Consider the following 101,925-nt stretch of genomic DNA (forward strand, 5'->3'; position numbering starts at 1 on the left):
TAGGAGCTTGTGTGAGGGCTTCTTTCAAAGCTATAAAAGATTTATCTTGATGCTTAGTCCATAAGAAATGCTTAGCTTTCCTAAGAAGGTCTGTCAATGGATGTGCAATGTATGCGAAATTCTTGATGGACTTTCTATAAAAGCTACACAATCCCAAGAATGATCTTAATTCATGTATATCTCAGAGTTTAGGCCATGTGATTATGCACTCAATCTTCTTTGGATCTACTCGAATCCCATCGGTGGATAGAATGTGACCTAAATACTGTATCTGATCTTGGAAGAAACTGCTCTTTTGAAGGTTTATGTACAATTGATTTTTTTTCAAGAGTGAAAAGACTAGCTTCAGATGTTCCTTATGCTCCTCAACATCTTTGCTAAACACCAAAATATCATCAAAAGATACTACCACACAATCTTGGTGTTTAAGAAAGATTCGATTCATCATTCTACTAAAAGTAGCTGGAGCATTAGTTAGCCCAAAATGCATAACTAAGAACTCATAATGTCTCGTTTGAGTTCTAAAAGTAGTCTTGTATATATCCTCTTCTACCATACGAACTTGATGATAGCCAGATTTGAGATCTATCTTATGGAAGACCTTGGCCCCTTTCAATTTGTCTAAAAGATCATCAATCCTAGGGATTGGATATCTATTCTTCACTGTGATTTTGTTTAGTGCACGATAGTCTATGCACATTCAGTAGGTTCCATTTTTCTTTTTGACTAATAAGACAGGTGCTCCATAAGGAGAACTGTTGGGTCTTATCAATCCTCTCTCTATCAGTTCCTCCACTTGCTTTTGAATTTCCTTTTGTTCTAACTGATTGACTCTATAAGGAGCTTTGCAAGGTGGAGTATTTCCTGGTAAGATTTCTACCCTATGATCTTTAGGTCGATAACATGGTAGTCTAGGTGGTAAATCCTCTAAGAAATAATCAAAAAATTGAGAAAGAAACTTTTGGTATGTAGGCTTAGTGTTTGGCTGAGTAGCCATTACCATATTCACCAAAATTAGATATGTCCTCACGTTTTTTGATTGCTCTTTTGGCTTGTGTGTGGTTGAGTAAAGGACTGACCTTAGATTTCATTGAGCTTTTCAGACATATTTCTTGTCTGTCCTCAATCCACATCTCATGTGAATCGTAATCTATCTTAGGATTGTATTGATGCCTCCATGGCATTCCTAAGATGATGTCTACTCCCTGTAGGGGTGCCACTAGAAAGTCTCGTGTATCCTTGTAAGGTTTGATTGAGATTTCAAGATTCTTGACTTCTCTAGTGCAATTGTATTTTGTTTTGGTAAAAGCAGCTTTAACCTTATAGTTAGATGGGAAAGACTCTAGGTTTAGCTTTGCTAAGGTTCTTTCCGAGATGAAATCATGTGTACTACCATCATCATGCAAAATAACCTCTTTGCCATTAATGAAACCTTTCATTTTTTATTCAATGCAAGAGAAATTGCAGAGCTCAGTGAGCGGGGATGAAACATGTTAATCTCAGCTCTCAACTTAGACTTTAGACCTACCACATACTTCCTGTGTTGATCTCGCTTATTAATTTTCTCTAAGGACTGTAGTGGGATCAACGTCTGCCAAAACCTATCAGTATATGTGGAGATCGTTTCCTTATGGAACTGCCTGAAAGTATCCCACTGTTGTCTAGCTTTTTCTTTGAAATGTGAGGGAAGGAAATCTCTCTTGATGAGCTTTTGAAAAGACTTCCAAGATTTTGGTCACCTTTACTGTGCACCAAAGTGCAGCACTCTCTACTAAATGATTTGCAATATATTTAATCTTATCTTTTTCAGAGAATTTCTCCCCCGAAAAATAATCATCTAGCTAACTGCAAGATAGTGTGTGCTTCTTTCTTTCCATCAAAATTCTGAAATGAGAAAGCTTTTCTACTTATGTTACTCTTCTTCCTCGAATTTTGTGCTCTCAATGTGGCTTTGACTATCCTGATAATAGTATCATCGTCAGAGTCATCGTCGGATGACTCATCATCAGATGAATGTCTCTTTCTTTTCTTACCATTGATTTTCTTTTCCAATCTCTCCCTATGCTCACGCTCATCAGCCAACTGTGCCTGAAGTGCATCTAACTGCTCTTGAAGCATGGGTGGTAGTGGTTGATGCACCATGAAAATGCAATAAGTACAAATAAAGCAGAGCGGAGAAAAATAAAGATACTAAGTGTCTGAGAATTAAACGGATGAAAAAGTGTGTTTCGAGTGTATGGTAAGAAATGGATGGCAGAAGATACTAAGTGTATGAAATATAAAGCAAAAGAAATCACTTATCTCGCTCTCTGATCGAAGGTGGAAAGGACTACTAGCGACATCAGTATTAACATGGAATCGCCCACAATACCGATCATCTAGCATGGCAAAACACAAGCTAGTCAGGCATCCCCAACTAACCACACAAAGTATCCACTAGGACCCCTGCCGCATCCGGTGCGCTCCTATGGAGTACTTTGCCATAGTCACACTCAACTAAAAATAATAATATCCAAAGCAAGATATATCATAAGTATAATTTCCATAACACAATAGGACAAGACAATGAAGTCACGCCCGACCCCAAGAGCAAAGGGAAGTTTGAGAAGATGATGACAAGCCTTCACAGAAGCTTGAGCAATAGGGGGTGGCTCATCACTAGCCCAACTTACTCTGCCTCCAACTCCTTGGCCTCTTTAGAGTCTCACCCATGTGGAGACATTTCCCCTGGACCCCCGCCTCACAAAGAATGATCACCAAGATCGGGCTACCATTAAGAGTAAGTAGTAAGGGAGAGAACATGGTACATGTGCCCTAAACTTTTTAGCCAATCATTGGACCCCTCCCCAAGTACTCGAGCACAACTACTCTTACAAACAAAGTAATGTTAGGAGGAGGTAACTAGATTTTTTGAGTACACTGAGTTGAGGAGGACCTATGAGTGGAGTGCAAGTCAGTATAGGAGTAGCTTGAGGGCAAAATCATGGTATAGGCTGAGTGATTCAATCCCACCCGCAATTGCAGCAGGCTCACATTGAGTTGATGGACTTTGGTAACCTATGGTGTGAAGTGGACAGGCTGAAGGCAATCTCAAGAAAAGCCCAAGCAAATGTCATAACCATTGACGAGAAGGACGTGAAGCTCAAGCATGCTCTGCAGAAGCAAATCATAAAGAATTGAAAGCAACAGGTACCTTGAGCTCAACTTGAGGTTCTCAAGTTGGAGAATGCATTCCTATGGAGGCTTCCATAGAGATCCAAGCACTGAAGGAGGAGAATGCATGACTATAGGCTAGGCTAGAGAGGTCCAGTCAGCTCCATCCTTCAAGTACCTGCTGATGAGCACCTAGACAACCTACCTTGTCGATTACCACTAGACAACAATGGTGCACATGGCTAGACTAGTGTGCATGACTTACACTTTGAGTGAGTAGATGGGAACCTCGAGACAGCATCAACTGAAGGAGGAGGTGCCTCACAAATAAGAGCAACAAAATGAATCTTAGCACAAGTACTCTTGATGCTACAATCGACAAGCCGAGAAGAAAGGAGTGAGTGTGGCTACCCAGATTGACTACAGTTTTGAAGATGCAGTAGTCCAAGTCCAATTTTGGTAGAGACAACAAAAATAGGGGTGCAAACGGAGCAAAAATTTGAGACCAAGCCTAATTTTCCATCTGAGGGTCCTCCTCATAGTAGTCCCAACCATTGAAGTTTTGCATCATGTTCTGGGCCAAGAGGAGATGCCCATTCACTATCGGGTGTATTGGTAAACTGAAGAAATAGAGATGTTTGCTCTACCCCATTCTATGCATCAAGGTGTTTTGGAGCCTGTGTAGTCGACAGTCTTAATATGCAATATCTACCGCATTTGAATTTTTTTTACTTTGAATTTTGTGAGAATTGTCTTTATGGGAAGCAGACTAAATCAGCCCATAAAATAAAGGGGAAAGAAAGAGCTTGAAAAGCTTGATTTGGTGCATTCAAACATATGTGGCCCCATGCCTACACTATTAGGCATGGTCTCATTAGGCGGGGCTGAATACTATGTGACAGTCATTGATGGTGCAATTAGGAAAGTGTGGGCTTATGCTATGGCTTAGAAGAGCGATGTGTTCTAGGTATTTCAAACATGGCTAGCCTTGGTTGAAAATTAGTCAAGTAGAATGCTTAAATTCCTACGAACTAATAATGGTGGAGAGTATCTCTCTAGTGACTTTTAGCATTCTATGATACACGTGGGATCAAGAGGGAGCTCACGTCCCCTCACATTCCAGAGCAAAATCTAGTTGCAAAAAAGATGAGCCACATGATTTGGGAAAGATTGCAATGTATGCTTTCCAATGCAAGTCTTTCTGGTGGTTTTTGGGTGGAGGCAATGAAGACTACAATGCATGTGATCAATAGATTACCTAGTAAGAGTTTGGATGGTGGTATTCTTGAAAAGGCATGGAGTGGCAAGAAGCCCTCTCACTCTCATTTGCATATATTTGGGTGTGAGGCATATGCACATGTGCCAAAAGAGCTTCAAAAGAAGCTAGATCCTAAGCCTAGGAAATGCATCTTTCTAGGTTATGGTGAAAGTGGAGAGATGGCCTATCATATCTAGGATCCAGAAGCAAAGAAGATCATACAAATCCATGATGTGGTCTTCAATGAGAAGAAGATGCATAAGACAGCCATGAGGGATGTGGGAATGAGGAGAATCACTTTCCAGGATGTGAATCCACCCATATAAGTTGATAAACACTCGTGCATTGAGAAATGGTGCCACCAGGTACTCCCATAGGTACACAATCAAGGGAAGATGATGATCATTTATTCGTGGAAACGATGAGCCAAATGTGGCTGATATACAAGTGGGATAGCAAGCTGAAATGCCCTTGAGAAGATCAGTTAGAGTATCTAGGCTGCCTAATAGGTTTGTTCTAGCCTCCAGGGGTAGACTATGTGATGCTTACTGATTGTGGGGAGCCTTCTTGCTACAGAGAGGCTATGATGCGTGAGGATCAGCACAAGTGGGAGTATGCTATGCAATCAGAGATGAGTTCACACCACATGCAAAGAAAGCATTGCCATGTAAATGGGTCTAGAAGATGAAGGTCACAGGTGATGATGTGCCCAAGTACAAAGCCCATTTGGTTGCTAAAGGGTTCAAGCAAGAGAAGGGTGTGGACTTTGATGAGATCTTCTCTCCAAATGTGAAGATGACCACACTTAGATGCATACTTGGACTTGTGGTAGTAGAGGATATGCAGCATATGCAGATGGATGTCCAAACAACTTTCTTGCATGGGGATCTACATGAGGAAATTTACATGGTGCAGCCAGAAGGATTTGAAGAAGAGGGCAAAGAATATTTGGTTTGCAAGCTGAAAGGGAGTCTCTATGGCTGCACCTAGAGAATGGTATCAGAATTTGGATGCATTCATTCAGTCCCAAGGTTTCTTTAGGAGTGAAATTGATCTCTGCCTCTACACTAAAAGGGCTAAGGAAAATATTCTAATACTCCTAGCACTTTATGTGGATGATATGCTATAAGCTAGCAAGAACATTTATGAGCTAGATGCATTAAAGGCCAAGTTGTAAGAGGCCTTTAACATGAAGGATTTGAGACCTACAGGTCATATTCTTGGCATGCACATCACACGTGATTGGAGTAAAAAACTCCTTTGGCTTTCACAAAAGGAGTATGTTATAAAAGTATTGCAACATTGATGTCCATGATAACTTGTCATATCATTTTGGTATGCATAACTCCTTTTGTTGAGCACACATGAAGTAGGGGTTGTTTTTTTACATATTGAATGCCTTTACACCCTAGGTGACTACCATCTATCAACAATATGATTAGCATCTTACATGCCACATGTCAAATTGCTTGTATTATGAACATGGTGATGACTATATACACCCTTAATACCCTTGGATAAGGGTAGGGATTGTCCCTATGCCCTTATGGCTCGGTCTAGAATAGTGCAATTTATGCTATTCTTATCAAATAGCAATGCAAGAATAAATGGATGCTTTGCATGAGAAAACAACTTTGGGAACTGCCATTGGGAAAGAAAGCAATTGCAAACAAATGGTTGCAAAAGGTTAAATATAGTCTAGATGGTAAACATCAAAAGATGCAAAGCTTGGCTTGTTCCAAAAAGATTTACACAATGATAAGAACGAGACTATTACAAAACATACGCTCTAACAACCAAGATAAATTCCATGAGACTTTTGGTCTTGATATCAATATCCTTGTCAAAAGACAAGTCATTACAAGACCAACCTGTAGTTGTATACATAACAGCTCTACTTTAGCACTAATCGCTACATTATTGCATGGGATAATAGTGCCAAACTGGTACATAGTGCTATGTAGCAACATTAATTGCCTCTTAGTAGTGCTATTTTGTAGTCTACCTATGCATACTAGTACATGTAGCATTGCTTTCTCATGGTCTAGCAATGTAACTGTGACATGGTGGTGCTCTTTCATAGTGTAGCAATGCTAGCTGATAGTATAGCAGTTTTAGCTAACGATAGGATAGCAGCGATAAGTGCTACATAGTGGTGCTCTTTTATAGTGGAGCAGTTCTAGTTGATAGGATCACAAGTTTAGCTGAGGGTATAATGCTGCCCATCAGTGTTATAACAACACTAACTTACATTGCAGCGGTGTGAGCTACCACTACTAGCTTACATTTAGTAGTGTTAGCTTATATTATACTAGTATTAACTAATGCTAACTAAGTTTATAGTACAATAGAACAATCTAATATAATTGGTAATAGCCTAGGTCCAAAAACTAACACACCCAACACTCATCCTTAAGAAGTATGGGATGTGTAATGTATGACTTTCTACCTATTTGTGACCTACACACATCCCTTTTGTTAGTCAAAACCCAAGTCTACTCAGAATAAAATGCAACAACTATATCTTGCAACTTCTTGCTAATCACAGCTACCTTTTGCACGTTTGCAAAGGAAATTTATTGTCCTCCTCAATTTGCAAATGAACTCTAGCCACATATAAATTCCCCAGTAAGCCTGAGGCTATAGCAACATTAATTTCTCCTTCATTTCCACCATTCATCATTACTAAGACTCCTTTTCAAAAACAATTTCTCTGAAGATTTTGGAACCTTGACCATTTGTTGTGAATTATGAACACTAGAAATTTATTCTAATTAGCTTTGGGAATCCTTCTCAAGACTTTCTAGAGGTCCTTCACTTGTGGATGCCTTAGAGGAAGGTTGAAAATGCCCTTCCTAGAATATGATCCATTTACAATCTTCCTTTCTCAGTGGCATTGCAACCAATGCTATTAAGATTCCTCTCATTCTCATTTTTGTGTCACTCTCGCCACTTTGAAGCTTTGTAATCTCTTATGATGGCTGTAGCATTATGAGAACTAACATGGAACTCAAGGCATCATGTAGTGCATCACAAGACTCTAGTGGACTTTGATGGCATACACCTTTTCCTTCGACACAATATTTCAGGAATGGCTCTTCTTTATGAAACTCCTCAAAGCATGCCTTGACTCTGATAACACCTTGCATTCTGTTTGTATATAATGTTGAGAGTACACAAAGGAATTTCTTTAAAATGAGAGAGAGAGAGAGAGAGAGATGTATTAACATCCATTAGAGGCTATGGGACAAAAGTGCAAAGTACACCAGAAGGAAAAATGCATACAAGCCTCAATGGGCTAGAGTAAAGGGTGCGTTAAGGGCCTTGTTTGAGTGATATGCTGAAATAAAGAGCTCAAAAGCCCAAGGAAAGTAAAGTACAAAACATATGCTATCTAAAATAGACTGAGAGCCGGGACTTAGAAACCAAATTCCAACATTGTGTTGGATCATCTATGAGCACTGAAAATGTCTTGGATATGCATCTGTCGTGTTGTCTCATGCTGTGAAGGTGAAGGGGGATGTGGTATTTTTTATCTCTGAGCCAGCTGAGCTATCTGACTAGAGATGGGAGAGCATCTAAATCATATGTGCTCAATTCTCTGACAATTGATAGACCTCAGTGTTTGAGTGGAGTATGATGTATAAAGGCCATAATGCTCTCAAGTCTTCCTTCTTATTACGATGATATTATCAAAATTTTGAGGGTGAATAATTCAAATGAAGTTAGTCTTGCATAGATGACTTCCACACTTTTCGATGAAGAACGACAAATGGTGGCAACCATTAGTAAAAAGCATGCTTATACAAGCCAAGCTTCTATAACAAAGGGTAAGAAAGGTAATCAAAAGTGCACTTACTACAATAAACAAGGACATAAGGAAGAGTACTACTTCAAGAAGCATGATGAGATGACTTGAAAGAGCAAGGAGAATGCACATGTAGTCGAGGAGGTTGTTGGGCTCTGCATGGTAGACACTAGCGATGATGAGGGTTGGGCATTTTGAGCTCACAATGTTTGCACGTGATCAACTAGTAGATTGGCTTTTTAATATCATTCAAATAATACCAAAATGTCATGTTCAAAAGCATATAAGCAGTTATTTCATGAGTGAAAATCTTCTTTAGAAAGATCTTCTCTTGCTGTGGGAAGAAAATACGGTTTCTTCTTCTTGTTTTGGGGAAGAAATGCTTTGAAGGTTTAGCTAGTGTTCTCTACATGCTGTGTTAGAGAGAAATCTTGCTCAAGCAGTTTGTGTACAACCCTCTCTTCAATTTGAAGGGGGTGTTGGTGAACTAAGCAAACTCAAGATTGGGCTTGGTGATGAAGTTGTAATTGTTTCATATTACTATCAGCTCGTGTACATACAAAAGTGCAATGCTAATGCCTTACCCTAGAACTTTGTAATAGAGGGTATGCTTTGCATTGGATATTTTGTATCCTAGAACATACAAATATCTCTCACTATAGTACCAACCTTAGCTTAGGACCTCAGGTCATATATCAATGAGAGATGTAGGCTTTAGTGTGGTAAGCACACATAGTGCATGCATGTGTGAAAGAGATGTGCATCATCATGATTGGGGTAATGAAGTCTTTCTTTTTCATTGGGGGTGGAAGGGTTTAGGAGGATTTTGAGGGTTAGAGGAAGATTAGGGTTTAGAAGGAGGTTCCAAGGTTTAAAAAAGTTTCAGGGTTCAGATGGAGGATCCAAGGTTCAGGGTAGAGTACATGCAGAGAACTCATCTCCCTCATAGATCATGGAGGTTAAGGGTTGAGGGACTAAGGGTTTAGGGGGAGCATAGGAGTGGGAGACGAAGAAGGTGTAAGAGTAGAAGGGAGGAGGAGAGGGTGGAGAAGCGAGGAGGAGGAGGGAGGAGAAGGGAGGAGGAGAGGGTGGAGAAGAGAGGAGGAGGGAGGAGGAGGGAGGAGGAGAGTGGAGAAGGGAGAAGGAGGAAGAGGGAGGAGGAGAGGGCAGAGAAGGGATGGGGATGAGGGAGGAGAAGAGTGGAGGAGGAGGGAGGAGACAGTGGAGAAGGGAGGAGGAGTGGAGAAGGGAGGAGGAGGAGAGAGGGTGGAGAAGGGAGGAGGAGGGAGGAGGAGGGAGGAGGAGGAGGAGGAGGAGAGGGAGAGGATGGGTTGCAAGGCTGGAGGAGAGGGGAGGAGGAGTTGCAAGGTTAGGACATGCTTTTGGACGTGGAGAGCAAGGAAGCATGGACACTTGGAGACAATCTTAGGGGATTCACTCACAAATATGTAAGCATAACATGTGGGTTCAATAGAAGAGATTTTCAAAAGCAATTTATATGTCTAGTTTCTTCACAACGTCCATTCATGGCAGTATGCTACTTCCCCCTAGATACATCATCCTATGCACATGAGGTCATCATTGAGGTCACAACCCTTTTAAATGATATATGATGATCTCATAGAGTTCTCTAGGCAGGGGGATATCATCCTCTTTTGATTTCAATATATGTATAAGCAAAGGATAGATGGGTCTACTTGACTTTGTACTGAATCCCCTCAGAGCACCAAAGATATACCCAATTGAGATCAGGATAGTGAGACATTATGAGGATGCACCATAGGTGACAGGGTTTGGGCAAAACTTGTTCAAGATGGGAGTAGTACATGACTTGAATATTCAATGGTCTCTAGAGCTAGCCTTTGTCAGTAGGGCTTATGTGTGCCAATATAGGTCCGAACCAAAAATTTGCTGGACAGAAGTAAAGGAGCAAAGGAGGAGGGGACAAAAGTGCAATAGGCCAAAGCAAGATTAGACCATAGACAATTTTACACATAGGGACCCACCACAACATTAATGCAGATTTGGTGCAGGTGCAAGTGGAAAGTGGATTAGGGAGGGTCGAGCATGGGTTAAGTGGGGGCAGAGAGGGGAGAGATGGGTGGGTATCCCCCTATGTAAGAGGTAGACCCCATGGGAACTTTCAATCATAAATGCCTATATGCCACCCACCTCAATAATGCATTACCCTATAGAAAGGAGCACTCCTATTGGTCCACTCAAATATCTCCCTTATCCCTAAAGATTAGAAAATGATAACTTGGGGCCCTTTGGAGCCCCCCAATTCCCAAAATCTATAAATTAGCTTCATAGTCCTAAGTCCATGGAGACTTATCACATGTTCAACATTCACTCAACTGGATATCTGTAGCATGCAGTTGTACATGTAGTCATTTCACACTATCATTGATTGTTGATTGAACCTTCTTTGATCTAGGAGGACTCCATTCTACATATTTCCCTTTTTCCTTAGGCCTATTTCAAGATTTTGTACCCAAAGGTGAAGGATGATCTACATCTTAAAATGGGGAATGCACATCAATGTACATTATCTAAGTTGTATTCATTGTACAAACTTCCATTGCATAATCATTGTGCTCACACATGCACATACTACTTTGGTATTTTTAGATTTCTTCATATGCACCAAAAAATCCAAAGGAGATCTTGTACTTACACCCTCTACTTATCAGTGCAATTTAAGAGGAGGGTTGTTAAAAATAGTGTAAATTGCATCGTAGATATAAGGCATACAATCAAACCCTCACCCCAAGGGGTAAAGATGTATATATTTGTTCATACATCATAGTGTACAATAAGCTATCTTGTGCACTCCACTCTCTCCTCCTGATCCTCCAATAGTCTAGTGGATCATCATCACCTCTTTATCATCAGTTGGGATTTTTCTTGCCTTGGTAAATCCAAATTGTTCAAGATCTCAATGAAGCTCTTTTGGATCTATCTTTATTGGGTATCATATCAACTTAGTGGTTAGCACCAATTGATCCATTAATGCTTCAATTGCAACTACGATTCTTTTGAGCATGAATACTACACTTAGCAGATGATAGGGATTGTCAAATTCTAAATCAAACTATCGTTCTTTTGATTGATGGCCTCATATTTGTCTTATATGCATTGCAAATTCCCATAAATTTCCTGGATGTTGATGTTTACAATGCATGTTATCAAGTCATTGAGAGTAGTTGGCATAATTTATTATTTTTGGGCTCTCTATCCTTTAAGAAGGGTGCTACAATTTGGGCCTAGACTTTGATTGATAGATTCTCGAATGAAGTTTAAAATCTTGAAAATCTTAGATTTGAAATTCACTACACAGGGATTCTAGAGTGAAGAGGCTTTCAACTTGATGAGGAGATTGAGATCTATCCATTTCAATGCTTTCTTTGCCAACATTACCGAGCATTTAATAGGTCCGCCAAGTAATTTGGTCTATGGTACAGACATCAAGTATGAATTGGTAGCCTTTGTATACTTGTATAATATACTTTTTCATTAGCATACTACTGTCATTTGAGGCTTGTATTTGGGTGTTTGACCTTTCAATGCTTTTCCATGATACTGTTAGCTCTGAAATTATGACTCCAATCTCCTATTGCATTGCATTCATTATTGAAGTTACTACTTCTCTTGCTTTAAATCTATCAATAACTTGAGCTAAGAAGTTACTAGATCTATAGTTTAACAATCCTAGATTGTCCTTGTGTTTTTATTAAGGAGTTTCATTTAGTCCTCTAGTGTAGCCTTTTTATCTTCTAGCTCCTTTTGAAGCATTTCTTCAATTTCTTTCAACTTGGTTACTTAACTCTAGGGAGATAGCCTACTTGTAGCTTTGACATAGGTGCATTGAGATATCTAATTTCAATCTTTTTGAGACTTTGGTTGTGCATTGAGGAGGTCAAAAACTAGGCAAAGGAGGTAATTTCACATGGTTGTGGGTTTGGCTCTAGGATGAGTTGTCGATGTTTTAATGTTGTGTGAGGGATAGACAAGCCTTTCCATTCTAAATCATCCCCTCCTCCAAGCTAATGCAAGATATGATTTGTAGTTTTATATAATGAAGAAAACAAATTCCAAGAAGGATGCTCTTCTTGGAGTGAGGTGCCTTGGGAGAGTTGCATGCACCTCCTAGAAGCCCACCCAAGAGACATTGTCAAAGGAATTCATGGCTAGCAAGGATCTCATTCTTTTGTTGGGATTTTTTAGGGTGGTTGGAGGCATTAAGGGTTGGACTTATTGTAAGCAAGCACTTGTTGTGCTTTCAGGGGGTTTAGTTTGCTTATTACTGCCTTTCTCAAAGGAGGCACACTATTGAAGGGAATTCCCTCCCTAGGTTAGAGACTATAACTATGCAAAACACCTTCATGAGACTTGCTTCATTGTGTTGATGGGATCTCAACTTGGAGGCACACTTTCTCATTCTTTTGTTGGGATTTTTTAGGATGGTTGGAGGCATTAAGAGTTGGACTTATTGTAAGCAAGCACTTGTTGTGCTTTTAGGGGGTTTAGTTTGCTTATTGCTGCCTTTCTCAAAGGAGGCACACTATTGAAGGGAATTCCCTCCCTAGGTTGGAGACTCTAGTTGTGTAAAGCACCTTCATGAGACTTGCTTCATTGTGTTGATGGTAATGCCCTTCACGGTGTGGCGAGAGGGCAATATATGCTACGGCATGGGGCAAATCCCTTGGTGACATTATTTTTTTAGTTCGAGGCCATTTCGAGGCCCGTTTTGGTGGTACTAAAGTTTTCTGCAGGCACTCAGAAATGCACCTTGTTTTTGTTGTGCGACCACTGTTCTGCAGGTCAGTGAAAAGTTGCCACAAAAATTGCATTGTATGCCTGTGCGCAGAGATATTAGGAGTGATAGAATCATTCTTATTGCCTATTGATGCAAAATCGTCACTAGGAAGTGACTGTGTGGTCAAATACCACTTTCGTCAGCTTCGCAGATTTGTCCTTGTGAGGCAGAAGTTGTGTTTTTTGCAGTGACAATATATTTTTGCAGTGTTTTGTAATGGCATCTGATGCTCTTTCACAGATTGTCACTAAAAATCTTCACAAGAATAACTTCCAAGCATGCAAGTTTAGAATGACGAATTTCCTTAAGGAAAAAAGCTATTGGGAGTTCATTACTGGAGCTAAACAAGAACCAGTTATTCCTAATGTTCCCAATCAACATGAGTTACAGGCATTTAAAGGCTGGCATGAGAGAGCCAGAAAAGTTATGTACAGGCTATCTATTAGTATTTTAGATTCTATAATCGTGCATATTTAGGATGCAAGCACGTCAAAGGAGGCGTGGGATACTTTGACAAAAATGTATAGCACAAATATGCAAGCCAGGAAAATGCAGCTCAAGCAGGAGTTGCATAATGTGCAGAAAGAAAATATGAGCATCAATGACTACCACATGAAGGTGAAGAAGATTGCAGATGCACTTGCTTCCCTTGGGTCACCAGTGGAAGATGATGATTTAGTTTCTGTGACCTTGAATGGTCTAGGAAAGGATTATGCATAGTTCTTGACATCCATTGTCATCCGTGAGAATTTTCCTGACTTTGGGGAGTTGATTGCTCTTTCAATTTCTAAAGAGCAGAGAAATGGTGGTGCATCTTCTTTAGGAGGAACTTCAAAAGAAACTATCTTCTACTCAAATGCTGGAAGAGGTAGAGGCAAAGGTAGAGTAAGCCGATCTGGAGCCGTGGCAAAAATCAGAATATGCAGCAAATTCAAGAAAACAAGTCAAGCTATGGAGGAGGACGTGGTAACTTTAGAGGCAGGGGGAGCCAAAGAGGTCGTGGTGGATGGCAGAGAGGCCAAAATGCAAACAGCAATGTTGAATGCTACTACTGTGGTAAAATGGGTCATATGGTTAAAGACTGCTATAAAAAGCAGAATGACATCATGATAGGAAAATTGTAGCAATGCAATTATGCATCCTCTAGTAGACAGGGTGATGATAGAAATGAGCATTTGTTTATGGTGCAACACATGACCAATTCTGTGTGACAAGTATAGAAGAAAGCAATGATGTGTGGTACGTTGACTCAGGTGCATCAAACCACATGACAGGTCATGCAGAATGGATGCAGGATGCAAGGAAAGTGAAAAGACCAGGATTTGTGGAGACTGGTAATGATACTACACATCCTATTGTGCAGATTGGTAAAATTCCTTTGTCTATGCAGGATGGGAAAAAGAAATACCTGTCTGATGTATTTCATGTCCCGAATATCACCAAGAACCTAGTTTCTGTTGGTCAAATGGTTGAGCAGGGCTTCAGGTCAGATTTAATCCTCATGGATGCTTTGTTGAGGATATGAAAAATAAAGGTCACTTGATAGCAAAAGGGAAGAAGAAGGGTAGGATGTTTAGTTGGATGTGGACATGCCTCAATTGAGTGCAGCAATGTTTGCATATGGGACCGGTGTAGTTGCAGATATTCATATCTGGCATAAACGCATTGGTCATGTTAATGTACAGCGACTTAAATTAATGCAGGCCCAAAATATTGTTGAAGGATTGCCTAAGTTCAAGGTTACAAAAATGCATGAGTTATGTGAAGCCTATCAATTTGAAAAATAGGCAAGGAAACCATTTCCTAGACATGTTCAAGAGAGTAAGAGGCCATTGGAATTAATCCACTCTGATGTGTGGACTACTAAAGCTGCATCTATTGGAGGCTATCATTATTTTGTCACTTTTATTAATGACTACAGTAGAAAAGTTTGGGTGTATTTTATGAAAAAGAAAAGTGAAGTGTTTGGGCATTTCAAAGCTTTTAAAGCTATGGTTGAAAAAGAAACAGGCCTGCAAATAAAATGCCTAAGGTCAGATGAAGGGGGAGAGTACCTCTCAAATGAGTTTGCAAATTTCCTGCAAGAGCATGGCATAAAGTAGCAATATTCATGCAGTCATACTCCACAACAAAATGGAATTGTAGAAAGGAAAAACAGGCGTATTGGACAGGTATCTCGTGCCATGCTCAACGAAAAAATTCTACCAAATTATTATTGGGCTAAAGCAGTTGCTACAGCAGTCTACATAATGAACAGGACTCCCACTACAGCAATACATGGCATGATGCCAGAGGAGAGGTATACTAGTAGGAAACCAGATATTTTTCATCTGAAAGTTTTTGGTTGCATTGCCTATGTTCATGTGCCATATGAGTTGAGATCCAAGTTGGATTCAAAAGCTGAGAAGTGCATCTTTATTGGTTATTCTCTGCAGCGGAAAGGGTATAGATGCTATAACCCTTCTACTCGTAAGTTTACAGTGAGCAGAGATGTTGTTTTTGATGAGATAAGCAGCTGGTATAAACCAGCAAATGTGATTGATGATGTAGATGCACAAAATGGTAATGATGCACAAAATTTACAGCAGCAATCACAAAATATTAGTGGACCTATACTGTCCTCTAGTAGTGGTTCACATACTTCACCATGGACAGGCAGATTGAGATCAAGAGGATCTCCTCAAAGCAATGCAGATAGTTGTATGCAAGTATCACAAAAAGGAAAAGAGAAAGTAGATCAGCCCATGGTTGATGTGAATGCAGGTCACTCTTATGTGGATGGTGAATCCAGTGGCTCAGAACAGAGCCTTGATGATGAGTTGGGTATTCCTTCTATTGTTACACCTGGAGTAAGGAAGACAAGGGATGTTTTGAGAGCACCTAGTAGTGAGCCTATTTTGCACAGGTCTACCAGAGCTAGTTATTATGTGGATAGGCTGAAATATGATAAATTTATAGCCATTCACTATGCCTATATGGTCAAAGTGATACATGAACTAGAACCCACTTCTTTTGAGCAAGCCATGGGAAAAGAAAATGGGAGAAAGTCATAAATGAAGAAATGGATGCCTTGGAAGCAAATGCTACATGGGAATTGGTGCCTTTGCCTAAAGACAAGAATGCAATTGGCTGCAAGTGGGTTTATAAGGTGAAGCACAATGCAGATGGTTCTATGAACATATACAAGCTAAGATTAGTTGTTAAGGGGTATGCAAAGATATATGGCATTAATTATGAAGAAACATTCAGTCCGGTTGCAAGGATGGCAACCGTAAGAGCAGTCACTGCTATGGCTCCATCAAAGGGATGGTCTTTACATCAGATGGATGTAAAGAATGCTTTCTTGCATGATGATTTGCAAGAAGAGGTCTATATGGAGCAGCCACTAGGTTATGTTCATGCTGTTCATCCTGAGTTTGTTTGCAGGTTGAAGAAAGCCTTATATGGCTTGAAGCAAGCACCCAGAGCCTGGTCTGACAAGATAGGACAATATCTTGTTACTATTGGCTTTCAAATTTCCAAGGCAGATTTCTCACTTTATGTGAGAAAAACAGAGAAAGGCATTATGCTGCTTGTCATTTATGTTGATGATTTGATCCTCACAGGTGATAGTGATAAAGATATCCTTCATGTGAAAATGCTATTGAAGCAGAAGTTTAAGATGAAGGATTTGGGAGAGCTGCATTACTTCTTGGGCATTGAGGTGATTAGATCCACAAGTGGGATATGGCTCTTGCAGAGGCAGTATGGATTGGACATGCTGTCCAAATATGGGATGACAAGCTGTAAGCCTATTTCAATTTCTTTAGAGCAGAATGTGAAGTTGAGCGCAGATGCAGGTGAGCTTTTAGAAGACCCTACTATGTACAGACACATAGTAGGAAGTTTGATTTATATGACTATTACCAGGCGAGATTTGAGCTATGCTGTTGTTTTGGTAAGTCAGTTTATGCAGGCTCTAAGGAAACCGCATTTGGATGCGGCTAAACGCATACTGAGGTATGTGAAGTCCACATTGTAGTATGGACTATTTTATGAGACTGGGGTTCAAATATAGTTGCATGGATACACTAATGCTAATTGGGATGGTAGTATTTCTGATAGACGATCTACCAATGGATATGTGTTCTTTTTTGGAAGTGTTGTAGTCACTTGGAGAAGCAAGAAACAGCCCATAGTTGCCTTGTCGAGCACAGAGGCTGAGTACAGGGGTGCAGCAATGGCTACATGTGAGGTAGCTTGGTTGCATAAGCTACTTTACATCAGTCTATAAATGGGCCAGTTGTCATTTATTATGACAACATGAGCAGTATACACTTGGCAAATAACCCAATCTATCATGCTAGAACAAAGCACATTGAGGTGCATTATCACTATGTGTGGGAGAAGGTTCTTGAAGGTCTTATTGATCTAGTTTATGTCAGCACAGAGGATCAAGTAGCTGACATATTCACAAAGGCATTGGGTGCAGAGAAGCTATGCAAGTTCAAAGACCTGCTTGGTGTGTAGGAATTGGGATTGAGCTCAAGGGGGAGTGTTGAGATATCGAGCTCCACTCGTGATATGCCAGGGTGACCGTTGTGCATTTATGTCACTGACTTGTTAGCTATAGATGCGATTGGTACATCGCCCATGAATAATAGCTGGATGGTAGCTATCTTTATATACTCTAGTTAGTGGCTCAGTTAGTATGCCACCTAGGTTAGCTGAGTTTGGTTTGAGACCCACATATATGGTTCACCTATTCTTTTTGTACTTAGAGAGTTCTTTTGGCTTTCACAACTAAGAAGAGGAAAACTGTTTTCAGCCTCCACCTTTGTGTGTATTCCCCCATCGTGTATGTGAGAAAGCCGCAAGTGAGACTCCTTCCTTCTCTCCCACTCTCTTCACATGCCCATGGCATTTTCTATGCTGGCAAGTGGCCGTCAAATAAAGGCATTAACTATGAGGGTGTCTCATAATCTAGAATGGAGTCAAAGTGGGTCATTGCATCTTGTGTTTCAAATCTAGTTTTGTAACTTTGTAAAAATCTTGATTTTAGAAACCTAGTTTGTAAGATAGGTCATCGCTTACAAGAATATGAAGATATTATCCATTTTCCTCAAAGTGTAAGGTTCATGTCATAAAATATAGACTTGATGCTCAAATATTTTTCAATTTATCCATAAATAGTATAGGCTGTGAGTGTAATACCAAGAATGGAGTCTTACGATTGCCCTTATTGAGTTGTAATGTAGTAGCATGGTGCTAATTTGAAATGAAGTTAAGGCATCGAGATGGAGCATTTTATGTGTCAATGTATCTTTATAAGTTCCCCATTCCTAATTCATTTGTGGAGGCAAAGAATGTGAGTGCTTATGCTAAACTAAAGATCAAAGATGCTATATGAGGAGCTACCTTGCTCCATGCTTGTGCACACATGCCCGCAAAAAAGTAGAAGAAAGATTAGATCATAAATGGCATCTTGGAAGGATGGGAATGGGTGATGGGAGAGTTGCACTCTAGGTGTATATTGGCTTTCCCTTTAGGGAATGTCTTAGTGAAGGCTCGACTATTGAAAAGAAAAATAATTTTGGGGTATTCTTTTGGTGCCTTTTTTTCGTGCCGTTGAACTATTGGTCCAACTATGCTGTCGAGAGGGCGGCATTGAAGTATTGTCTCATATTCATTCCATTAAATGTTATGTGCATTGAAGGCACTGACTTGAGGCTTACAATGAATCCGTATTTGATTGAGCTCTGTTTGAAGATTTTGTTATGGGGAGGTTAAGCAAGATGAGAAAGAGATTGTCTGAATTTTCTTTGGGCATGCCGTGCTAGCAAGCGTGTAATGTTTCTCAGAGTCTAAAGCCCAGATCTGTGAGTGCTCCAAAATTTTTATCATTACTTACCTTCATGTCTTCTTGTCCACATTGTGTCTTCAATTCTTTGGCTAATCTTGCTCAACGTGTCGTTCTTTCTTTATAGGCTTCTCCTTAACGAGAGTCTTGAGATGATGTGATTCTAAGCAAAGCGGATAGCGAGGTGAGGGAGGATACGAGTGGGAGTGGGAGTGGGATGAGGTAGTGGGGGGTGATGAATGAAGACACATATATTAGGGGGAAGTGGGTGGGGGGGACATGTGACGTTCAATTAAGCAAAGCATAATAAATGCGTTGACATGTGCATGCATGCAACGTAACACTCTATCAACTCTCAGAACTCGACTCTCGCCTGGTCTTTAGGTTATAACTTATACCCTTCTTCCTCCTCCGCCGCCGCCGCCTCCTCCTCCTCCTCCTCCTCCTCCTCCTCCTCCTGCCCCTGCACCTCTCGCACAATCTCCTTCACGCATCTCCCTCCATCCCGTCACTGTTGCGAGAACGACCCTCACGCACCGAGTTCCGCATCGTGCCACGTTACCCTGCCCCCGACCTCGCGTGGGCCACTTGGGGAGTTCGCATGTCAGGTTGAAGTCAATCCGTTGGTTTAAACAATCGTGCAGACAACAGGACTCTTCTTCGGTTCGGTTTCAAGCTAGCTGGATGGCCTAGCCTACTCGGGAATAGAGCTCTTACATTGGGCTCGCTGCAGCAGTTCATTCTAGAGTCTATTCGACGATTCAATATACCGAAACATAAACCTTGAATATTGCATCCAGAGATCCGGAAGTACCCAGACAACAAAACCCGTCCCGATTGCTAGTTAGTGGATCTTGCCGGAGAAGAAGAGCTACTTTTTGAAGCCATTAACCCGATCGGACTTGTCAGTCCCACGCATTCTGTTAATTTCTTTCGTTCCGGGGGCATATCGATCTTTTGATGATTTGTTGTGAAGTGAATACACTCGAGTGACAGGCCTCGGCGAAAATCTTGAAAGGGAAAAGCCGATGCATCGATGTCCCCCCAAAGGTATGAATCTAGTAACCTCGTTCTCCCCCCAAAGGTATGAATCTAGTAACCTCGTTCTGCTCTCGTACTCACATGATGGTATACTCTCGAATACACGGTTTAGTCGAACGAGCTGGTGTGTCCCCAATCTCTTCTTCCAGGTCGAATGAAATGGCTGGAGGTGCCTACGACGCCGTTCCCAGGAAAATTAAGCATGCTGAGGTCGAGTATATGGGTCGCCGAACTGCCCTGGGCTCGCTGCAAGGACAAATTAACACGACCACGCCTTGCGCGGCTTGCAAGCTGTTGAGAAGGCGCTGTGCTCAGGAGTGCCCCTTTTCTCCTTACTTCCCGCCTGATGAGCCCCAGAAATTTGCTGCAGTACACAAAGTCTTCGGTGCAAGCAATGTATCCAAGATGCTCATGGTGTGTTCTTTCAAGCTGCGCTTTTCGACCTAAGATCCTTCACAGAAATATTGATTTTTGTTATTGATTGTGCTTTTTCTGTTCCGGCTATCCATGCAGGAAATTCCAGAAAACCAACGGGCAGATACAGCCAGCAGTTTGGTTTATGAGGCCAACGCGCGTCTACGGGATCCAGTCTATGGCTGCTTGGGCACGGTCTCTGCGCTGCAGCAGCATGTCAGGATATTGCAATCGGAGCTTGATGCAGTCCGTGCAGAGCTGATTAGGTTGCGACTTCAACAGAGTGGTTTGATAGCAGCGCCCAATTCACCGGCTACGTCCATGCATCTACCCAGTTTCTCCGTCACAAATTCCGAAAGAACTATGTCGAGTCTTTCGACTCCTCAAAGCACAGCATCCACGGATCGGTATACTGTAAGCTCCCCTACAAGCACCTTAGCTTCAGCTGACACGAAGGAGCGATATTGGCCTTTGTTAAATCATCATCTTTAATTTTTCCTAATGTTCATTGAAGAACGCCTTTGTGCCTCCCCCATCCGAGCTCATTCCAGTTCCCTAGTTTCGATGATGGTTTGAGGATCTCCCATAATCTGTTCACGTAATGTCATACGAGCTATAATTCGAGAGACGATGCAGCATGCTCTCCTTTTAGCCTAATCCTCCTCCACAGCATTAGTTAATCCGAAAATCTGGTTTGACATGACAGGGGATTGCATAACGATGAGCAAGATAGCCTTTGAAGGGCGCGAACGGGGATTCATAGTACTGGCTGTCAATTTGTTTCGTTGCATATAATAAAACGTATAATTTACCGTTTTCTTCGCGCAATCTATCTTTCTGTCTTTCTGTGGGGGCCCTCTCTCTCTCTCTCTCTCTCACACACACACACACAGCTTACCTCTTCTCCCATATTATATTAAAAGGAAGCGGTTTGTGTAGGAGCTTGCCATGTCCTAGTTCGAAGAAAGGAATGAGAATTCGACACCTAAGTTCTTAGAGAGAAAGAGCCTTGACTTGAAATGAAAATCTATGAGATTTGTGAAGCTGAATCTTAGAGGACTTTTCAGATAAAACGTAAAGAGATTTTGGAAGCGGAGAGCCAAGAGATCTTGCACATGGAGAACGTCCTCGCTCATTATTATAACGTCCTCCAGCTTCCTTGATTCTTCTAGCTCGAGCGGTTTTGTCTTGCACAGCTTAGACTCTCAACAAGACAACGAAGACTTCGTGAAGCTCGATTGCCTAAAGTCCAGCCATATTGGCCGCTTGCAAACGCTGCAGCTCACTCACCTCGGCGCTGCGAAGCATACAAACTCGAAGCCGTGAGCTTGTGGGCGGTCGTATAAGATCGATCAATCCAGGAGTGTACTTCTATTCCCATTGCTCACTGCTCCACGAACTTGGCAATTTAGTGCTCAGTTACGCCGTGCAGCTAATTCCACAACGTGGAAGGAAGAGAAGGCAGGTCTGGTGGAAAATTCGGTTAGTAATCTCAGGGTGGAGCTTATGGCTTATTCTTGCATTGGTGATGAGGAAGTACGAGGCTTGTCTGGAGGAGGGCAAACTATCATGGTCGCAATCGAGCGCCATCAGCCCACTAGATTCGTATCCTTCAGGTCATCAACTTCGTTTTGCTCCTTACAATGGATGTATGGTTCATCGCAACTCCTTTGAAGAGCTCCAATGCCGTCTGGAAGGGCTTAGGCATGTCATGTCATAGCAGTGTGAACATCTGTAGAGTAGACGCTTTGCAAAAAGTTAAAACAACCCAAAGAGATCAGCTAGAGTTTGGCATCCCAATTGCTAGTCAATTAGCTGGATCTTATCATCAAAATGTCATCTAAATAAACAAGATGAATTACATTCATTGGGAGCATTGCCCCGAACCCAAGTTTGGTTAGGGGCCCGGGGGATTCACAAGGGGAAACTTATGATATCACGTGAGTGTACAATAGGGGGTTTTTTTGAAATGAGGCATAAGCTTATACATTAGGGGTGGGGGCCCTTTTTTTTTCCCCAATATTGAATTTAAGCTAGGGGGACTATGTCATATTTAAGAAGGGGGGACATAATATAGGTTACCTTGGGTAACTAGTCCAAATAAGTTTGATTTTGTGTATGGTTTTAAATAGTCATAGGGAAAGTAATGTAAATTTGCTTATTGTGTAAGATTTAAGGAAAGGGGGGGACATAATGGAATTTTGGTGGTATCTTATAAGCTTAAATAGGGGTGTTTTATCATCCTATGTGGATCTTAAATAGGGGGTTTTCTTGAAGTTCATGCACGCAGGTGACGTCCCCCTTTAATGAAGAGTGAATCCCCTGGGGTTAGGGGTAAACCCATTAATTGGTGTGGGCTGAGAGATTAGCTGGTGCATGTTATGTGTGTGCAAGAAATGATGTAGTGCAGTAGGTTGTGTAGTGTGGTGAGGTTGTAGCTAGGCTTACAGTAGTCATCATTGAAGTCACCCACAACTTATGCGGTGGCGCGTTGTTTTGCATTGGCCATAAGGTGCTAAAGGCAATGCATCAGGGCATTGATGTTGGCTCTAGGCAATTTGTAAACATTGATGATTGCTACACCATTTGGCATGGATGTTGGAGAAAGTGGTCAACAGACACTCGACACCTTGCTCATGGAATAATTCCTTTGTTGCAAGGGTGATGTGTTCTTTGTAGTATGTGGCAATGTCAAGGCCTTCTGTTCTAGTGACATGTGAATACCTTGCAATGGAAGTTGCATCTGCTTGTTTTGTATATAGCTTTTGCAGGTACATGATATTGGCTACGAGGAGCTTTTGGAGGACATGATGTATACCTTGCGTGCCATGAAGGACCTTGTGTTCAATGATTGCAAGAACCATATGGCTGCATGGGAGTTGAAGTCCAATTGTTGGACACGCCATGCGCGTGTGGCCCGCAAGCGTTCGAGCTCATGAAGGACGGAATGATCGACTTTGATGCAGTGTTTTCAAGATGTGGAGGTTTGATGTGGGTCTCGGATGCACGAGAGCGCCGTGTAGACTAGACCACGTGCCTTTATTCTTGAACAGTCAAATGCGATCAAATCCATTGAAATGCCTTGTGCACAATGGATCTTTCTTGCAACATTTGGTTGTATTGGAAATTGGTGCCTACAAACGGTGCTGAGGTGATTCTTTCCAACTTGAAATTTGCATGCAATTTGTAAGAATATAGGGGTCCATGACTGGGATTCCTTGCCTATATGGAAAATGGTGAGTTGTGCATGTACGCTTGCCTATGTTTGGGTTCATGAACTCAACCCAGACCATTGGCAGTTTTTTATCCATCAATGCATCTCTGACAAACAGCTCCATTGACGAGGCCATCTAAATGTCGAGGTTCTCTGCATAGATCTCTAAAATGATGCCAAGTTTTAGTTGCAGGTCTCTATGCAACCCCTAATGGATTTTGCATCTAATAGAAGTCTTATTGTATAGTTGCATGTCTTTTGCTTGATGTCTTTTGCTTGTCTGAAGTGGGAATTTCTTGGTAAGTTTTGGAAGTCGGCATGGTTGTGTACATCCTTTGTTGTGTTTGTGTAGACAAGGCAAGGCACTTATTCTTTGTTAGGTAATTGTCGATAGTAGAGCTCATTGATTTTCTCGATGTCATCGAGAGAATACGAAAGCGGTTCAACTAACTAAGGAACTCAGTGTTTTGTTGCTGCATGGGCATGTCAAGTTTGCAGTATAGTTGCACGTTGTCCTTTCAAATAGAAGGTGGCATTGCTAACGCCGAAGGTTTGGATGAGAATATCCAGCTATCCTTTTATAGGGCTTGCTTGGCACAAGTCACCACACATGAGGACGTTAGCTCCCCCAAACGACTGCAAGTGATTGTGTTTGATTTTGAACATTCACATGTCTTCTGCAATGAAAGTGTTTTGGCCTACTGATGAAATCTCATCGAACACAATTACTACACATCCTTATACATTTCGGAGAGCATCTGAAGCTTGTCTATGGAGAGGCTTTTGTAAGTTGATGTGAGCAAAGGCAAATGAAGAGTAGAGTGTATGGTTATCCCTCCTGTGTATGCACATTTTCCAGTGTAGGCTAAAAGCAAAACCTTTGGCAACTCGGTGTTGGTGACTTGCAGGTGTTAGTAATGATGAAGCAAGGCTTGCACCAACAACATCAGCAACATAAATGTTTTTCTTATGCCAACGTTGCTTGACACAAACGAACAAAAACATTTTGCAGTGTCTAGGCATTTAATTAGAAGGACATCTTCAAGGAGCTAGTGCAGCATGATGTTGAGTTTGTGCAACTCGTGGTGGTACTCGTGATTAGGCATGAATACAAGTTTGAAGGTGCTTGCTTTGATGTATGGATTTGTTGCACGTAGGCCATCCAACTTAAGCCACAAGTCAAGTTCATTGACATGATTTGATTCAGTCTTCGGCATGCTTATTGACATTGAGAGTGACATTTTGCTATAGGCACAAATTTGAGGAATGTATCCTTGGTGAATTTCTTCTTGTTGGTGTCAATTCATGATGGTACAAGTCATGCCATGTGGGAAAATTATCGTTTGCGCATGGTTCCCACTAAATGACATGTACAGTAGGCAAGCTCTCTATAGTGATTTTCAGGGTCTTTGCTTTTATTGTAATTGTTGAAGAGTTGTTGAAGCACACAATATTTGCCCAATTTTGTTTCTTTGTTGCTTGATCAATTGCAATGTATGCACTTGCATGCTTTGCTAGGCACAAGCTACTGAGCTCTCAACTCGTTCGATCTATTTCTGTACTTGGTGATTATGTCGAGGAAGAAAACATCGGTGCTTTGTGGATCCATCTTCTCAAGTTGGAAGTGACATTTAAGGAGCATGGTGCACTCCTCAAGGGGGCTTGTGTTGATGTAGCAAAATTCTTTCATGGTGCTTATCAATGGCAAGGACAATGACAAGTATGCAGCCTATTGCGAGCTAATGTATTGTGTGTTCAAGATCGTGTTGCCAATTTTTTGAATCCACTCATTTGATGGTGCAATTGCAAGCATTGATGCAAAGCTTTCTTGACTGCATCAGATGTGGCCCCATCAATCTTTGTCATGTATGAAGTGCAATAGGAAGTATCTTTGTGCGGGTTCATGACAAACTGCACATCAGTATTTGCATTCCATAGTTCGGAGATACCTACATTCAAATTGTTTTTGTACATATCCTTCGGGTGCCTTCGCAAGTAGAGCCTTGGATGGGTGATGCCATACAAGCGCTAAAATATACTCCTTTCTGATAGTGCGAGGGAATTCAACTGATCATGTTGACTCCCTCTATTTGGAACTTAGTCACAAAAAGGAAGTCAATAATTTTTTCCCATGATCATTGTGCTATCTTGTCTGAGGACATGTTTCATTGCTTGGAATTTGTGCAGGTGGTATCTTGCACTTGTGTCATTGGATCACACCACATAAGGTGCACAAGTTGCATCCAATGGTGGCATGCTTACTGCAAATGTTGTTCTAACCTTCCATAAACAACATAGCAAGGGCTCTCAGTTTTTCTCTATAGCTGAAAAGGTCAATAAAAATGTCAGAGGGCCTAGTTGTCGCACCATTGCAAAAAGGCTTTTCTTTAATTTGTGCTTGTAGTCCACCAAAGTGCACAAGCATGCAAAGTCATGGAAGCCAATGTGCAATTAAAGGAGCCTCTCAGTGTTCGTGTCTTGTGGAACGTCCCTTGCATGCATTCTTTGGCTGCGCAATTGTCCCTGCCACGTGCGGATCCATGATGAGGACAGCATGCGTGTGACTAGACTTTCATTGTCTTGAAAAACAAGTTCTCTATTGACATTTTAAATCGTATGTCTTTGTTGGAGAGCTCCTAGTGAGCGATGGTAGAAAGTGGATCAAGCAAATTGTATTTTCTAGGGTGCCCATAGAAAAGCACTAGAAAGGCAAGCTCTTCGCAGTATTTGTCTTTGAAAATGCTCAAAGGTGTGAATCCTTCAGAAGGCACAACATTGATCCTCAAAGTCAACCACTTGCCATGCTATGTAAATACCATGGTCCAGGGTGTCCGTTGGAACGTCATCGTCAAGTTGCTGAGGTTGATGTTGCTCTAGTTGTATTGGGACATGTTCATTTCTTGTTGTCCTAATGTATTCATCCCACAAGATGTTTAGCATCACATTGCACTCTTTGTACAGAGGTGTGGTTAAGAGCTCTTCAAGTTCTTGAGACTGAGCATGGGCCGTACAAGCCCACTCATGCAATTGTGAGCATACTTTAGTTTTTGCTTCAATGCAACCATGCCCGTTGAATTGTCACTCCAAAAGCATGGAAGAGCATTTTGTGCTCTATCTACATCGGTGAAAACATTAATGATTGTACCATGCTGTCCAAATTGACATTTGGATTATTATAGCTCATGTATTTGGGTAAAGGGTAATTTGATTGCGATCAATCATACTTCCAAGGTATTTAACATACTCACATACCATGTGTGTGGTTGCAACAGCATGTTTTTAGATGCATACTTTGGAATTTTTCCCTTTCGCAAAGCAAGTGTGGCATAACATACACTAAAGACTAGGTGGTTTGTATTAGGAAAAAAGGGAGGTCATTTTGGGGCCTTTTGGCCAAAATGAAAAATAGGTCTCTACCAATGGCCATAGGGCCAATGTAACGTGGGGAAATTCTAAAAATTTCAAATTTTTTTGGCTTGTCAGAGCAATAAATAAAATTTTATGCATGTACAATTATTAATAACAAATAAAACTTTTGGTTGAGGTATTAACACGATTCTACTATTTGACAATGTCTTATTCAAAAAACATCACCAACTGAAATGTCCTTTCCCTCCCAAGCTACTCTCCCCTCCCAAAGTACTCTTCTCTCTCTCTCTCTCTCTCTCTCTCTCTCTCTCTCTCTCTCTCTCTCTCTCTCTCTCTCTCTCTCTCTCTCGCCACTTACACACTCGCACCACGCACTATCCCTCAAACACTCCAAATGCACTTTGATGCACTCCATGCACAAAACCTTATATTCCACCTAGATCTCGCAAGCCCACTCCCTCCTAACACCCTCCAAACAATCCTCCACCATAACCCTGATCACACTGCCACCCCATTCTCTCCATGTAATATTTTTCCTTAAATCTTCAGCTCTCTAGTCTCTCTCTTCTCCACCCCTCTGACCTCCAAATTCTCGGTGCCCATCCCACTCTGCTAAATTTCCAAGCCTAGTGCCGCATCATCACAGAGTCCACTAATTATCCAATGGACAATGAGGTGATGCAAAATCACAAAACTTGAGCAACTCAGACCGTGGGTCTACACCCCCAAAAGTCTACAAGCAAACATTAATTGGATGCAAACCTATGGCCGACCCTCCGCAATCCAATCTCAAGGGCATCTTGCGGCATACTAGTCCACCACCTACAACCCCCTCGGCATTATAATCCTCTTCAACCAGGTGCTACAAGCTCTCCAAGACTCACTTGAGTCCTTGGTGAGCAATTTTGAAACAATAAATGTAGCATATCCCGAGGACCTAGTGGAGGAGGAAGGCCAAGAAGCCATCGCCATATTTAATTCTACCTTCCCTCTCTCTCTCTCTCTCTCTCTCTCTCTCTCCTATTGCTTCCTTGTATGCATTCCTTCAACCTCTAGATTGGGTTGCCTTCTTCAAGTTTTCAATGGCGATGACAAACCAGTAACTCGAAGTACCTCTAGGAGCAAGGTACAAGAGTGAGCTCTTTGCTTTGTATTGCAATCTCTCTCTTTAAATTTCAGAAGTTTGTGATGAACAAGACTATGCTATAGTGAAATGGTGTGTTTATCAGAATGATGCAAACTAGAATGTAACTTTTGCAAGTTTTTCATGGGTACGGCAAACTAGTAACTAGATCTCGCTCTTTGAGAAGCTTTCTTTATCAAAATATCACGAAGCAAGGTACTAGAGAGAGCTCTTTTCTTATTCAATCTCTCTCTTTGAGTTTTCACAAGTGAAAGTGTTAGGTTGGATAATATTCTTTTAGTTTTTGATTAACAAGAGTGTGCTTTTGTGAATAGTTTATTTATGAAGATGCTGTAGAATAGAATCTAACTTCTGAAAGTTTTTCATGGGGATAATAACCTAGTAACTAGTCCTGGTTCTACAAGAAGCTGTGTTGATCATAATATTGAAGAGTAAGGTTTTAGAGCGATCTCATTGCTTTGTCAATCTCTCTTTGATAATATTCTTAAAGTTTGGATAAGAATATCATGCTTATGCAAGACTAGAATATAATGTGTGCTCCTTGATATGTCCATTAAGTTTTCAGGTACTCCAGTATAAGTTCAGATACTAGTCTCAATGGCATGCATCGATAATCAGAACCGTTCTTGTGCAAAATGTTGTGTTGAACAAACTGTCGAGGACGAAGCTTTAGATGTGAGCTCCCTCCCTCATTGACCTCTTTCATCTATATCCTCTATCGAAGTTGCCAACAAGGTTACTATGGATGGCTGCTAGCAAAGATTGACTATATCAAAAAGAAGTTTGGTGCTCATGCAACCAAACAGAAGGAAGAAGCCACATTCAAGTAATCTCTTTTTGGCATCTTGGAAGGGTAGGCTAAAAGATTTTAGAACCAAGGAGGGGGAAATCAGTAAAGAAATTATTGGTTCAACATGTATACATGCATAGAGAGCTTGTGTTGCAAGAGAATTATCCAAATTATCTTCCACAACACAGACCAAATCGTAAGTGTCTTCATTGAGAATTCATATTTCATACTCAGAGAATTTATCGAGCCTCAATGTATTGATTAAACCAGAGAATTTCTTGAACCTCAATGTCTTGATTTTTATTTTCAGATGTATATCCTTCTGATATGAGTAGTGGCAGCCTACCAAATGCATCTTAGGATTCATGGATGTGCTACATGGGTCCATAGGAGAATTGCAACATCAAGGTAGATCAGCAACACAGTTAGCTCAGTCAGGAGTCTTTTTCTATGATCATTTTTACCAACTATTGGATAAAGCCAACACACATGATGTGTTGAAGAAACTAGCTCTCCCAACACGGAACACCTTTGATTGGCCAATTCCTCATGAACCTATAATAGAGTCATATAGAGCCAGGTTTTTTATAGAAGTACAACAATCCTTATGGCCAGGGATTGCTAGTAGAATTAACAAAATAAATATTTGCATGCTAATAACGGTATTTGTATATATATTCAATAAAATTTCTATTAAGATTTGCAAGGCGATGCTCACTTATAATGCAAATGGTGCTGAAAGAATCCCTAACTTCTTGCGTTTCTTCTTGTCCATGCGAGAATCTCATCTGCTATTGGTACTATCTATTGTGCTGCATTGGCCGGATTCGGTCTCAGAACCAGCTTCATGTCCACCCCAGTAGCAGTATCCCAAAGCTCTTATGCACTTAGGATGGTCTTCATCTTGAACTTCCAGAGTGGATAGTTAGAGCCGTCCAACTTTCTGCTTTTGCTGAACAGTGGGATTCGCAGTCTTGCAGGCTGGGCCATCTCTCACAATCTGCTCGCAAACAGAAACACACTACCAAATCTTCTTACTAGAGCCCAAGCTCTGATACCATGTAAGAAAATAATACAACGTCTGTGCTCAACAGATAACAGGATCTCGTATGCAAGAGAGAAAAGCAGATAGTATGGAGAATAAAAAATTTAATTACTGTAAAATTAATACAATAGATGGCGCTGCCTCCTAGCCGTGCGCTCTTGTGTGAGAAGCTTCAATGGCATGCTGAAAATAGTAGAGGATGGAGGCTAGATGCTAAAGAATCAGAATTGCTGTAGCCAGTGACGAATATGGGCTTCACGGGCTTGCTCTTATATAGCCACCAGTCGTAGTCGGTTAGACCCAATTGGGTAACCGACCCAGTTCGCCCAAAATGGCTAACTGGGGGTCGGTCCCGAAATAGGCCACTGACCACACGATAGAACCGTGTCACAAAATAGAGCAACTAACCTAGTATTATCGTTCGGCCCAGAGCCATCCGAGATCATCTAGGGCTCCAAATAGGCCCCGAAACCTGAGAGTGGACTGCCTCGGGAAATGCTTCATCTACCCTCAATGTGGTCAGTCATGGGATGCCTTCCTGCACTTGCATGTAGCCTAGTTGGCAATGTGCCAACTCTATCTGAAGCCGTCCAGCCATCAGGCCACACATGGCCCCCATCTGGTGTCCAAACCAAGACCTATCGGATAATCGAGCTACTCAAATGTCTTCTCCTCATATGGGGGGCTTACAAGTAGAGTTAGCTAGTTCCCACATAGTTACACGAGAGTGGAGCATTGATATCTATCACCCCCCCTCAATGTCCACCTGCAAGTGGACTTACTTTTTCGGCCCAATGCCAAGTCGATGAAGATGCCTCTCCAGCAAGTCTCTTCCAAGAGCCTTTGTGAAGATGTCTGCAGCATTCTCTGTAGTCGGACCATGATGAGCTCGCATACAAAGTGATATTGAATTTCAATGTGTTTTGTGCGAGCGTGGAACACAGGGTTCCTTGCAATTGCCATGCAACTCTGATTGTCGCATGATAACTGCGTAGGCTTGTTCTGCACTGCACCCATGTCCCCTAAAATCCTCCTCCCATGACACAACTCCAGATCCAAGTGAGAAACAGTAACATGTCACTGATCTCCTGCTGTCCACGTCTCCTGCCCAATTCGAGTCATAGAATCTAGTCAAGGTTTTGCCCTTGGTATAGGTGATGCCATAATCAAGTGTGCCTTTGATGTATTTCAGCACTCACATCCCTGCCCTCCAATGGTTCTCCCGGGGCTTATTGGAAAACCTGCTTAGTACACCAGTCGCAAAACTGATGCCCGACCACGTGTTCCACAAGTAAATTAAACTGCCCACAAGCCTTATGTACTTCGCTTCGTCCACCAGTGGTGATGAATCCTCGTTTGAGAGCTTCATGTCAACCTCCATAGGGGTGCCAACTGTCTTGCACTCAGCCATGCCAAATGCCTTCAGTATCTCTCTAGCATACTTCAGCTATGAAATGAAGATCTGTTTTGGCTCTTGCCAAACTTCAATCCCCAAACAGAAATGCATAAGTCCGAGGTCTGTCATTTCAAACTATCTTCCTAGCAATTGCTTTGTCTGCAAGATCTTTTCTTCATGGTTCCCTATTATGACAAGGTCATCCACATAAAGAACCACGATCATACACCTGCCTCCTTCTCTGTAGATATACAAATTTGCATCAGATGGGCTCCTCCTGAACCCGTTTTGTAAAAAGTAGGCATCAATCCACTAGTACCATGCTCGTGGGGCCTGTTTCAGCCTGTAAAGTGCCTTCTTCAATTTATAGACTTTACCTTCTAAATTGGGGATCACAAAACCTAGTGGTTGTTCCACATATACATCCTCCTTGAGATCGCCATTCAGAAAGGTGGATTTTACATCCATCTGAAACACGGGCCAACTTCCCTGTGCTGCTAAAGCCAAAACACTATGAATTATGGTTAGTCGAGCTGTGGGACCAAAGGTATCCTGATAATCAAAACCATGTACCTGTGCAAATCCTTTTGCCACGAGTCAAGCCTTGTACTTATCCAACGTGTCGTCGAACTTGTACTTGGTCTTGTATACACACTTGGTGCCGATTACCTTGTGTTTTGGTGGTCGATCCACAAGGTCCCAAGTGTTGTTCTTCATTATGGAGCCATACTCCAACTGCATAGCCTCCATCCACCTATCATCACCCTGTGCCTCTTCAAGACACTTGGGTTCTTCAGCACGGATCACCTCTGTCATCAAAGCGTAGTTGACCAGGTGTTCCTGTGCCCTTCTTTGCTCCTCTAATCTCTTGGACCAGCGGTGTTCGGATGGTTCCTCCTCAATGGCTGGAGGTTCTCTGCCATCCAAAAGCTACTTTACCAACTTTGGAAATGGCTGTTGCCATTGTGGTTCTACAGGCTCTTCTTTCTCTTCTTTATCTTGAATCCTCCCAAGCACTGTTGGGGGAGTTCGGTCTATTGTTGGTGGTTGTACTGGATAGATATCCTGATCCTGGTTGTCTGGGAAGGAAGCATCCTCCTCCAATTGATGTGGCTGTTCTAAGAAGACCACATCGTGACTTACTATTACCTTCTTGGTAATAGGGTTATAGAGACGGTAACCCTTTGCCTCTTCACTGAGCCCAAGAAAATACATTTCTGGCTCTTCGGTTCCCATTTGGTCCTGTTAGCATCAGGGACATGCACAAAACAGTCACATCCAAAAACTCTGAAATGTGCAGCTGAAGGTTTCTTACCAGAACAGGCCTACAGTGGAGTCATCCCATTCACAGGCTTCATGTAGCTACGATTCAGAATGTAAACTGCTGTGTTACATGGTTCAGCCCAAAAAGACTTTGGCAAATCTTTCCCTTTCATCATACTCCTGCCCATTTCACAGATGACGCGCATCTTGCGCTCTGCTACTCTATTTTGCTATGGTGTATGTGGCAAGGGTTTCTACCTCTTGATCCCGTGACTTTTGCAGTAACTTTCGAATTCACTTGATGTGAGCTCACCTCCTCTGTCTGATCTCAACTTCTTCACCTTCCTCCCCATTTCTTTCTCAACCATTACATGCCATTCTTTGAACTACCTAAAAGCCTCATCTTTAGTCTTCAGGAAGTATATCCATATCCTTCTACTGTAATCGTCGATCAGCGTCATGAAGTAGTAGGAACCACCCAAAGCTTCTATCTCCAACTTTCTGTAGCTCTAGGTCCATGTGAACGAGCTCTAGAGGAGCCTTTGCCCTGCTGGCCTCTTTAGGAAAGGGCTGCCGATGCTGCTTGCTCATCATGCAAGCTTCACATACATCGGGCAGATCTGTAATTTCTGGTAGGTCTGCAATCATTCCACTTTTATGCATCTCCTTTAAAGGACTAAGGTTTAGATGACCAAACCTCTCATGCCACAGCTTAGTGTTGCTCACATCAGCTCGAGCACTGAAAGCTGAGAGTTCGTAGATGTTGTTGTGCCGTGTACCTTTACCAATGACCTTCCCTTGAAGATCCAAAATCTGTGCGCCATTCTTATCGAATTGAACTTTGAGGTCTGGATTCGTGATCGCAGAAATGAACAACAAGTTCCTCTTGAATCTGGCACATAAAGAACATCAGACAACTATTTTACAACTCCATCTTACTTGAGAGCAATTGTACCTTTTCCTTTTGCTGGACATTTTGCATCTTGCCGGCTACTACTAGGATGTCATTCCCTATCAGATGTAGAGAGGTATATCAATCCTTCCAACTGGTCATGTGGCACGATGCAGCACTGTCAATAATCCAAGGTTCATCCACAGGTACATGAACTGCCTCCGTGCAAATCTCCTCAATTGCTACGAACAGCTCTACTGGTACTACCTGCGCGCTATTTTTGGACTCTTTCTTTACTCCGTTCTTCTCATCTGCAATCTTCTTCTGGCACTCATTTTGCTTGTGCCCTGCATTGTTGCAATAGAAGCACTTGATCTTCTTCTTTCTCTTTTTATCATCAAAAGAAGATGGGTTATTAGAGTCCTTACCCTTACCTTTCTTTGATCCAACCCAGAAAGCCGAATCTTCTCCAGTCCTCATCTTTTGGCGCATCTCCTCCTCCAAAAGCATTGTGCTCAAATCCTCAAAGTTGAGAGGCAGATTTTTGTTCTACGTATTCAGCACCATAACAAGACCATCGTACTTTGGTGGGAGAATCCGTATGGACCTTCGTGCTAGATTCTCACTGGTGATGGTGATGCCAATCACAGTCATCTGATCGTGTAGATTCTTCACCCTGGTGATGAACTTCTCTGCCATTTCAGACTCATACAGTTTCTTGTTTGCGAGTTGAGTCTCCAGATTCTGAATCCGTGTCTGATTCATGGTCTCGCACTAATTTTTCAAGACCGTCCATGCCTCCTCCACTATGGTGACATGTTGAATTGATGCCATGACAAAATCACTTACACTTCAGACAATAGAACATAGCGCATCTGCATTTCTTCTTGTCCACATGAGAATCTCATCCACAGTTGGTACTATCTGTTGTGCTGCATTGGTCGGATTTGCTGGCTTCATGTCCACCCCAGTAGCAGTATTCCAAAGCTCATATGTTCTTAGGATGGCCTTCATCTTGAACTTCCAGAGTGGGTAGTTAGAGCCGTCCAACTTTCCACTTTCGTCGAATGGTAGGATTCGCAGTCTTGCAGGCTGGGCCATCTCTCACAATCTGCTCGCAAACAAAAACACACTACCAAATCTTCTTGCTAGATCCCAAGCTCTGATACCATGTAAGAAAATAATACGTCGTCTGTACTCAACAGATAACAGGATCTCGTATGCAAGAGAGAAAAGCAGATAGTATGGAGAATCAAAAATTTGATTACTGTAAAACTGATACAATAGAGGCCGCTGCCTCCCAGCCGTGCGCTCCTGTGTGAGAAGCTTCGATGGCATGCTGGAAACGGTAGAGGACAGAGGCTGGATGCTAAGGAATCAGGGTTGCTGTAGCCAGTGATGAATGTGGGCTTCATGGGCTTGCTCTTATATAGCCACCAGCCATAGTCGGTTAGACCCAATTGGGTGACCGACCCAGTCTTCCCAAATGGCCGACTGGGGGCCGGTCCTAGCCACCGACCACACAATAAATCCTTGGCGCAAAATAGAGCAACTCACCTATGGTTGCTGTTCACATCTGGGATCATTTGGGGCTCCAAACGGGCCCCACAACCTGAGAGTGGGCTGTCCTGGGAAATGCTCCATCTACCCTCAATGCGATCAGTCATGGGATGTCTTCCCACACTTGCATGTAGCCTAGTTGGCAGTGTGCCAACTCTATCTAAAGCCGTCCAGCCATCAGGCCACACATGGCCGCCATTTGGTGTCCAAACTAGGACCTACCGGATAACCGAGCTACTCAAATTCCTTCTCCTCAGGGGGGCTTACAAGTAGAGTTAGCTAGTTCCTGCATAGTTACACGAGAGTGGAGGATTGATATCTAACAATAATATCCAACCAAGTATATTGTGCACAACTCCATTAAACTTAAGTACATGATTGCCACTCACAATTTTATATTATCCTTTTACTATAGATGCAGTAGCATGATTGGGAACCAATTGGTTCCAATGGATCACGATTTGAGCTCTTTTGGTCCTGAGAATAAAGCACTTGATACCACTATTAATAAGAATGAAATTTTATTGGGAATTATATCACTCAAACAATGCTACACACTCACCCAATTATGACAAGACATTCAAGTGGACACTAGAGACAGAGGGTAGTGTTGCAAAAGGATTCTCATTCATTCTAAATAACAAGAAGGTAAACCAAGATTTTAATATAATTCGATGTTTTTTCTTTATTATTGAATGAATTAGAGAAAGACTAGATGTTTATGCTTTTTAATGGACACCATTTATTAACACTACATGTTGACAGGTATTGCAACAAAGGGAAAGGATAATTCTGTGCAGAGACATCCCAAATGGGATTATTGATATAATTCAAAACTCATGATTACTGATACTGTATTAATAGAACACACAAGTACATAATGATTATTACATAATATATAAATGTGATGCAACGGATGAAAAGTATACGTTATAATGTTAAACAAATGGATGATTCTTAGGCAATCGTTGTTGTTCAGGTGATGGCTGATGCTATGAAGGTTTGGCATCCAATGCCTAGGATGATCCTATGAAGAACATTGATCACGGAGCTTATCTTGTGCCTTATCCTCATCCACCACCTCCTCTACCATGTTCTCATCCAACATCTCTGCCAGAATAGAATCTGCTCTAGTTGTTGAGCTTTTCTCCTACACTCTTCAGTGTTGGTGTAGAAGAGGTGTAGAAAGAGCAAGTCAGAGAACCTCTACAATAGTTGTGGCTCTAAAGTTGCAGCCATAAGCTACATTGTAACTATATTCTTTCATCATTTACAAACAACAATGGAAACTCAGTTTTTCTCGTATTGTAATAGTTTGTCATGAAAAGTTTGTAATAGATACACCTCTATTCATGAGTCAACTCTCTCTCTATATATATATATATGTATTACAAACCAAAGTCTCATACATAGATGAATTTCATTAGACATCATTATGTATAACAAAATTCCAAGAGTACAATGCATCTCAACTCACATAGGTGGCTTTGAAGTTATTAAAGGATTCTCCGATCCAGGCTCAGTATATGGATGTGTAAAGGGATCAGGATCCTCACTCCAGACTCGGTATTTGGATGGGGATGGGCTCATAATTCTCAGTATGTGGATGGGGAAGGGGCTCATGATCCTCAGGTCCAGGCTCAATAGTTTGAGAGGCTAGACAAGCGTCCTCATGTCCAAAATCAGTGGTTAGAGAAGGAAGTTTAATGGATGGTGGAGGCATCTGAGGTTGGGCCTCAGGGTCCTTGAGTCCCATCAAAGAGTCCTCATCCTACTCTCGAGTGATGTCCTCCATCAATTTTAAGCTTTGTCCCCGATCTAATTTCTTAGAGCTTTTCTCCTCCGCTCTTTTTGCTTGTGGTAACGAGGAGGCATATTAAAGGAGATCTACTATCATCCTAGCTCTAAAGTTGAACACATATTGATCATCATAGCTTTCCTCTGTCATCTACAAAAACATAAACAAAACTTTAGTTTCAAGTTCAGTATTAAGATTAATGTTATATATAAATTTTAAATAGATCAATAATGGCACTTACAGAGGTCGATCCCTCCCTTGTAAAAAAAGTCTTAATAATGTACTTGGTGTTTCTAAGGACCCTGCATCCACAAGAGTAGGCATGATATTGTTGAGGTGTCTATGAATCATCCAGTAGATTGTAATTTAAAAAGTATTCATAGCGCAAAGGATTTTCTATCTTACCTCCAAAGTATTAAACTATTTTGATTAGTTTAAAAAAAGTATTGATAGCACAAAGGATTTTCTATCTTACCTCCAAAGGATTAAACTATTTTGAATAATTTAAAAAAACTATTGATAGCGAAAAGGATTTTATGTCTTACCTCCAAGTGCAGCGGCTCAATTGCACCCAACTTAGATGTATTTTGTGGGTAGTGATCAATTGTAAAAGCTAGTCTCTTGAGAGCACTATAAGTTAGGGTCAATAGCTTTCTACAAAATAAGGGCAATGCAAGTTCACTTACAGATCGATCTCTTGATGAGTATGTTGTTTTGTCATTGCAAGTTGGCATTTTCTTTTGGGCCAAATTTGCTCATATGGATGCATAGTATATGCACATGAGTCAGATGCATTTTGATGCTTTGAGCCTTTGAGGTTTGGTGATACTTCCTTCCATTTTGGCATATACATTTGGGTGCACCTGGTATTTGGTGTGATTTTTCTCTTAGAGGTACTAGCATTCGGGATTTTGTTCCATTTCATCATGGCATCCTCTTCCATGTCTGAAAAGGATTTTTTCAGCATTAAAAAGTTTGATGGGACAAACTTTTCTTTGTGGTGGAAAGAATAGATAAGGGATGTGCTTATTCAAAAGAAGAAGATTAAACCCTTGGTAGGGATTGGAGCTAATGCAGGAATGATTGGAATGAGTTGGATGCATTAGCAAAGTCTACTGTTAGACTTCATCTTGCAAAGTCAGTTTATTTCACAGGAGTAAATGAGTAGACTACAGAAGATTTGTGGAAGAATTATGTGCCACTTATGAGAAGGAAACTGCCTCTAATAAAGTTTACCTCATGAAGAGGTTGTTTGAGTTGCAAATGAAGGAAGGGGTCTCCATTTCTTCTCACTTGAATGAATTCAATATTATTTTCAACTAGCTTCAAGCTCAAAAGATGAATTTTGATGCAAAGACTAAGGCAATATTCCTCTTGTGTTCATTGCCATCCTCATGGGATACCTTTTGTATAGCTGTCAGTAACTCTGCACATGGTGGAGTACTGAAGTTTGATGATGTTGTGGGTGTCTTGTTGGCCAAGGAAATTAGATGGACGTCGATGGATGGCAACAAGGATGCAGCTTTAAATGTGCAAAGGGGAAGATCACAGTTCAGGGAGAAATCCCAAGAAAGAGGGAAGTCTCGTAGCAAATCCAAGGCATGGAACATCGAGTGTTACCTTTGTGGCAAGAAGGGCCACATGAAAAAGGATTGCTACAAGCTAAAAAGATAGCAAAAGCATAAGAAAAATAATGCAAATTGGGGTGCAATATAAGAAGGAAGAGAGTCCCAAGGAGGACAAAGAAAAAATGAAGATCGAGGAGATTTATACAGTCACTAATAATACTGACAATGGATTTTAGTGCTTCATTCCATGTTACTCATTAGGAAAAAAGGGAGCTCATTTTAGGGCCCTATAAGAAATTCACTATTTTCTCTTTTCTCTCTCTACAAAAGCAAGAAAATATGGATACTTGCATGAGAAATGTCAGTGTGAAAAGGAATAAATATATTCTTTCACATGCTTTACATTCAATATTCATATAAGAGCAACACTTTTTTGTGCAGAATTTGGTGATTCTGACACCGCAGACGCTTCCGGAACGGCCCAAAACCCCAAGAACGGCACAAGAAATGTTAGAATCGGACATCCGGAGGCCCGGAAACGGCCAAAAAAGGCCGAAAAACGTGATTTGCAGCAAATCGCGTTTTTGCAATTGGCCGTTTCCGAGCCTCCGGATGTCCGATTCCAGTGTTTTCAGTGCCGTTCTTGGGGTTTTGGGCCGTTCCAGACGCGTTTGCGGTGTCAAAATCACCAAATTCTGTACAGAAAAAAAATTTTTTAAAGATTCAAATTAGATCACCTCATTAATGTGACATGCTTCTACAAACATATAGTACTATTTCTTTTTCTTATTTTCATCTTCTTTTGTTGAATTTTCAACGTTACATTAGCCCACTCCTGATTGGTTGAGAGCCTATTTTCTCTCTCTTCTAAAAGGCCCCAAAATGAGCTCCCTTTTTTCCTAATGCCCCATAGGGAATGGTTCTTCACTTATGACAGTTGAAATATAAGTTGTGTGCATCTTGGAAATAACTATGCATGTGACATAGTGGGAGCAGGTGACATAAAGTTTGCTTTTGCAAATGTGTCTACATTTGTTTTGAAAAATGTGAGACATGTTCCTAAGCTGACGAAGAGTCTTATTTCAATGGGTCAGCTAGATGATGCTGGTTTTCAGACCACCTTTAGTTTTCAAAGTTGAAAGTGGTTTTGGCAAGAGGTGCCAAGTGTGGGACTTTGTATCCCTTACATGTAACAGGGGTGTCTAATCATGTCATTGCAATAACCAAACAACCAAGTACTTCTTTGTGGCATTACAGATTGGGGCACATGAGCCAGAATGAAATGAAACTCTTATGCCGTTTGGGTTATGTACTTCAGCACAAGTCAGAGTGTGCTATGTAATCAAAGATGAATTCACTTATCAAAAATAAGACTTGGTACTTGGTTTCTTTGCCACATGGAAAGAAAGCACTGCCATGTAAAAGGGTCTATAAGATGAAGGTCACAGGTGATGATGTGCCTAATTACAAGGCCTGTTTGGTTGCTAAAGGGTTCAAGCAAGAGAGATGATATCATCTCTCTTGTTGTGAAGATGACCATACTTAGATGTGTGCTTGGACTTGTGGCAGCAGAGGATATGGAGCTTATGCATATGGATGTCAAGACAGCTTTCTTGCATGGGGATTTGCATGAGGAAATTTACATGGTACAGCAGGAAGGCTTTGAAGAAAAGGGCAAAGAGCATTTGGTTTGCAAGCTGAAAAAGAGTATGTATGGCCTTAAGCAGGTGCCTAGAGAATGGTATCAAAAGTATGATGCTTTCATTCGGTCCCAGGGATTCAGAAGAAGTGAGATTGATCACTGCCTCTACATTAAAAGGGCTAAGGATCATAGCCTGATACTCCTGGCACTTTATGTGGATGATATGCTATTGACTAGCAAGAACACTTATGAGCTAGATGCATTGAAGGCCAAGTTGCATGATGCCTTTGACATGAAGGATTTAGGACCTGTAGGTCATATTCTTAGTATGCGCATCATGCATGACCAGAGTAGGAAACTCCTTTAGCTTTCACAAAAGGAGTATGTTACAAAAGTGTTACAACATTTCAATATGGAGGGGAGGAAGGAAGTAAGTACACTATGGCCTCCTAAGTGAAATTGAGTCAGGAAGATAGTCCCAAATTAGATGAGGAGAGGGCCATGATGGCCAAGGTTCCTTATGCATCAGTGGTTGGGAGTCTTATGTATGCTATGATAGCTACTAGACTGGACATTGCATTTGTAGTGGGAGTTGTTAGCTGATATATGGCTAATCCAGGAAAGAGGCATTGGGAGGGAGTTAAGTGCATAATGAGGTACATGAAGGGTATTAAGGAGATGTGTATCTGGTTTGGCAGAGGAGAGATCCATGTACTTGGGTACACAAATTCAAACTATGCAGGGCATGCGGCTAGTAGGAGATCCACTTATGTGGTAATGTGTTCACCTTTGTAGGTGGTGCAGTGTCGTGGATGTCTCGCTCACAAAAGTGTGTTGCTTTGTCTACCACAGAAGCCAAGTATGTTGCAGCCATGGAGGGTTGCAAGGAGGCTATATGGCTTGATCGGCTAGTGGGAGATTTGGGGATTCATACAGGCGTACCGACATTGCATAGTGATTCCATGAGTGCTATTCAGCTAGTACAAAATTCGGTCTCTCATGCGAAGACCAAACACATTGCGGTCAGGTACCATTTTATCAGGGAGGTACTTGAGGACAAGCGCATAGAGCTTGTCAAGGTTCATACGGATGATAACCCTACAGATATGCTAACTAAGAGTCTACCTAGTCAGCGGTTTGAGTATTGTAATGTATTGATGTGGGAATTGGATAGTATGTCCACTGCTTGTTCTCCCTTAAAGGCACATTGGCCTTTAAGTGGGAGGTTGTGGGGGTTAAAGTCCATTGAACTGAGACTATACCTTAACCCCGATTATGTACAATAATCAAGCTATATATATATGGATGACATAGAAGATTAGGGTGTTCTGCACCCACCAAAACTTGTGTGGCTCTCTCTTCTAGCTCTCCCTCTCTCTCACCTTCTTTCGTTTTGCTTTTGTTGTTGAGATCTCTCATGCTCTTGGGTGAGATTTTGAATTTTGTGCAAACCTAGACTCTCGTCAAAAATTTTCTCGGTGCCATGATGCCACACTGGCATAATAATGAGACACAATCTATTTATTCTAAACACCACAGAGCTTAACACATGGCAACTCTGCACTACATTGTGCATCTTTGCACTGCTTCACATAGTGTAGTCTGTGGTCCTGACCAGCACCACCTATCATTGCACAGCCTTTTGCTGTAGCTTTGTCACTAGGTAGAGCGCCCATGTAGATCATGAAAATTCAAGGTTGGCTTGAAGAGACCATTGCATTGGTTCTTGGTGTGATGATGAGATGCAATCTATCATTCTGAACACCGACGCAGTGCAGCAGTCTCTGGCTTTACCACCCATCATCCCATAGCCTTTTGTTGCAGCTTTGCCACCTGTAATGGGTAGCGCATCCATGCAAATCATGAAAATTCAAGGTTCGCTTGGAGAGACTGCTAGTTCTTGGCATAATAATGAGATACAATCTATCATTCTGAACATCGACGCCGCAGTGCAGCTGACCCACAGTCATGATCACCCAGAATTCAAGGTTGGATTAGAGCAACCACTGCACTGGTTCTTGGAGTTATGGATCTATCACCTATTTTTATGTATTATAGGTCTGAGGAGATCTATGATGACCACTGCACTAGCAAATAGAAGGAGATCTATGACCACCACCGCACTGGTTCTTCGAGCTAAATATTTGTGTACCAAGAAAAGTGTATTTTCTTATGCAACTAAGGAAAGTGCAATTGATGATATGGCCCTTGATGGGTCTCCTTTAGTGGCCCAACAAGGGCCATATCGACATGCCATATCTATCCAGTGCATATCTGTCTAGTGGGATCCTAGATATTGTATAATGCATGTCGATATGGTTCTTGCCCAGAGGGGACCCCTCAAGGGCCATATCATCAATTGCATTTTCTAAAAGTTTAATTCTAGATGTATCTCCATGCTAAAGCCTAATCACCTCTAATCACTCATTACATGCACTCTAGTACTCTATTGAGCATGTAAGCCTGGTGACCTAGTAATTTACTCAACTCATAGTAATCATGCATGCAAGCCGGTGGTGGTAATTGGTAGGTGAGCAATTGTAGACCACTGCGGTCATTGGTAATTAACTACCAGCCTGTTGGAAGCTTAATCGCCATCACAGACGTGGTTGGTAATCTTAGACACCACCACTGATGGAAGATGCCAATAATTATCACATACATATATCATGAAGCCAAATCACCTCTAATCACTCAATACTATGTAAGGTAGTACTGTCAACTTGAATTAACCAAAATTTGAGCTAACCACCACCACGGTGGATCTCACCTTGATAGTTCCTTGTAGTCAGGCTACAAACTTAAGCCTTCACTATTCCATTCCCTTCACTATTTCTTCTTCTATCCCTCTTGACCATTTATTTCTCCCTTGCACTCAAACTGCAAACTTAAGCCTCCACTATTCCATTTCCTTCACTGTTTCATCTTCTATCCCTCTCGACCATTTCTTTCTCCCTTGCACTATTCCTGCAACTTCTATCCCCTCTTGTAATGGATTCCCCTAGATACGCCGAGCTCCAAAACTTGTCTGCACACTTTGAAATCTCCTCACATGATCTTTCCTCCCCCTTGCATAGTCCGGGAGCTCCTAATGCAATCTTTCCTCCGCCTCTATAGCACAGTGCGAGAGCTACTCCTCCCCTGATCTTGAAATCATGACATCTGGAAGCTCCTCATCACTCACTCTTCAAAAGCCCAATTTGGATGCTCTCAGAAACTTCACTAAGTTGGTACAGGAGGTGAACATGAAGGAGGGACAAATAGTCTGTCAAGGTCAAAAGATTGACATCACTAAAAGCATGATTGAAAATGCGCTAGGCATTCCTAGAGGCAATTTGCAAGCACACTTCTTCAAGAAGAAGTGGAAGAGAGAGGATATTCTAGATGTATAGCCTAACACTCAGATTAGTAAAGATGGTGGAGTCAAGCTTCATAGCTTGCAAACAGACCTATTGGATCTCCCAACACTCGAGGGAAGCATTGCTCTACTATCAAATTTACAGCTGAACTTAACATTTGGCCACATCGCTCAATCCTACGTACCTGAGGGTCAAGCATTTGAACCTCAGCCTTCAGTTGGGCTATCCATTCTCTTATGTTGCCATGAAGGATGGGTGTGTAGTGCACTATCTAAGGCACGCAACAATAATTTTGTAAGCTCTAAAACTACTTGAAACTAAAGAAACACAAGAATTACATATGCAATGCTAATGTCAATTAAGCCACTATCAAATGATTTGCAACAAAATTGACTAGAAGTTCTGAACTATAGAATAACAAAATACTAAATATGTTTTGGTGTCTAAAACAATGGAGGGTTAATGGCAAGTAAGACGTATCCCACTACACAATCCACTTTCATAATGCAACATATTTGTTTAAACGTATTAGAAATCTTTGTAAAGTCGCTATCTAGTATCAACTTATCAGGGTGGTAGAGGCTAGAACAGGAAACATGTAACATCACATAACCAAAATAATCTAGATCAGCTTTGCTAATCACACATCTGGTTAGGGAAGGTTATAATTGGGATGAATTGACCCGCAAAAGAAGGCCATCATTTGGATAAAACCTAGCTTTATTTACACCTATACATATAAATAAAAAATAAATAAATGGTATATCACTAAATCAAGTGCGAGAAACTAACTGACAAATGCGAGCCATCATCCGGCTTTGATCTTTATTATCACAAGTGAACACATTAGTCAAGGTGAGACGATCGAACCGTCCGAAGTGGGCCATCTCCTGGCCCGACTGACACACAAGCATGCAGTCTCTCTCTCCCTCTCTCTTTCTCTCTCTCTCTCTCACACACACACACACACAAGTGAACATGACAGACAAGGCGAGGTGATTCCGACCAGCTAAAGTGGGTCATCTCCTACTGGCCCAACTAACACACAGACATGCAACTCTCACTCAATCACTCACTCTCCCTCTCTCTCTCTCTCTCTCTCATCCTATAGTCAGCCAAGGTAAAGTGATCCTAATTGACCGAAGTGGGCCATCACCTAGCCCAATCAACACACACAAAAAGAGCAAGAAAATCTGAAAGCAAGAAAGCAAAAACCCCAAAACACCAAAAACAACAACACAGTGGGATTTTTGCAACAAATGAGGGGAGACGAGCTTTTTATAACCTTCACACAAAAATACTACATGGTATCTCAACGGCCCTGGTTGTGACACATTTGTGACATGGTGCCCTAAAATCTCTCATGCAATATAATTATTTACCACACAATGTTTAAAATATTGTGTTGTATCTTTATTTACCATGTAGTAAGCTTAGATATATACCACATGGTGTTTGTGTATACTACGCCATAGTTGGCCAGTCAACAAATCACATGAAAGCAAAGAAGCCAACGCATTCTTGAATACTTTGAGGAAGATTTTGTTGATGGAGAAACTTGTGATCAAGGCATGAAGATGTGAGCTATGAAGAGTTGCTTGATCAGGATAAATTTTTAGAGAATCGAGGCAGTAAGAGGTTTACAACATATCAACATATGGTGTGATGGGAAGATTTATCCAAAATGTCTACTCCAAAACTCTACTTTGCCATTCTCAAATCCAACAACATTGTTGAAGTTTATGGGCGATGGATATGCATGGATATATAACAGCTTAGTCTCAAGTTGTGAACATGTATAAGTCTTTATACGAGCAAGAGGTGAACACAAAAATGCAGCAGATAGCTGAAAGCTTCAGATTGAAAGAGCAGTTACATAATGAAATTGAAGATCATACAAAGATGAGGGAGAAGTTACGTAAAGCAAGATCAAAAGCAACCCCATTGGGAGATAAGCTTATAAGAAGAAAAAATTACAACTTTGCAAAATTGAAAGCGGGAAGTGGAGGGTGCAAGCATCGAGTTCAAGAAGCACAGTAAGATTTTTTAAAGTGTTTGCTATTTGCAATGTGGCTATGATAAATCTTCCTATGTTAACTCTTATTTACACATCCGGTTTATAGGAAAGTTTGGATCCCCAAAATAAAAATGTTGATCCGAATGCTCTTCCTATAAAACAAATGAAAGGTCTATTTTAAACTACTATTGCAAAATGGAAAATTGAGGAAAAGAAGTTTAAATCCATCAAATGCAATGTTGTGCAACAGTTTGTGGAAAGCAACAAAGTTGATGTAAACTTAATCTAGGAGGCTCTTGATGAGATTAGAGTTAGCAGGAAAGGTTATTCTTCTATTTTCAAAGCAATGTAATGTAATGTTTAAGGATCAAAGGATCAAACGTGTGCTTCTTCCAAATTTAAGAGCTTCACTCAATGAACAAGTAGATGATTTTACTGGACAATGGTTGCACATTGAGGATGTATTTGAAGGTAGTAAGGGGAGCACTATTTATAATCATTGGAATAATATTTTTGTTGATCTTTAATAATTACAAAAAAGAATAGTTGAATTCTACAGAATCACATTTGAAGAGTGTTAGGGACGGCTTATATTTGTCCTAAAGTTGGAAGAATGTGAAATTCTTAAAGAGAAAAAGATTAAAAGAGTGACCATCACACTTATCAATAGGGCACTTGATACATCAATAACAAAAGCAAACTCAAAGCATTTCAGTGTACAATTAGAGAAGCACATTTGGAGGTTGGGAGCATTTGAGATAAGTGTGAACTTTCTCTTAAAATCATTTTTCATTTTTCAAATATGTTGCTGTTTGATTTCATTTATTATATCTTGATGCTTCAATAGAGTTTCATTTCTCAATGATGGTAGGTAAAGATAGAGGATCACCATGTGGGAGAGGAGAGCACACACAAAGGGATGGGGAGACACCAAAAGTGGTGGAGCAAAAGCAACTCCAGCTTATTCCTCTATCATATATATATGAGTATACATGGGCACTGTACAAGTGGGTGGGCACACTGCACTTTACCCCAACAACCTCCCACTTAAAGGCAGTGTGCCTTTAAGGGAGTATAGTACACATATAATACAATCAGCCATAGGCTGAAAAACAAGATGACCACACCGTCATCCTATTCCCATCGGCACTTTACAATGTGCAAAGTGCATAGAGGATAAGCTGCTAGCAGACATCAGGTTTGCAGGATAGAAAATGACAAGCTGTAGATGCCTATCAACCAAGATCCCATGCCAGATCTCACTGGGAGAGTCAACTCTCACCACCACGTGCTCCTATGCTAAGTCCATAGCACCCGAACTATCACTGTGCAGAGAAAATGTCTCTGTACCACCTATGACCATAAGCACATAACCTACAATAGACCTCTGCTGGTCTACCCAACCTGCATCACTTGCATGCTGCTCCTGGAAGCATAAGGAGCCGATGTCCACAATCGCTTCCCTACTGCCAAAATCTGCCATAATCATGCTACCAACTCCCACTGCAACGGAAGCAAGAACTGGAAGTGTAGCCCTAATGGCAAACATGTGAGAACCAAGTCTCAACACAGTCATGGATGCATGAAGTACTATGGCTGCCATATCAACCATAACTTGCTGCTCAACTAATCTGTGATCGTCAAACCTGCTGTGTTTCAAGTATGAAGCCAATACAGGCAATGGAGTACTCAGTAACTTCCCCCTCTCCATACTGAAACAACCAAGTATCTGACAAACATCATCAAGACCATGCAGCTCCCACTGCAAAGCATCCCTGTCCATAAGGAACCATATGGCAAGTAACCTCAGAAGGATAGCCACCTCCTGAATACTGAGACCATAACCTGTCTCACTGCGCATCACATCCTGAGCTCTCATAACGATATCAAACCTATGAAGCCAAGCTCGAGGGGATTGCTTCTGGCCATGGAGGCACTTACGAAGCAAACACATCAATGATTTCTGCCCATGCGCAATATGACCCGAGTCAATAACTGCAGAAACCACATCTGTCCTGGCATAACCAGCCAATGGATCATACCGGGCATCATTAGCCAAGGTATCCTCCTCACCATGCATAGCCTCATCCTCATCTGCAAGAGGCACTCTACATCCTGAGAGTAAACTGTAACTGTCCATAGAAGATGCATCAACAATCTCCATAGAGTATAAACCTGTGGAATACTTGAGACATCTGATTGTCTCTGACCAAAATCAGGAAGTAATCGTTGTTGTCCCAATTTTATAACCTGCTCACCGTGGGAAAAACCTCCCACTTCAAGGGATATGGGCTGCCCCTGCAAAGAATTCGGAGGTATCAGTGCACTTACACCCTCCTGGAACACCACTCTCCTGCTATCCACAGTCCTGGGCTGCTGTCTAAACATAGCATCCTCTCTGAAATAGACATTATGGCTGCGTATCAACTCTCTAGTTGAAGAATCCCATAACCTGTAGTCCTCACTGGACTCACTGTATCCAAGGAAGATACACCTCCTTGATCGGGAACCATGAGCATAAGCCTCGCAGCCAAACACACGTAAATGCTCATAACATGGTGCCTTGCCTGTCAAGAAGTCAAATGGCACTCTACCATTCAGAGATCTCCTGGGTGACCTGTTAAGCAAGTATGCAGCTGTCTTACATGCCTCAGCCCAATAGCATTCGGTAAGACCTGCATACCGTAGCATGCTACCAATCCTGTCCAATAGAATCCGATTTATGCCTTCTGCCAAGGCATCATGAGCAGAAAGAGAAGGAGTGGTCAACACCCTCCTGATACCAAGTGTATCACATAGATGCTGAAATCTAGAAGAGGTAAACTCTGCATCGCCATCAGTCATCAAGCTCAATAGCTTCTTTCCTGACTGATTTTCAGCATTACCCAAGAAGCGCTGAAATGTATCATATACATTATGCTTCTGCCGAATCAGATATACCCATATGTACTTGTAGCAGCATCAATAAATGTCACAAAGTAAGAGGCGCCACCCAGTGAAACGATAGGCATAGGCCCACAAACTGCACTATGAACCAACTGCAATGGCTCAAGATACCTCTCACTGATTGTCTTCCTCACAAAGGAGGATCCTGACTGCTGGCCATCATCACAATCATGACATAAAATTTGAGAGACATCCATAACAGGAATGTATCTCAATATTGTAAGGGCTTCCATACCTGCAGTAGACATATGTCCAAGTCTGGCATACCATAAACTAGCTGATGGCTGCTTACTAAATATAAGCATCTTATCCTGGACACCTAATACATGCAATGCATAAGAGAATCCAACCCGTGATCCCCTAGCCATAACCAAATTGCCTCTAGCAATCTTCCATGCATGATCACCCAAAGAAACATGATAACCTGCCTCAACCAACTGTCCAGTACTGATCTTGCTTGTAGCAAGACCTGGTATATGTCTAACCCTCTGTAGAACAAGAATAGAGCCACTAGGCATAACAAGGTGGATATCCCCATAACCATAGACATCCATAGAATGATCAATGCCCATCAAACCACTCTCCACAATACATTCTTGATATGCACTGAACCATGACCTATGAGGGGTCATATGACATGAAGCACATGGATCTAACATCCAATCACCAAGAATGGGTACATCAGTGGCCAAGAAGGAGGTGTGAGACATAGACAAAAGAATGCCTTCATCACTGCTACTATCAGTGGAAACCCTGGCATCCACGCCTTGAAGCTCAACATGCTTCTTCTCCTTCTTCCTGTCATTCTTAACCTTGCTCTTCTTCTTGTATTTTCTCAGCCATTTCCAGCAATACTTTTTCATGTGGCCATACTTTCCACAATAGAAACATCTAACACAAGTCCGAGAGCTAGACTTGCTCCTGGAATTCCCCCTTGAACATGACCTGTTTCTACCAATTGATCGACCTTTGGAGTGCATATCAAGGCTGTATTTCAGCCCATCAGGACATTTCAGCCCATCATGCTGTAACATAACACTATCATGGTCATACATCCGGCATATACGAGTATAAAACTCATATGCATGGTAGTGTACACCCTGTACACCATCCTGTACCTACAAGTAGACTGACTTCGAGAGTGATGCCTGAATGATAGAGCATGCTTGCTCATCCATGTCATCCCAATCACTTTGTTTAATGCTATTAGGCTTGATACCTTTGCATTGAATGGGCTTATGCTGCCTCTTCTGCACTAACACATCATAAATCTGCTCTTTCCAATACTGAAAGTTTGATCCATCCAACCTCTCAATATCAAAGAGGGCACTACCAACTATAGTTGCCATATCTGTGGCACAATAGCTCACAACCAAAGAGCAGTATAGTGCAATAGGCAACCCAAATGACCAAAAATATAGTGTTGTCCAGACCAATCAGGTCCCCAAATAAACTAGCTGATCCAATGTTCAAAAGCACTCAGCCATAAAGAGGAATAAACAAGAATATATGCAGCCCAGTAACCTACCAATGCCTAGCAATCCAAGTAAGAAATGCACTGAACCAAATGAGCAATGCCTGCTCAACCAATGGCAATAGGAGCCCAGCTCAACTATCCATAAACATCAGTGCAGCATCCACCAATGCAAATCCATAATGCATCGAAATGGCATTTACTCCAACACCAATGCATCACCTCAAGCGCGATATTGTTTGGCAATAAAATCAAGCATTCACCACTTGCCAAATGTGCCAAAGTGACTTGCCAAAATGCCAATAATGCCCTTGGACTGAAGTGAGATGTTGCGAGCGCTACACTCGCTTTTTCAAACACCACTTTACAAATCCAACAATGTAGAATGTATTTGCAATGAACATTGTATTCGAAACAAAATACAAAGGAAGAAGAGAACGACCAACAATCTGGTACTTGAAAATGTACTTGATTACTTCTTCATCACAGAATTCCAAAGTAGAGGAAGAAGTAATCATGTGGATGCAAGATGTGCCAACGTATGGTATTCATGAGACTAGTGACATCACATCTTTCGTTGTGACAAGTGCTTAATAACTGGCAAGAACCTACTAGCACCAAATATTAAGGGCATTCAAGCACATATACATACGTCTATATGCAATAATAATAAAAACAACATCTGCAGATTCCACTACCCTAAACCTCCACTACATGAAACCATGATTCTAACACCTCTGTAAGACAATAACCTTTACATTTACAAAGAAATATAGCATAGAAATCAAAACAAGTATGGCATTTGTCAAATGAATCAACAATATTGGAGTAGACATATTAACATGCATACTATCACAAATCACATATAGCAAAACCAACCCTATTCTTAAAAAGAGAACCAAATGATTTTTTTACAAATGCTTTTAATCCAAAGATGAGCTTCTTATGGTGGCAATCGAATATGGACATACAGTACATTATGGACCCATACTCAACCACAACATACTGCACATCATACCACAAAAATGGACAGCACAATAACAAGCAGTCTCCAACAAACAGTTAAAACTTGTATACAGGATAATAGTACTACATACGATAGACTACAAAGAATGGAATATATGTTTTTACATGCACAACAGGTGAGTGCACAATTAGCATCTTTCATTACTCTGTCTATGCCATTACATAGAACAACAAGAAACGTCTACTTTATAAACATAAACACACAAGAAAACAGAGCACTCAAACGACAACAACTACAACACCTCCCCATTGAATCCACCAACATAATATGTGAAACAATCATCAAATACACAAAAAGAAAAGACATGGACAACATTTGCAGTAGAATATAACTAACAATAAGAAGAGACGAAGACCAAGAATTATAAGATTTGTGAAGTTCAACATCACAAAGGACCAAGAGAATTACTATTGTGAACAGGTGTTGCTATAGTACCCTTTCAAAGATGACGAAGATCATGATCTATCAATACATGGATCTTGGAAAGAAGCTTACAATTCTTGTCACAAGATTATACTACAAAATAGAGCTTTATATACACAAGATGACAACAACGAGCGAAAAACTCAAGAACATGATATCCAACACATGAATAGCAACAACACTGAGATAGCTGAAAACCATGACTTTGAAAAAAATAACTTCCCTATCCGACAGAAAAAATACACTAATTTCTCACAGGTGGAGCTGGCACAAGAAAAACATACCTTCTTTTGCTTATAGTGTAAGGCTTATTACGGTTTTACAATCGAACTCTTTCACGTACATATTATGAACTATTACATGTATTAATGTTAGCTTACACAGGAAAAGCAGCTTACAACATAAACGAACTCACTATACACTCTGCATTACATTTTGCCATTACAAACCAAAAACTTAACCTCCCTCTCTAGGAAAAAGCTAGACACACTCATTGGTCTGTATGAACAATTACAACTAATCATGTTTGACGAGATTTCATTAGTGGAAAGACGAACTTTAGATTTCGCAAACCTCAGTATGAGAACCTTCAAAAGAAATCACGCGAATTACTTTGGAAATGTTGATGTCATCTGCTGTGGAGATTTATATCAAGCCAAACCAGTGAAAGAGAATTGGGTATTCAAACCAGAGAAAGACTCATTGCAAACAGTTTCGAACACGTATTGGCTCACAAAACCATGATGTGATGAGCTCCAAAAAACAATGTGACAAAACAACCACCAATTCATACAAACGCTAAACTCTTTTAGAAAGTGTACGCATAGCACCGAACAAATACAATACATCAACCAATGTTGCTTCTGTGACCCACGCCAATACTTTCCCCCACCTTTACTATACCAACCTTGAAACAATAGTTGAACTATGTGCAAGAAACATTAATCAACAAGATGGATAAGTAAACGGTGCAGATGGTATTTTCATGGGCATATCCACATATGAGAATAATGACATTATGTGGATTCAATTTCAGAACCCACGAATAGGAAATGAAACTAGACAAAACAACTTCCATGCATACACAACCACCATCGACTGCATAGCACAAGAACAAAATAAAAATTGTAGTCCACAACTCATACACCTACAAATACAACTTCAGCACATGTAAAACAATACAAAACCCACCCTTTTTTAAATTGAAACATGAACGCTTTGCAGTGGGAACTATACATATACACAAACAAATCATAACACTAAAAAAGAATTCCCAACATATAATCACGAAAAAGTACAGGGATTTAAACATTCACTCGAGACAAACGGTACGCATAAATTCGAAGGAAAACGAAAGAGAAAAACCAAGTGATCGTGAAGGAAATGGACAAAAGTACATGAATGAAAGAAAAAAGAGAACAAAGGTGCATGGACCATTGATTACAAAAAAAACATACCCACTTTGGCAAAATCAAACTAAATTAATGTCATACAAAAAACAAGGATAACCTCCATGTTTAGAGACACAAACCTATCAACTTCCAAACAAACGAGGCAAGGCCTCAATGGATTCTCCACCTTGTTTATTTTAAGAATTAGTCATTGCTTCTTGTTCCTAAAGATAGTTAAAGATTTAGAATCAAAAATTGACATGTGCTAGTGGTAGGATAAATTTTATCGAGTATGTTGTACAAGATCTTGGTTTTGAATTAGGAGACTTACAAATGGAATCCAAGTTTTAGTCTTCAAATTTAGTTACCTATGTTTGGGATGGAATTTCTTATTCTAATCAATAACAATGTAGCTTAAAAAAGCGCAATTGTATGTTATTAGAAACACAAAGTAGACCCCTTTGAAAAAGAGAAACCAAAATTAAATATATGAAGGCCCTTTGGAAGAATATGTAGATGTGCTCAAATGTTTATTAGAGACACAAAGGAGACCGTCTTTTGAAAAAGAGAAACCCAAACTAAATATACTAAGGCCTTTCCACATTCTCTCTCCTAGCCTCCTAAATCTTGTGTAAGTCTGTGTATTTGTTCTCTAAATCTCAACTCACACATTTGTAAAGTAACCCGTATGTTGCCTACCATTTTCCATTTCATTCATATTAAAGCCTTAACAGAGTCTCAACAACAAATAACGAACAAAATAATAATCTGCTGTCCAACTAACTGATACACTTGAAAGAGAGTTATGTTAGTCCATCATTTGCAACATCCTCTGGAAGGGTAGTTGAGTCACCAAATGTGATTTATGATGACTAATTGCTCTAATGCTTCGCCCTTATGGACCCCAAAATTGCCGAGTCACGACTTCTATGCCGTAAAAAGGCTAGACCAAGAGAGAGAGAGAGAATATATTAACATCTTCAGGAGACCTCACGGGCCTATGAGACAAATTTCAAACCAAAATGATTAAGACACTACCTTCGAATAATCGGAGGGTCGAGCAAATGCACACGGCAAAAACCCCCCTGGACCGAGTTGGGCTGTGGGTCCAGCCCCAACTGAGGGTGGGAGGAAAGGTAAGGAAAACCTAAACAGACCTGGAACAGAAACCGACTGCCTTCGCACTGGGAGCTGTCGTCAAAGGAGCCTACAAGCTGGACACTTGGAGCTGTTTGTCTGCATGCGGCACAGCCTGGAGCTGCTGCAAATTGCAGCTACCTGTATGCATGCCGCTGACCTGGAATTGAGACAAGACTACCTGTCTGCGCACAGCGCAAGAAAGAGAGAGATGCTTCTTTTCTGTCCAAGTTAAGCATTTAACCAACGGCACAAGAGAGAGAGAGAGATGCTTCTTTATGTCCAAGTTGAGCATTCCTCCATGCCCTTTTATCTCAAGCCTATTTGCAACTATGTTGTGTCAAATGGACCACAATGCCCATGATAAATCACTTCTGGTAAAAAGTATGCAAATGAATGAGACTACACCCCTGGTATAACATTTTCAATCAGAATATAGTATCCACACAAAAAACCAAGATTGCCTAATGCACTTAATCCCCACCCCCAAAGAAAAAAGAAAAGAAAAAGAAAAACCATGCATGGCCTCTTCCCACTCCAACAAAAATCAAAAAGAGGGGGCGAGCGATCTTATTCAACAAAAGTTGACAATGCTCATTGACAGCAACAAGCAATTGCAAATAGAGGTATCGATATCCAAAGAGCTAACCAATCACCAAAAGGTGATCAGCTTAAAAGGGAGGCCACAACATCAAAGAGCAGTCGGGCGTCTTGTGTGGCCGTCGTCCTCAAAACAACACCAACCAACCATAGAGCAAGCCTTGAAATAGGTGGAAGAGTCTTATCCAAGCAAGGATATTTAAATAATTGGCCACACAATTGGGAAGCCCAGTCCAGAGGGCCATGAGACACCAAGATTTTTTACGACCCTCTGGACTGGGCCACAAGCTGGGGACATTAACCTTAATAGGCTGCTACACAAAATACAGGTAGTTTGGAACCAGCCTCAAGAAATTGGTGATACTATTGTTATTGGAGCTCTTCATATGAGGCCAAGTAATTAGATCTGTAATGCTAAAACTGGGCCCAATGATGGTGGCAGGGAATATTCTCGGTGCTGCATCATGGCACACGATGAGAGCAAGCAAGCAGCTCCCTTGAAAAACAGGCTGACACTAGAGAGGGAGAAAGAGATAGGCGGGCACGGGCACTGTTCCGTTCATCCAAGATTGCATAATGTGGGACACATAAATTCCACAGACTATCCACCACTTAAAACTTAAAGCTCAATTTCAGTAAGAACTAGGCCATCAAAAGAGCTTTTCTATTGCTTTGAAACTTAGCTTTACATTGGTATACAGCCACAAGCTGAAAAAGGGAGTGATAACTGCCGCTCATGCTGCTTTACTTACGAAAATCAGAATCCTTCCCAAACTGCATACAACACAGCAAGTGCTGCGAATAATGTTCTTGTGTGCTTTCATAAGTATTCTTAGTGTGATTATTTGAGAATCACAAAAACATACTACCATTGGTCAATTGCTCAATTAGAGTCACCTTTGTATTTCTACCTCTAGGCGTTGATATTAACCTCTCAAGTTGGCAGAAGCAGACAGCACAAGTACTAAGCATAGAATTGGAGGTGGAGGCCAAGTATAGAGCATGGGAAAAAGCAAAACAAGGGATGGGCAATTAGGAAATATGGAACCTGACAAAAAACACTACCAACAAGACAGCATCTTTTGTTCTGTCAACACAAACAATAAAACCTTGCGGGCAGGTGAACACTTCACAATTACGTGCATATATGTCTCCTGTTTTTCAGTATCTAACCAAGCTTTCAGTTTCAATGCCATTTAAAGCTTGAAGCTGCTCAACCTACCCCACGGACAAAAGAAAGCTTCTGAATTTAATGCCAGATACTGCTTATCACAAAGTTCAATCCTGCTCTCCTCATTGAGCTTTCAAAGTCACTCTGTGAACCATTGTTTCCCTGTGAATTTGATGACAACTTTTCTCAACAAGGTCCAACAGCCTCTCAATATTTATAGCCCAAGAATTCAACATTTCATTGCTATCTTTTACAGTTTGGAAGGACACAATTCCAGCTGGTCTATCTACTTTCGCCACAAGAGCCTTTGACACCACCATGTCCGAAAGGTGTTTCTCAGTTTCCTGCAAAATCATCCCCCTCAGTTTTTAAGAATCACTGTGGTCTCACAGCTCACCTTCAGATTGAAAGTAAAGAGAGAACAATCATTTATTTTACATTAACTCCCACCCTAATGCATAAATACCTGGAGGCTCAGATTTAACAGTTCTGCAAATCGATGTAGCCTTATTCTCGAGTAATATTTGGACACAACCAATACATTCTGTGACCATCCATCGAAATAAACGGTTAGGATACAGCCACAACTAAACAAACAAAAATCCAAATTCCAGATATGACAGGAAGGGCCATGTCAATTTTATTTTTTGAAATGAAGTGTGTTCAGGCTTTGTTTAGCAAGCCTCTACCGAGAGAAGTCTCAAAAATGCACACATATACATTCACAGACACGATAAGTGCATAGGAGTCTCTGTCAAGTTTATTGCAAAGGGCAGACAAGCCACATGGAAGACTATAGCATTTGGGGATACTGTCAATCAAAAATTAGTGATTGCAATCTCTTCATCCAGGTTTCAAGAGGAGAGTATTCCATTTTGGTCGCACCCCAACTATAACAGCCCCAACGCCTAAGATACGAGACTCTTATGGCAGTCAGTATCTTTCAGAAAGTTTATATTATTGCAATTCTTTCAGAAAGTTTATATTATTGCAATTGCAGGCCATAACTTGCACAAGAATCCCAAAAGGTGAAATATATAAGTCTACTGATACTGCAGAAACATAAACCTGAATTTGTGAAGAACATGACCAAACTCACCACATCAAGGAACAATGAAAGTGCAATTCCATGACAGTTATCAACAGGGTTACAAACTATCAACTCCATTGTGTATATTGCAAATAATTAGTATGGCATCCCCATACACCTCAGATCCCACATCTGGCTGTTAAAACTAGATCATTATATTTAGGTATTATATAAAGATTCATTGTATTTAGCTGTCTCACACACAAACAGATATCCCACATGTTCTCATTATACAAATGTCTTTTACACTTCCTATCAAGCCTTTGAAAATGTGAGGCCATATTTGTGCATGACCTACAATTCAACTTAGCAAGGTTCTGGTCAGTTTTGTGAAGGCAATGATCCAGCCAAAAAAAACAATTAATGCTTCGTTCCTCGATAGCAGCCTATAAGAGACCAACAAGATGAGCAATGAGACTGGCTGCAACTGGCAGGTTCACAGAAATTCCATGATTTTTATGGCAATTTTGAGCCAATTAAAATATGGAAAACGTTTTCATAAAACTCACATGTTCGATAACACGCTGCCGAAGATCCTCATAAGCCTTCTCACCCAAAGAACCCCCAGGAAGACTGCTTTCCATGTCAAACTCGCTTCGATAAACTTCCCAGAAAGTGTCCCATTGTATAACTTCCATGGCAACAAAATGCTTCAGAAGTGCACTGCAATTCCAAAACACAATACAAACAAGGGAGAATTAGCCACAAGATGACAAGCAAAGAATAAACTTCCCAATCACACACACAAGAACATTTCCCAATGGCTGTGATTAAACTTTGATTATTATCAAACCCAGTTCCTATTGCTGTGACTTCAAGAGACTTGCATTATTTTCATAAAATTATTGATAATTTTCAGAACATGAAGGCAAGCAAGAAAGAAAAACAGGTACATAAGAGGGAGAAAGAAAGAAAGAAAGAAAGAGACCAAAGGTCTGTGGGACAATAGAAAAGCCATCCAATACATCAGTTTAGGGAGGGCACATGACAGCTCCCTAAGAGTGCATAAAGCAACTCCACTTATTTAGAGTACCTAGATTATGTCCTGGAAAAACATATAGTCAGCCATACATCATTTTAGACTGAGAATCTTTTGGTTTTGATTTAAACTCCTTAATGATTGCTATTCCTCCGCGATACACTGCCCATTTACCATCCTTCTTGGCAGCCCTAACTTTGGCTAATTCCGTTGCTTTATCTTTCAGCTGCGCCTTTGTGAGTTCCTTGGCTATCCATAGCTTAGTACCTTTCAGCTTATAGGATTGTCGTAAAATTTTGAGACATAAATCTTGTGAATTAAACTTAAGGATAGTATGACTTTTACTATGGTCGATAAAGACTATTCTAGCTTCACCATCATCATCAGAATTATCAGGCTTGTCATCCTCGTCAGCTATCCAATCGATGTTGTCGGGCATGGCTGCTTTGACATCTGCTAGGGTATCACCGAATGAGTCCGACATTTGCTAGGGTATCACCGAATGAGGAGTCCTCCCATCCTTTTGGGAGTCTCCCAATTCCGGTTCGGTGCATTATCCCGTCTAGCTTCATGTTCCTTGATCTCTTGCTGAATATCAACTTTGTTGACCTTTGCTTCAAACTCCACAATGACCTCCTGTTTGGACGTCCGTATTTCATTATGAACTAAATCCTTGACTGTGGAGACTAACTAGGGGGTAGGGGAGGAAGCCTTACAAGACTTCACAACCTCATCAATCACTACCTATTTGCCAGGCCCTTCTAGAACCTGAAGTTGAGCCTTAAATTCAGCCAGCTCCAGCCTTAACTCTCTAACTGTTTGCTGCAAATAACAAAACTGTTCATGTTGCCCAATGATGGGTCACTTTGAACCTCCTTCTTGGTAGTTGCGTGCAAACGGAGAGGGCTTCATGGCTGTCACTGTCGCATATTGTGCCTTGGTTGAGGTTGTTGGTGTTAAGGGGGATTTTGAGGCAAGAGTTGGCCATTCCATGCTTGGCCATATCTGAGTACCCCAAAGCTGAAGTTAACCCCCAGAATGGGCCTGGGGTTCAACCCAGCCTAAGGTGTCATGGAGATGACGGGCTGGCTGAGGGCTGACTAACGCTAGGGTGACGGCTAGGGTTGACGGCTAGGATGCTGCTGGTGGCAGCTAGGGTTGAGTCTTGACGACACTGGCGGCTGCTTGGATTGATGGCGCTGGCGGGGGCTAGGGCAACGACTAGGGCTAAGGGTTGGCAACGCTGGTGGCGGCTAAGGCTAGAGCTAGAGCTAGGGTTGGCAGTGGCTAGGGCTAGGGCTAGGATCGGCGCACAGGCAAACGGAAGGCTAGGGCTAGGGTTGGCGCAGAGGGTAGAGGAGAGTAGAGGGTAGTGGAGGGGGAGAGAGGCAGTGGGGGGAGAGAGGCACAAAACAAAACTCAAAATCTGCCCCACTCAAAACACACACGCATGCGAGTGCGTGTGCCCACGTCCCCACACAGCAAAGCAGTACTTGAATACGTAAACATAAGCTATAGTTCGACATTTATGAAATCTCTTGAATGAACCTACTTTAAAAAGTAAAAGCGGGGTTGGAAGGGGGGCCACCGGGGGGGGGGGGGAGGAAAAAGAGAGAGAGAGAGAGAGAGAGAGAGGGGCCAGCACAAGAGCTAGCCCCTCTCTCTCTCTCTCTCTCTCTCTCTCTCTCGTGTGTGTGTGTGTGTGTACACACTCACACAGAGTTTTGTCTCAAACCATGGCTCACACCCAGTATCTTTCACCTTTTCTCCTTGTTGATTCAGCTAATATTAAGCAAGACATGAGAGTAAAAAAGATCACACAAAGCTGAGAGCACACAGAGGGTTGAGTGACAAATGATAGGACACAAAATATAACCCCTATACAAGGAGGCATCACCCTACCGCTAACCCTGGGAGGTGGAGACGACTCTCATGATTAGGATCTCATGGCCCCTCATAAATATTACCCCATGGAACCCATAAAGCTAACCATCTCAAAAGAAGACTGGAACCTTTTATAACCTTAACCCTAAGGAGTACCACATGTCTAAGATTTTAAGATCCCCTTTAAAAATGCGCCCCATAACCATCAAGATGACCAGAGATCCACTTGACTCCTTCAACTTCTAAGTAATAAACATGTTTACTTTACCTCTTAAATCCAAAGACGACAAACCAAACGAAAATTTAGAAACTGTACAAGAAGTTTGAATAGCAAGTCTTATACCGGAATTTCGGTAGATCCATGAGCCTCTTATCATCCAAAGTACTATTTAGAAGACTAGCTTGCATGGGGTCATGAGGAGACAAAACAAGATACCAGCAGATTTTCCTAAGCATCTGCAGGGACAAAGTACACAAGGGTTAGTTCTAAGCTCTTGACACACAAATTTCATTGGTTGCAAACTCCATTTCTTGCACAACACATAACCACTTACAGGTACACTCTGCAATGGGTCTTCCTTTACGACTGGAATATCATAAATGGCTTGATAACTCCGACAGATCTCCAAATAGTCATGGTTATGATTGTAATATCTGAAACCAATAAATTTAAAAGGGTTAGTTAACTAAAAAATGAGTGTGTTTACATGCTTTTGCCTCTCATTATCTAAACTTATTTATATGGGCAAAGGGTGGACATTAAAAAATGCTAAATGGCAAGAACCTTATCATCAATTCATAATAGATGCGCTTCAACTCCAACAACGAAGGGATTTCTGGGGGTGCTTCTTCAACAATAGCTTCACCCTCCTTAGGCTTCTTTTTTGCCTTACTAGTGTCTGCTACAAAGACCTTGGGATTTATCTTTCGTGAAAGAATCTGTGCACGCATGTAATCCTTCCGATCCAAACATAACCGCACCTAACATCCAAGAGAAACCAAGTGACCAAAGTAAGAAAGTAACAAAACATCTTCTTGAAGATCTAGCTTAACAACGTATTTCCTCTTGAATATTTCAAGAAACTCATACTTGTTCAAGAATAAAGGCAATTTTCTCTGTTTTTGCCATAGCTCCAAATGTTTCAACCTGCAATAACCCTCAAAGATTTGTTAACGTCTCTCTCTCTCTCTCTCTCTCTCTCTCTCTCTCTCTCTCTCTTTGTGTGTGTGCGTGCGTGCGTGCGTGCATATTGTTTGGATGTAGGAGATGCATATTCCGACTTCCTTACTTTGCATTAAATGTAGGCGGCCTTCATATCTACGGTTGAACCAACAACCCTAGCAAAATGAATCCTTTATTGTGCATTTTAGCTTTGTGAAACCAACATCAATCCCATCATCACATCACATAAGGCCAAATCTGAAAGCAAGTTTTTTAAAGCCCTAGTTTATATCTAACATCCAACACAGGAATTGTGCCATGTCCTTTGATATTTAGCTTATAAGCATTTGCGACATCCACAACACCGCTTGTGTGTGAACTTTGGAGATGGAGAAAGCTCGAAAACATGGAGCTAAGCTAAATTGAGATTGCAAGAATAGGATGCAAGAGGGCTATCAACATGATGAAACCCTAGGATGAGTCTACTAACTCAAGCACAAACTGTAGTTGTGAGGAAAACCTTACAAGGAAAAAGTGCCCCTAACTCTCCTACTTAACTTATACTACCTTAAATATTACAATATTTCCAACACCCCCTATTGTGGTAATGACCTGATGTACAAGGACTGATCTCAATCACCAAATGGAAGCAGGCCCAAAGCTTGCGGAAAGCTTTAAAATTTTCTCTAGAGTGGGCCCAAGAGGGCCTTGGTGAAAAGATCTACAATGTTCTCATGTGTAGGACAATAGATCAAACTGACACAAATTGATAATGGATCTCAATGTGTTTCATACGTAATAAACACAGCACCACAATAACACTCTAACTGTCAATGAGTATAGGGGTAGATGGTTGCAAACCACCACGAAGATCTGCCATCAATCTCTTGGGCCATACACATTCAACTGAAGCAGTGAAAGCTGCCTTGTACTGAGCTTTACGAGATGAAGTTGCCACAATGGATTGTTTTACGCTGCCAATAAAGAAATAGATTTTCACTAGTAGAATGTCTAGTGTCATAACCACCCGCCCAATCCGAATTACCGAAGGCATGCAAGTCAAAGTGGTACAGCCCCTTAGCATAGAACAAACAAAGAAACTAAGTACCCTGCAAAATACATGGGAACGCGCTTTACAGCACACTGTTGCTGTGTCTTTGCCTACTCCACTAGGATACGCTGAACTGAATATCTGAACGGGTATTGCTTAGGCATCCAACAGCTTGATTGTACACAACAGCATCAAAAGGTTCACCTGCATATTGCATGGACAATCTCAAGCCTGGCTCCATGGGAGTTGAAATAGGCCTGCAGTCCTGAAAATTAAACCTCTGCAACAGCCTCTAAATATTTTTTGATTGTTCGAGCACACGTCTTCACCTATCTGCATAAACTGAATACCCAAATCAAACATCTCAAATGAAACTTCAATATCATTCTTTAATTCTGCAAATTTCTCTTCTTTTGTGCCTGTGAGCAACATATCATCCACTATAACAGCAAATCCTTTTTGTCTTTCTTGACATAAAGGGTACTCTAAGTTGGACTATTCTGATGTTGGCCAAAGAGTGTGGTGATGTGATGTGTTGGTGTGTAGTACTAGGAGTTCTAGTACTAGTTCATGTGTGTGTCATGTGTGAGTGCCACGTGTCACTATGGGACTATGCACTTTGGTGCTAGTGTGTGTGTGTGTAGCAAAAATAAGGCTTTTACTTCACTTGTCATGTCATACTTGATGAATGAATGAAAGCCTTCATGGATTCTACATTTGTGTACCACTTATTCAATCCCTAACCTATCTGTCTCTCTCAATCACACCATGTTTCTAACATGGTATCAGAGCAGGTTAACCTTGCCATAGCTGCCACGTCATCTCTGACCTAAACCTAATCCTAAAACCTAATTTTGCGCAAGCCCTTCTTCTCTCAGCCGCCTCAACTGGAGCTTTCCCTCTACTCATTTCAGCCTCAGTTCACCCTCATTTCCATCTCTTTTCAGCTGCCTTCTACCCGTTTAGGGTTTCTGCACAGCTGCCATCTTTGCTGCACCCTTTTCGCCTCTGTTTTGCAGCTTCTTGCGTTCATTTCTGCCCTTTAGCCTCTCCACAGCCTGCAGGTCGACACGCCTTCCAAAAGAAGGCCGGCACCTGTGGATTTTCCTATGGAGGCATTTCGACCTACATTGGAGCTGCTCTTGCTTTTTCGTAGTGTTTGGGAATAGCTGAGCTGTTTTCGGGGCTGCTTCTAGCCATAACTCCTCTAGAGTAGCCGATCTTTGGCATGGTGACCTGCTGGTGCATTTTGGTCCACCTATACCTCTACTACAGCATCTCAGTATAGCTTAGAGCTGGCCTACTGAAGCGCTTCACTCATTTCGAGATATATCTTGCATTTGGCGCCTTTTCCAGCTATCTTCTTGAGGATTTCAGAGATGGGAAATGCTTTAAGTGTGGGAAAGAGGGGCATGTGGCTGCCCAGTGCCTAGAAAAGCCTTCAACTTCGTAGGGAAAAGAGGCAGAGAAGCCACGGGGACCACAAAAGCCAATGGCAAGAGGAATTCCTGACATATTGGGTCATGTTTCAAACCCAGAAGAACAAGAATTGCTGCTATCATGGAGCAAAGTCAGAGACCAACAAGCGCTAATTTTATTTGATCCACGGGCTACTGATAACTTCATATCAGAGGACCTAGCCCTGAGGCTAGGAATAAAGACGGAGGAGTTGGGCAGGGCTTTTGATGTCAATCAGATGTTCTGTGGAACCCTGTGCCAGTCACTCCCTTGATAGGGAAGCTCCGTCTTCATATACACAGTTATGTGGATCAGGAAGACTTCTTCATTTCTCCGCTGAAACATCATGATGTAGTCTTGGGTATGCCTTGGTTTCATCGCAAGGCAGTGAAGTTGACTCTTCCTGAAAGAGTGCTGGAGTTTGTACACAGGGGCAAGGAATATCGTGTGGTTGCTAGGAATAGAGGGGAAACTATTCCCATTGTATCAAATAGTTCTGTTGGAAAAGAAATAAAGTCTGCAGTTTCAGCTTACATGATTTTTGTAAAAGAGAGATGTGTGGAAATGTATGCTGAAACAAATGAGGCAGATCAGAATAAATTTGAGTTTATTGAAAATGTAAAAGATTGTCTTTCTGACGCTTTGCCACGGGAGCTACCCCCTGAGAGACCTGAAAATCATGGCATAGAACTCATTCCTGGAAGCGAGCCACCCAATAGGCCCCCATACAGAGTTAGTGCAACTCAGCAAGAAGAGATTATGACTCAGGTGCAAGACTTGTTGTCCAAGGGGTTGATTCAGCCCAGTTCTTCTCCTTTTTGTTCCTCTGTACTGCTAGTACAGAAGAAAGATGGCTCATTCCGTATGTGCGTCGATTACCACACACTGAACAAAATGACCATCAAGAATAGATTCCCTATTCCACGCATTGATGATGTGCTGCATCAGTTAAATGGAGCTTCAATTTTCAGCAGGATAGACTTAAAAAGTGGCTATCACCAAGTGAGGATACAGCCTCAGGATGTGCACAAGACAACGTTCCGCACTACTTTTGGGTTGTATGAATATCTGGTGATGCCTTTTGGATTGACCAATGCCCCAGCTACCTTCAATAGGATGATAAATCGTATCTTCCGACCCTATAGACAGTTCACTTTAAAGAGTTTTATATGTGTTAATTATGGTCAAAGAGTTCTTTTAACGGTCAAAGAATTGACTACAGTCAAAGATACTTGACTCTGGTCAAGTAAACTTGATCTCGATCGGGGAGACTTGGTTTATTACCAAGAGGGTTAACTACGGTTAACCAGAGACAGAGCTGACTACGGTCAGAGAGTGTTGACTTCGGTCAACGAGACTTCGCATGCGCCAAGAGGGTGGGTTAACACCACGGTTAACCAAGATGTGCCAACTTCGGTTGGAGAGACTTGGCTATAATTAAGGCGCATCAACCCTTGGTCAAAGCTCCTTAATTATGATCAAGAGTGTTGACTCCGGTCAACCAGAGAATAAATATATATTTTTATATTTGTTATGTGTGCACATGTATTCAATGGGGACGCCCACCGTGACTAGAACTAGTCCACAATGTGTTGTTTGCATGCAAAGCGCTAACAATTAATGGGTGCCATGGTGGTGCGCTTTAATTAATTGTTGCAAGTACTAGGAAGAGTTATTTTCCTAAACGCTACGGGAGCCTAATCAGAGTCTAGGAGGCGGTTCGCGTGACCAAGTGCTTCGAAGACTCCAGAGTTGCCCTTAGTGACATGTAATTAGGAAAGTAATGTAGAAATTGACAAGTGGCTTGTTGCCAAAAAAGGTAGCCTGAGAGCTCATGTAATGCTTCATTCATTCACGTTTTGGATTTTTCATGTATCAGGCAGCTCTACGCTGAACTCTTGTAACAGATTCTCTCTTCAAGACATAAAATACCTTCAGGGGGGTCCATCCCAACATGTTGTCCTGGGCCCTAGCTCTGTGTAGAGAGAGAGAGAGAGAGAGAGAGCTCTTATGAGTGTTTCTGCAGTAAATTATGAGCGTAAGGTTCCACGAGAGAGCTAGCGATTGCATAAAGAAATGAGAGTGTCTCTGCTGTATTTTACGACTGAGGTTGCACATGTGCAGGCTGAATATTCTGATTTTCTATTCGCTGCTCTAAAGTGCCTTCAACCGCCAATGGAAGCAGCCCTTCAAACACATTCTAACTGCATGTATGCAGCTATATATCAAACTCTATCATGGATTGATCTGAGTTTTCTGCAAAAATCACATCTCTACTAACAAAAATCCTTCTTGTTTGAGGATTGAGGAGATGGTAAGCCTTGCTCCCACTGCTGTTGCCAATAAAAATGCATTTAATTGTAATATCATCCAGCTTGCTTCTCAACTGACTAGGCAGACATCCATACGCTACACAGCCAAACACTCTAAAGTAGTCCACCTTGGCTTTTGTCACACAATGTAAATATCCTAAGTCAAAGTACAGTTGACCATTTATCTGATCATAATTAAAGAGTTTTCATATGTGTTAATTATGGTCAAAGAGTTCTTTTAATGGTCAAAGAATTGACTACGGTCAAAGATACTTGACTCTAGTCAAGTAAGCCAGACTTTGGTCAGGGAGACTTGGTTTATTACCAAGAGGGTTAACTGCGGTTAACCAGAGAACCACAGAGCTGACTACGGTCAGAGAGTGTTGACTTCGGTCAACGACACTTGGCATGCACCAAGAGGGTTAACTACAGTAGTGCCAACTTCGGTTGGAGAGATGTGCCAGTTCGGTTGGAGAGACTTGGCCATAATTAAGGTGCCACGACCATTGGTCAAAGCTCCTTAATTACGACCAAGAGGGTTGACTTCGATCGACCAAGAATTGTGTGCTATGTTTTATTCACATGTTTGTTCAGCGGGGACACCCACCTGTGACTAGGATTAGTCCACAGTCTATTATTTGCATGCAAAAGCGCTAACAATTAATGGGTGCCATGGTGGTGCGCTTTAATTAATTGTTGCAAGTACTAGGAAGGGTTATTTTCCTAAGCGCTACGGAGCCTAACAAGCATTTCGCGTGACCAAGTGCTTCGAAGACTCCAGAGTTGCCCTAAGTGGCATGTAATAGGACTTGGTCTAGATTTTAGACAAGTGGCATGTTGACAATTTGAAATGAGCTTGAAGCTCTTGTAATATGGATTTTTCACGTGGGATTTTTGTAACACACAGCTCTACGCCGAAGTCTTGTAACAGTCTTGTCTCTTCATGAATAAAGCCTTGGGGGGGGGGGGGTCCAGCCCGACAATTTGTCCTGGGTCCTAGTATGTTTGCAGAGAGAGGAGATTGCATAGAGAGAGCACAAATGAGATAGTGTTTTACAGTAGTTTTGTGACGGAAGGAGATTGCATCTTTTCTGAAAAGGGAGTCCCAAGTTTCAAGGCCTTGGTGGGGCATCTGTTAAAAACATGTGGCAGTCAAAATCTGTGGGGCAATCTTTTCCCTTTACTCATGCATCTGGCCATTTCCATCAGAGACCTATGCATGTGTTCCCCCCCTCTCTCTATCCTGAAAGAGCGTGTCCAGCACACACTCAGGATTCAGCTCCATCTGTGTTTCCTATCGGACTTCCAGAGATACATTTATTGAGCACCACATTGCTACATCATTCTATGCACGGAATGATGAGGATGGAAATGCTACGGATGAGGAGGGGATGGTCAATCAGTACTTTCCCTCAAGATGATGATTCTGGGGAATCGAAGAAGGACTGAGCATTACATTCCTCACACCCCTTTAATGGGAATGTCCTTCCTCTGCGTCAAACCAAGAGCTAGTCGGTGTTTCTCGAATAGCTCTTTACCGAGTGGTTTGGTAAAGATGTCTGCAACATTCTCTTTGCTATCACAATGCTACAGAGTGATGTCACCAAGTAACACTCTTTCTCTGATGAAGTGCTCTCTGACATCAATGTGCTTTGTCCTGGAGTGATATACTGGATTTTTGGCCAATGCTTGAGCCGATTGATTATCACAGTATATTGTTGTTGGCTTTGACTCATCAAAGTAATCTGTTTCTGACAATAGTCTTCTGAGCCATATAGCCTCACATGCACCTGTAGTGAGTGCCCTATATTCTGCTTCAGTTGAAGACAAAGAAACAGTTGGCTGTTTGTTTGACAACCATGATATAGCACCTTGACCAAGGAAAAATGCATATCCCTGTGTCGATCTCTTGGTCTCATGATCTCCGGCACAGTCACTCTCACAGTATCCATGCAACCGTGGATGACTTCCTCTGTATTCTATCCCAAACTGTCTTGTTCCTCTGATGTATCTCAAGACTCTTTTGGCTGCATTCCAATGAGACTGTTTTGGATTTGCCATAAACTGTGCTAGTGAGCTTACTGCATAACAAATATCTGATCGTGTGATTGTCAGATATATAAGAGATCCGATGAGTTGCCTGTAGTGTCTGTCATTGACTGTAGGCTTTTCTGAATCTTTAGTAAGTTTCAAACTTTGTTCCATGGGAGTGGCTGCAATCTTGCAATCTGCCATATGAAACTTCTTCAGGAGACTGTCAACATACTTGAGCTGACTCATAAATGTGCTATCTGAATCTCTCCAGAACTCAATTCCAAGACAATAGTGCATAAGTCCAAGATCTTCATGTCGAACTCTGCAGATAAGTCTTGTTTCAATTTTCTGATGAAGCTATCCTTGCTTCCTGTCACAATCAGATCATCTACGTACAAAAGTGTAATAGTAATGTCTTCCCCTTGAACTTTGTAGTAGAGAGTATGATCTGCATTGGACTTCATGTATCCCAGATCAGCAAAATACTTATCAATTCTGCTGTACCAACTTCTGGGTGCTTGTTTTAAGCCGTAGAGACTTTTCTTGAGATGGCAAACCTTTTTCTCCTTTCCTGGTTCAACATAACCTGCGGGTTGTTGCATGTAGACTTCCTCGTCTAGATAACCATTGAGAAATGCATTCTTGACATCGAGCTGATACACATTCCATTTACTCAGTGTCGCTAGTGATATCAAGAACCGTATGGAATCCATCTTTGCTACTGGAGCATAAGTCTCATCATAGTCTTGACCATATTGTTGTGCAAATCCTTTTGCAACTAATCTGGCTTTGTATCTCTGAATACTGCCATCTGGATTGTACTTCACTTTGTATACCCATTTGTTGGCTATGGCCTTCTTGCCTGATGGAAGATCGCATAATTCCCAAGTATTATTCTTATACAAAGCATCCATTTCTTCATTCATAGCAGTTTGCCATTCTGGCTTGTCTACTGCGTCTTCGAAGTACACTGGCTCTTATGTAGCCATGATGGTAGTCATAAGAGCATAGTTGGTGGTTTCCACCTCAATTGCTTTGCCTTTCTGAGTATATGTCAATCTGGCTGGAGGTCTGCTTTCCCTAGTAGACCGTCTGAGCCGCTGTGGCTCTGCTTGGGGTGTTGCTGGCAATTCTTGCTCTTCTTCATCAACCTGTTCTGTAGATGACTGTGAAGTCGATGCTTCTATCTCCTGTGTAGGTGAGGTTTTCCATTCTGATTCCTCATCAAAGATTACATCTCTGGAGATAATGACTTTGCGGTTGATGGGATCATACAATTTGTATGCTTTGCTTTCTTCACTGTAGACAACCATGATGCATTTGCGTGACTTCGCATCCAATTTCCTGCGATGTTCATCATGTATGTGGGCATATGCTATGCAACCAAATATGCGGAGATGCCCAATGCGTGGCTTGTGTCCAGTGAATGCTTCATAGGGAGTCATACCCTGTATCGGTTCGGTAGGAAGCCGATTAAGCAAGTAGTTTGCTGTAGCTATTGCTTTTGCCCAATATTGATTCGGAAGATGCTTTTCACTAAGCATTGCTCTAGCACTGTCTGCTAAAGTCCCATTCTTCCTTTCAGCTATTGCATTCTGCTGAGGAGTATCTGCACATGTGAATTGTCTTCGTATGCCGTGATTTTTGCAAAAGTTCATGAATGCTGAAGACATGTATTCACCTCCTCTGTCTGAACTCATGACCTTGATCTTTCTGCCTGTCTGGTTTTCTACCATGGCTTTGAATTCTTGAAATCTGGAAAACACTTCAGATTTCTCTTTCAGAAAGTAGACCCAACAATATCTGCTATAGTCGTCGATGAAGGTCAAGTAATAAAGTGAACCATTGATGCTACGGGTCTGGGCATAACCCCATACATCTGTATGAATCAAATCAAGAATACCTCGTGCACGAGAGGTACTTCTGACAAAGTTGGTTCGCTTTTGTTTGCCGAAGCAGCATGCTTCACAAACCTTTCCAAGAAACTGTAGCTTCGGAGTCCCAATTGCCATATTCTGATTCCTTAGATCTAACAAGTACTTGAAGTTGACATGACCATATCTCTTGTGCCCTTTTGGGCACAGGGTTCCTCTCTCGCATAGGGAGGCAGGATCTATGGGACTCAAATATCCGAGACCCTATCCTGCATCATTTGGAACTGTAATGGTACCTTATGGTCGGAACTAGGGAACTTCTCGGAATCCTATATAGGTCGTGACGTAGTCTTCTATACAGAGACACATCAGAGTTCAGAGCGTCCTCTACACGTGGTTAGTAGCTACACTTGGGAGACGGCTTACAGAGATGAGACGAGGGATACTAGAGGAGTATGAGGGTCTGGTGGAGTAGCAATTCTCTACAAGTTCTCTCTTGGGGGCCATTTCAGTAGAGAAGACAGAGTCACACTCTAGGTTTGTTTAGATCCATATTTGACACACAGACAGCCTAGATTTGTTCATAGCAGTATGCTATTTTCTCCCCGAGATCTCACGTTTTGCCAGAGATGCTCGAGAGGAGACTGAGACGCAGATCTTTATCAAGTTATCGTTGACTTCTCGGGTCGTGGGGAAGTCCTCTTGGTTGGGGACTTCAATGCGAGGCCATGAGCACATCAGGTATCACTCCTTGACTTCAAAGATGACTCTATTATGTTACCAGATATTGACCTAGAGGATGTAGGTTTGCTACGAGTCTGAGCGGACAAGCGAGCTCCTATCACATCTTATGGTCATGCATTGCTTGATCGCGGCAGGATGCATGATCTGAGTATTTATAATGGTCTTGACAGATGGCCATCCTCAAGTGGTTTTACTTGCTTCCCTCATAGTCTTGACTACATCATGGGATCCCCTGCCTTTGCCTCCCGCATCACGGACTTTTTTGTCGCACCTGTCTTCTTCCGTATGTCCACACCCCACCTCGCTATATTCTTCACTCCCCCGATCACCCACAACACTTATCAAGACATACATTTCGTCGATCGTAGTCTTTCACCTAGGTACTCAGCACGCCTTTATACTCTCCTCACATAGATTGACTTCATTCCCCTTCTAGAAAATCACATTGCCTTGATCACCGTTCACAACTTCAGGCTACACTTCATGCCTTCCCTCACACTAACGATGATGAGTGTAAGGCTTGCGCCACCAACTCAAATTCGAGACTAAACATAATCTTCCGACCGAACTTGACACAATACACAAGTACTGTCGATTGGTTTGCAGGGAGCAACATGAGTTTATCCGCTAAAACAAGGACGACTTACTGAACATTTTGTTTAGAAATAACTTCAAAGACTTTTGGCAAAGATTTCTAGAGAGACGATCCCCTTCCTCTCATCGCCTCCATAGTTTGGTATGACCGTGCACGCACAGTATTTGACATCGCGGATCAGTCCGTCACCTATTCACAAGGCAGGGGATCCCATGAACCTAGGAAACTACAAGACCATTATGATTAGGCATGTCATGTCCAAGATTTATGCATCAGTGCTTGATTCAGAGGTCAATCGATTCGCAGAGATGCGCGGGCTTAGAGCATGTGCATAGACCCCACATTGAGAGTGGCCGCGGGCAGAGGGTCTACCCAAGGGGGAGGCGCAATATTACTCTGCAGCCTATAGGAGGTGGAGTCGAAGGAACGTTTCATCTTTCGATGCTCTGTTTACTATGAGATCAGAGGACGATTTTATTGTCAATTAAGAGATAGCTCTGGGCCGTTATCCCCATTTCTCCCTTTTCCAAATCAAAGATGTCTGGCTGCATTCATTCATGAGGCAATTAGGCATCGTGAGGGCCTACTCCGATCTCAGAGACAGGAGGAGCATATCCAGGTGGACTCTTCTCAAATTGAGTTCTTCCAACCGCTTGTGAAGAGTCGCCCATCTTGCACTTGGAGGGTACTAAGATCCAATTCTATCGCGACCACGTCTTGAGAGTATCAGAGGATGGACTCATCATCAAACCCCAGTACCTCGAGGACAGAGAAGTGTCCAATGCCTTGAGGATTACCATTGGACAGATGCGGATCTCGTCCCATCAGTTGAGGATTGAGACATAGAGAGATGCAGATATACCTAGAGAGCAGACACGGGACTTCTTGGGCATCCTTTGGCAAAGGTTGCAACTAAGATTTCCTCAAGCTTCTTTCGGAAAGATTTTCTGACTTTTTGGGATATATCTTCGACGGCCGTATTTTGAGTTGTTCTTTACCTGGGTTCACTACAGGGCAATGTGGACTCTCTACGCATTTGAGCTGATATGGCATGCTTATCTGGTACTGTAGCTAGCATTCTGTATAAGCGTCCTTCCTTCACACCTTTTGCTACTAGCTGACATCTTTTGGATTTGTCTCTGATAATACATTCATCACCGTCGAAGATGACTTTGTAGTTGTGTTCCGTCATTTGACCTACTGACAAAAGGTTCTTGCTCAGCTTCGGAACATAGAGCACATCTTTGACTAATCCTTTTGTACCAATGAAATTGTTCATAGGGATAACACATGTCCCTTGAACTAAATTCGGTGTATTGTCTACTGTGTAGATGACATTTTTCTGTCCTTCTAATGGTTTCATTTCTGTGAACCATTCCTGATGATTTGTCATATGAGATGATGCACCGCTGTCGATGTACCAAGGATCCTGTTCCACTTGGTCGACTTGATAGCTGAAATTCTCTATGGGATTGAAATCAGTGTCTACGTGCATTGTATCAGTCTGATGCAATTCCTCGCTTGCAAGAAACATATTTCCATGTTCATTTGCAAAATGACTGTGACTAGAATGTCCACCACGATGATTTCCTCTTCCTCGAGAATTCCCTCGATTACTGCTGAATTGACCGCCTTGGTCGTATTGCTTCTTGCGGCAATCTCTTTCATAGTGTCCAAACTTGTGACAGTACTTGCACTGGATGTTTGACACATTGGTGGATGCATTCCCTCGTCCTTGGAATCTTCCTCGATTGGAATGATTTCCTCTTTGCTGATTTTGATATTGCTGAGGATGATGCTGATGCTGATTCTCACTTTGATTTTGTTGATGATGACCACTTTTCTGATATGATCTACCTCTGTTTCTGCCTTTGCCTCTGCTTCTGTCTGAAGCTGTGAATGCCTGATCATTAGAATGACCTTTACGTGCTTGAATGGCTTGAGTCCTGAGTTCTTCACCAAGTAGAACTGACTGAAGTTCTTCCAATGTTGGAATTTGCCGTTGGATGGCAATACTCTGGACTAGATTCTCGTATCCCTCTCCTAGTCCATTCAGAATGACTTGAACCATTTCTGCGGGATTCATAGTCTCTCCTGCTACTGCAAGTTGAGAATCCTGGATGTGTTCTTGGACTCGTAGAGAGTTGCGAACATATCCCATGCTTCTTTTGATGTCTTGACTATGTTGAGCTGTCCTAGCATGACATCTTGCACATTTTGCTTGATCAGGTGATAGGCAATACTCTGGACTAGATTCTTGGCCGTTGGATGGCAATACTCTGGACTAGATTCTCGTATCCCTCTCCTAGTCCATTCAGAATGACTTGAACCATTTCTGCGGGATTCATAGTCTCTCCTGCTACTGCAAGTTGATTGTTGTAGTCTTTTATGCGGAGTACATCAGCATGACCGGTTTCACTGCTGTTGCGGAAACTCTTGTTGATCTGGTTTCTCAGGGTGAGAATCCTGGATGTGTTCTTGGACTCGTAGAGAGTTGCGAACATATCCCATGCTTCTTTTGATGTCTCCTAGCATGACATCTTGCACATTTTGCTTGATCAGGTGATAGGCATACTTGTCTTTCTTATCCCATTCTGCTTGAGCTCGGACAATGGCAGGATCTGCTACTGGTGCGGAAACTGTTTGTGTAGATGTAGATCCCGATGTAGATCCCGTTGCTGGTGCTGTGACAACAGATGGAGTAGAGCTACTGGTGGCTAGATCGGCCAATGGTCTAGGTGTAGACCCATCGACATACTCTCCTGAAGCACAAGCATGGTCTCCATTCAATATTTCCATGTACCGTAATTGGAGTTGTCTAACTTAGCAGATGCCTCCAGATTGAGGTTGCTAGTCGACATGGTGCAAGAAATGTACTCAAAAAAGTGTCCTGAAAATCTCTGTATGAATCAACTGCAAATACACTGAAGATGCCAAGTGAAATCTCTGTACCGTCGGTGAAGATAGAACTGCAGTATATAAAATCTGATCTGTGTTACAAGGCTTGTGGTAATGATGCCGGGAATAGCCAAGAGGCTTTACAAGGCTGAAAAATAATGTGCACGATGTCGTGAGATAGCCAAATAGGCTTTACAATGGTGGCATGTGTGTGTGACATCAAATGCTATCTGCCCACTGAATCAATATGCAATGCCTCTGAACTCTGAAGTCTGCTCACTAAACTGATGAACGTAAGGTTTCAGGTAATGTAATGATGTGAAATCGGATGTGAGCGTATGGACTGACTCCGAGTAGGTACTAGTCGGGAATTTCGAGCATGACTTAGATTGGCAACTTGGGGAATTCAAAGCGTTCCCTCTATGGCGATCTAGTCTACTCTGATCTAGATCTAAACCAACCGTCGATCGATGAAAGAACAACAAATAATTCCTTTTCTTTTGTTCTTTTTAAGTGCTGGGTCAGATGCGTCGATTTAGAGACAAATGTGCGTGAAGGAAGTGGTTTTGGTCGGCGAGGCTCAAATGTGAGTGTAACTTGCGCCGAAATGTGCACGTGATATGACGAGCGCGTAGAGCACGAAAAAACGAGCGACTTTTCTTTTTGGAGCGCCCTCAAATTCTTTCTAGATCAAGAGATACGACTTGATCTAGGTGGAGGGGCAAAAGGAGTGCAAATGGTGCTCAATGATGATGTGTCACTGTGAGTCACATGCAGTGATGATGTGGCACTATGCTTAGCAAGAGGTGTGCCAGTGAAGCTCTGTGCTGAGGTGGCAGAAGTGGTCACATGCAGTGAACGTGTGTGCTTGCAGAGAGATAATTGTGCATGTCAAGGGACTGCCAGGTGGCAGTGATGAGATGGCAAGTGAGGTGGCACTGATGAGGTGGCAGAATGATGTGGCAGGATGACGTGGCCTACCTACGTGACACTGATGACGTGTCAGTCGGCTGTGATGACGTGACACGCTGAACTGGCACTGGTGATGTGGAAGCTAAGCTGACAGGGTGACATGGCAGCCTCACGGGACTGCTGACGTGACAAGGGGATAAGTGTGTGACACGTGGCACGTAGATAAGGTGATGACGTGGCAGTTGTGGCTAAGGCTATCTGCCACGTGTCGACCAATGGTGCACCGGAATCTACGAAGATTTCGACGAAATCTTGGAGATTCGTCTCCTACGCTGAAGTTCTGTGGGCTCTGAGTTGCTGGAGATCTCCGATCGTTGCTGAGTCTTGGAGGCGTAGGGAACCGCGCCCCTTCGTAGGTGTTGATGCAGACTTTACTGAGGCGATTAGAGAGGCGGCTCGTTGGTGGCGCTCGTGTTGTAGTAGTGTGCAGCGTAGAAGAGCGGCTGGAGCCTTGTTCGGTGGCGCGGGAGCTGCTACAGCTGCTGTAGGGAGGCGACGGTCGTTGCAGAGCCGGAGTAGACGGGTATGGAGAGAGCCTCACTGTTGATGAAGGCGGGCATGAGTTGTTGGAGCCGCGTGGGTGTTGGTGGAATGGTCGCCTAGCCGTAGTTGCTGTTGAAGAAGGCTGAGAGCCTTGTTATGGCGTTGTTCTGAGTTGGAGTGTAGGAGGCGTTGAAGGAGCCGTAGTCATCCGTCGAGGAGGTTGTTGCGAGGTCTAGCGTCGAGTCTGGGAAGAGCCGTAGAGCTTGTTGTCGTTGCTTGTAGTAGAAGGCGGTGTGCAGAGCGGGCGTGGAAGCTGTGGGTAGAGCGGTCCCCGTTGAAGCTGCAGGGTTGCGGCTGACTAGTTGCTGGATAGGTCGTAGAGCTAGCTGCTAGGTTGCTGAGTCGTAGGGACTTCGTTGTTGGCGGCTAGGTACAGAGATAGTTGGAGAGGCGTAGGTCGCTGCTACAAACGGGAGGAGGTAGGATTCAGCCTTCGATTTTGAAGAACAAAGTATGGCGCATACGAGTTGCTGAGGGCTGGAGTCGGGGGCTAGAGTCGGCTGCACTAGAGCAGTTGGTTCCTTGCTGTGCATGCGGCTAGCTATAGTGCTATAGCCGTATGTGTCGGCTGAGAAGCAGGAGGTCGATATAGTCCCTTTGATAGACTCGATAGTTGATGTAGCCAAAGATTGTAGAAGTTTGTGGAAGAGCCGCCGTTGGAATTGTCTCAGCCTCAAATTCTCTGCAGGAAAGACAGTTCTCTTTCTCTCTTCTCACAATGGAAGTCCTCTCAATCAACAGAAGTCTCTCTCTCTCTCTCACATGGATGGAATTGTATGACAGAAATTCTATGAAAGTAGATGGGAGTCTCTCACCGGAAGTGAACTCTGACGGAGAACACTCAAGAGAACTCACAATCACTCAATCTCTCTCACAATGATCTCAATGCCTTAGCGGAAGGCAAGGGAGCTCTGATACCATGACAAAATATGAAGTGGGGAGAGGAGAAGAGTGGAGATGAGGAGAGAGCTAGAGAGCACACCACAAATGACTAACTATACACTAGATTTAGTTGAAAAAATAGAATATATATACAAACCCTTTTAGGGTTAGGGTTAGGGGATCTACCCTTTCCTTTCTAGCACTCTATAAGGTTAGTGCTATGCACATATGATCACGTGATGGTGCTATGCACACATGATCACATGATGTTGAGCGTGAACTCTCAACAGTAAGTGCACTTTTGTCAATTGTAACTCTTTCTTTTCTATTCAAATGACACTTCATTCTCTCCTCATTGAATGAGACTTCGCATAATAAAACCCAATACATTCTCTCCTCACCAAAAGGTGTCATATCGTGTACCCCTCTCCAAATGCTCTCTTGCCTCATTAATGATAATTGACTTCCTTGCATTCTCATTCCCTTGGACTTCATTTTTTAGCTCCACTAATCATCCCATTCACTGCCCCTTCACAAGGTTACCGTGACCTTGTACAGACATTCAAAAACAGAAACCTAAACAATCACAATAGGCTCCAACAGTTAACGAGAACCAGGCTCTTACATGGATTTCTCTGTACCATGGATTTTGGTTGTAAAAACATTCATGGAACAAGGTGAAGAAAACACAAAGAAACTGACTTTTCCAAGAAAACTCCCTTCCTAATCCAAGAGCACCACATCCATATGTATAGTAAATGGGATGAGAATACAGAGACAGCTTAAAATGATTCGTGCCTCCAAAACAAACACCCGGAACTGTCAAGCACGTCACATTGGGAGGACTTGCTTGTCAAAGTTCCAAGCTTCTTAAAGAGAGGCAAAACGTGGCACATGCTCCAACGCTATTCCAAGGAAAAACATTGGAACATGAGCACAGATAAAGATGCATTGTTCAAATCATTTAAGGTCCACCCATGCATACATGGACTTACATCCCACCTAATAGTAGTTATTGGCTATTAGCCGTATACACCATTAAAATAACAATAAATTCCACATAATTAGCTGCCTACACCTTTTAAAAATCACATATTCACATACACAAATGCATATGCTTAAGTACTTGTACTAAGAGTCTCTTAGGAGGGGTGGAATCTAGCAGCCTAACTGTAAAACCAATTCTGACATTGCAGCTATTTTAGAAAATTCCTTGATTACAAGACATCGTAATATATGGCATGGAAGCGGTTTTGATTTGGACAGGAGCAGCTTTATGGTGATTATAAACCCCCCCCCCCCCCCCCAAAAAAGAACATGTGTTATGCCTTGCCTTCAGCTCCAACCCCCCCCCCCCCCCAAAAAAAGAGAGAGAGAGACTGCAAACAGACAATAATCTGATGAGAGAGTCAAAGAAAGACTACATGGCATAACATAAGAGCATGAGGACACTTACCGCAATTTCTTGCATTAAGTCTGCCGCCTCTGCAATCAAACCCTGCTCCTCCTTTATCTTGGCAAGCCTCCTAATCAACCTTGCTCTCTCTATCTCCACGTAAATCTGTTAGCACAAGAAAGAAAAGAAGCTTGCACATATTCTAGATACCAAACAAAGACTCCACAAAAATAACCTGAAGTAGCCTTTCACTGTGACAACCTCCCACAATCGGGATAACTATACCCAAAAATATCTCACTGACCTTGCCTGCAGAAACAGTATTCAAAGTCTTGATAAGCTCAATGCGTGTCTCTAGATCAGGTGTTTCATCGATGTATTGCATGCATTGTTTCACCATCGCCGTAACTGCCTGCTTTCAATTTGTGCATATTAGTCATGAGTCTACAAATAGGTTGATAACTTCAATATTGCTGTTAGCAGAAAACCCACCCCCCCCAACACACACACACACGCGCGCGCTTTTTTTTGGGGGTGAAACACACACAGACAGACAGACACACACTTTTTTTTAGTAAAATCCAGTGCAGTGTATACACACACACGCGCGCGCGCGCACACACAAAATCAAAGAGGGGATAACCTTCCTTAATTTCTCACACCTGCTTCAGCTGAGCTCGTCGCTTTGACAGAAGAACTATCTGATCATTCAGCTTCTTCCAGGCCTGTGCCTCACGGCACAATTGAACAATAGCCATCACAACTTTCCTTGTTCCAACAATATCTGCAGCCAGCCTCATCTGCTTCTCTGAATTGAGCAAAGCTTCAATTGCCATATCCAGCTTGCCCTCCTGCAGCAGACCACATTGTATGAAATGTGACCTCAGCTATCTGCACAGATTGTTTGCATATATAAACATGCACGCACGAGCACACCCATCCATCAAGGTGGTACCAAACATTCACCCATCCATCAAGGTGGTACCAAACATTAAGTTAGGTTCGAATCACTCTACCAGACACTGAAATTATCAAAGTTGTCAAAGGCATGAGTTTTATTTGTAATTTTTGTTTTTTCCAAGGGGCAAGGGGGAGATTCAAATTCAGTAGTATTAAACAATTAAATCGTTATGCTCAGCTTAGTGACAAATTTCTTGATTACTTCTCGCCAGAAATGATTCATGAACTTAGCATCACGGTCACTGACAATCACAATTCGTAGTCCATAAAAGCTAAATGAGTTCTCCACAAACACGTTCCAATTGTGGAGCGGCTAGTCTATCCACCATCACAAGGATGGCATCATGTCCTCGATTGGTTTGTAGTACTCCAACAATGAAATCCATGGAGATACTTTCGATCTCCAGCACATGCAACAAGCCACCTTGTCTCAAGCGTTCAGCCTTATTGAGTTGGAATTGCTAATATTGGATATTTGGCATGCAGACTTTGCCTTTTCGAAATAGAAGACCACTCCAAATAGAATACTAATCTTGAATTTCTTCAATTAAAGAGATTGAACCACTCGATTTATTTAGGCATGCTCCTACGTGGACCTTCTGCCAAATATGGCTGAAACAATTATCTTTAGCATGCATCCCTTTAAAGGAAAGAAGAAAATCACAATCTCAATGAAGCCCATTGAGTAGAAGGGAGAATGCAGGCCTTGCACTTTCAACATCAAAGGCAACACCACGTGCACCCCCCACAAAAGCACGTGCAATGACTAGCAGCCCTAGGGCTATCATGGGACAGCTAAGCCCATAAAATACAACAAGGAAGAGGCAGGCTGCAGGAGCAGCCAATGGGGTGTCAAAACACCACATGAGCAGCACAGAAAATTTGCAAGCCTGGCAACACTTTCAGGCAGCCATAACAGCAGGTGCATTGCAGCAGCAGGAGCAGGGCTATCACATAGCTTCCCTGCAACATGGAAGTTGGCCCAGGCCAGTAACTGGAAGTTGGCTGGAGGGGCCCAGTCTGATTTTCAGTCAGCCGGTTAAAGGAGGGGGCAGCAAAGTGGGGAAGGATAAGTGAGGTTAGCGTAGTCTACCGCCGCTCTGGATCTGGCCGAAGTGGCCAACAGCTGCTGTCCAAGGGCCACCTTGACTGGTGACCCCACCCAGATCTGGCCCCTAATCACATCATAAGGCAGGCCCTTGTATGGCCCTAAAAAACACTTCCATATGACAGTCTGCCACGCTGCCCATATGCCAGCATATTGTGGGAAGCCATGTGGCAGCCCAAATGTGGACTCCACACCTCCATGTTGGTTGCATGCAATGCCCACAGCAGCAACCTAGTCAATCCAGTCAAGTGTAGTTGGTTTATATACCTTGCTTCATGCCTGTAGAGTCCTAAACGGATCTAACCCTCATCACAAGTCACAACGCAGTCAATAGTAACAACAAATCATATAGCAGGCGAACTCACCACCTGTAGAGTTTTTGTTAAGCAACTAGCAATCCCCAATTTCTGGGGCAAACATACCAGTTCGCAGGCCAGCCAAAAGGTCAGCCAGCAGGGGTCTGGCCGACCAGCTGGTAGGCCCACCGACCAGCTGGCCGACCAGCTAGGTCAGGCCTATAAAGGCACTATACCCCCATACTCTCACTGACAGCAGCTGCTCCTCATCTCTTCTGCCCCCTCCTGCTCCAGATCTGCTCTTCTGCTCCAGATCTGCTCTCCTGCTCCAGATCTGCCCCTTCTGCTCCAGATCTGCTCTTCTGCTCCAGATCTGCTCCTTTTCTTCATCATGTTGCTATTCCAGATAGCCTAAAGGTTCCTTCCTCAGAGCATGCTAGTTTTCAGCCATTTCCTAGGGCAGCTCCAGCCCTTCTTCATCTTCGTCATCATCAAGCTACACGAAGGACTGTGTTTCACTCCCTCTGCTGCTATCTTTTCTATTGTTTCTCTACATGGAATCATCTTTCTGATTCACCTCAGCCACGGTCCTTGAGACACGACGGCTTGAGGTTCTTGTATTCAGTTTTTCATATTACCGACAGGCACTATGTTTTCTGAGTTCCGTTCTTCAGTTGTGTCTGAGTATTGTCTATTTTTTGATCGCTCCACTGCAAACCCTATCGTTTCTCTATATGGTATCAGAGCCATGGTGATCTAAAGACCCCAGATCTCTGGTGATCTAAAGATCCAGCTTCTTCAAGGAGGCCATAGAAGGGATAGAACTCCATCCCTCCCTCCCTTTCAGAACTCCATCTTCTACTCCCATCCCTCCCTCCCTTTCTTACCTCCATCTTCTACATCCATCCCTCCCTCCCTTTTCGGCTTCAGGCTTGACACTCCCCATTCCTTCGAACAAGGAGGTCATGATCCTTCACCTCTACCAGATCTCCATCGGCATCGACTTCCAGGATCTACAAGTTCTCCCTAGGTGGGACCCTTTCTGTTAAAATGTGTCTTGATGACTGTTGTTTCGAATTCTTCTACATTCATGGAGGCGGGGATAGACTCCTCTCTCCCGAGGTTCAAGATCGGGCACACACTGGATCACTGTTCAGCTCCGACCTCTTCCTTTGATGAAATCCTACCATCTCTGGATTATCAGTGCTGCTACGACATATTTGTTCTTTACCTTTGCTTTTCCCTCCACCTTTCGGGGGTGAGAGGGGGTGGCTTATTCTCTCGAGCTTCACAATGTTCTTATTTCTGCTGATCATACGTGTAACTCAGGCACTTGAGGAAGTGAACAATTCCCTTGCAAGGGCACTCCTCTTGTGATCATCTCTTGGGCATTTCACAGGGATAGCCACCACCACCGTCGACATCCCTACACGAAGCTCCAAGCACACAATGTCTGCCCCTCCAAATTGGCAATTGAGAGGGGGTGTTAAACAACTAGCAATCCCCAATTTCTGGGGCAAACATACCAGTTTGCAGGCCAGCCAAAAGGTCAGCCAGCAGGGGTTTGGCCGACCAGATGACAGGCCCACCGACCAGCTGGCCGACCGGCTAGGTCAGGCCTATAAAGGCACTAGCCCCCCACACTCTCACTGACAGGACAAGACCTGCAGCTGCTCCTCATCTCTTCTGCCCCCTCCTGCTCCAGATCTGCCCCTTCTGCTCCAGATCTGCTCTTCTGCTCCAGATCTGCTCTCCTACTCCAGATCTGCCCCTTCTGCTCCAGATCTGCTCTTCTGCTCCAGATCTGCTCCTTTTCTTCATCATGTTGCTATTCCAGATAGCCTGAAGGTTCCTTCCTCAGAGCATGCTGGTTTTCAGCCATTTCCTAGGGCAGCTCCAGCCCTTCTTCATCTTATCATCGAGCTACACGGAGGACTGCATTTCGCTCCCTCTGCTGCTATCTTTTCTATTGTTTCTCTACATGGAATCATCTTTCTGATTCACCTCAGCCACGGTCCTTGAGACACGACGGCTTGAGGTTCTTGTATTCAGTTTTTCATATTACTGACAGGCACTATGTTTTCTGAGTTCCGTTCTTCAGTTGTGTCTGAGTATTGTCTATTTTTTGATCGCTCCACTGCAAACCCTATCGTTTCTCTATAGTTTTCTCTAAGATCTAACCCTAACTCCCACTAGCACTGCTGCCTATAGGTCTAGCGTCCCATACATTTCCATGGAACCTTCAGCACAGGATCTCGTGATCCGTCATGTAGATGGCAAGAGTCCATGCTCTCGATCCAGACAAACCATCCAGTGAATACCTTCACGATAGTATTGGCCACTCTTATATAGAAGAGCATCCTACTTTATTAAGTGCCCCTAGCTAAATATAGCCAATTGGCCCTTCGCTACCCAAGTCCTCTAGACCTACCTTCCTTAATCCCTAGCCCCCTAATCTTGCTTAATTAAGTCCAAGTTAGCATGATCATCGAGCTTGCTTGCTTTCTGCTAGGCCGAGAGGCATGGTATGAGGCCCCAAGGGGGCCAATCTCCAAAAAGAAGATTTGAACCGAGTAATCTGAGGATTAGCATCCAGGTACATAGCATTCTTCCCCTCTTCAATCATTTACTTTAAAACAAAATTGGGAAAGTGCTTTTGCAAATTAGCAATTGACTCCCAAGTTGAGTCTTCTTCAAACCTGTCGTGCTGCTTAACTTTGAACATTGGAATTAACTTATACCTAAGTTCCCTTTCCCGGAAATAAATAACTCATCTCGAATATAGGTCAAATCCTCAACTTCCACAAGTACTTGGGATGAAACGAGACTGTCTCCAACCCTCAACACCGCTTTTAGTCTACTGACATGAAAGGCCGGGTGAAATTTTACAAGTGGACGCAATTCTAGCTTATATGCAACCACACTATTCTTTTTCAAGATCCACAGTACCTAAAGGATAGCTTCTCTACCAACCCTTTTCATAACAACTTTGAATCCTTCACTACTCACAAATACAAAAGCATTTCCTCATAAAATTCTATGGGCAAACGCTATATATCAACATAAAACCGTGCTCTATCCTGAGCAACCCCTAATAGATTCTTATGCAATCACTAACATCTCTAAGAAATCCTTAGCTACATCCAACTAAATACCGTTCAATCCAATCATCACATAAGACCTAGGTTGAGCATGAACAGACTATAGCCACTAACTATAAGCTTAGCTGTTATAGGCATGAACGGACTGTAACAATAACCGTATGCTTAGCCTATTATCCGTACATAAGCATGAACTGTAACTAGTAACTGTATGCGTAGCCTATTATAGGCAAATTTCACCACTGGGACAGATGGCCTCTTCTTGTCTAGAGAACTTCTGATCTCTGCCACTGACTATGTCACAAGGCAATACATATAACCTGAAGAACTAGTGAGCCAGCTCAATGGCCTTCACGGTTGTCTTGGTAGGTAAAAATATTGCTACCCTCGTCCACCCTATCTACCACTACTAGAATCCATTCGCAAACAACCCTCAGCAGAACATCTCATAATGTGCCATGTAATTGACGGGAGCCTTATATCTTGATGCTCAGCTCGGGCAAGATTTTACCACCCAAAGTACGAGCTTTTGTAAACATCATGCCTGATACAGAGACCCAGGATCTTCCGCATTCAGCCTCGATCGGAGTCTTATGCATATGAAAGATTCTCCTTCCTTTGAAGGAGAGAAGAAAGGGGGATCAGAAAATAAGAACTTTGTACCAAGAGGATCGAAGAAGAACAACTTTGTGCCACCACAAGTTGAAAAGAAAGAGCCTCATTTCCAGTAGCCAAGGGGAGATCAAACGCCCTACAAAGGCAAGCCTAAGTTCACACCAGAGCAAATCAAGACCTTCCGAAAGGACGGTAAGTATTTACGTGGTGAAATAGAGGGGTATGTGGCTGCCCAATGCCCCAAAATGCCCTCGAGCTTAAGGGAGCAGAAAAATCCTGGCGAGAGGAGTCCCTAATGTATTAGGAAAAGTGGCCAATCTAAAGACCAAAGAATTTCGCCTCTCTTGGAACAAAGTAGGAGATGAGAACGTGTTGATCTTATGCAATCCAGGATGTAGGCTATTCTATGGGCTATCCATAGGTGCCACTCATTCCTTTGTATGTGCCTTGTAGGCCTAGTTACAGGCAGTTAGGACGCTTGGTACAGTTAGGACATGTACCAGTTAGGACACTTAATCCAATTAGGATACCCTATCCTAGGGTTTTGTTATATTGGGTGTACATATACCTAGATGAATCCAGGAACATTCCCAAACTCATCCTCTGAAAACACAACATAGTGCAGTTTCAATCTCACGATAGTCACTCATAAAATTGAAAACCATAAACTCTATCACGCATAGCAAGGACTAGCTACTATGACATCCCCACTGACGTCATCAGCGCCCAACAGTGGGTGTAGACCATAGTATAAAAATATGCTCTCACACATACAAATCCACACACCCACACATACTTGAGCATCCATTTATACAAAGTCTTCGTACTGAGCTTCTGTCGGCTGAAGGGCAAACTCAGCCATGACGAAGGCTAGCACTAAAGGAGAAGGCTAATCAAAAAGTAGTCCAAATCTCTTCATTCAAGCTACAACAGCTTGTGAAGTCTAAACGATTTCATTTAGTCTCTCCCAAACAAGCATCTAAATCTAGCTCATAGGGCAATGCATCATTTAAGATAGAAAGAATTATCGCAATACTAGTAGGCCGCAACTTGGACGAAAACTTCACAAGGTGAAATTTGCATGTCCGCTAATTCGGCAGAAGCATATATCTAGATGAATCCAAGAACATTCCCAAACTCATCCTCTAAAAACACAACATAGTGCAGTTTCAATCTCATGATAGTCACTCATAAGATTGAAAACCATAAACTCCATCACGCATAGCAGGACTAGCAACTATGACATCCCCACTGACGTCATCAGCGCCCAACAGTAAGTGTAGACCATAGTATAAAAATATGCTCTCACATACAAATCCACACACCCACACATACTTGAGCATCCATTTATACAAAGTCTTCGTACTGAGTTTCTGTCGGCACTACGGAGGTGAAGGGCAAACTCAGCCATGACGAAGGCTAGCACTAAAGGATAAGGCTAATCAAAAAGTAGTCCATATCTCTTCATTCAAGCTACAACTGCTTGTGAAGTCTAAACGATTTCATTTTAAGCCCATCCTAGGGTTTTGTTATATTGCGTGTACATTGTACTCATTCATTGATTGCAGCAATTCATTACAGCATCTCGTTTTTTGCTTCCATTGCCGTTTTCCTTGAGCTCCATTGTTTGCCCTAGCCTACAGTGGTATCAGAGCAATTTAGTGATCCTTCCCCTCAGCCACTGACAGATTTTCCAAGCTGTTTGGCAGCCATTCTCACTCGGCTCTTCTTGAGGGCATTTGCTGCAAGCTGAAGTGGTTCGAGGCTGTTTCAAGCAGTTCGATCACTGGAAAACACTTTTTTGGGGCTCCTCCAGCCAAGGCGCCTCTAGTGTGTGCATCTGCTGCTGTTTTTTGCACTCCCTCAGCAATTTCGGTGCATTTCCAGCCTGCTGCAGCACAGCTGCCTCCACACATGTGGTGTGCAGACAGTCATACCGCCTGTACGGGCGGATTTTGGTACATTTATTACCTGTTTGCTGCAGAATGGGTGTTGTACAGACTGATTCGGTGCCTCTCTAATGCTGTACGGCGCATTACAATGCTGTGCGGACCTGCCTCGTGGAGTGTGCCAATATTTGAAGCCTCTGTTCAGCTGATTTATTCATTTGGTGGCTCGTGTTTGGGTTTTGGAGTGCTGCTGCCATCCAAAGGCCTCTCCTTCAGCCCATTTCCTCTCATTTGCTGTCCCCTTGCCTCGGGCTGTGAGATTATCTCCTTTGCTCCCTGCTGCACTCATTTTGAGGTACTCTCCTCCTTGTGGGAGCACATTTTCTTGCTGCACATCCATTTTTCAGCCTTCTCTTGGCAACCTTCATTGCCATTTGCTGTCATTTCACCTTTACAGACCTTATCGGCTTTTATGATATTCTTGTCTTTTCAAGATCGAAAGAAGAGCATAGGAAGCACTTGGCCATAGTGTTTCAATAATTACACAACAAGCTCTACATCAATGGAAAGAAGAGTGCATTTTTCTTAGATAAGATCCATGATCTAGGTCATGTGCTTTCAAAAGGTGGTGTACAGATGGATCCTGCTAGATTAAAGGCCATCCAAGAATGGCCTGATCTGAATATGGTGCATGGAGTACACAGCCTTCTAGGTCTTTGCTCATATCGCAAGAGCTTTATCAAGCACTTTGCTGATATTGCTGATATTGCTGCCCCACTTCATGATTTGACCAAGAGGTATGCAGTTTTCAAACGAGGAGAATGGCAAAAGATGGCTTTCAGCACTCTTAAAGAAAAGTTGACCACAGAGCCGATTCTCATCATTCCAAACTTACATAAGCCCTTTGATGTGGATTGTGATGCTTGTGGAGAATGTGTTGGAGCTGTTCTATACCAACCAAGATGGACGTGCGGTAGCTTACAAGAGCCATGATACGGAGAGGCATTGGAAACACTAACTTTTGAGAGCTGATTTCATGATCAAGCCGCATCATCAAAACCTCAAATATTTCTTAACTCAGACTAAGTTCCTGTCACTGTTTCATTTTCAGATCTTGGAGCATAGAATAGCGTGGCTGATGCATTGTCTAGGAGGCCTCAAGTCCACAATGTCACTATGGCTTACGTTAGAGACCTTGAGAACATGAAAAATCAATATCCAGATTTCGGAAAAACTATGAAGAACTTGCAAGAGGGGCAGTAAACTAACCAATACTCTCTTAAAAAAGGATATCTTATGAAGGATGATCACCTATGTGTCACCTAGGACACAAGAAATAAAGTGATGGAGGAGTCCCATGCACCTATTAGAGATTAGCGCATCTCATGAGTGAGGACTTCTATGTGTGATTCCAATTAGTTTATGTCTGATTCTGGCTGGATTTAGGGTGGGTTTCCCAAGGCATGTGACCAAAATGGAGCCACAAAACAGGCGATTGGTAAACCATGGTCAGGTAGACCTGACCGAGTAACCCTAGTCGAGTTACACAAGTCAACTGTCCTAGGTTAGGTGGGTTGGTTGACTGACTCTAAGTCGGTTGGTACAACCCCTTGGGTCGGCCATTTTGCTGCCCCATGTATAGGGCCCTCCTCCCCTATTGATTGCCTTTACACACACACACAACTTTTTAATTTTCCTTTTTTTTCTCTTTGCTTTCTTTAAAGGACTATTTTAATAGACCAAAGCAAATTCGATACAAAGCATGGCAACACGTGTAAAGTGATATAGGACGTCTCCTTCGTTCAAAATTCCACATGTTGTTAAACAAGAATACAAGAATTGCAAAATTTGACAGCTAATAACAACTTTGCATAAATAACTTCCACGACAGGCTTCCCAAAAATATACGTTCATAAGCAAGACTTTAACGAATCTCAATGCAAGAATTATTAAAAAGAGAAAGTTTTGCTTCCAAAGCAAACCAAAAAAGAAAAGTATTCTACGCAAAGCATCTTCTCATCCACAAGCTGCCCTCTAAATCTCCAACGATCACCGACGCTAAACCAAACAAACTACTAGCAAAGCGTGGAGAGAGAGAGAGAGAGAGAGAGAGAGAGAGAGAATCACATGTGCAAGGAATTTGAATGTGAATTGCCTCGCGTACATATTTGATTAAAATCACATTCAAATCGTCAAATCAAACCCTGAACAACGAGGTACATATAGATAAAAATGCCCTTTCGCAGCGCTAATCTTTACTTGGCTACGTGGATTTACTCATGCAATCGTCTCCGTTAGAACGACAGCCTTAGGAAGGCAGCATAACATTAATGTGCAACGCAGATCTGCTGGCTCGATAAGGCCGATTTGACTGGATCTAACGTGAAATGTACCAGTCTGTCTCCACGACTGGGAGGAAAGAATCCGTACCTGTAGGGCAACGGTGCGATGCGTGTCGATTTCTCTGTCCAGAGCTTCATAGTCGATGCCCTTTTTCTTGGGCGGGGGGGCAGAATCGGCAGAGTCGAGCGGAGGAAGCCGAGAGGCGGGCATATCCTCGTCCATGGCACTCATGGAAAATCGGCAGAAATGGACGGACGACAGAAGCAGAGTCGATGAAAATGGGGGTTAAAATGTGTTTGCTAAAAAGAAGCGAATGGGTTTCCCTTTTTTAAGGCACAAAACCTCGCTTTTCTCCGACTTCGTTAAATTAGTTTCGTTAGATTAGTCCTAACTTTGGGAAAGTGGGTAGCATTGGCTGACCACAAAGGTCAAGGACATGCACCATCTTCGTTAAATCAGGACAATGCCATATCGTAGGTTGGGTTAGGTATATTCGAGTACATCTACTCGATTTTACAAGAGAGGAATACTCATAGGAGCCCCCTTTTGTGTAATATATCTTCGATAGGAAACCATGGACACCATGCCATCATATCCCTCTCTTGAGTGTTTTTGTTACAATTGTCTTTGCCAAAAGTGAGGGTGTGAATGCAAAAGAAGGTGGCCATCTAGGGGTATGACCTGAGTAGGAAAGCTAGCTAGAATTTGGTCGAGTATGCCAACTCTCCATGTATGACGTTTTGTTTTCTCAAGAGGGCCCAATAGTTGGTTATGAATGGTTTTGTAATTGGTTTTATGATTGGTGCTAGAATATATATGATGACAAAGATAACGAGGTGGATTGTGATGCAATTATTACCCATGGTCCTCAACATGGACCTCATAGTTCTCAATATCACATGAATATGCTAATTTGAGTAGAGAGAGGGCACTTGCACTATATGAAACAGTAAGTACTAGTGTAGTAATCCTAAATTAGAAGAGGAGTAAATGAATTAAATGATATGTTTTGTGATTGATATACTGATAATGCTCTAAATAAAGAAGACAATGAGCATGAGATTGCCAAATTATAGATAGAATTTAAAGCTCCAATATATAGGAGTGCAACTATTTTAGAATTTTAACGAGTCTTCTAGTCCTAAATCTACAAGCACAATTTGCTTTCTGTCGATGCTTTTTAACTGAATTGATGGGCATAAAATATAAGTGTAGAAGGGATAAATGTTGATATAAGCATTGATATAAGCCTCAAAAATAACATCGATAATGCCTATTCTAAGCTGAACTCTTAGAAATTGCAAATCTTTCCATGTCTCACTTGGATAAAATACAATGTGAGTTTCATAGTGGGTGCAATTGCTTCATAATTTTCAGCAGGTCTTTTAATTCTAAATCTACAAACATAGTTGGGGTGGAGCAATAGTTTTGTATTAGCACCCTTCAAGCATATTTGATGCTTTCTATCAATTCTTTTTAACCAAATTGGTGGGCATTAATATAAATGTTGAAACAAAGGTTGGAATAAGTGTTGATATAAGCATTGATATAAGCATCAAAAATTCCTATTCAAAGCTAAACTCTCTTACAAACATGCAAATCTTTCCATGCATCACTTGCATAAAATACATTGTGAGTTTCATAGGATATTGCATGGAAATTGTGTGTACAACCTTTAGTATATAAGAAGCTAGATTTAAACCTTTGAATGCATGAAGTCTTGAAATACGAGTTCAACATAACAAATTTGCATATGATGAACATGATAGTGTAGATGCATTATTAAAAAGTATTTGATGTCTCCATATCAAAGGCTAGGACCCTCACATCTAGGTCAGAGTAATTTCCCAAAGAGCTTAAAGTATCAAGATCTTATGGAGGTTGCATAGCCACTAGCTCATGAGGTAAGGGAGGAGCATTACTTACTTCCATGTCATCTATTGGGTGTGATGGTTTGCATATCTTCGCTATCATCTTCAGCTTCAAAGATCCGTCACTTCCTTAGTGCAATTTGAATCACATAGCAACATTTTGCATAACTTGAGAACAACTTATATCATAAGGTTCATCAACAATTTCAAAGTCTGTAATCCCAACTATCAATACAGAAATGTGTTATTCACAATGATGAGGTAGTACAAAATTATCAATATGTTCATCCCAAATTTTAGTTGGGTCAATGGTGTAAAAAGAATTGAATCTTTTCTCATAGTTGCTTGAGCCACACTGCACATAACTCTAATCCATTTCACATCCAACATAAAGAAGTTGAGCTCTCAAAATCTCACTTTCATGGTAGCGTATATCATTTCAATGCAATCCAGCTCATTTTCTATTGTTTGGGTATCCCTTGCATTAGCTCAACTCTCTTTGAAGAACTTTGTCATGGCTCCACAATCAAATGTGCATGCTTCACATCAACCTTCTAATGCCCTTTGCGACCACATTGCATGTACCAGAATATATTGAACATGAAACCAATAGAAATTTAGTATTTCGTAGAAATCTATTCAATTTTCAACTTCTCATCATGAGACCCATAAAAGGAGGAGACCACTACTCAAATGAAGATCGTAGTGCTTGGTTATGTCTTGGTTCCTACTTGTAATAGCTCATCATATCTCCCCTTTAGCTCATCATATCTCCCTTTGGCACTGTCTTTTTTTTTAGGGGCAAAGAAAGGAACCTTCTATTAATGCTTGAAAGACTTCATACAAAACAACAGCCTCGAAGGTGCTGAGTATGGAAAAAACCAGAAAAGATTGAAAGAAAAGAACCGACATGTTCCAAAGAAACCCAGCTCATTGCCTAGGGGATATCTAGTACTGGGGCTAACAGCCAAGTGGGGGGACTATACAACTAGCGAATCCCTCACGGAGTGAAGATGTAGAAAACTCCTACAGGCCATGCCTTGCAGAATCGAGCACGCCTCTCGATAGTCGCTTTAGAGCATGGAGTCCCACACTTCCGAGTGGAGTGTAGAGTGTAGATGATATCCTGCCAAATGGTGACCATGGTAGCTGAGGGTGGAACTGGATGCTCACCCATCACAAGACTGCAACAGTGAGCCACCCAGATGTTCCATGCAATGATACTGGCTACCACCTCCCAAACGTTGTCCTCCAGAGGAGAAAGGGAACTAGGCTGTTAGGAGGGACTGCCTCATGGAGCGCTATCCTCAGAATGCTTTGACCTTGTATCCGATAGGCTGAGGAGATCTCATCAATCTAGAATGTGTGTCCCCCCTCAATCAACCAGGCCACCATCCCCCAGGTGTAGTCCCTTTGAAGACTTTGCATACGGGTCATGATCCTGAGGGCTCCCATCCAGATCCTCGCTGCTCTGTGATAGCTTTAAAGGCAATGTGGGATCATCTCCAAGAAAATGGCACTGCCCCTCCACTTCCATCTACTCCAACCACAGTCCGATGGGCAAGACTCTGTGGGCGGCCAGCCAAAAGAAGCAGGATATCTTCCTTAGCCACCCACAAACTGGACCATAACCGCATCCAAAACCTGGAACAGACATCCCAGGGCACTCTCTGGGTCACCCAATGCCACTCCCTCGAGTGTCTCCACCTCAAAGAGTCCATTTGAAGCCTCTTGCCAATACATGTGGTGTAGGAAAAGAAGGGCATCTCATCCATCTGCTCAGCAAGGCTGCCCCTGGAGGGCCAAAACCACTCATCTACCCTCCCACAGCCAAAGGCGCTATCTAGGGGGCATCCTGCTCTGAGATACTAGGAGGGTCAAGGTGCTACTCCTTCCCCAAACATCCCACCACTCTGATCATCTGCCAGTGAATCCCATCAAGACTCCCATCCATCTCAGAGTCTCTCTTAGTGAGCGAATGAAGTAGGCCTCCAGGTCCTACACAGAAGAAGCCGGGGTGCGTGCTGCCTCGCTGCATCATCATCCTCAAGGGGACACCGGTTCGAGAAACCTGTCCCAACCAGACGTTGTCCCTCCAAAGGCGAAGACCCTCCCACCAGGACTCAAGGATGGCTAGGTCAATCTTTCTCAGCCACTGCCCTGTCCCTCGCGGATGCGCTATGGTGCTAAGCCTCACCTCTCCCTCCATGGGTAATCTGCTCCATCTGCCAAAAGACCCAGCCAAACCACTATTCCACTGTGCCCAACCAATGTGCATCCAATGTTCAAGCATACGCCCCTCCTGATCTTGGATCTCTGGGTGCCACATAAGAGGCCGATGCTCAAACTCCTCTCTGCATCTAGGCGGAGCACAAATTAGACCCCCTGCTAGTCTCTGCCAGACCATGTGAAGGCTCCTCATCAAGGGTGAACCCTTTTTTGTAAGGGGGGCCTTTGAGAAGATCCACCTGTGTGAAGGCTCCCACTATCCTCTGATGCATGGGGTGTTCCTGAGAAGCCCTCACTGTAAGAGGAGCTTCCAAGGCTCTACACGTGGGGTGAGGCCGTGAACAACCAACTTGCCTAGAAAGGCTCTGCTCTACATCTTTGGAAGGATGTTTACATCTATGTGTAAAATTTTAAGCCATGCTAGCAAAATAGAGAATTGAATTAGTCTTGTTGGTTTGCTCCAACCTTTACCCATTCTAGAATGGAAATTTAATCATAAAATTGTAAGCCATGTTAGCAAAATAGATAATTGAATTAGACCTATTGGTCTGTTGCAACCTTTACCCATTCTATAGTGGAAATGTACTCAGATATTTATGGATTTTATCATGGGGCTACATATTATTTCTAAAGGATGCGAGTAGCATATATGAGGTTCCTAATAGGCTTATAAGTCTTCCCACTTTATTCCAACCAAAATCCAATGTCCAACTACATTGATTACATCACAATTCATGGAATATATGTTCAAACTGAATGGATTCAACTACTGCAATGATAGCATCCTCAAATTTATGTGAAGATTATTTTGGTAGTATCTTTTTTGGACACTAACTTTTCCATCTATTTCAATGATTCTTGAAAATTTAAAAATAAATATCATTATGGGTGGGAAAGAATGTAACAAAGACTAATCACTTAGCTGCTATAGTTAGTGTTAGGCTTTGGTGTCTATGCCATGTGTCACATTTGGGTGTATCCCATATACATAATTATAACTTTATAGCGGCTAGCCTTAAAATTATAAAGCTATGCACACAATTGTTTTTCTAAAGCTAGCCTTAAAACTATCAAAGGCCTCGTTGTCCCATTTCTACAAACACACATTCTTTTTTAATAAAATTGGATTTTGTACAACTGAGTCTTTAGCTCAAGCTTGAATTCAACAAGGAGTCTTCTTTTTCCTACTTATGTGTAGTCCATCACATGAAACCTACTATGAGTTTAGCTTGTGACTCACTCTCTCCAACGAGGAGTCTTCTTTTTCCTATCCATGTGTAGCCCATCACATGAAACTTGCTATGAATCCAGCATCTGACTCACTCTCTAAAATCCAAAAGGTACTTTCTATTCATCATTTGTAGGCTTTCAATTCCTTAATCATTCTTGTCCTAGAGTCAAGGGTCTATATAGCCTAGGATTCCTTAATCATTCTTATTCCCACTCTCCCTTAACCAAAAGGTACTTTCAATTTACTTTTTGTTGTTTGTCACTTCCTTAATCATTACTAGTCATTCCTACTCTAAATACAAGGGTTTTTTAAGTCTAGGATTGTTTATAGCTTAGACCTCTCTAGGTTAGAGTTAGAACTGCCTGGTTACCCTCTCTAGTTACTCTAGGGGAGAAGAAGGAAGAGAAGTGGGGAGAGAAGGAGGAATGAGGGGAGAAAGAAGAGAGAAAGAGTGGAGAAAGAACGAGGAGAGGGGCAAGAAAGAGGAGGAGGAAAGGGATGAGAAAGAGAATCAAGAAGGAAAGGAGAAGGAAGAGGAGAGGTCAAAAAGAGGGGAGAAAGAAGAGAAGAGGGGAGAGGAGGAAGGAAAGGGAAACCATTCAACCACAAACTAAGGGAAAAGGAAAGGGAAAGGAGAGAAGCGAGAGGGGAGAGAAGGAAAGTAAGGAAGCTAGAGAAGAAACATTCACACTAAAAAGAAATGAAGTCTTAACTCTTGCGATCTTTAGAGTAGAGGGTCCAAGATTGAGTATTTGCATGCCTAGCACTTGTCTTCAAAGTGGGAAGAAGGGAGACAAGTTGTTGGACAGGGATGTGGGATGGATTGAGGGAGGGTAGGATGGAGAAGATATAGTTTGCTAAAAGAAGAAGAGAGAATAAATATGTTGTCGGTAGATTAATTTCATATTTAGAAAAAGAACCAGTGAGATATGAGCATAATTTTTTTGTCTAGAGAGTGTTTTCATGGTTGCAAGCATATTATTTACTTGCACATTTGTGAAGATAGTTTTGAGGGTTTACACTTCATGCACCTTGGTAAAGTGGTGTATGGAAAGCATTGAAAGTATCCCTATAGCATCCAAGCTTCATTGGTGAGTGTGATATGACAAAAACACCTTTAATGATGAAAGTAGGGGATTGTTTGGTGGAATGATGGATCCTAACACAATATCTTTGCAATATTATGTGCTTCATATCACTTCAGGCTTTCTTGATGGAGAGGTTAGGAGTGCTATCAATAGCCACTCCCTTTTGTGGTATGTGTATCCCAAACTCATAATCCACCATTGAAGTGCATTCATTTTTTTACATATACATAATTATGTTTATGAATATGTTAAGGATATTATAAGTGGATAGCAAAGGTGATTGCAAATTCATCAATGAAGCCAATGAGAATTCAAGCCATCAAAGTAGAATGTTTGATTGAGAAGGCATTTTCAACAAGCATTCTTGACATTCAACTACATCTAGTTGTCATGTTTCTTGAGAGTATACACATCATATATACATATTGGAATTATATATATAAATCGTAGTGCATGAATGCATATAATATGCATAAAAATATTTTCACTAAGAATCATAAGGTTAGCATTAAATGCTATTTTCTAATTGCCATAAACAATGGAATATTGTAGTTAACAAGCACAACTAGCCATGTGGACCAATTTGTTGAGCATGTGCAAAAAGGACTAACTCCATCAAGAACAATGAATGGCTTTGACTTACTTAAAGAGTGTTGATATAGAGGTATTGCTTTAGCCAACAAGTGTTTTAGATTTAAGATCAGAAGAGGTAAGCTCATGGATTCTTTGTTGTGCTTTTGCGCGGGCTGCATCTTTCTTTGTGAGAGTCTCCTGATGCTTCTTGAAAATATTATGGCCCAAGTGATTGGCCTAAATAAGGAAACACAACAACCTCTCCTCTATTAAAGCGGCTTGTGTGGGCACCTTCTCCCTTAGTAGCTTGTATTATAACATTGTATTCAAATTTTTTTGGGATTTTCTCTTATTTTGGAATTTTTTTCCAAATAGGTTGCCTCCACATCATATTCACCTCTAGTACACTCACAATTGGATATTTTTAGAGCACTACATATGTTCACCTGTACACAACTATGGCCTACAAAACAAGAGTAGAGGTATAGTGCATAGGGAAGAGAATGTGAGGAGAAGGAAAACTCCTTTTTATTATAGTATTTTGCACATTTTATGTCATAAATGAACTCATTGTCCCTTTTCCAATCATTTTGACAACAAACATGACTACATTCTCAAATTTCTAGTGAAAGTTATGATGGAAACAGGGGAAGGTAATAAATTGGGGGTTATTACTAGCGTACAATGAAAAATCACAAAGTACATAATCTCAAACAGACAAGCATAATTTCCAATCAAATTTATATTCTCATTAATTTTGTAATTAATTATTAATTAATTTTCTAATTACAATATTTACTAAATAACTTCTCCTAAAAAATATAATGAATTGTTAATTAATAGTCAAACTAGTTGTTATATAATTTTAATTGCTAAATACCTCCTTAATGTAGTGTAACACTCAAGGTTGGGGACACATTAGACTACACTCTCTTATCTTTAGGGGAAGTGATTAGCCCCATGATTGTAGTGTAGCATTCTACAAAGCATAATAGAAAATACATCAATATTTGCCTTGCAAAAAAAGACCAAAATGTTAGTCTATACTGGCATTTTTTATATTTTTTGAAGCATATGGCAATACTTATACTTACAAATCGAGCAATGAAGGCGCATCTTCATCCTTTGACCAACTATGTCACTAATCACTTTTGCATTCTTTTTTGGCTTACATTTTTACTCATTTTTCTGAGTATGAGAAAATAGCCAATGAAGTTTAAAACACCCAAGCATCTATGATTCATACATGGAAATAATATGAATTCTAGCATGCATATGTGATATATGGAAACACAACATTAGTGAATCCAAATTAAAATACCTTTTTAGATTATTTCTTTGAAGATAGTCCATGAAGCCTTTGATACACTCAAAGGTCTCTTGATCTTCTCCATACATGATTTTGTCTTGAATTTTATCACGTTTGAAAATGTTAGGATACTAGGCAACTAAGAAGCATATTTTGTATATAAGACGTTCACATGTATAACAATCTATTTTTCATAATTACAAAGAAATGATTTTTGGATGAGAGCCCACCAAGGAAGAGAGGAAGCACGCTACCCTATGGAGGACATACTACTCTTTGAGACATCTTATGTTGAGAGAAATCCATGGATCCTTTGGTGGAGATATGTAATATCTAGAGTGACCTCCAAACAAATCAGTATATGTACTAGACACCAATGTATAGAACTCGCAATTTCGAATATTTCACCTTTTTACAAAAGAGCGATCCGAGCTAACCATGCAAAGTTATGGCCCGGGAAGAGTTTAGGGTTTATTAATCCTTACCCTAAACCCACTCCACCCCCTCATTCCTCTTCTTCCACATACAGTGTCCATCCTCTTCTCCATTCCAAGCCCCATGCAAGACCCTCCTCCCTCTCCATCGACCACCACCCTACTCCCATCCTCATTGGTGAATTATTTCAACCCTTCTCGTAGTGATAACCTAGCCATCCACCCATCGTCCATTCTCCCTCAACAATCCTGTTACATTGAGAAAGACTTGGGAGAGTGTTGTAGGTGACCATCTCCTCCTCCCTTTGAATTTCCATCAAAGTTTTCCATCTGTCAAGTTTCCACCCCCCCCCTCTCCACCCCCCCCCCCTTGTCCACCCTCACTCACTCCCTCCACCCCCCCCCCCCACCCACCCCCCCTTCCCTTCCCACCCCCCCTCCCTTCCCCCCCACTCCCTCCTCCCCTCCCCTCCCCTCCAAACCCCTCCATCCCCCCCTTCCCTCTCCTAACACCCCCCCCTCCCTCCCTCCACCCCCCCTCTTCTCTAAACCCAATGCACCCCTCGCCCCCCCTCCCTCTCTAAACCCAATGCATCCCCCCTCCCCCCACCCCCCGCTCTCCAACCAACCAACCCCCCCCCCCCATCACAGACCTCCTCCCTCGAGAGAGCCTGGGCCAAAGGCTTGGCCCATTCACCGGCAACGGCCACACATTGTCGATCGCTTGGTAGCAACGACGTTGAGTTGTGTGCCTACCACCTACCAGTGCACAGCAGTAGTGCTCATCCTACTAGCTCTGCCATCCAGTGGCTCAACCAAGGCACTTGCAAACCAGTGCCCATCGACGGTGCTCTGCTCTTTGCCCCAGTGCCTCCAGCTCGATGCCCTCTACCCTAGCGCCTCCCACCTCTACCTCCTTCTCCAGGTCTCCCACTCCACCCCGCGCTCCACCCCTCTCCCCTCATCCCTTCCCCCCTTAACTCCACCCCCCTCACAGTCTAGCGGTGACAAAACCCCCCCCTCCTCCAGCCACCTGGTGCCGCAACCCCCACCTTAGCCCAATAAAAAAGGACTTAATCCTCACCCTAACCCATAGACTAACCTAGGTTAGGTTAGGGTAGTCCAGGTTAGGTTAGACTAACCTAGGGAGGGGTAGTTGGTTATACTAACTAGGTTAGCTAGGTTGGGTTAATTGGTTGGGTTAGGTTAGGTCAATGAGTCTGACAGTCACAGTAACTGATAGCCAATGTAACTAATAGAGTAACTGGATAATAACTGGCCAGTTAGACTAACCAACCCTAGTCTAGTTCCCTCAAATCCTAGGGGCATCCACACCACACTTTTGGCCAAAGAACCCCCCCCCAACCCAAAAAGGGCCACATTTCACACCAATTTAACCCTTCGTAACTCGCCCATTTGGCGGCCAACCTGAACCCAATTTGAACCGTCATTTCATACATGAAAACACCATTCTAAAGGGAAAATTTCCAGCCCATTGCACACCATTTTGGCATCCCTAGCACTCATTAATTTGTGCCCTCATGTGGCCCCCTTTTTGCACTCATTCGCTCTAAATTTCTGTCATGACCTCCGATTAACGATCCGTCTACACTGACAAATTTTCCTACTCACATGGGATAATCCTAGGCACATCATTAACATGACGGTCCCTACTACACTAATGCATCTCTGACCCCCTTTAACACACCTACATCAACACCCGCACTTGCAGAAGAGGCACCCATTCCACCTCTCGACAAATCTGCATGCAATTATGCTCCAGCCAATGCCTACGACAACCCTCTGTCCTGACTTTCCCCCATGAAATTCATCCAATTACTTTGACTCCTCCAAGACACGACATGGCAGAGCATCGCCGCAATGATTGTGACCTTGAACTGGAAACAGATGGGAACAATTTCTTTAACCCTCGCAATAATTTTGGCCGCAATAATAATAATCAAGGTAGGCACCCCAGGGCAAACTCGAACTTCCCAAATACAATGGTTGGGGCAATCCAGCAAGGTTCCTCTAGCATTTTCATGCTGCATGCCGAGAGTGCCGTTCTGAAGGAGACCAATCCAATGAAACCAAGGTCGCATGGTTCCCCATGGCCTTAACCCATGAAGCCTCAAAATGGTACCTAAACCTCCTAGTGGAAGAAAGAGCCACATGGGACCTGCTACAAACTGAATTCAAGGGGCACTTTCAAATGGAGAGACTATAAGATGATCCTGTTCTATAACTAAGCAAGCTCGAACAAGGTCGACGAGAAGATGTACACACGTACCTGGGCAAGATGAAATGCTTAATTGCCAAATGTGACTCACGCCCTGATGATAAGTACCTCATGGCCTGGTTCATTGTAGGCCTAAGGAAGAAAATCCGTAAAGACATGAAAAAGATTAGCAGTTACGATACATTCAGTGCTACGCATGTAGCAACCATTGACATCGAGGATGGCACGACCGACTCTAACACCAACAGTGATCATGGAAGAGCCAGTGTGAGATAAGCACTCTAAAAAGGAAAAATCCAAGTCCATTAGAGAAACGTCTAATGAAGATCACCTAGAGGCCATGACCATGAAGCTAAGAGAAGAAATGATGTAGGCCATGGAACAAAATCTTTACATGTCTCACCCACCACCTCAGACTCATCCATTGTGAGAAAATGTATGGTGTCCACACTGCATGGCCAATCATACATCAAATGAATGCCCCGTCCTAAGAGCCAAGATCAATACAAAAGCCAATCCACTACCAAGGTTGTGGTGCCATATTTGCATTGTCGGTGGGCATGACAAAAATAGTTGCATCTTTAACATGTGCAACAACCCACCTTGACCTCAACAATACCCAACCGGCACCCATCCAAGTGTACAAGCAACCGGCACTTGCACAAGCACCCCCAACTCCGAGGCTATATCATGTTCCTGTCTAAACCCAAGTCCCGCAATTACTTAGGAATTTAAATCCACAACCATATCCAAGAGCGCCAAATCTAGCTCATCCGCCGATAGTTCCAATACAACTTCAAGCCAAGGAAATGAGTTCACAATTTGAGTATGAAGCTGAGTACCCAGTGTACTATGTGGAAGGAGGAGAATGTTTCATAACAGTCTATGGAAATCAAGTTTGGCCCAACACATATGGAGCACAATCAAGTGCTATGGTCATGGAGAGAATCATCGGATCGTAGAGTGCCCTCATGGTGGTAGCTTTGCTACTTTCCAACCACTCTATAAAGATTGTGGCATATGCCATGCCTGTATAGATTGTCCCATGAAAAATAAGGTCGCACAACAAAATGAGGCTAAGCCTGACATCCTAATCGGCATTATTGGGTGGACCATCAAAGTATAAGGGTCGGCAACCATATTATCACAACCTGTGAATGTAATTACACTCCATTAAAAAGAGGCCCCCAAGGGCCCTAATATTCCAGTTCAATACCGATGACCTCTTTAAAATAAAGCACAAGTGCCTATTCCTTTGCCAAGTAATGAGCATCCAAGCTCATCCACATTAGCTCCCAAGCCTAAAATAAAAGAAGCTCCATACCCTAATGCAGAAGTGGAGAAGGCTCGATTTTAGGCATTTCAACAATTGGTGCAAAAGGAACAATGGGTGCAAAAGGAACAAGCACAAGATCCAATCCTTGACTACCGCCACACCAACTTGAAGGTGCCACACTCTCTAACATTCTAAGTTGCCCTGTGTCAATTCCCGTTGGAATCCTCTTATTGAATTGTCCCAATCTCTGGGAGAGTTTCAAAGGATGGATTGAACTAGTAAATCCCCCTCCACCTATGGAAGACATAGAAGATATCCTTGTGCAGATGGGTGAGAGATGACATATGCAACATCACTATGCCTTTGATCCATAAAGCATATGATGAAGTCTAAGCCATAGTGGATAGTGGAGCAGGAGTGAATGTCCTATCCAAGGAGATCGATGAATGGGGTCTTCCACCAATGCAAAAGGCTAACTTCAACATACGCCTTGCAGGCAGATGATTCACGTACAAAGCCCTTGGGAATAGTGAATGGAGTGTCAACAAAAATCACAGGAGTTCACTTTTCTCTTCAATTCACAATCTTGGATCTCCCCAAGAAATCTTATTAAATATTGCTTGGACGTCCTTGGTTGCATGAAGCATTAGTCTTCCATGATTGGGGAACTGATATACTGACAATCCAAAATCACAACACGGTAGGAAGAGTCAATGTGGGGCCAGAAGAGATAAAACCAATTGTGCTTAGAGCATTGGATGAAACCTCTTCAACGATGCGATCTCAAGCAAATTAGCCTCTCTGCAATAGCATGCCATAGCGGGCGATATACAAACCAATGTCAATAATTGGATCTAAGCATTGGCAACCATTGATATATGCCATTCACTAGATCCCATCTTCTCACAAATTGATGCTAAGGCCATGCAAGTAAATCCTCCACTCACACATGAAGAACCAATTGATCTAGAGGTGCCATTCTTTATGGTTAACCTTGACTGGAAAGGAGAACTTGAATAATTTATCCATGATAATAAGGACTCATATTTTCCTTGGGACCTTGAAACAGAGGTTGAAAATGCTCAATTTGAAGATCATGTCTTTGACAATGATAGCCATTCTCCATGCCCTAATGGCAATCAAACTTCCCAAAGTTAAAACTCCAAAGTTGAATAATAGTAGAACATCCTGCAAGAAAGTTGAAGGAGGATATCATTGCAAAGCCAAGGTCAAACACTTCAATGAGTTTGAATGCATCCAAACTAGGATCGTCGAGTTGTATCTTACCAAGCCAGCTCCCCCAAAATATGACCCACCTCCTCTTGAATGGTCCCCTGATGGACTTGAAGGAGTATGCACAGCAAATGAACCCTTGCTTGGGAATACTTTGCCAGTGGAAAAGTTACCCCACAATTCCCAACATAAGAAGTTTTGAAAGTTTAAGCCACATGTGTAGATGAATCTTGATAATGAGACTTCAAAAAAAGAAAGTCCACCAGAGCCTCAAAAATTGGTTAATGATATTATGCCACCTAGTACCCATAGCACATGTCAGGCTAGTTCAACACCATGAAAGGATGATCTTTGAGAAGTGCCAGAGTACTTCAAGAACTACACAAGTGGTAGTGTCCCCATAGCAATGCCACGGAGAATCTGATGTACAAGAAGCCACTAACATTGGAGAGGCTCCAATCTATAAGGGATTGGCCAAAACTCGCACAATAAACCTCACCCTTGAAGGGGAGGAAGAAAAATTGGTATTCATTGGGAAACAGCTCACATAGGAAGATAAAACAAAGCTCAAAGCACTCCTAATGAAATACCAAGACTACCTAGCATGGGCATACAAGGAAATGAAGGGAATTTCACCAGAAGTGGTAGTACGCACGATACCTATTAGGGAAGGTGCCCACCCTAAGCTATATGGACCT

General features: G+C 42.2%; 1 protein-coding gene and 1 pseudogene across 2 annotated transcripts; one reads left to right on the forward strand and one right to left on the reverse strand.

Annotated features, from left to right (window-relative positions):
• The first annotated feature begins 19,696 nt into the window (after positions 1-19,696).
• On the forward strand, positions 19,697-20,824 carry LOC147895558 (LOB domain-containing protein 4 pseudogene; annotated as a pseudogene). Its single transcript, XR_015541962.1, has 3 exons — positions 19,697-19,927; positions 20,068-20,332; positions 20,432-20,824. The product of XR_015541962.1 is annotated as an LOB domain-containing protein 4 pseudogene (transcript).
• A 34,553-nt stretch (positions 20,825-55,377) lies between these two features.
• Positions 55,378-88,070, reverse strand: LOC147895559 (26S proteasome non-ATPase regulatory subunit 12 homolog A-like). Its single transcript, XM_087383612.1, has 11 exons — positions 87,832-88,070; positions 78,095-78,283; positions 77,737-77,844; positions 77,493-77,597; positions 60,602-60,658; positions 60,296-60,492; positions 60,066-60,165; positions 59,855-59,967; positions 57,158-57,311; positions 56,025-56,102; positions 55,378-55,902 (listed from the first exon to the last, which is right to left on the reverse strand). Exons 1-11 carry the CDS (start codon positions 87,973-87,975, stop codon positions 55,681-55,683), a joined length of 1,467 nt encoding a protein of 488 aa, XP_087239738.1. The 5' UTR covers positions 87,976-88,070; the 3' UTR covers positions 55,378-55,680.
• Between the last annotated feature and the right edge of the window lie 13,855 nt (positions 88,071-101,925).

Source organism: Dipteris shenzhenensis, chromosome 13, assembly GCF_047967505.1.
Source record: "Dipteris shenzhenensis isolate YYH24624 ecotype China chromosome 13, Dip_SZ_1.0, whole genome shotgun sequence".
NCBI lineage: Eukaryota > Viridiplantae > Streptophyta > Polypodiopsida > Gleicheniales > Dipteridaceae > Dipteris > Dipteris shenzhenensis.

Bases quoted from the DNA above. Each gene is read 5' to 3' on its own strand.
- LOC147895559 (XM_087383612.1), bottom strand. From the start codon at position 87,975: ATGAGTGCCATGGACGAGGATATGCCCGCCTCTCGGCTTCCTCCGCTC. The intron at 59,968-60,065 runs GTAAGTGGTTAT...TTGTCCCTGCAG, and splicing joins ACCCATTGCAGAGTGTACCT to ATGCTTAGGAAAATCTGCTG. The intron at 56,103-57,157 runs GTGAGTTTTATG...GGATGGTCACAG, and splicing joins GGCAGCGTGTTATCGAACAT to AATGTATTGGTTGTGTCCAA.